General features: G+C 52.6%; 10 protein-coding genes across 23 annotated transcripts in view; 5 read left to right on the forward strand and 5 right to left on the reverse strand.

Annotated features, from left to right (window-relative positions):
- Positions 1-571: 571 nt before the first annotated feature.
- LOC118156927 (desumoylating isopeptidase 1) lies at positions 572-29,049 on the reverse strand. Its single transcript, XM_035311159.1, has 7 exons — positions 29,026-29,049; positions 11,562-11,656; positions 4,729-4,750; positions 3,747-3,816; positions 3,026-3,135; positions 2,087-2,209; positions 572-921 (listed from the first exon to the last, which is right to left on the reverse strand). The coding sequence occupies exons 2-7, from the start codon at positions 11,650-11,652 to the stop codon at positions 828-830; spliced, it is 510 nt and encodes a 169-aa protein (XP_035167050.1). The 5' UTR covers positions 11,653-11,656; positions 29,026-29,049; the 3' UTR covers positions 572-827.
- Positions 11,947-25,348, forward strand: LOC118156926 (X-ray repair cross-complementing protein 5). Its single transcript, XM_035311158.1, has 12 exons — positions 11,947-12,059; positions 12,152-12,267; positions 12,555-12,693; positions 14,587-14,841; positions 15,684-15,867; positions 17,154-17,340; positions 18,567-18,735; positions 19,865-20,026; positions 20,928-21,057; positions 22,425-22,525; positions 23,347-23,460; positions 24,135-25,348. The coding sequence occupies exons 1-12, from the start codon at positions 11,960-11,962 to the stop codon at positions 24,329-24,331; spliced, it is 1,854 nt and encodes a 617-aa protein (XP_035167049.1). The 5' UTR covers positions 11,947-11,959; the 3' UTR covers positions 24,332-25,348.
- LOC118156928 (NHP2-like protein 1) lies at positions 25,944-29,266 on the reverse strand. Its single transcript, XM_035311160.1, has 3 exons — positions 29,110-29,266; positions 28,580-28,700; positions 25,944-27,960 (listed from the first exon to the last, which is right to left on the reverse strand). Exons 1-3 carry the CDS (start codon positions 29,110-29,112, stop codon positions 27,698-27,700), a joined length of 387 nt encoding a protein of 128 aa, XP_035167051.1. The 5' UTR covers positions 29,113-29,266; the 3' UTR covers positions 25,944-27,697.
- Positions 29,267-29,540: 274 nt separating this feature from the next.
- Positions 29,541-64,903, forward strand: LOC118156925 (meiosis inhibitor protein 1-like). 3 transcript variants are annotated; one of them, XM_035311154.1, is made up of 31 exons: positions 29,541-29,648; positions 29,878-30,001; positions 32,315-32,365; positions 33,984-34,057; positions 34,736-34,841; positions 35,054-35,257; positions 36,001-36,131; positions 36,708-36,822; positions 37,600-37,716; positions 38,267-38,366; positions 40,828-40,962; positions 41,481-41,595; positions 43,150-43,250; positions 44,275-44,416; positions 45,449-45,560; positions 45,917-45,977; positions 47,217-47,314; positions 48,116-48,290; positions 48,401-48,548; positions 49,115-49,387; positions 52,543-52,708; positions 53,918-54,022; positions 55,724-55,834; positions 56,415-56,596; positions 58,526-58,607; positions 58,822-59,027; positions 59,763-59,844; positions 61,856-61,962; positions 62,797-62,928; positions 63,275-63,384; positions 64,666-64,903. In XM_035311154.1, exons 1-31 carry the CDS (start codon positions 29,541-29,543, stop codon positions 64,709-64,711), a joined length of 3,819 nt encoding a protein of 1,272 aa, XP_035167045.1. In that variant the 3' UTR covers positions 64,712-64,903. The 3 variants fall into 3 exon arrangements, with proteins under 3 accessions (XP_035167045.1, XP_035167046.1, XP_035167048.1); XM_035311155.1 differs by lacking the exons at positions 29,541-29,648; positions 29,878-30,001; positions 64,666-64,903 and adding an exon at positions 32,091-32,214 and having other exon boundaries at positions 63,275-64,186; XM_035311157.1 differs by lacking the exons at positions 29,541-29,648; positions 29,878-30,001; positions 32,315-32,365; positions 33,984-34,057; positions 64,666-64,903 and adding an exon at positions 33,738-33,952 and having other exon boundaries at positions 63,275-64,186.
- A 378-nt stretch (positions 64,904-65,281) lies between these two features.
- LOC118156936 (coiled-coil domain-containing protein 134-like) lies at positions 65,282-69,202 on the forward strand. 2 transcript variants are annotated; one of them, XM_035311182.1, is made up of 7 exons: positions 65,282-65,363; positions 66,469-66,586; positions 66,875-66,996; positions 67,200-67,284; positions 67,766-67,947; positions 68,177-68,248; positions 68,549-69,202. In XM_035311182.1, exons 2-7 carry the CDS (start codon positions 66,484-66,486, stop codon positions 68,672-68,674), a joined length of 690 nt encoding a protein of 229 aa, XP_035167073.1. In that variant the 5' UTR covers positions 65,282-65,363; positions 66,469-66,483; the 3' UTR covers positions 68,675-69,202. The 2 variants fall into 2 exon arrangements, with proteins under 2 accessions (XP_035167073.1, XP_035167072.1); XM_035311181.1 differs by lacking the exon at positions 65,282-65,363 and having other exon boundaries at positions 66,436-66,586.
- Positions 69,203-69,502: 300 nt separating this feature from the next.
- Positions 69,503-87,987, forward strand: LOC118156932 (sterol regulatory element-binding protein 2-like). 2 transcript variants are annotated; one of them, XM_035311168.1, is made up of 19 exons: positions 69,503-69,705; positions 71,613-71,993; positions 72,578-72,759; positions 73,434-73,574; positions 75,297-75,518; positions 76,848-76,962; positions 77,214-77,347; positions 78,124-78,316; positions 78,937-79,118; positions 79,684-79,957; positions 80,785-80,954; positions 81,133-81,301; positions 81,857-81,977; positions 83,636-83,745; positions 84,210-84,342; positions 85,199-85,367; positions 86,111-86,296; positions 86,379-86,490; positions 86,600-87,987. In XM_035311168.1, the coding sequence occupies exons 1-19, from the start codon at positions 69,624-69,626 to the stop codon at positions 86,818-86,820; spliced, it is 3,297 nt and encodes a 1,098-aa protein (XP_035167059.1). In that variant the 5' UTR covers positions 69,503-69,623; the 3' UTR covers positions 86,821-87,987. The 2 variants fall into 2 exon arrangements, with proteins under 2 accessions (XP_035167059.1, XP_035167058.1); XM_035311167.1 differs by having other exon boundaries at positions 69,504-69,705; positions 77,166-77,347.
- Positions 87,988-88,394: 407 nt separating this feature from the next.
- LOC118156933 (protein shisa-8-like) lies at positions 88,395-95,356 on the reverse strand. The gene is made up of 4 exons (XM_035311169.1): positions 94,278-95,356; positions 89,176-89,300; positions 88,867-89,013; positions 88,395-88,760 (listed from the first exon to the last, which is right to left on the reverse strand). The coding sequence occupies exons 1-4, from the start codon at positions 94,823-94,825 to the stop codon at positions 88,492-88,494; spliced, it is 1,089 nt and encodes a 362-aa protein (XP_035167060.1). The 5' UTR covers positions 94,826-95,356; the 3' UTR covers positions 88,395-88,491.
- Positions 95,357-103,663: 8,307 nt separating this feature from the next.
- LOC118156935 (tumor necrosis factor receptor superfamily member 13C-like) lies at positions 103,664-106,756 on the reverse strand. 3 transcript variants are annotated; one of them, XM_035311180.1, is made up of 3 exons: positions 106,343-106,756; positions 105,894-106,088; positions 103,664-105,169 (listed from the first exon to the last, which is right to left on the reverse strand). In XM_035311180.1, exons 1-3 carry the CDS (start codon positions 106,470-106,472, stop codon positions 104,847-104,849), a joined length of 648 nt encoding a protein of 215 aa, XP_035167071.1. In that variant the 5' UTR covers positions 106,473-106,756; the 3' UTR covers positions 103,664-104,846. The 3 variants fall into 3 exon arrangements, with proteins under 3 accessions (XP_035167071.1, XP_035167069.1, XP_035167070.1); XM_035311178.1 differs by having other exon boundaries at positions 105,894-106,130; XM_035311179.1 differs by having other exon boundaries at positions 105,894-106,091; positions 106,343-106,752.
- An 8,148-nt stretch (positions 106,757-114,904) lies between these two features.
- LOC118156934 (centromere protein M-like) lies at positions 114,905-121,069 on the reverse strand. 6 transcript variants are annotated; one of them, XM_035311177.1, is made up of 7 exons: positions 120,947-121,069; positions 120,530-120,609; positions 119,259-119,357; positions 118,173-118,252; positions 117,046-117,137; positions 116,082-116,213; positions 114,905-115,375 (listed from the first exon to the last, which is right to left on the reverse strand). In XM_035311177.1, the coding sequence occupies exons 1-6, from the start codon at positions 121,001-121,003 to the stop codon at positions 116,088-116,090; spliced, it is 534 nt and encodes a 177-aa protein (XP_035167068.1). In that variant the 5' UTR covers positions 121,004-121,069; the 3' UTR covers positions 114,905-115,375; positions 116,082-116,087. The 6 variants fall into 6 exon arrangements, with proteins under 6 accessions (XP_035167068.1, XP_035167064.1, XP_035167067.1 ...); XM_035311173.1 differs by having other exon boundaries at positions 114,905-115,423; XM_035311176.1 differs by having other exon boundaries at positions 114,908-115,375; positions 116,063-116,213.
- A 5,317-nt stretch (positions 121,070-126,386) lies between these two features.
- Positions 126,387-133,881, forward strand: part of LOC118156929 (neuronal-specific septin-3) — a 12,576-nt gene continuing 5,081 nt past the window's right edge. For 2 of the 3 annotated variants that reach the window (XM_035311161.1, XM_035311162.1), the window contains exons 1-5: positions 126,387-126,761; positions 131,777-131,968; positions 132,191-132,319; positions 133,035-133,116; positions 133,677-133,814. In XM_035311161.1, the coding sequence (XP_035167052.1) occupies positions 126,494-126,761; positions 131,777-131,968; positions 132,191-132,319; positions 133,035-133,116; positions 133,677-133,814 (809 nt within the window). In that variant the 5' untranslated portion in view covers positions 126,387-126,493. Of the gene's footprint in view, positions 126,762-127,578; positions 127,823-131,776; positions 131,969-132,190; positions 132,320-133,034; positions 133,117-133,676; positions 133,815-133,881 lie in introns of those variants that run through there. The other variant, XM_035311163.1, reaches the window with a different exon arrangement.

Here is a 133,881-nt window from a genome sequence, read left to right on the forward strand (position 1 = left end):
AGAAAAAACAGCTCCTGAGCAAAGGTAAGAGTTAACAGGGTTCTGTTCATCTGCTGACAAGCTTGCTTGAGAGAAAAGCAAGCTTACTTTCACCTGAAATTTGCTCATGAGGTTCTGTTCTTTCAACTGGCTCTGTCCCTTAACACCTGCATCTTGCCATATGAGGCTCCTGGTAATTTTCATTTGCAGCCTCCCACCCACACAGAGCTAATCCCATTGAAAGTTTCAGCTCCGAAAGTGATGCTGACTAGCTCAGCTAGGCCACCCTTCCCACTCAGCTGTGCCATTGCAAATAGTCTAATCAGATGAGTTGAGCTTGTCCCCTGAGCAAATAACACAGCGTTAACGAAATACGCGTTAGACTAGTACAGGGACACCTTCACTTCCTGGGCTTCAAATACTTCCTTTGTCTTCTTGCTACAGACTTCAGCAAATACCCCCAGAATACAGGCAGTGACAAGAGAAAGAGATCTGAGCCTGCAAGGGATGGCTAGGACATGCCCTTTACATCAAAACGCGTAACGGGTGCTTGAATATTCATGGAATGAATTCCCACTTACCAGCATGGGAGTTACTTAGAAAGTGTCAGCCTAACTCAGACAAGACAGCCTTTATAAATTAGTACAACACTATTAGAAATTATGGCAATCTTTTTGGTAGCATTGTCTTACATGCACCCTGATAACCCTCTCCCTAGGAAATTTTAAAACTGGTCCTGTAATTTCCATAGAGTTAATTCTGATGGGAAATTATAAAATAGAAATCTGGTAGATTCACGTTTAAAAAGGAAGAGGCTTGGTGAGGCTGGGCACAATGGGTCACTCCTGTTAGCTCTGTCCATTATGTCTGCTGAAGGCATTTCCTCCAGGTGTCTGGATCTGGATGGTGTCCAGGAGGGGCCTTAAAGCTTGTCCAAAAGGTCTGAGAAGGCAAAGAAATAAACATATCAAATATCTTGCTTGAACAATTTTTCCCATTTACTACTGAAATGGGCTTACTTCCTAGACTGGAATCAAATCACCATAAACAGAAGTAAAGTTGATGAACAGACTTTCACTTTTCACTACAAGCAAACTAGATTTAACTTATCATACAGAATTTACTGTTCAATAGCTAAGGATCTTAAATCTGATTTTATATATAAAGGTGATTCCGAGTCCTAACACACCCATGCTGCTAATGTGGTATTAGCGTGTCTGAAACTGGCTTTCAGTAATTCATTCTACTTAAGCATGCGAATGAAATCCCTGTTATGCAACTGCAGTTCTTCATTAAGCACCACATCAGTGTTAAAGACTAGAAGAATAGCCCCTAGTCCCCTTGTAAGACAGTGATTCAACACACAGAGAATAATGTCTGTTGCAATCCTGTAGCACCAAGTTTGTCTTTTGGTGTGACTCACTCTGTTACAGACTGACTGAGAGATCTGAGGAAATAAGAGCCCACAGCAGCAGATGTGTCTCTCAAATGATGTGGTATGCCACTGCCACAAGAAGTAAGACCTAAACAATGGAGTTAAATCACCCTGCTGGGATCCTCAGTAGTTCAGAGTACAACAGAAGAGGTCGAGCTGACCTACCTTAATTTCCTCTCTTTCATATTTTTTCCATTCAGTTCTAGCTTTAAAGCTGCACCAATAACTTTAAAATTACATCTCCCTTGCCTCTTCACAAGCAAAACTGACATCTCCACTGGTGCTTAGAGTATTAGACGTGACCTTTGAGATATACTGGTTTCTCAAGACAAAAAAAGACAAAACCAAAAAGCTACCAAACAAAATACACACTTGCATCACTTCCAGAAAGTCCCTTTACGTGTCTGGTCACAAAAGAGAGGCCCTCACAAAGTAGCTAACTTAAGATAAAGACAGAAGAACAACTTTCTTTCACACCTTCTCAGTAATGCCAGTGCCAGTTAGCATCTGTCGTACGGTGTTGTAAGCGTTAAAGAAAGCAAACAGCATCCTTTCCCTAATCTCATGCTGGTTCTCACAAAGCCAGCAGAAACTGGTACTGCTGCCTCTGTCAGATATTTAAGCGTTAGCATGAAGCAATACGCTACAGAGAGAAGCAGAATGCATACTCACGTGGCAAGAACTTCAGATGGAAGGTCGGTGATGTAGGAAGGGATTTTTCTTCCTGTCAGGAACTGTGCCACTTCATTACTGAAGGTGTTGCAGTTATGTTCAAAGATGTTGTAAGACTCACTTCTGTGCCACAGGAAAGGAATTGAAACACGAAAGGAGAGACTCAGCAATAAATCTAACAAGAAAAACTTAGACCACTAATGAGGAACATCTCCTTACATCAGCACTTTTCTCCCCTTCCAACAAAGGCTGCTAAGTCAAGTACATAAAACACAGACACCAATTCACCTTCAAATTCAATTGAATCAGGGTGGAAAACGACATCTCTCTGCATCACTGACTCTATACAATGTTTTTGAAGGGTAAGTGAGGTCAGGTTTCTTCGAGTAAAACCACAGAAGGAATAAGGAAAAAAAAGTCACAGGAATTATTGACATTGAAATGTAGCCAGAACACTAAATGCTACCATTTCCTATCCTCTTGAGAAGCTGACAAGACTCTTTAACAACCAAGACCTTGCTTTTACTTATCTGAAAGTTGGCAGCTTTACTACAACGCTTCACCCATGACTCATGGGGCAAAGCACTATTTACTGAAATATTTCATACAGTGCCTTCGTTTTCCCTGGTGATCTTCTTAAAAGCATTTTAGGCGTTATTCCATTTTGAAAACAACAACAAAAAAACACAAAAATACAACAACAAAACAAACGCGAAAGACTTCCTGGTAGAATGTCCTCCCAGCCTAGCTCAGGGCTGGCACACGAGGGGGTTGCCTAGCTGTACGTATCAGTTCCAGTCTCGTGTCTGGAGAGTACTAATACACTAGGCAGACAAAGTGTTGTGAATGGGATGGGTTTCATAAGACCTTTCTCCCTCTTTCCCTAAAAGCCTTTTTTTTTTTTGGCACGCAGATTTTATAGCAAAAGCTCCTACTTACCGGAACATAGATTCCCCCAAAGACGACAGATATTCCAGAAAAATTTCTTCTGTGACTTCAGTGTTCCCCAGGTCAACAACCAAGTCTGGGGGGCCAAGCAGCGTTCCTCCCTGGAACGATTAACACCCAGAAGACAATGTTAAAATTAACAGACTGAATTATCTGTTGAATTATCGCTGAATCGAGCTATGGTTTCTCTAGGCACAGAAGGAGGAACTTTTAGTTTATCAAGCAAGGAGCCCTACTGGCCTTCCCCATTCTCCACCCAGAGAATGAGAGGTTATGTACTGAAAGCTCTAAAATATAGAAAAATTCTGCTTTAGAAGAACAGCCCCTCAGTTTCACTTCTCCAATGGCAGAAAGGTCTGTCAAAGCATCATGGAGTTTTTGTTTCTTTAGTCTTAAAAAGAGTTCCTTGAGTTGCCAAGTCTGCATGCAAAGACTATCCACACAAAATCTGACAGTGTCACTCTGGGAGTGCATCTGCAGCATCTGTCTATTCAGGGCATCATTAGTGGAAGCAATCCCCCAACCTGTATTTAGCTGGGCTTGAATCTACTGTCCGTGTTCTTCTCCTCAGATGCCCAGGGCAACCATGGCAAGCAGCCACACCTGGTGAATTCAGAACTCTCTTCACTTGCTGCTTTTCTAAATGACACAAGCAAATCTGATCTGTAACCTATCACAAAATCATCTCATCAGAAAACTAAGGGTAACTTACAGGTGCGCAGCTGGAAATTCCCCCACTGTCAAAGAAGAACTCATCCTTATGGACTATTATGGAGGTGTGCCTGCCACAGAGAATAACAAACAGGTGAAACAAAGGAAACATTTAACCTAGCACGTTAATCACCAGTATGTGGTCAAGGTCATCGCAAAGTCAGTAACTGAAGGGAAAAGTCAACGCATTTCTGTGAGGAGGAACAGTATCTGCTGGGACAGGAAAACAAATGGAAATGATTATCAACCCTACTGTAACACTGTAGGAGGTTGGGGAAGAAGGGCTCAGCTAGGCGCCTAAGCATGAATGAACACAGGAAGATAGGGACTTCCACACCAGCATGAGATCTCCAGCAGCCTCCTTCCGCTCAAGGGTTGAGGGTGAAGTTGCAGAGATAGCCGCAGAGCTAGCTCTGTCTCACTCTGCTGACAGAAGTGTCTGACTGATAGCAACCCACTGAGAATAAGGCTGGGCAAGGACTAGAGAGGGCTTGAGAGATACACAGAAGGTAGCATTTATTTAAAAAACAAAAACAAAAAAAGCTTTCTGAACTTGACCTACAGCAAACTGGGAAATTATTTGCAACTGAATGTAGCCACGGTTCTTACAAACCAGGAGGCTGGATTCTAGAATACCTTCTTCCCACCTACTCTTTTACTCTCACATTTAGTCCTGCAATTAGAAGACAGCGTCTGGGACAAGGACAACATCCTGAACCCTTGAAAACGGGTACAAGTGAGCACTAAACACAACAATGACTAGAAACTGTTCTCATGAGATCCTAGCTTTGATTCTAGAGGTTTAACCAGCACCTGACTGTACGTAATTTTACTGTCAATCTGTATTCAGGAACAGAAAGTGCCTTGGTCTCTCTTCAGCACTAGTGTTTTTAAGATCTGCAGCATATATAACCTCATGTTGATAATACTTCCTACGCCACAGGAGTTAACACACATTATGCAAGTTAAATCTAGTCACTTACCAGATGCCTTCCAGCTGTTTCCCTGTATGCAGAAAAAAGAAGATAGTTATTAGCAACGTATTCTCCAGATTGCAGCCTACCTTCTGTCAATCACAAAGGAACCTTGCCTATTATTTCACCATGACAGCATCCCCAAAGACCCACCTTTCATCCCAGAGTCACTTCTAAAGAAGTGGTATGTCTTTTTTTCCCCAAAAGTGGTATGTCTTTTTCTCTGTCCACACCAGCGCCTGCATGCAGAGCTGGCAGTGCCACCCTACCCTGCCAGTGCTTTACTTTCCTTGGGCTTTTGCCTACAGACAAAGGAGGGAAACCTTATCCTACAGTTAGAGTCTTCAGTCAGGACCAGAATAGTTGGGTTTTGCACTGATTTCACAGTCGCAAGCAGTCCGCCAGCATAAAGCACTGAGTTTTCTTTTTCAGTGACTGATCTGACTTGAACCAATTATCTGTGGTGATGGTCTCTACGATCAGCTGTCCTACGGCCTCCCCACCTCTTAAAAACTAAGTGCATGCGTGGAGGGGAATTAGTGTTGTAGCTTATACAAGTTATAAAATCAAACTCTGTTTCGTAGAACACTGCAGCAGCAACGATACGCTCTGAGCACAGCTAAACTGATAGCATGGTTGTGTCTTAGAGGTAGTCTCTTCTGAAATTCTTTTCCAGTTCCCTGACACGTTTTTTTTTCAAGTGTCCTCAGCAGGCCAGTTCACACACCACTGTCCTCTACATCCAGGCAGCACCTCTCCCGAGAACTTTTGTTGTCACAGCCTCGCTTTTAAATGCCAGAATGTGACTTGATCACCTGCAGGTTTCCTAGAACTAGACTAAGAACACCGTAGACTGATGACAAATAATAAAAAAAAAGCTAGCTGAACATGAGAGGCATTGTGCCAGTAAGAATTTGTTAAGAAAGTGCTGCTGGGCTAACTTTGGGCCAACAGCCTTTGCTGTGGTTTGGACACCATCTGTTTGCATCAGATGGGCATCAGGCCTCCCAAAGCCTGCTGCAGACCTCAATTCCTGAATTCTAGGCCACCACGTCCAGATATTTTTCTCTTCCTTTCATTTTTTCCTCCTTTCAGTGAAGCTTCAGAGCTTTGGTCTTTTTAAAATAAAGACATAATAATTAAAGCCAGTTCTATTCAAACGCTTGTGACAATAAAACTTTTCTTGGCTATCTTAAGAGCCACTGCCTTGCCAATCCTCCCATGAGGATAATCCTTCAGGACTTCCAAGAACGGGATGCCTACGTGTCCAGGTAAGGAAAGAACTGTCACCACTGTAATTTTCTCACTTAAGTTTGATGCAAAATAGGCACGGAAATGGGTACCTGCTTCAGATGAGGGTCACACACAAGTGGAGGCAAGGAAAAGCCTGACTGACGCCTGTACTGTCACAACAAAGTGAGCATACACAGCCTCGTTGTAGGTGGACTGATCTGTCACTACCGTGGCCCACAGCCAGGCAGCAAGCGTATTCTGTCATCCTGTTGCACAGAAATGTGGGCACGGAGCAGGATGGAGGCCAAAAGATAGCAGCAGCGATGAGAGAAGTGGAGCAGCGTGTCGCAACATCTCAGGAGGATCTGCTGCCTCTTGAGCATGTCCCACCCCACTGAACTGGATCCTCTGGCCCTCGTCCCACACCTTGCCCATCAGAGCTTTTGCCCCGCATCCTGGAGCTGCCAGAAACCCGTGACAGCACAGCTCATCAGCAACAGCAGCTAGGTAGGGTACAGGGCACTGCCTTCAGCAGCTGGCCTACCACCTTGGCTTTGCATAGTTCGTGTTCTGTTTATCTTAATACATTAATGCACATTTGTATTCACAATAAATCACCTTTTTCCAAGAAGAAACTGTTTCAAAGGCAGCATAGGCTAGAATTGTACCTGCATCCTTGAATGCTAAAAGCAAAAAGAACATCCGAGTATTTACTTTCACATGTACAAGCACTTCTCCAGCAAGCAGTAAGGTAAGGCCTTCTACAGAGCTGTCAGTTTGCACCTAGATTCTGCACACAGGTGAAAGTCACTGCAGACACCGACAATGTCACAGGTGCTACTGGGAGCCTGCTTATCTGGCTACAACACCCACCTTAAAATATCACTGCAGCAAAGGCTGCACACGGGGCTGCTCCGGCAAGACTGCAGGCAGCAGGTTAAGGCAGGCGATTCTGCCCCTCTGTTCAACACTTGAGACCTTTTCATGCTCGGTTTTGAACCCCACGATACAAAAGATACTGGGTTGATGTACTGGGATGGACAACTCGCTCAATCAAGGAGCGGGTGAGAAAACTGGGTCTGCTCAGCCTCAAAAAGAGAGGGCCATGAATTGTTATTGCTGTCTACAGTTACCTAATGGCTAGAGAGAAAAGGGAGCCTCGGTTCTGGAGATGCTCAGAACTCAACCGCACAAGGCCCCAAGGAACCTGTTCTCACCGGATCTACCTTGAACAGGACCTCCAGAGATCCTTCTCCACCACTGTGGCTCCCTGATTGCTTGAAGGCAAAAAAGAGCAAACAATTCAGGAAATGAACTTTACATTAATCTGTACTCTAGCCAAAGGGGCTCCTCTCTGGCTTCAACACACCCCAAGCCCACAGTCAACAACAGCAGAGCAGCTCTGGGCTAGCACAGCTCCACAAGGCAGGTGTGTCTGAGGCCAGCTTCTGCCAGGCGCTGCTTTGAATGGAGCTGCTGTTTCTGCTCAGCCCCTCTAAGACACCAACCAGGCTGGCACCGTGGAAAACACGCGCCAGATCCGCAGTGCTGATGACAACAAGGCACCCATGGTAGCTCCCCGGCCTGTCGCAGACAAAACAAAATCCCTTTCTGCCACTGGTGGGCTGTGCCTGGCTAGAGATACCACTTAGGAATGCAGTGCAAGCCTCCCCAGTGCCAGCGCAGCTGGGCAGTCCCACCGCTGAGAAAGCTGCTCTTACTAACCACGGCTGCATCACCCAGAGGTATCCAAGACCAAAAGCTGCTGGCATGCTGATGCAGTTCCACTGCCACCCTCCTAAGAAGGAGAAGTAAAGCAGTTAGGACAGCCTGAAAAATGAGTTGTGTCTTGTATCACAGACAATATCCAGCAGCAGGCACAAAATCCCCTGCTCGCAGCCTCTGAAGGTACGACGCACGCCAGCCCTAACCCTATGACCAAGGAAGGGTCTGCACTGCTCTGTCCCCACAGCCAGTTGTATCCAGGCCTGGCAGTGATGCTTCCAACCAACCTGCTGCTGGCAGCATTGCCCAGCTTCACAAGTAAAAGGTCAAGCTTGGCAGGGAGCCGCCCCAAATAATCCTAGAACAGGAGTGTCCACATGGGATGCTATTGTTGGGCATCTGCTGTTGATCCAGGTAAAACAAGGTAACAGTACGATGCATAGGGAGTTTAAATATTCCAAGGGACTTCTGGCTGTTGAGAAGGAAGGGGTATTGCAAATTTAGCTGAAGGCACTTAATCAAACAGCAAGTAGTGCATATGGCCAAGTTACCAGGTATCAGCTGTCCCACTGTAGTTACCTGTGGGCAAGCTCAGCCTGCAGTAAACGTGGGGTAATTCAGTTTAATTTCAGCTGCTGCCATTACACGCTGCTGTAAGGCAGATTACTCGTTTGTCACAGATGAAGAACACGGGCATGGAAGTTACCGTGCCATAGCTGTGAGATTTTAGGATGATAGCTCCTTAAGCTTTGGAAACCCGATCAATATCGGGCCTCTTAAGTCTTTCTTTCACTTGCTGAGGTGCTCATATGGGTATTTCCTGAAGATACTCAGCAGAGCTCGGGAAGGGATGTCAATTACGCATAGATCCGTGCACTTAAGCATCTCAGAGATTTAAATTGTTGAATGAGGCCAAGTTTCATCTGGCAATTAAACATGCGTTTTTTTGTGGTTGGTGGCTGTTATTTTTGTTTATACCATTCATGCTGCAAATAGCTTTCTTGCTCAAGTACATACCATAGAAATATGAGAAAAACAACAACACTCAAACGCGTTAAAAAATGGCAGGAGCCTCAGCTTAGCTACAGGAACAGGGAGAATGGAATGGATTTGTTTGTTGTGCTGCTGCAGGAGACTGCCATCATGAGCATGAGGGTGTTTTGAAAGAAAACAAACCTGAATAATTTTAGAATAACAATCACATCAGATTACTTCCATGCTTGGGTTTATCTGGAAGGCCAAGCAAAAGGAAGATTAGATGCTCACCCGTCGATTTTATGGGCAGAGTCAATTTGTTAATCTTGTGATGTCATTTATTCCTGTGCATTTTAAATATCACGCAAAAACAGAGTTTGCATATTAATCCAAATTATTAGACTGAAGGGCAGAAGAGCTGAGACTTGAAGGAATCATATAAGGAGATGGATGTTTATCCCACTTAGAGCTTGTTGTTCATCCCTCAACTCAGGAACAGCTTTTTAAAATGGAAAGTTATCCTAATTAGTCAAACACTTTCTCCTACACGATATCCAGGGTATTCAACTGAAGGAAAAGACTAAGAGAGGGCGGAGGGTGCTTCATTTCCCTTCCCCTCGAGGTGCCTGGAGAGACCAAGCAGGGAACACTGTGGGAGGGAATTGCACTTGATTTTCATGAAATCCCTAGCAAGCGTTTTGGAGCAGAGCTGATGGGATCTCACAGCAGAGCAATTTAACGCTTTTTGGAAAGCGAGGAGGTGAGGTAGTGTGCTGCGGTTAGGAAAAAGGAACAAAGCAGAAGGTACTTTCTTTTGACAGTTATCTTTTGCTCCAACTCTTTCGGGGCTGTGAGGGCCTTACAGCTAAACGCACTGCTGCCAGTCAACCCACCCTTAATTCGACCGCAGCGAGCCAAAGCTGCTGCAGTAAACTAAGGTCCTGCCCATCCTGTGAGTCACGTGGGCAATAACCTCAGTTACAGGACAGGAGAACTTAAAGAGCTGCAAGGCATTTTTCTTTAAGCCCACGATGCAATGGGATTTTAATCGTCCTTAAAGACTTCTCTCAATATCATCTTCAAAACCTGAACAATTGAGCTTGCAGTGCTGTTATCCTCCCTGTTATCCACCTCCCACAGAATCAGGTGGATTCCATTTTCTGTTCTGCAAACAGAGATCTCATTACATGTGTAAACATGCCACACCTGATATCAAAGCCAACCGAACTTCAGTGGTTGGTCACTTACACCTTAGAATAGAAATATTCACCAAAAAGTTACAGGAATCTCATAAAAAAGTAACAAGAACAGAAGCAGTCTGGGTAAAAATGAATAGACTTGCCAAGACTGGTGAAGATGTGCCCAAGGGGCATGACTAAGTCACCCCAAAACCTGCAAGGAACAATGCTGTGTGGCTCTGCTGTTCAGGTTCATCATTCGGCCACAACGGAGAGAACTGATCTTGAACAAGGCAGGATAAACTGATCCTTGAATGCTGCACGGACATAATACCTAATACCTCTGGATCCTATTAGCACAGCTAAGGGCACCACGCGGTGATGCTCTCACAGCAGCCAGCCCCACGAGGAGGGATTCACCCCGGTTTGGCAGAGGGATCAGCTATCACAGAGCCACGGGCTGGTTTGGGCTGGGAGGGACCTCAAAGCCCACCCAGTTCCAGCCCCCTGCCATGGGCAGGGACACCCCCCACCAGCCCAGGCTGCCCAAAGCCCCATCCAGCCTGGCCTTGGGCACCTCCAGGGATGGGGCAGCCACAGCTGCTCTGGGCAGCCTGTGCCAGGGCCTCACTGCCCTTATAGTGAAGAATTTCTTCCTTACACCTAACCTAAACCTATTCTCCTTTAGTTTAAAGCCATTCCCCTTGCCCTATCCCTACACTCCCTGGCAGAGCCCCTCCCCAGCTTTCCGTAGGCCCCTTTAGGTACAGGAAGGCTGCTGTAAGGTCTCCCCAGAGCCTTTTCTTCTCCAGATCACACTTGTTTCTTGTTAAAGCACGGGTATTTCAATATAGGCAACGTCACAGAACTGACACAGAATACCGTGAGTAGACTTGACAAACATTTAGCGCCAAGTAACCCAACAAATCGTTTCCTCTTCAGCGTCGGGTTTTCCCTGATAACACACAGCTTGTGAACTGATGGAAGAAGGGGGAAAACAGCTACTGAGCGCCTGGAAGTTAACGCGCAGGGAAGGAGCAGCGGCTTTAGAAGCCGAACAGAAATAAAGCAGCAGGGTGCAGGCGGCAAGACGAGCGTTGTCTCCACCGCTTTGCTCTCCGGGCGGTTTCTGAAAGCAGCCTGGAGGTACGACAGACCCGCGTGAAGACGCACAGCAAGAAGGGGGGAAAAGCCGGAGGGAGGGACTGCAGGGGCTTTGTCCCGCGGGTACCCCGGCCGGACCCACGCAAAGCCTTGCGCCCTGCCGCTGCCTTGTCACTGTGACCAAGCAGGCCTCGCTGGCCCCGTGCCACCGCCGCCCAGCTGCGTCCCGCGGCCCCGGCAGCGACCCGCCGGGCCTGGGAAGCGTCGCCTCCCGGTACCGGGGCTCCCAGAAACGCGGCACCGAAGCACCTCGGGTGGCACGGAGAGCGGCCGGCCCGCGAGCAGTCACCGCGTGTGTGTTTATAGGCGGAAAGCTGCAGGAGCCCGGCACTCACGGCGGGTGGCGAGGGAGCCGCAGCACGGCGCGGCCAGGGCCGCCCCATTCCGGTACGGGTCCGTGCCCGGCCCCCCCGGAGCCGGTGCTGTTAAAGGCTCCCGGTGCTGCTCCCCCCGTCCCCAGGCCAGCCGCAGCCGGACAGCCGCGGATCTCCCGGAACCGGGAGCCGGTCCTCGCCCCCCGGCCCCTCCTCCGCTCCCCCTTCCCCTCCCCGCCGGCGCCGAGCTTACCGAGCATCAGCGGGCTGAGGCGGCGGGCCATGCCCTTGGACAGGTCGTACACGTAGAGCTGCACCGGGTGCAGCGCCGGCGGCTCCTCCATGGGGACGCGCGGTGCCGGCAGCCGCCCGCCGCGCCGGGGCTGGAGGGGGGCGGGCGCGAACCGGTGGCGGGGGCACGGGAGGCGGCGGCGGCGGCGGCGGCGGCGGGGCGCTGCGCGGTGCGCATGTGCGGCACGCAGGGACCGGCGGCGGCACTGCGCCGTTAGGCGGCGCGGCCGTTCCGCCCCGGGGCGGGGCCACGGGAGGGTGGGCGGGGCTTGAGGGGTATTCCCTCTTCTCATTGGGCAGAGGCGCGGCGAGTGGCAGGCGCCGGGGGCGCCGCCTCCCCGTTGTCCCCTCCCGCCGGCCATGTCGGACTGGGTGTCCTACTACCGCGCCGAGCGGCCGGGCGACGACGATGAGGAGCGGGAGGAAGGCGACGGCCATGAGGAGGGCACGGAGCCGGCCGGTGAGGCTCCCCGCCGCCCCCCCGGGGGCAGATCGAGGCCCCGGCCGGCGGGGGGCCCTTCTGCAAACGGTTTCCCCCCCATCTTCCCACAGGGGAGTACAGGTTCTCGGGCCGGGACAGCCTCATCTTCTTGGTCGATGCCTCCCAGGCCATGTTCCAGCCCTACCAGGACGAGGAGGCAGCGACGCCCTTTGACATGACCATGCAGGTGAGGCGGGCCCTGAGCGGCATACACAAGGTTTATTTCCTTGATATCCCCGGTAGAAAGAGAATGCTAATGAAAAATAAGTAAATAAGGCTGTGCACTACAAAAAACGTCTTGAAAAGCAACATCTTGAACTCTTTCTCCTGGCGAAACGTAGCTTAAAGCGTTCGTTGCGGTTCTGCCGTCTGCCAGAATCAACGCGTAGAAACTGCCAGCTGCCAAAGACAGAAAACTTTTGCACCATTGCTGCCACGAATGTTGACGTTCTGACCTGTGTGCATTCTTTTCAGTGCATCCGGAACGTGTATACCAGCAAAATTATTAGCAGCGACAGGGACCTGCTGAGTGTCGTGTTCTATGGCACACAAACGAACAAGAACTCCGCCGACTTCAAGCACATCTATGTTCTTCAGGATCTGGACAATCCAGGTAAAGGCAATAAAGAGATAGGAAGGTTTATGGAGAGGGCAGAGATAAAAAATAAAGTGTGGTAGTGTCAGTAACTGGCCTCTCTGAAAACAGAGGTATCAGGTAGACAAAAAGGTTCTTGTTAGTGAGATGCATTTTGGGAGGGTGGATTTAGAAATCTAGTGAAAGCTTAGAAACTTCATGAGAGATTAGCCTTTTCTGTTATAGTTTGTTCAGATCTTCTTCCTGTGTCTTTTTTCAATTTTACTGTGGTAATTCACTTGCATCTGTTAAAGCTAAGAGGATCTCAAAAGAACTCTTGAAAGCCCACCATGTGCTGGCCACACTTCAGAATAATATGTGGACATTGTAAGGAGCTACAGGTTACAGCTGGTGGAGAATATCACAGAATGGCTGAGGTTGGAAGGGACCTCTGGAGGTAATCTTGTCCAACCTGCCTGCTCAACCAGGGTCAGCTAGAACACGTTGTCCGATGTGTTAGCTGTTTGGGGTATTTCGTCCCTAATTTTCATAGTAAGTCTTGCAGTTCTTGATTTTAGTTCTTACGTTTTGTTAGGATTGCCTTGCATGCACTTGTTAACAAGGGTGCCAATTGTTGAATTGGAAAACCTAGTAGTAGTGCAATGAATGCATGCTTGGGGCTACAGATTATCTGACGGCTGAGAGTGTTGTAGGGGAGCTCTGTCTACTAGCTTCTAATAACTGCCTTTATCTCCGGGGAGGTTTTATTTCATTTTCTTAACTAGGAGATGCAGGTTAGTGCTTTTGCTATCATGCTTTAATAACGCATGGGTTTTCCTGTAAGAACCGTGCCTTGTCCTACCTTCAGAATTAATTACAAGTGGGACCTGACAAGACTGCCCAAGGTTCTTCTCCTTTCTTTAGAAGAAAGTGCCTTAGAATTCTAGCTCATCCTTTTTAGTCCTTCTTCCCTGCTTGCCCTTTTTGCCTTCATTAGAGGCAGTAGCTTCATCATGCTGATAAGGAGTGCGGGTGAAAGGTGGATGTTGTTAAAAAGGAAGAGAACCATACGTTTGCTGCCACTGGAGAGCCACATGGAAAAGACACGCTGTTATTGTTATGTAGTTGTTATGAAAACTTACGGTATTAATTAAATGAAAGCTGAGGATGAAAATAAAAATGGGGAAAAAAGGACATTTTTAGATGACATTTCAAGAGTGGTATGGAATTTGAGTGAAGGACAAAGGAAGAAGCTCTGCAGAGTGCAGTAGGTGAAAAATTGAAGCTTGTCTCCCTTTTTAGGAGAAGTTGTGGGAGAAGACAGAGGAACTTCTTTTAGATGGCTGGAGAAAGGAGTCATACTTGGGCTGGAGTAATCCACAGGTCTTTAAAAAGGTGGTCAGTACCTGACTGGAGCGGTACTCTGCACCATGTGGTGATCTGTGGGCTGAATCTCACCTCTAGACTGATGCTGTCAGGCATGTGGGGCAAAGGAGCAGGAGGAATCCTCAACCTTCCCAAAGTGGAGACAGGATGTATTTCAGTCTCCGCTCCGTTTGCTGGTGGCATAGAAGCCTGCCATTCCTCTGAAGTGGGTGCAATTGGTGCATTCCCTGATGAGAACTTGTCCTTTCAATGCAGAGGGTGTGTGATGCTTTGATCGCTGCATGTTTCCCCCAACAGAAGGTGCCAAAGCACTTCATCTCCTCTTGGCCCAAGCAGGTTCTTTGAGCTGATAACCAGCTTACAAAATTGAAAAAGTTAGGCCATCTCCAAGAGTTTTCTCAGATAGGTGCTGGAAGGGCACAGCTACAGAGCTGTTAGGGGGTGTTACTCAGATATCATCTGCAAGGAACCGTCAGCGCTTATTTGGAAGAGTTTGTGGTACTTGTTTCAGTATTTCTAATACGTGTAAACACTTACTTCCCTTAGGGGCAAAGCGTGTTCTAGAGCTGGACCAATACAGGGGAGAAGAAGGACAGGCGCTTTTCCGCGAGACCTTTGGCCACAATGCTGACTATTCCCTGGGTGAAGCACTCTGGGCCTGCTCTAATCTGTTCAGCGACGTCCGAGTCAGACTGAGCCACAAAAGGATCATGCTTTTCACCAATGAGGATAACCCTCACGCCAACGACAGTGCTAAAGCCAAGCTGGCGAGGACCAGAGCTGGTGATCTGAGAGACACAGGTCAGTATTCTCCCCTTTAACGTCGGCCTGGAATTTGAGACGATAAAAGTGATGTGATGTGTCCTTGCAGCAGATGTTAAATGCATTGCTGGTTCCTGATGGAAAAAGAATGTAAAATCATCAGAACTAAGGAATCTTTCTGGTGCTTTCTAAGTTAGAAAATTTGATATTCAATCTGAATTAGAAAATCCATGGTATCCGATAACGAACACTTACTTTCTAGGGTCTCTCTATCTATCCTCATACTGTAAATCAGAATTAGAGAGGGCCATGGAAAACAAACCATTGTTCTGCCTTTTTCCAGGAAGGAACACTAGGAAGGGAAAAATAGCACTAAGTCAACACAAAAGGAAGATTAATTATTGCATTCTGAATTAGCAGAAGAACAGCAAATTGGGCTCAGAGACTGGAGAGCAAATGTTTCGTTACTTCAGCTATGCAGCTCAGATAAGCCTTGTTTTTTTGAGTTCAGCATACATGCTAGGTCTAGAAGCTCTGAGGCATCCCTAATCCATCAGCTCTTATAACTGGGAAAGGGGAATTCGTGAACTGATTGCTTCCGTCTATGTCTGAAGGAAGATTAGGTTTTAAAGGAGCTTACCAGAGCTGTTCCACGCACAATGTTGATGCGATTCTTAATTAAGGAAGGAACCTTCTGCACGCGACATTGCTTTGACTGAAGATGAAGAAAGTCTTTTGCGTTTTTCTTTCACATCTGGTGCAGATGTGGCAATTTGGATCTTTCTCTGTCAATGACAGAGAAATCTGAGTGTGTTGTGGAACATGCCAGTGTAAGAAAAAAGCAGTTTCTGTCGTCCTCCTGTCTTTTACTTTCTTTCTAGGTATTATCCTGGACTTGCTGCACTTGAAGAAGCCAGGAGGGTTCGATATCTCTTTGTTCTATAGGGACATTATAAATGTAGCAGAGGATGAGGACCTTGGGATCCAGCCTGACGAATCAGGGAAATTGGAACATCTCATGAAGAAAGTACGAGCAAAGGAGGCGAGGAAAAGGACTTTAGTCAGGTGTGTGTGTGTAGTTACGGTATGCCATTCACTGGAAGCAACTGCATTTTATTTTCAGACTGCGTCTCAACTACCTCTTCTGGAATGATTGGTCTGTAAAGGCATCAGTACTTAGATTCCTCAGCCTTAATTCCTAAGTATGAGATTGGTGTTTCTTCCTTGGCTTCCAAGGATATTTATCCTTGGTGGATAACAAGAGTGAAGAGCAAAAGTGCCCAAGTAAAATATCTACCCCAAAATCATCAGCTTGTGGTCTAAAATGTTCAGGTTATAGTGCAATCAGATTGAAACAAAGCTTTGCTTACTAGTGTTAACTTAGAAAAAATTAATCTCAATGTGACTGAAAGGTATTTTGGTCTGTAATTAGATAGTTATATGTGGCCAGTGCGTCTAGGCTCTTGGTATGGCTTCACACAGCCTTGATATTCCTGATCTCCTACTGAAAGATTAGAGATACTTAGAGATACAGAGAGATTAAAGGGATCTTGACAAAGCAGATGGAAAGTATTTTTGGAACCACCTACTTCATAACAGTTGATTTTACTGAGTGAATTCATAGCAGAATGATGTGGGTGCCCAGTAAGTGAATTAACGTTATAGCCTGATGTTTTTTAAAAACATATTTAAAAAAAATCCAACTTCAGCTGCTTTTTATTGATCCCGCTTGCAAACTTTATTTTTCTGTTCTGGGAATGTACCTCAAATTTTCTAACACCCGAGGAAGAAGAATCCTGTACCAGTGATATCTTTGAGAGGAGATCAAATAACATTCACAGTAATTCACTGTCCTACGCTCAGAACTTCAAGATTACCTTCAATTTTAAACTTTTCCTTCTGAATTTTTCTCTTAACTTTATTTTAAATCATGGTATTTTTTGTCTTGATGGATTTCTTTTGGGGAATTTTGCTTTCTGCTTGAACGGTTGCATGAATTCAGAGGTCATTTTGCATTAAGCACAAGTGAAGCTGCCCACCCATGAACTTGTCCCGTGCTCTACCTGAGGGTAGCTGCCCTTCCGAGCGATAAAAGGTGGAAGAAATTTGGTAAATGAACTGTGTTTAAATAATTTTTATGACCAGAAGTGACAGCATTACAAGAATGTTTTTATGTGAGTGAAATTTTGGAGGAAGTAATAATATGCTTCCAGTTACACATGTGATTTTTTTGGGGGGGGAGGAGGTTGGAGAAAATAAATAATCTAGGAAATTACTGTTTTTTGTTTGTTTGTTTGTTTTAAAAATTGATGGTTCAGAAGTCTCAAGTCTGTATCTGCCTTTTTACACAGGTTAAATCTATATTTGAACAAAGATCTGTCTCTTTCTGTTGGTGTTTACAATCTTATTCAAAAAGCTTACAAGCCATATCCAGTGAAGCTGTATCGGGAAACTAACGAACCAGTTAAAACAAAAACGAGGGTATTTAATGGAAAAACAGGCAGCTTGCTTCTGCCTAGTGATACAAAAAGGGCTCAGGTAACGTATTACGTGTCTGCTTCTTCCTGCCACTGTGATTGTCAGACGGAGAGGTGGGGGGAAATGTTAAGCCTTTTGCTGTTTTTGTTTTGTATTTCACTTTCAAGATGAGATGCAGAAATATTTACATCTGTATGCCCCTGGGGATAGTGCGGTCACTTTGTAAGTTATGCAGAGAGAGAGCGGGTTGTTTCTCTGGCATGACTCTCAGGGAAAGCATAGCTGCTGGTAGCAGCATGCTCAGGAGCACAGGTCATTTCCTTCTGTAAGGCAGAGCTGGGTTGGCAGAATCTGACCTTGTATGGCCTTGTGCTGTCACTGCTGGTGATAGCGTTTGATTCTTTAGGAACTTATTTTGACCACTTTATTAAACATATGAGTGTGAATCACAGAGGGGTTTTGGAGCTCTTTTCCAAAGCAAAAAGGCATATTAACTTAGTTTGTTTATCTATTTATTAATTTGTTCTTTGCTTTGTCTTCCTGCTTGATAGCTTGGCTGATGTAGGTTGAATGATTGTCACATTCTGCACAGCCTTCCTTCAGAGCAGGATAGCCAGTTGCGAGGTGTATTGTCACAAGTGCACTTCGTGTTTCCTTCCATACCAACAGCTCAAGAAGTTTTTCTCTAAGATGAATTATTAGTTTTATTTATAGTGGACACGAGTGTCTTGAAATAAAATACAGAAGATAAGCAGAAAGCTGAACATCAAGCCTTTGCGTGTCTACCTTCTGCAGGAGTGCTGCAATACATTTTCACTTTTGTGACATATGAGTGATGCTTCAAAAGCATCAGTTCTGCCAGGAGTGGCTGACAGGCATCTGCTGAAGCAAGTTTAGAGCCAGGGATCCGAGAGGACCTCTGGAAGTGTCTGGGCAATCCCAGAGCAAGACTCGGGAAACTGCATCAGGTTATTCTGGGCTTGTTTGGGGCCTGTTCCGAGTAACTGCAGGGATGAGTTGTGACAGCCTTTCTGTTCCAGGTTTTAACCAGTGGCTTGGGAAAGTGCATTTTGCTAATGTCCAGTCTAAATTTCCCTTGGGACAATGGTTGCAGACTGTGACCTGCCATTTCAATGTGCACTAATGAGAAGAATTTGCTCTGTCTTGTCTAAAACCCCCTTTTCAGTAGTGGAAGACAGCAATTGCATCCTCTTCACCTCTCTCCTCCACGTTTTCTTCTGCTGTCATCATTACTACATGTTTTTCTCTGACTCCCTCTAATTTAGGTGTATGGAAACCGCCAGATTGTGCTGGAGAAAGAGGAAACAGAAGAGCTAAAACGATTCGATTCTCCAGGCTTGTTTCTGATTGGCTTCAAACCACTTTCAATGCTAAAACAGCACCATCATATCAAACCTGCCCAGTTCATCTATCCTGAGGAGTCCCTAATAAGTGGTAAGCAAGGAAGGCAAGAGAAGATTCATTACCTTGCATTAGGGTAATCAGCTGATTTGTAGCCTGTTTGGGTGGTGATCACTGAATGTAAAATCTTTGTCTAACTCAAAAACTTGCTGATGTTGAAACATATAGAAATAACTGCTACTGCCCCTCTCAGTTGCAGTTAATTTTTTCTTCAGTAGCAGAAGAGCTGACTGGGCTCTAAGTTTCGTCCAGGAAAAGCAGCTAGTCAAACTAAGCAGATGTAGCCCCAGAATATTTGGTTTTATCATTCATGAAAGTGAAGGATCCCGGTACCTGACAAGAAGGCAAATGTGATTTAAAACAAACAAACAAAAACACAAAGAAACCAAAAACAGTGAAGATCACTGCAGTTTTCAAGTCAGCTAGGTGTGTGAACACAATCCTTGGGAGGTGTGTTTGAATTAACACTTTATTGGCTTGGGAAGAGCGAAGGAGAGGATGCTTAAGATCGTGTTTTCTCCTTTTTTATCTATCTTTTTAAGTTAATTCATCTAGAAATACAGAGTTAATCCATCCCAAGATGCATTTGTAAAGGAAAAGGTCCAGCTCCTCCATCTACCAGTGGGTAAGGAGGGCTGAGTTACAACCTTGCATTGTCTGACTGAAGAAGAACCTTAACACTAGCTTCTTCAGCTTAGCAGTTGCCCGAATGAAACACGTTACTTGTCTGTCAGGTTATTTGTAACCACTCTATCTGGTGAAATACGAAGCACACATACGTGGTTAGGCCTCAAGGGGGAATATTGCAGTCTGAATTCTTAATTTGTTACTTCTGCAAAAAGTCCTGTGATGTGCTGCTATTTGTATGTCCCACCTGACCAGAGTTAGGCTTCATAGACATCTCTTTCTAGATTTCAACCTTACTTCATTTCTCAGGTGTTAATGTTTTCAGTTCTTTGCCCAGAACTCTGGCAGCTCTGGTCACGAGGGACAGTATGAATGTCATTTTAGAGGTTTCCTCCTTCCAAAAGTTGCTTTTACCCCTGGAAATACTGCAAGCATTCAAAGAAGTCACAGATATTGAATCGGTAATACCTAGGATTACACTCCTGAACAAAGGAGCAAACCTGTCAATCTGACCTATACAGTCTTTGCTTTACAGGGAGTACAACTCTATTTAATGCCTTACTGATAAAGTGCTTGGAGAGAGAGGTGATGGCGCTGTGCAGATACACCATCCGCCGGAACACTCCCCCTCGCTTTGTGGCCCTGGTTCCGCAGGAGGAAGAGGTGGATGAACAGAAAGTGCAGATAGCTCCTCCAGGTATGGGAAGAGATGCTTTCTTTCTCTACTCTATGGGATGGATAATAGCTTCCTGTGCTGTGTGGAAATATTCTTGGTGCTGTCTTACAGCTGGGCAGAGTGCTTTCCAACATGATTTTTCTTCAGTTTTGTCGTTGTAAGCATCTGATGTTGCATCTGTTCTTAAAGCCTCAGTTGCATCTTCACTTGCTTGGTTATAACATGGCTACAGTATTTTCCCTGCCTCCTACCTCTTTTTAGCAGATTCAAGTAACTGAGCTAAAAGATAAAAGCCCTTTTGTCTGTTTGTTGACTAGATGGACATGGATTTCCCTGAATTTTATTGTACCCTTGGTTATGTTGTACAGTGTTAAAAAGTTTCACTTACTGATACTTGCACTTTATCAGCTGAGTGGAGATCAGGGACCACAGGCAGACTCTTGCTCTTTTGCATTTTCTCTCTTCTTTAACTGGAAAACCCTCTACTGGGAGAATGTAAAGTAGGGGAATAACATTGCTTGTGTACAGTGTAAAGCATTTCAGAAATAACATCTAAGCATTAACCAAATTTTCCAGCAAGCCTTTTTCAAGCTCATATTTAGTGAAAGACGGGGAAGATGGACAAGTTATTGTGCTGTTCCACTTAAAAAAACAGGTCACAAGTTTCCAGCTTTTAGCTGTGCGTTTAGTAGGATTCTTTTTCAAAAAGCCAGTAGTGGTGTTAGGTTTTTCCATTGGGATTGGGATTGAATGTCATGTTTTAGGTATGAGGAGGTATTACTGATTGCTGCTACTTAAAACAAAACATCTGGCAAGTCTGGGGAGTCATCAGACCTACCTATTAAACATCTTGGTCTTTAAATCATGGTTTTGAGGATGTGGTTCTCAGTAGTTGTTCTCTCGCTGTCTGTTTTCTGTGTAGGTTTCCACGTCATTTTCCTACCGTATGCAGATGATAAACGGAATGTTGATTATACAGAAAAGGTGCCAGCCAGTCAAGAACAGGTGAACAAAATGAAGGAAATCATTCAAAAACTCCGGTTCAAATACAGGTACATGGAGATAAATAGTGTGGGTGGTGCACATTGGGAAGGATGCACAACACTACTGCTTGCTGTGTTGTACACATTTTTCAGCTGCAGTATCCGCAAGATGAGATTTTGCTGCGTGTGTTGACTAAATAGATATAATTGGGATGTTTCCTCATACCTACTAATTTAATCACAGAGTGGCCGAGGTTGGAAGGGACCTCTGAAGATCAGCTAGTCCAACCCCCCTGCCGAGCAGTATCACCTAGAGCATGTTGTGGCATCCAGGCAGGTTTTGAGTATCTCCAGAGAAGGAGACTCCACAGCCTCTCTGGGCAGCCTGTTCCAGCGCTCTCTGGCATTCTTTAACAGGTCTACAGTAAATGTTTTAGAAAGACATAGTTACAAACACATTGACTGTAAAACATTCAACAGCTTAGTAGTCCAAACTCAGTGGTTAAGCCAGGCACCTTAAAGGTTGTTGTTACAGTAGTTGGACAAGACTTTGAACTGCTCTCTAGATTTGATCTGGATTTTGTTCCACGGTATGGCCAAGCATCACTGTGCAAATGTTGCTGTTGTTTACGTATTATAGGGATTCGTCAACTATAGGTCTAGATAACTTGGCAAGCCTTGCTAGCTCCATTTCATAATGCAGTGTCTTGCATATATAAATTACATGCAAGTTTTTACTTAGAAGGTCTCAACGTACCTCGGGGTTGGGGAGCACCTTGAATTCCAAATATAAACTGTTTTCTTGTGTTCATCAAAAAAAGCGTCTCTTGCCCCACATCATTGCAGACACGTGGATAAAATGCATTTAATGAGGAAACTTTCAAGAGATGATGATTTGCATAAACAATCTACTTCCCTTTGCAATAGCCTTGTACAAACTTTGTTCTTAATTGTTCTGAAACGCCCAGGCATCACGTGCTGTATGTAGCATGTTTTGGAATTCTTTATAGTATTGTTGTGGTTCTCTAACTTGTTACAGAGGTACCACATTTTATTGTGGTTGTGCCAATCTATCACAAATTAAATTTGGATGAGAGTATGTCAGAGAATAGGCCTTTTTCATCATAGCTAGGACAAATTTAATAAAGTGCTCTTAGGGGACATTTTTTGTTATGTGGGTAGAAAATAGCACAGGTGGTATTAATGCAGGATGCCTCTGTCTGTTCATCTCACACAGCTTCAAACATTGTGGATACGTGACAGGGATGGTCATTCAGGCACATAAATTGAAAAGAGGAAAAGCAGTTCTACCAGTGAGATGGATTGAAGTGTGGGAAGGAGGGAGGTTTTACTTTGAAATAGGTTGGTTGAAGATCTTGCATGTCTTACCTGGCTTCTCAGCAGCATGAACTGAAATTTTGGGGGATTCTTGACAGGACCGACAGCTTTGAGAACCCGGTTTTGCAGCAGCACTTCAGGAATCTGGAGGCTTTGGCGTTGGATATGATGGAACCAGAAGAAGCTAAGGATCTGACAAGTGAGAATTACTGGTGCATGTGATGGGCAGTAGGATAAAGGGCTCTTGACGTTGTCTGTTTGAAGTCAGAGATCTGGTGCTACAAAACCAAATGTCTTCTAGAAGAATGTTTTAGTCATGTGCTGTTCCAAGATGTGGAATTCTGGATGTGTCTTCAAGAATTCTTCTTCAATAATTTGTCCTGTCTTCAAGAATCTAATTAATATTTTGGTCTGATAAATTGGCAGCATTTCTTACAGAATTGTTCTGCTAGGAGGCAGTGGTGCCACCTTGCGGCTGTGACGATTTATATCTAAGAATATCTCAAGGGGTAGAAACCTACTTTTGAAGGGGAAGGGGTTTTTTGTTTGTTTGTTTTGTTGTTTTAATTTTTGTTGTACTCTACGAGTAGTGTTAGAGCACCTATTTGTTTCTTCTGAAGTGATGCCTAGGTCCCTGTGCTAAGTACTGTGCAAATATGAGAAACAACCTATTCTGCAACAAACTGCTTGGAACCTTAGGTAGTAAGCTGCTGTAATTGTCCAAGGTTAGACCTAAGTAAAGGTCTGTATCACTTCTACCCTGTAAGTTTTGTTCTGTGTCTATATTTATTGTTCAGGGATGTGTGTGACACTACTGCACATGTATAATACAAATCCTTGTTATTATCTGTGAATTAACTGTGAATTTCCCATTTGTGATTATCACAACATAGCTCTTTGCATGCTTGCAAGATGCTTGCATGCTAGTTTTTACAGAATCAAGATTCTGTCTTGGGATGTGCTTGTTTAGACTCCCGTATTTGCTCTGTTTTTAAGAGGGCAAATCTTTCTCCTTTCTAGTGCCAAAGTCTGAAGAGATGAGCCGCAGGCTGGGCAACCTGGTGGAGGAGTTCAAGCAGCTGGTTTATCCTCCTGACTACAACCCTGATGGGAAGGCTGCAAAGAGAAAACAAGGCAAGTAATGACAGTGCAGACACACAACATGGTGTCTGTGTTCTTTTTTCTTTTTTTTTTTTGTTGAGGCTTCTGTGTTTTCAGTGGTTCTTAGGGAGCACAGGATATTTTGGGATCCAGCTAGACAGCTGCTGGCATGAGAAACTGCATAGTGAAAACCCAGAGTGTTATAAGAAGGAATATAGGTAAATTATTGTAATATATACAAATATCTTTTATAACTTCAGGTTTTACAACAGAGAATTAAAATTATTAATACTTTAAGTCTGTGTTTTGGGTGAGGAAACAGACTTTTATTCACGGGACATTTTTGCAAGTCCAAGATGGGCATCTTTAGGACTACATGTCTAATTAATGCCCAAGTACATATGTAGTTTGGGAACCTGTGAAACTGCGTAAAGGAGTGTCAGCTGAATTCCCTCTGTGAACACAAAGTTTTGCTCTTGAGTTTGAGATCCTATCAATGAAATCATTTCATTTACGTAGTGAGTGACGTATCATATCTGTATCATTTACGTAGTGAGTGACGCCTTTAGAAAAAAATGTAAAGTGTGTAGATAGCCATTAAAGTGTCATGCTAATGGCCGCTAACTGTGGTGTGTACAAGAAATGCTGATGTCTTTCTATTTTAAAACTGTTTTTAATCTTGGTGGTATAAAATTTGTCTTTCTTAGCCTGTGATGATCAAGCTGACAAGAGGCCCAAGATAGAAATCTCAGAAGATTCACTGAGGAGTTATGTGCAGGCTGGCACTCTGGGCAAGCTCACTGTACCTGCTCTGAAGGACGTGTGCAGGCTTTATGGGCTGAGGAGTGGGGGGAAGAAGCAGGAGCTCATAGATGCGTTAACTGAATACTTTAATAAGCACTAAGCAGGAACAGAAAGCCCTGCTTGACTTCCATCTGCTTAAAGATGTGATTGTCTTAAGTGTATGCTGAGTCTGTTCAGTCTTGCTATGGAAGAGAAGGCAAACTGTTGCTGAATCTAGCAGTGGAGAAACTGCTCGTCGTTACAAAAAATCTCTGCAAACTTGGATTCTGTTCACAGTAGCCAAAGGCAGAATTAAACTTCCTGCTGATTCAGGTCACCCACTGAAAGTGACCACAGTTGTGCCTTCCTGGTTTCTTAATAAAAGTTACTTTGGACTTCTCTGCAACACCAGCTATATATACCACCTTTTCATCAAAAAGACAGCAAAACTCACTTCAACGTAAGAAAGCAGAATGATCCATGTTAGTGGCACCACATGCATTCATCTGTCTGTGTGCTAACACAGGATGCAAACGTAGTGGGTTACTCCACTACTCTCCAAAACTGCCAGCGTTAGTCCTTATAATCAAAATTGGATTCTTTTCTACCATCAGTGTTACAAAGCTCACCAGCAGATCACAAAGGAGAAAATCATGGGTGGTGGTCAGTAGCCAGTCGCTGGGGCAAAATGCCAGCGCTTCGTAAAGCTGCTCAGCCAGGTCTTCCATTTTTAAATGGCAATTGCAAAAGTTGGTTTTAAAAAAAAGAGAAAGTCATGTTGCCTGGAGGGCTGCAATCACTGATGACAAATTACTAAGATGGCACAGAGCTTTTCCACCTCTGTAGTGAGTATGAGTCCGAGTATTGAACAGGCTTTGGTGCTAAAATCCGTGCTTGAAAAATAGCTCGTTGTGGCAGGTAGCCCTTGCTTGTTACTTCCACTATTTTTTTTAATTATACTTCTAGAGGCTGCATTTGGGGATGTGTAAATATTGGTTTTCAGACTCTCACCCCAGGATGTCCCACCTGTGTTGCAGTGCAAAGTGAGTTAAATTTTTGTTGCTGTAGGGAACAACGCTAATGGTTCCTAAACTGTAACTCAGCACTGGATGCAAACAGGGAATACGTGAGATGCTCATTTTGCTCTGCGTTGTTTTTTTTTTTGGCACGCTCAATTAGGCAACATGCTGAAGAATTAAGTCATGTATTAAAGTCATGCCCGTGCTGTAGCGAGTGTGGCACTTGTTAGGAGCCAGCTTCAAGCACTGTGTTGACACTGCGACCACCCTAGCTCTACCAGCACGCTGCCCACTTGCACAATACCTCTCAAAAGAGGAGCTAACATGTATTGAGCTCTGTTGTATTGGAACTAGAGGGCCTTACTTTCAATCACCTTGCATTACAGTGGGTATTTTTAATAAGGATTTGTCTAAGCAATAAATTCCTTTTGCCCTTAGGAGAAGTTAGTGTAAACGCTTGTCTTAGCAAGACTTGTAATAGTGAGTCTACTCTGTCCTTAATTCTGTGAATTTTCCTTTCCTGGTTGCCCTTGTTAACTTCTGTCTTGGCTTGCTAACCCCCGAGCGCAATATGTTCCAGGCTTTAGATGATTATGGCACATTTTGTCTGGGTTATTACATTTCCCTTTTTTTCTTAAAGCAGGCTATTACATTAGGCAGAAGTTTAACAAGGATGGAGGTAGAAAGCTTCTGAGCAGAAAATGAAGACAGTTCGGCTTGCTCAAGAATCCTTTATTTATGCTCCTTATGTGCTTTGTTTTACATCAGGTGTTTTGGCACAGTACAGAGAGGGCAAGTCCTTTGCAAAGTTGTGCTTTTAAGCACAACTAGCTCAACAATCAGCATCAGGGAACAGCAGCTTTTCTAAAATTCCTACAAACAATAGGACTCCAAAATCTTTGTATTGACTCAACAGTAACGTCCTTGCTGAGGTGAATTTATCAGCCATTTATAAAAATACACAAACATGATTTAAGTCTCTTTGTGAGATGGTTTCATCTGCTTGGGATGTACTTGATAGAGGTATGTAGTTGGTACCTCTGTGGAAACATTACAGAACTTATTTTCCCTTCTGTTGTTGTACCACTCAGTCTTTCTACTCTAGCTTTCCTTTCCATTTTGGAAAGGTGAGAAGCACAACTGAGCCAGGTAGCCACGTAAGGAGCCAAAAGCCTGGGGATAAACTTCCAACCGTTAGAAGTCCAGGCATGCTGCAAACGTGTTTGGTGTGATCTGCTCCAACACGGAGGTTTACTCTTCTGCTCAGACAAGGAATTGGATTTATTACACAATTTAAATACAGCTAACTGTAAAACCACCACCAATCCAAAACGCTGATGGTGCTTCACGCTTTTCCAGATCAGGAGGTCACCTATCATTCTCTTCTTGAGCCACGAGTTGTATTATCTGAAAAATTACTTGCTCTGTTGTTCCGGCCATGACTTAAAGCATCGATCTTTACTTAGATGACCATAGTGCAGTAGCATCCCTCAAAGCATGGGATCCTTTTTATGATTTGCCAGATGTATGGTACTTGTCAGCCACAGCAAGATGCTCTCTACCACATTTTGTACTTAAAAATCCTAGGAAGCCCAAGCTTTGCAGGTCATCGATACAATCCATGCAAAGGAAACCAGAGGATGAACTACCACACTGCAGCAGCCTTTAGGCAATCTCCGAGCAATTTAGCTTTACAAGTAGGAACGCTTCAGTTAGTGGCAAATGCTTCCCCAAGGGAACGACAATTATGGACATTCCTGTGTTTAGCTTTGTCAGCACTTTTATTTTCTTAAAAAGACAGTATTTAAAAATAAGTGAAATTAAGACATTTCCCCTTGTGCACTGCTGTAAGATTTCCGCTCCCCGTACAGCTTTTCCAGAAGTCTGTTGTCTGGCCTGGAGAGAGGTGGTTGTGCTATGGGTACTGATCTGGGCTCCACCTGCTGCTACACAGTAGCCACTGCCTTATACAGGGTCCATGCTGCTTCCTTCAGAACAACTCCAGCAGCCCGAATACCTGCATCGTACTGGGGAACCAACACGCCTTGTCCTCTGTAGACTAAACCCTTCTGAAGCACAAAGACACTCACACCTGTTAGAGGCTGAAGCTTAGCAGAAATACTCTAACACAAAGGAAACTAACAGGTTAAAAAAGCCCTGAGCAGGCAGACATGGAGATAGGGGGAGGGATTTTTTTTTTCTTTTGAACATCCAACAGTAAATACAATTGTACAACCACTTTTCAATAAGTATTACAATGAGAAGGACGATGTTGGAGTGGAATAAGAGAAAAGAGGGGGAAGAAGAGGCAGAGACACTTTAAGAATTAAGCCGCTATTAAACAAAAAGGTGGTGTTTTGAAATGGAACACTGGTATAAAAACTCTATCATCACCAACTAAAGCTAGACAATAATTCCCCCTGACTTCATCTTTTACCCATTCCACACACACTTGAAATCATAGGCATTTAGACCAACAGTCTTTCTATAGCTTGCTGGACAGACTGGATCTGGGGCTTTAGCTGTGATCCCTCCTTGATGGTGATTGAACAGGCGATGACGGGCCGGGAAACACCGCAAGCCCGGCCCAGGGCCTGCTTGGAGCGCACGAACACGTAAGGCACATTCTTGTCCTCGCAGAGAAGAGGGAGGTGCAGGATGATCTCCAAGGGCTCAGCGTCAGCAGCCATCACAATGAACTCCGCTATTCCTCGGTTCAGCGTTTTCGTGGCTATAAAAGAAACTGAAGAGTAAATCTAGGTCCTTCTGTAATGCACATCTAATGAAAAATAACACTAGGAGATGCTGAAATTAGCATGAGCAAGAAGAAAATCTAACAAGAGGACAGGCCAAAGAAAACCAGCAGCTATAGGACCATGGAACAGAACCAAGGCAGCTTCAAGTGCAGGCTGAACAGAGCTGTGCTCAGCAGTGCACTCATGCAAGGATGAAGGCTGGCCTTTGGAGTACAAGTAACAGATCCTAGGGAAGGGATTATTCACAGGGTCACACCTGGGGTACTGTGCCCAGCTCTGCCCTCAAGCACAGGAGAGATTCACAAACAAGTGAGGCCAGCACAGGGCTGCTCATGTATGATCACAGCACACACATGAACAATACAGTTTGAGCTTCTACCAGAACTGTGTGTGAACATTGGAAAGCTTTGTTCTGTGCCTGAATATTGCTTAAGTAGGCTCTAAGGAGGAAGGAGGAGAAAGATACAACAGCCAGATTTATATGAAGTCATTGGCCCACAGCTGGAGACAAAATAGTCTCTAGCCACAGCTTCTCAGAGAATCCTTGCAATAAACCCAGCATTTCTAGCACCCTTTTCAAGAGGGAGGTCTCACCTTCATTGGCTCCCTTGCGAAGCTGCTTATAGTTGCAGGACTGCTGCACAAGATCCAGCAGCGTTTTGGTGAGCTGTGCGTCCGCCAGCGGGTAGGCTTTGGGGTTCACTTCTGCCTCGCTCTAGAGGAAGGAGAAAGTGCAGAGCGTTACATCAGGAGCAAAGGAGCATGTTCAGAGCACTAGATAGCCTACCACATACACTGGCTGCTGAGGTCACCTCACGTTTCTGCGCTGAATTTATAATTTAAAAAAAAACACTCCCCACAAACCAGCAGCAGCCACCCAGCGGGCAGCCTCCAGGCGTTCAGCACCACAAACCCCACACAAAAGGAACCCTTTCGGCGCCGGGGGCCCGGCCGCGCTGCCTCCAGAGCCCCCCGGGGCCGCCGGGACCGGCCGGCCCCGCAGCCCGGCCTCCACGTGCTCCCCGCCCGCCGCCGCCGGGCCGGGCCCGGGGCAGGGAAGCGGGGCCGGGACCCCCAGCCCCGGCCTCACCCCCCCACATCGCGCCCACCCCGGCCCCGCTCACCATGGCGGCGGCAGCCCGGTGCGTGAGGGAGCGAGGAGGAGGAGGAGGACGAGGATGAGGCGCAGAGCCCCGGCGCAGCGGCCCGGCCCGCCTCGCCTCGCCGGAACTGAGGGGACGGCAGCGGGAAGGGGCGGGCAGCGCGGGGCCGCCCCTCCTTCCTCGCCTTCCGTGCCGGCGCAGCGCCGCCTTACGCCGCCCCCGCTGCCCCGGCGGCGGTCACCGAGCCCCGTAGCGCCCTCCCGCTGCGCTCCGAGGGGCTGCGGGGCCGGACGAAGCTCCCTTCCCCTCCCAGACCCCGCTGCGGGACGAGCGGCGGCTCCGCCGAGCCCGGCCCGGCCGCCATGTCGCCGCCGCCATGTCGCGACCGCCGCCGCCCTGCGCATGCGGCCGCGGCCCGGCGGGGCCGAGCTGATGGCGGCGGCGGCCGCGTGATGGCGGCGGGGGCGTGCGGCCGCCACACTGCGGGCTGGGCGCTGCCCCTCCGCCCGCCGCTCTGCCTCGCCTGCGCCATGGGCACCCTGGGCGATGGCGAGGCCTCGGTGGGCAGCGCAGACCCCACTGCCTCCCCCTGTTCCCCCGCATTCACCCCTCACAGCCTGGGGTTTGCGGTCATGGGCTGAGGGGGCTCGGGGCAGGCAGCCCTGGGGTGGTGCTGAGCTTTATCCCAGGCCAAAGCATTAACGGGTTGTCCTCTCCCTGACGGGTTTGTCCTTTCCCCGACGGGTTGTCCTGTCTCTCCCTGACGGGTTTGTCCTCTCCCACCCGCAGCTGGTGCGGAAGAAGCACGCGCTGTCCCGGCTGCGCGATGCCCTGGCCTGGCAGGCGCTGCCCGTCATCCAGCTGTTGGCACTGGACGAGAGGGTCTGCACCTCTTTGGTAGGAACCCTCTTCGGTAAGAGCTCCCTTGGGCCGTGCCAGGGAGAAGGCAGGTGCCTTTTGGGGGGATAGGCGTGAAAACGTGAGGTTTCTCCACATTTCAAACGGGTTAGAAAAAGAAACATTAGGAGACAAGTTACCCCATTCCATGCTTCCACCAGCACTGCTAGGCGTAGTTGCTCCCCATGGAAAACTGCTTGGAAGAGGTTAATTAATTACCCTGCTCCCCGAGGAGCAGAGCTGGCGCATTAATAAAGCTCCTGCAATTTTCCTGACATTTCTTTGTAGTCTTCCTGGAGAACAGAGTGCTCATGGCCCTTCTCAGGCTGCCCTCCGCCGTGCTCTCACGCCTCGCTGCTTTCTCGTCTTGCTGAACTCGGCGTTACGTGAAGGTTCACACAGAAATGAAAGCGTGAGCTTAGAAGGGTGCTGCAGGATCCAATATCAAATATGCAAAGCAGTAATCTATACAGTCGTTTTATTTTTTCACACCATCATCTTAGATTTGTAGAAATTCTGGTAGCTGTAGGTCTGTGGTGCCTGCTGCTTTCTGGGGGGTTAGCCTGGCAGCAGAATGCAGGGTTCAGAGGGGTGTCAGAAAGGGCCTTTCCAGTAACAGCCTCTCAGATCTTGAACATCTCCGACTGGTTTTTCTTTTCATAGCAGTGCTGTTGGTTTTTGAAATGTGTTAAATCTTGTCAGAGAAAAAATACTGGTGTTAATGAGGAAACAGGAAGGCAGGAAGAGAAAGGTGCAAGGTATGAATGCAGGTGCCTTCAAAGAGCAAATATAGCGGATTCCTTTAAGTCCACGATCCCAGCTGCACATCACAGATACTTCTTGTTTCGCCCTTCCCCTCCCATGACACACTGAATAATTCAAGCAGCATTTTCCCACTTGGATTCCCAGCACAACCTCTGCTGTGCGCGTGCTGGAAACGGTTTTGTTACTTTGTGCAGGTTTGGTTTTCTGAGTTGCACACAGCTTTACCGAGTGCTGCCTGCACACACGGTCCTGTGCAGGTGTGGAGGGGGCAGTGCTTATGCCAATTCCGTCCTACACTGTATGATCCGAATGCTAAATGCCCCAGAAGATGGGGAGCTGTACTTGCATTTCAGTGTTCGTTTCTAATTATAAGTAATCAGTCTCTCTGAGAATACAATTACATTTTGGGGGGGACAGCTGTGGGATTTTGCTGTACTTGGTGTAACTCGTGGAACAGTTGGAATCCCAGTCTAGGCTTGGGGTACAGCAAAGAACAATACGTATGTTACGGATTGAACTTAAATGAACCAAGGATACATTTGATGCAAGAGTGTAAGAAGGACCCCCAAAGGTTTAAGCAATGCTGTGGAGGAAGCAGGAGAGAGAATATTAGGTTAAGCACAGGCAGAAGAGAGAGGGCTCAGAGAACAGAGGTGTAGTGTGGAGAATTACTTACGAGTGGATGGTAATTTTCAGCTGGTGTGGTGTGGCAGAAGTAGGTTCTGAACCAGGCTGGTCAGTGCTGGAGATGCCTGAAGTTGGAAGGAGCTGAGAGGTAGGGTTAGAATCACAGAATCATTAAGGTTGGAAAAGACCTCCATGATCATCTGGTCCAACCACCCCCCTTCCACCAATGTCACCCACTAAACCATGTCCCTAAGCATCAGGTCCAACCTTTCCTTGAACACCCCCAGGGATGGGGACTCCACCTCCTCCCTGGGCAACCCGTCCCAGTGCCTGACTGCTCTTCCCGAGAAGAAACAGCAAAGTGAGTCAGCGGTTTGTTCTCATTTGTTGCCTAATTGTGCAAATAACTTGGAAAACGGTGCCTAATAACAGCTTCAATTTAGTGTTGGAATCGTTTCCATATGCCTTAAACCTAGTGTTTCAATGTAGTCTCAGCGTTTTCAGTACCGTGGAGGGAGAATGCTGTTCTCAGAGATAGGACATCTCACAGCTGGGCTCTAACTTGTGTTGTTCTGGAGTGCTGTAATTCAGATGAATACTGCTGGGTACGTGCAGGGTAACATTTGCAGTTTCATATTTACCTACATAGGTGGAGCCACTGACTTCAGCTATAAAGTACAAGAGTAAAAGCAATCTTGTAAAAAAAAATACAAGAGAACCGAGTGCCTCATGGTCCCTTTGTCCTGGTTAAAGGGGCCCTTTTACAAAATACTCCTTGAGAGTATCCAGCCTCCTCTGACAAAGTCAAGTTGGTCTCGTGTAGGGGGAAACAAAGCAGTACTGAAAGAATTTGCAGCTCTTTTTACAAAAAGCGTTTACAGCATTATTTATCACAAGCAGGAACGAGTTCCGCAGTTGATTGTGGTTTATCTTTTAGGGATGTGCCATTCCGTGGAAGACAGCGATGCCCAGGACCAATTCATAGAAGGTGAGAAGCAGATGTCATGTCTCAGCCACTGGCGGTTTGTGAAGAAGGGTCCATCTTGCCTGGTAGCGTGAGTGAGATGTTCAGCTTCTGCACGGTTGGAACTGGGGGGAGCATCTGTTTTCTTTCAACTGCAAGAGTGACAAGCAGGCTGTGCCAGTATTTGGGGGGAGGAAGGGTGAGGGTAGGGAAGAAGTGCATGCAGATTTAAACATTAGCATTTCTCTGACAAGTTCTGCATGCCCCTTGAATTTAGTATCAGATTGTTAACAGTGGTAAACAAAGCTCCATCTTTGGACCAGACTGAAGTCTCATTAAAGCAAATGGAAATCTTCCCGTTGGCTTCAGTGAGCTTTTGGATCTAGTGCTTTCTCCTCAGAATAGTATCTGGGGTTTAGCTGTACAGGCTCCAGGTTCCTCTTTGTGAGCAGTCCTTCATTTCTGTTCTGAAGGAAGTGCCTGCAGGTCTGAGAAGGGATCTCTGCAGTCCAGTTATCCTTGGGTATCTCTGCTGAGTCTAGTGGTTATCTGCAGAGCAAGGATTTCCTACTGTCCAGCTATGAGAGGTGAAAGGAGATGTGACCAGCTCCTTTCAGAGGGGTGTAAGTTTTCAGTCATGTGGTTGAAACGGTGTTCCAAAGGTGAGAGGTCATTCTGCCATGATATGGTTCTGCTGAGAGACAGATGCTCTCGAACAGAGGAATTTTAACTTAATGACACCCAATTCTTGAAAATTCTTTGTAATTCTGAGAGTTCTGGGCAAGCAAGGACCATTAAACCATCTATATATCACCTGCCTCGAGCTATGCCTCTGCTGAGAGGTGTAGCTCTTTAGCTAAAGTAGGTCTCCTAGATAAACCTGCACTGTTGCCCTGGGTATACCAAGAGACAATGAACCTAGAAGTCTCTGGTATTTTTTTACGATGATTTCGTGGAATACTAATGAAAAGAATGTGTTACTGTAGAGTGTGCTCTGCTTCAAATGAGTCATGCCACGACAAGAAGATCTATACAAACCAGCTTTATCAAGTCATACGGAACAACGTTGGGCACAGTGTCTCAGTTAAGGGGAACAAAGATGAGTAGGGCCTTGCTTTCTGGAGAGGTGCATGGGATACCTGCAGTCGGTAGAAGTGGCTGGTAGACCTCAGGGACAGTAGCAGCTGGAGGAGGAGCTCTCAGACTGCTTCCAAGGACACTCACAGCTCTGATGCCTTCTCCGGAAGGATGTTTTCAAAGGCCAGTTTTCATACAGCAGGAAGCCTGCTCTATTCAATTAACAGATTTTTTTTTAATAGTTTCAGACTAGGGCTTTGTTTCCTCCCCTTCCTGGTTCCTTATGTTTACTTGGTGTCCTGATGCTCTGTTTGTCACTTGCAGTTCATTTCCATGCATGGTTTGTGGTGCTGCTAGAGAAGGATTGCTGTAATATTGCCACAGAGAGCCCCGGCTGGGCTATCAGCAGTAATAGCGCTGGGACTGCTGGCGTTACCCTGATCTCTCAGCACCCCACACTCATTTAATGTCTAAGCTCTTTGCTCACTGGCCTGCTAAAGCCCTGTGGAAGATGGATTGTGAGTGCTCTTCGATGTGAGTTACTGATCCTGTTTCTTCTGCCTAGTTCTGGTGCAGCTGGTAGTGGAGCTGAAGTCCGAGCAGTACTTGCGCTGCATTTTGGATGAAAGCCAAAAAGAGGTCAGTGAAGATGAATTCCCTGCCCTTCCCTTCAGTTTTTCAGAGGTTGAAGACATGGGAATGAGAGCCCCTCCAACACAGCAGCTACTGCACTCAGATGGAGCTTCTGCTGTAGCATGGCGTCCTAATGCCAGCTCCCCTGCTGTGATTTTGGCGTTGTTGGTGTCTACTCTGGAGTTTTCTATTGTCCCCATGACGCGTTGCAGCTGTATGGCTTCATGATGCTCTCATGAAGCTGTGTGCCTTCCTCAGATTCTTCTTTTCCTCCCTTACCATGACAGCGGTACGAGGAGCTTTCCCAGCCCGTGCTTTTGCTGTCTTTATTCCTAAATTTGTGGTGGACCTACGGGATACAAAAAATCAGGAAATAGTAAAAGTGGGGAGAAGTTCAGCTGGCTTGTCTGCTCATAAAGGAGCTGGGGAGGAAAGGGAAGAAAAGGGACAATAAGCAAGAGATTTCTTGGATTCATTAAAAGACCACTGCTATGTTTTGAAGACTTAATAGGTGTGTTCAGAGTTTTCCTCTGATCTATCCTAAATGGTGAAGAGGACCCACTTTAGGAAAAGTCCTGTTCTGGAGCATTATACATCACAGAGAGCTTGCTGCTCTGTGTGCATTTCTACCTTGGGCTGTGTTCTTAGCCGTAAAACATTTTCTTCTTTCTGTCCCCTCTACAGCTGAGCAAAGCAACTACCATGAGAGGCAGCCTGCCCATATTCACTCTCCTGGGCAAGCTGGCAGATGCCATCCCAGTCTTTGCTGATATACTGGTGGTAAAGCACAGTGAGTAACCTGCCATGCTCCACCGAAGGGTTGTAGTCACAGCCCTAATACACGTAAGCGTGCATGCACCGCCCCACCCCCGATGTGTGAGTTTGTGAAGGTCGCACAAGAATCTTGTCCCAGAAGTTGGAGTGGTGTTCAGACCTCTTGGGTTGCTTTAACAAAGTCAGTTCATTGGTGTGAACGCTTGCAATTGCTGTTCCTCACACTAGGTATTTTAGTGGATCATCTACCGTTGGGCTTGATGTACCCAAACGAAGGTGTAAAGGCTGCTGTCTGCTACTTGTATGGCAAGCTGTACTCCTCTCCTGTTGGCACAGAAAGGCTCTCAGCACACTTTGAAGAAAAGCTGTGTGGTCTCTTCTTGAATACTCTGGGCCATGCTCAGACAAAGGAGCTTCAGGTTAATTGTTTGGGTAAGGCATTGCTGAGAGAAACTGCAAGGTGCAAGGGGAGGCTTAGAACAAAGGAGAAATCCTTGGATGGTTTAGATGCCCTGATGTGGGTTGGTCCCTAGAAGAGCTGTTTTTCTGCTCGTTTGAAGCAGTTGACCCTTGCTGTTACCACACAGTAATCAAATGACCCAGACCTGCTGCTGAGAAGTGCATATGTGCACTGTGTATAAGTGAACGCCCAGAAGTCTCTAACGCAAACGCTATGCACAGACAGGTGGGTTTTGTAGGGCAGTGGGATGGAGTCTAACAAATATCATCTTCAGGTGTGGGGCATCATGTTCTTCAGGTTAAAAAGGTAACGTGGAAGCGGTGTTTTCGTGCATTTATGCTTCCAACTGCATTTACATGCCGGAGAGTATAATTTCAGCCTTCCTGGCACTTGTTTGCAAACCATCCAGGGAATTCCTTTTTCTTGTAGGAGGTGAGTAAGAATTGGATTGCTCCTTAGATCATCTACTTAGCCACTGCAGAAAGATGATGATTCCTTTGAAAGCTGAGCTCAGGCATTACCCCTTGTGAATTTGTACTGATGTGTACTGATGATTTCCATCGATACCTGTAACAGTGCTCCATAATTTTATACTGGGGGTGCTTTTATATATATATGTGTGTGTGTGTGGCTGTCCTTTAACTAAATACAGATATTTCTGTAAGAGCCTGTCCCATGTGCAGTATGATGCTCACTCTTGCTCCCACTTTTTCAGGTTTGCTAAAGGAGCTGCTGAAGTCTGACCATTTTGTATCCATTCTTATGAATAATTCAAGGACAGAGGAGAAATCTGAAAACTCTGACTTCTTAGAAGGGGAAAATCCACTTCCACTTGTTCTCAAAAAGGTGATTGATAAAGTAGTCTTAGAGCATGCAGCCTATGACTTTCTAACAGGTTATCCCTTGTTCTGAGATGAATTGCTGGTAGAAGTAAAAATTTACTAGCCTCTATTGAATCTTTATTCAATTAACTGCTGTTGCCAACACTGACTAGCAGTAGAGACTGCAGTGGAAAATGGGGACACCCCCATTGATCTCATTGGTCATTCCTGAATCATGCAGGGGAGAAGTTTTCTGTGTGGCCTCAGCTGGCTTTACTCACCATCGCTTGAAACTCTTGTAGTGCCAGTAAGACTAAGCATCAGGGCAGAGCTATTTTTACTTCTATAAGTATATATATATGTGTGTGTGTGTGTATATACATATTCTTATATTCTCTATTGTAGTACTCATGTTGCATTTTTTAGTGCATTTAACCTAGTAACCTTGTCTTACCATACCAAGTTTAATTAGTGAAATACATGCCAAAAGAGAGAGATTTTATTTAGTTATTTTAATTTTTAAAATTTATAGGGAACTGTTCCCTACTCATATCTGCACGGTTGACTTCCTCTTTTCTTTCTGGCTTTTGCTTCCCATCAGCTTTTGTTGACCAGGGATGAGATGTTACAGGCAGCGAGTTCTCACTGTGTGGCTGCAGTGCTGGTTCACTCCCCCAGCAGATATGCTCCTGCCTTTATCCATGCAGATGTCCCAGGTAAAGAAGTGCAATAGCATCATATTTTTTGTCTCCCTGTCTGTTTGTTTTAGGAATCAGCCTGGCTCCATGAGACCCACTGTTGGCATAATCTATGCAATGACCTTTTTGTATCAGTGAAAATGTCTAATGCGATCTTAGAAACAGAAGTGAGTTTTCAGTTGAAAGTATAATAGCAGCTGTCAACAGGCAGAATGGAGTTTCCTCTGCATTTGGGCATTCCTTGAGGCCAAGGCTCATCATGCAGTATAGATGATACAAGGCCTAAATAGTCTGGGTTCCCATGTTATCCCACTAAATACTGTAAGTGTGCACAGAATTTGGTCTAGGAGGTCTAGCTTTAGGATCCATCTGTGGGAGATGGTTCATTGGTTCACTCTACTCCCAAAACACAGAAATGCTGTTTTTTTGCAAATTCTTTGTGAGATAGAAAAGTTCTGAGGAAAAAGAGATCACTTTGTCTGTTATAGCTTGCTTTTGGCTCTTCATTTGTGCCAAAAGTTAGAGCCACAATTCAGCTCCTGCTGGATAAGTTTGTGCTGGGAAGAAGCCTGCCTGTGGGTCTCTGCTCTCCAGTCACTGTTTTGAAGACTGCCATACCTCCAAGAGTCCACTCCATTCCTGCCATTTCATAATAAAACAGTTTTCCCTATGGCTGTTGCTATGCTTCCCGCTTTCCTCCTCCTCCCTCTGCTCCATTCTAGGAGCAGCTGTGCAGGCTGTGAACAGACCGCCTTTTACCAGGGTGCCCTTATTTGTGTGTGCCTGTGTTCACAGAATTCCTGTTCGAGTGTCTCTTGTGCAACAGCGAGATTCTCATCTGGTCAGTGTACTGCTGCCTGCTTCTGCTAACTGAAGAGCGCCTTTTCTTCTCAAAGTGTCACACAGTCTATGGTGAGTCATCAGCCTTTCCGACAGAGCGACCACAAGTAATGCTGCCAGCATTGGTTGTGCCTCGAGCTGAATTTCAGCACTTCACACACAATCACAGTTTCCAGTCAGGATTTATAAAGGACTGAAAATGAGTACTCACCAGATATATTTGTGAGGTCTGCCGCAGCTTGAATTTACAGTGCCACTGTCCTAATGAGTTGCTGATGAGCATGCATCCGTTATAATAACCAGTTATGATGACTGTTAGTACAACCTGACTGTTACTAGTAACCAAGTATCAGCAGTTACTACTAGCTGTTGCTGTGGAGATGCCAGGGGTGGATTTAGGAAGGCCAAATTCCTTCCATTCTTACAAACTTTCCTTCAGCAGTGGAGATTAAGGTCTGTTATCAGTGAGCTGAGTGAACACAGTGTTTTAGAGAGTCGTTTCTGCCAGTCGCTCAGAAAAATGATTGTTTAAATCTTCCTTCCTTTCAAAAGTTCATTTTGCTTCCATCCTGGAATTTGGGGTATTAAAGCCCCCCTCTGTGACTTCTCTTGAACATTGCAGGCATTGAATCTCTGGTGAGGAGTCTCCAAGATGTCCTTCTGCTGAACAACGTGGAGTTACACAAGCAAGGGCTCCTGCTCTTCACTGAAATACTGAAACGGTGAGTAAGTGCCCTCTATCTGGCTTGCACAGGCAGTGTTTGGTGCCTCAAAATGGAAACTGTTGTGCTTTTGCTTTTTAAGGTTTTTGTCTAAGGACAAATACCTACACTGCTAGAGCTTTTGTGTTTGAAGCACGTTGTCCTCTCTGTGCATACAACCACCAGTATATCGGCATCTCCCTGCTTCCTTGGCAACCTGGGAGGTGAATTCTTCTTTCAGCTGTAGACAGAACAGGAGGGGAAGACTAGGAAGGTCCAGGTGTATTTGAGCAGGCTGGCTCCTGCTCAAATAGTGACAAAACAGAGCATGTACATTCCATGGCTTCTAGTCCTCTGTCATCAGCTGAGCTAAATTCAAATTGCAAAAACAAATTCCAGGCTGAAATATTAATGTGTTCTGTCAGTTTTTTCCTTGTTTTCTGCTAAGGAATAACATACCCTGGCTTGTTTATCTTCTGTGCTTCCTGTTCCTGCCTGTGTGATCTTGTTCCTGTCCTGTCATGGTAGTGACAGAGTCTTGTTTTTACCACTTAGCTCCCCCAGGAGAGTCCTGGAGCTGAATTTTGGAAATGTCAGTCAATTTTATAGCAAGTGGTAGGTTAAAAAGGAGAAGGAATAGCAGCTGCATTAGAACAGCGTGAGGATGCTAGTGTGGGATCTGTCAGAAAGAGAAACCAGAATGTGGGAAACACTAATTACAGCATTTATGCTTGTAAAACAAAGGGAACGCTCTGTGCAATTACTCCAATTTTGTAGCGCACACATTCTGTTTCTCTCAGGCTTACATTTGAAATGTCACTTTATTTAAAACTATATCATATGGAGAGAAGGGTCTCATCCTGGAACCTCTCTTGTTTTTCCTTGCAGCTGGATTCCCTTGCTCTGTAAGTGACCACCACGCTCTGGTGTTACCCAGACAGGATGTGCTGCCTCTGTTTGCACTGTTAGAAGTGTCAGGAATGGTGGGTAGCTCTCCCTGGAGTGCTCCTTGCCTCTCCCAGCACAACCAGAGTGGCAGGCACAGTCTCTCTCTGGAGACAGGAGGCTGCAGGAAGGTGCAGGAGTGCTGTCCTTAATGCATTTTTTTCCAGGCCCTGCAGACATCCTAGTGCACCATATTGCAAGTGGGTTTGTGCCTCTCGAGTGAGTCAGCAGCACTCCTCCATCCCTTCCTCCCTGCATGAGTCAGCGAGGACTTTTTTTCCCCGATGTGTTTTACTTCAGAGGGTCAGTGATTAAAGGAAGGAAATAGAGGGGATTAATAGGAACACAGTATAAGTAGAAACAACTTCAAGTTCAGCACATTACTTATGGCTTGGGCCAGAGGCTGATCCTGGTGCCTGAGCTCTCTGGCCTTTTCCCTGCCTTGCCCACCTCTCAGCCTTTTCTCACAGCAGAACGTGAAGTGACTGTCAAACTGGATTTGGTCCTGTTGAGTAACTAAAGAGTGGTTCTGCCTCTGCTCACTTTTTGCCCTGAAGCTGAGCTGCAAATTTAATTTCTACTGAAGTTTCCTTTTCTCTTACATTTGTGCATGGGAGCTTGTGCTCCTGGCTTGCCTTAGTCTGGCATGTCTGTGAAAACTGAGTAACAGGGAATACTCTGGCTTCCCAGTCTGGATGCTGTCATGCTGTCCTTTTCTTGCTTTGCTTTGGATAGGCCCTTCTGCAGGCCATCAGTGCCTCTCTTCCACATGTAGCTGCCTGTCTTCTCTCTTCTTAAACGATTGTACCTGACTTGCCAGGAGCCACGTGAGCACAGTCCGCCATTTGCACATCTCTGCCCAGTAATGGGATTAATGACTTGTCATCCCTCCATGCTCTCATGTTGAATGCACAAAGGTGTTGGGCCACAAGGTGATCAGATGACCAAAGTGATCACTATCAAGAAAAAAAGTCAAACCCATTGTTTTTTCTTTGTTTCTTTGTTTTTGTTTTCCTGTTTACTTTTTAAGTTCTTGAAAGTTCCAGCCCTTCTGGCAGCATCTGGCATTAGAATTACTACAGGACTGTTAGAGAAATTATTCCCATGGCCTTGTCCTTGTTCTAGGATGGTAGTGTTTACTTGTTTACTCAGAAATATGGATTGCCAGATTAACCTGCAAATGCCAGAGCAGATGGTCTCGGAATTAAGTCCTAGGTAGAGAGATCTCTTTGTTTTGCAGAGCCTGTTTTTCATGTGCTTTTCATGTCACTATTTGCTGGTACACTCACAGAGTTATCCAGGCTGCATTTTTTTTTCATCATAGTAGGGCTCCAGACCTGCTGAAGTTCACTCTTTGTAGCAAACCCTCCAACTGATCAAATTTGAGGCTACATCCTTGAGAGCAGCTGGCTCTGAATACTGAAAAGCATGGTTGGAACCACGCAGCTCAGCTGTCCATTTGGTCAAATAAGGAGAGGGTGATACTGTTGCTTACTCTGACAATATTCTTCTTGCTTACTCTATTTCCTCTTTGCAGGCAACCAGTGGAAATCACGTTATTCACAAACCGAGGTGTGTGTCTAGATGCCATTGATGTTTTGATGAAGACAGTGGACTGCCCAGTGCTGGAGGTGGTAGTGGAGGCTGTGAAAGCTGTGGCAGCTTTTCTGAGGTAGGCAGGAATGCATTTACAGGCTTTTCTTCAGATAGATCTGAAGAAGTGTTGGTCTCTGTGACTCCCTTGTGTCTGTGTGGGTGAGTGTGCGCTGCAGTGGGAATTCTGGCTGAGGCAGGATGGGTATAGCAGAGCTAGCTTCCCACCCACCTGCCGGGGTACTGAAGCTGTGGTAGGCAGCAAGATGCTGCAGCAAGGACCTAGCATCCCAGGCAGGCCTGTAACTGCAGCTGCTGTGGCTGTGTCACGCTCTGGCCTATCCAAACAGATAAGACTGTGAACAATGACAGGCTTCCTGATTGTAGTGGGAGCAGACACTAAATGTAGTGAGGGTGTGTTTGGGCTCACATCTGCAAGAAGGCACTACTCAGACCTTGTGACCTTAGTATGCTGTGCTGGAGAGAAATGGCAGTGGCACACTGCTGTCCAAAGGGGTGTTATTTCTGCTGGTGTCGCCTTCCCACATGGAATGTCCCCAGGGACTGTGCATGCTGTCTTTCTTTCTTCTTGTTCAGGAAGGACCATCTGAGCTCTCCTCCAGTCCCGTATGAAAAGCTGCAGAAACTGCTGGAGGCAGTGCTGAAGAGATGTGCTGACCTTTCCCCACCACAGAGTAGCAAGAATCATGCAGTAAGTCAAGAGTTGTGCTCGTTGGTAGGACCAAGCAGGTTAGGGATGACCCTCCTAGCACGTGGATGTTGTTCATATGTTCTGTACCCTTACCTGTGACTGTTGGGGTCTCTGGTGTTTCTTTTGATCGTCATGCCTTGACAAGTTAACAATCTTTGTCTCTGAAGGAGCTGAAGATGGATGCTGGTGAGTGCTCTTTCTAAATCAGTGAAAATTGGTGGGGCACCAAGTGAGCATGCTGCTCTCGTTATATATTCAGTGCTGCTAGGTTCATTTGAACCTCCCCTTCTTTGGGCCCCCGCTTGTAGGCTGCATCACGCAATCTATTTTTTTGGCAATGAACGTCTCTTGCTGTGCCTTCAGACCAAGAGTCACGTTGTATGCACAGTGATTCCTTAGCAAGGGAGTTGCTAGCCGCTATTTGAACTGCCAATCCCTTCCTGTTCCTGGAATATGTTCCTGGAATATGTTCCTGGAATACGCAGTTAATGTGATGTGCTGCTGGGACCTGTGCACCTGTGAGGGGAGCTCCCATCACTGATGACTAGTGACAAGGCAAGGGCTGAGCCTTCTTACTCTAGGCTCAGGGTCATGTAGGTTTAGACTGCATTTTTGGAGTGACAAGAGCATCTTGAGGGGGTGCCAGAACCCCAAATGCCTGCTGAGCTATCTTTAGGCCTAAGTTGTTTGGTACCAAACGTCTGTCTTATCTGCCTGGAGAAGACAGAAGAGCTTTCTGCCCCATGGGTAGATGTTGGTGCGTCTATTTGCACACACGGTTTTGTGTCAGGATAAAAAGCTTTACCGGAAGGAAATTAGGCAGATAGCAAAGACATTCAGGCTGTCCTTAATGGGGAAAAAGGAGAAGTGATTGTAACTGTAATAACGTGCTGCAGTATCAATTGAGGAAAGGTAAAGAGTTCTGAACTGCCAGGCCCAATGCATTGCCAAGTCATCCTCCGGCAGTATTCAGAGCAGAGCACTGCAACAGGTTACGGTGTAAAGGTAAATTTTGAGCTCCAAGTGGTTCCCAGCTTGGGCAGATGATGAACTCTGACACTGCAGGTGGCTTCTGGCTAAACTCAGTAGGATGCTGTGTGGGAACAAGGGCCAATACATGCATAGTTGCTTACAAATCTAAGCCATAGTGGAGAACTTACAGGATTTCTGAAGAGGGAGAGAAACTGCTCAGCACTGAGTCAATAGTAATTGGAAGAAACGCAATAAAAAACCCAACCACCCAAGTATTCCCAGAAGGGTTTGAAGCTGAGCTGATTAAAACTCAGATTAGACCAAACTGTGGCAATACAGACTATACTGCCCAAGGGACAAGGCAGTGCAGAATCAGTAGCCCTGTAATTCTGCCTTCCCTAGGAAGAGCACAGTAAATCTCTAACTCTGCCTGCCCTGGGGACAGGAGAATAGTAAAGAAGCATCTATGTAAAAGAAGTGATTGAAATGAAGAATGTTCTTCTCCTCCTGCTGTTATCAGGGAAGAAAGCCATTTTGTCTGACAGTGAACACAAGATTTTGAAGAATTCTGTCCTTTAACAGGGTGATCTCCTCTTCTCAGTGTCTCAGAGTCTTAGCAGAGTTTCTCAGAGACAGGGCCAGCTCTTGCTCAACACCCTGGAAAGTTTCAGAAGTGCTTGCAGGTGAGGACAAGGGAGGGATGCGGGTGGGTAGTGTGTGTCTGTCTCTCCATCTGTCCTTGTGACTGAATTCCTTTACCAAACCCACCACTTAAATACCACAGGTGGGTTCAATGCATGGCACTTGTCAGTGAAACAACAAGAATATGTAGTAACAGTGAATATTTTGTGACACCTGTATGTGTCTGCTAAGAAATTGCACTCAAACCTATCAGTTTCATGTTTTGGCCAGTGAAGAACTGCTTGGAAATTAGCCCAAACTGGTGGTGATACAAGAACGGTGGGAAGGTATGTGTGCAGCTGTATTCCTGTGCCCTGGGGTACGTGGTCTCACTGCTGGAGGGGCTAACCATTTAACAGATACGTATCTGCTCCAGATGATGACCTTGTTAGTTGCTCATGTCTGTAACCTGTTACTGCACGTGGGTTTATAGTCACTGACTTTTCCCGTTTTGCTGTGTGAGAGCTCTCTCTCAACCCCAAGCTGCAGAGGAAAAGGTGACAGATGAGTTTGGGTCTGAAACCACATCTGCTGTTAGGCGAGTCTGGTCGCCATGGTTATTTTGCCTTGCATCGCTTATGTTTGGCTTGGCTGAGAGAATTCAGTCAGAAGAAGATGTGCCTGTCTGTGCTGACCCAGTGTCTTGGGATGGTGCTGAAGGTTGTCATGGTTTTTGGATGAGCTGAGTGGCCCTCAGTCTGATTTTCCTGAGGTTTGCTATATTGTGCTCTAGGCACTGTGGCCTGGCTGCATAACTTCACTCGTGTAACAGGACCTCCCACAGCAGATGTTCAGAGAAGCTAAGTCTTCCTTTCCCAAAGTGTGGTCATCTTGTGCAACACTGCTGACTTTTAATAGCTTCACTCAAGAGGTAGCTCTGTGTTATTGCCAGGTTCCTATGTTTGCAGCCCATCAAGTGTCTGTGGGGTCCTTCGTGGTGAAAGTTTTGGTGGAAATGCAGTGTCTCCTGGCTTCCTTTAGTGAGGAGGATTCCTCTCTCCTCTGGTATCCACTGTGTGTTTGTAGGTTAGCAGTGGAATTCCAGAGTGACCCCATGGCCCAGGAGAATGCTTTCACTGCCCCTGGCTCGGAGAGCAAGGAGACACTGAGCAACTTCTCTGAGTTCCTGCTGAGGATTTGTGACAGTCTCTGCATCCCCATGGTCATGGTAGGGCTTCTTTTGGACTTGATCTATTCCTTTAAACTTGGTCTATTCCTTATGAAAGGTGCCCTCAAGCACCAACAGTAGGTGGTACAGGTAAGAGAGTAAACCCAGAATAGCTCTGACATTTACCACTTCTTCAGAGCCAAATGTGGTATTATATAGTTCATGCAAAATGGGAGCATTTAGTCTCAGAGGGTGGAGAAATTCATAAAGTTTCCATGTAGGTGGCAGTGTCTTTCCTCAGACCGTGCAGTCCTCATAGCATACCTGCCATGTTATCTAATCCATGGCGGCCCTGTTGCAAACGTTGAGTAAATTTTACTGGTGCTTTGCCACAGCTTCAGGTGTATGGATCCTTGCTGTTGCTGTGGGGGCTTGGAGATGTTTTGGTTTTATAACCAGTCTGCTGGTAGGCAGCTGCAGGGCCACTGCTGTTGTCAGCCCTAAAGGGAAGGCGCAGCGCGTGTCCAGTTTGGCAAAGCTGGAAACAGAGTGCTGTTTATTGCGCATTGGATTTGGGTAAAAATTAATGGACTGTGGTAAAATTGTCCAGTGACCTTCTGCAAGAGTGAGCTGAGTTGTTCTCTTCCAAATGTTTTAGTGCTGGACTCTGTGGAGAACTTAAATGCCTGTTTGCCACTGCTCTATAAAACTCTACATTAAGTGTTGCTGAAGTCAGCTGTGCTTAAGTATATGTCCCGTGTTGTATGCCGTGCTGCAGAATTGGCCGTCGGACCTGCAAGAGCAGTTATGGCCAGGGTAATGTGGGCAGTAATGGGGCCTGGCTGGTGGCCAGCTGGAACCAGAAAATGTTTCATGTTTGCTGTAATGTCTTGCAGCGTTAGCAGCGTAGCTCGTAACATTGGCTGAGGGGAACGTTAGCTGCTTTCAAAGTGCTACCAGGCACTTTGGTAGAACTGTTACTCTATCTGCTTGGATTTAGGAAACTTCCTGAGAGGGCAGGAGGCAGGAAGAAAGCTGCTGCTTTCAGTGTGTATTGCATATCATGCCTCTGATCCTTTCTTCCTTCCACAGAACTACCTGGAAAGGGCTGTCAGCTCAACAGTGATGGAGGTTTTCATCTCAGCACTAAATACCCTCTTTACCGTGGTGCCAAACATGCGGATTAAGTTCTCCAAAAAGCTGGGTATGGTGGTAGCGTGGGATCACGTTCTCTGTGCTGATTAGAACTCCTATGTACTCTGTATTCCTTGCTCTTTGCACACCAGAGCGGTGACACATAGAATTCCCCTCTTCTTAACATACAGAGCTGTCAAATCTTCCCTTTTCCTTCTGAGAAGACAAAGAAAGCTCAGGTGCTCTCCTACAAACCGAACCTGGAATAGTTAATTGTGGGAGAGACGGCCTAACATGTATTCGTATGGGTATGGCCTGCCTTGTTCAGCAGGCTTGCATGGAGATAATTATGGGGCCAGGCTACTATTTTCTTTTACCATAAATATTCTGTGCTCCTTTGACACTTCTGTCTTGCTTTCTGTCTAGCATCCTCCTCCTTCATCCAACTGACGCTGGAGCTGAAGGCCAGATTTTGCTCTGTACAAAGGTATTGTGCGATGTGAATTGTGAGTGAGTCAAAAGTTTCCGGAGGGCAAAGCAGATCAGGCCTTATCTAATGCACCCGATTTAAGCAAGAAGGGAGGTTAAGAATCACAAGAGTGGTTGTATCTTGCGGCAAATTGTAAACGCTGCCTTTGGAAAAGCTGGATCTGTGAGAACGGAGAAGCAGTTAGCTAGGGGGAGGGTGAATTTTCACAGCTCTGTGAGAATTCTGTGCTCCATTGTGAGCTGTGCAGAGATGAAGCAGTCTGACTTTGGAAGAGTGAGGTTGGTGGGTGCTTTGTAAAGGAGTAACAGTAGCATCAGTTCCATCTGAGCTCTGGCTTCCAAGGCACATATCACCACTACCTTTGTTCCCTGGGGTGTGGTAATGCGTAAGATGTGGGAGGGGGGAGGAAGACTTCAACAGGAGGCCTTGCAAAGGGTCTTCTGTAGCAGAGATTATGATTTCTAGGTTGAGTAACACTGGGGGAGTCTCCCTTCTGCTCTGCAGAGATGTCTTACCTCCTCTTCCCTATGACTGTATCTCATTAAAAGAGTAAACAAAATACACAGCACCCTCATCCAGCTTAACACCGTGGAAATTAAAGTGGGGATGTTTGTGCCTGTGAGTGGTGTGTGGGGTGACCGAGGTCTCTAAATACAGTAGTGTGTGGCACCAAGGATGCTGTGGTACAGTGCAAAGATATTTGGTTACATCCTATTCTGCAACAAAATAATTGGAGAGAGAAGTACTTGGAAATAGAGCTGTTCTCACCCTTTTAGGTAACATTCTATTGACATTCTTCATGGTTCATCCCTGGAAACACCATTGTGCTACTATATTTCACACTGGCAAACTCCTTACCAGTGTTTGCCAGTGAAATTAGATATCAGGATCCACCCTTGTACAGCATTCTCTGTAAAGTTAGGGGTTCTGCCCTTGCAAGACTTCATGTGGATACATGATACGATGATTGTGAGAGTACCCCACTATTCATATCATCCCAAGGCATCTGGAATTGCTCACTGTTGTCACCACTGCTGCATCTGTCGCATCTGTGAGCTGGCTGTTCTTTGGGAGCTCTTGATTTTCCTGGAAGCCTGGGTTGGTTCCCGGAGTCCTGTTACGACGGCAGGTGCTTGAATATGACCAGTCAGTAAACTGAAGTTTTGGCAGGCAGTGTGTGATAGTGGAAGTGTGAAGAGGATGTTTCTAGCCTTGTTCATTTTCTGTTCTTCACAGTAATCCTGCCTTGAATCAGGCCTGTTCCAGATTCCTCTTCAACTTGTGCCTGAGCCTTTACTCTGCCACAGAGAAGGAGAGAATTTCTGCTCAGGAAGGCAAGTTCAGGGAAGGAGACACATTGCTTCATTTAGGTTGAGGCCCTGCAAGCCTCTATTTAAGCAAAGGAAAAAAAAGGGGGCAAAGAAAGGAGGAGGGAAGTGGGAGGCAACACATATAAGCTCTATTTAGAATTTTTTTTCTAGCTCTTTTAAAGCTGATCCACTGAGTAGATAACAGTCAAGAGAATGCCTTTTGAAGAGTTTGACCCTACTTGAATGAATGTTTCATGTGCATTTTGTTTATTACTTGATGACATTTATTAGCACAACTGTGCAGAGCTTAATTACAATGATATTAATTGCCAGAGTCACCCTTATCTGGAGATTAAGGTCCTTTTTTTTTTTTTTTTCCTCTGGCATACTCTATTTTTCCTGGCTGTACTGCAACTTTCCATTTTTGGTAAGTCCCAGATAAATAAGATGAAAGTTTCCACATCACAAAAGCCACTTTTTCCCCTAGCAGTGGTTGGTCACTGTAGTGGCAGCATCAGCAAAGAGCTGGGAACCTCAGACAGAAGTCTCTTTTTATCCTCAAAGCCAGCTCTGTTAGATCAGGTCTCACACCTCTATTCATTCCAAATCATGGACATGCTCTTGCTGCTTCATGTACTGTATGCACACCGGGGTAGTAAGTCACCTTTGGTATTTCTTACATCAGGAGCTTCACTAATTTAATATGAATGAGTTAAAGGCAGACAGGTGCTTCAATTCCCTCTCCTTCCCCCCCCCAATTCCTCTCTGCTTATGCATAGACATTCCCCATCATTGCCTGCCTGCTCATATTAGTTTTATATTTAGAGCAAGAGATGTCTGAGCTCCTGCAGAAGGGTTTGCCTCAATTAAACTACACAGTTGCTGAAAGCCTTCTCCTCCTGGCCGAAAACCCTGAGGCTTTCTCCTTGGATCAGTCCCTTTGCAGCCACCAGCACTGCTTCATACTCCTCTCATACTTTGCCTACACCCTTGGGGACAGGTGAGCCACGAGCATGCAAGGCAAGTAGTTATGTGGCCATTACAGCCCATGTATCAGTAGGTAAAACATGCCTAATTTAATTGTTTCCACTCCAATCTCCTTGCCTTCAGGTTTGTCCCAGAAGCAGAACTGTTTTTAGCCATAAGAAATTTCCTCCTATCAGCACAGGACCGTGGAGACTGTCCCCCTCCATACATACTCAGAGCTGTGCTTTACCTCCTTGCCGCTTGTCAGGACAAAGGCAAAGGCCTGGACTCGGTAAAAGATTTAATTCCTACCTGTTGGACCCATTTTACTGAAACTGAGGTTCCCCCGTACTCCTGTCAACCCTCCTGCAGAAAGTATTTTGGTATGTGTGGTGAGTAGTGAATGAGTGGAGAGTGTGCAATGCATATACACTCTGGAAAGTTAACTGTGAAAAGCCACTGGGGGATAGGGATTTGATTGAATAAACTCGTGTCTGTGTGGGAAGTGTAAATGTGTTGGATAGGCTGTAAATTCACATACAGAATATTATAAATTTTGTTGCTCGGCTCTCCTGAACACATCCACAGTCTCTGCAGCAGGCTTCCTAGTGTTCCCATATGGCTCTTTGCTGCTGCACAGCTTTGAGCGCTGTATAAAGCCTACAAGTTTCCTAGCCTTTGTGATGCAAATGGGCTTCACAAAATGATGTTTAACTGATATATTTGATTGTCTACTAAAAGGGCTGTGTGACTGTTTTTAACAATAAACTCTCATCGCTTCAGCTGTTGGATATTCCCTCCCTAGTGGTTATTTTGTTCTCTCTCCCCCTCTCCCTTTCCCTCCCACATGCTTAACAGAGGTCCCTGTGTACCATAAGGAGGATCCTGGATAATCTCCCAGATCTGGGCTTGGTCTACGTTCACTGTCCTATCTTGCTTGAATTCTTCCTGCGCTACCCTGAACTTATGGGGAGATTTGGACACCAGGTTCTGCACCTCTGGTTTTCCTGGGAAGACTGCAATCAAACTGAGACTGAAGGAGCTGGTTTTGGCATGTCTGATCAGCTGAACAGTCCTAACCCTTTACTTCCCATTCTGAGGAGCAATTCCAGCATTTTGCTTATTTTACTGGTACGTGACTTTGACAAGGACAGGCTGTCATCCTGGCTTTAATATAGGGGGAGCACTTAGGGCTTTTTGGTTATTAAAGCACTTAGTGCTGTTCTGAGGCCCATGTCTGCATACAGGGGCTTCCAACTCGCAGAGAAGCCTGATGTATAAACGGGATTGTGAATCTGTGATGGCTCTTTGGTTATCCATCTACTGTGATGGAAAGGGAACTTCTGGGAGTTGGCTAGGAAGGGACATGAAGGGTGCTGCTGATGTATTCCATGAAATAAAATCATGGGCTTTTTCCTTTCTCCATTCCGATACACAGATGGACATTCTAGAGCCTTCTGTGGTAGCCTTTCAAGAAGCTGCTTTGCTAATCTGGGAGCAATGGTGTACCACTAGTAGATGAGAAGGATGCGAGGAGCAAAGAATTTACAAAAAGAAGCAGGAAGAGAGCAGGTCTCAAGGGCGTGGGTTTCTGTTTGCCTTTTTTTTTAAATTTTGTTTGTTTTTAACTGGAGAGTCTTGTCAGATATCTTTGCAGTACTCTGAGCTTTTAGGACTGCAAATAGCACGTTGTATTGCTCTTAAATGATAAAATACAAAACATAGGACAGGGAGAATTAACAAGTATAGGGGGAAAAGAAGCCTTGCAGTGGTAGCACTAGTGTTTTGCCATTAGCTGGTGTAATGAGCTCCATATGTGTGTCTCGTGATCTATACAGTCACGACAGAATCCAGGTGCCGATGGCTGCTCAGAGGTCTTCTCTGACGTCCACCTGCCCTGTCACCCTCCCCATCGGCGGCCACTTGTCCCACGATTGTTTAGCCAGTCTGATAAGCAAATACTTGTTAGTATTTCCACACAAGAACATCATATTTACCTTTAAGGGGAAAGCTAACAGCTGTGATGTTTCTTCTGCAGCCTGTTACAGCAGGAACTTCGTAGTTTCTGTGTATGTTCCTGTGTATCATTGAGAACAGAAACCCATGTCAGCAAACAGTGAAGAAGCCAGGTTTGATGCTGAGTGGGCACCTGTGAGGCTTTTCAGACTGGCAGGTGTTTGTTCTGATCTAAGACGCTATGAAGCACGTTTTCATATCCTGGGTTACGGAACTGGTTGACAGGAGGGCCTTCGTGTGGGACAGTTCTTTAGCAATTCGGGCAATATTACAGAGTAGGTGACAGTATCCAAGCATTTGATGCCATTGCCAGAGCAGCAGTAAAGGTGAACAATGCATTCACAGAGTGCCAATGAATTCAGAAGTGTCCCAGGAAATGTCTCTGCCCTATTACCTTTGGCAATAGTTCTGGAACTGTCACTCCACAACCTAAAGCAAATGTGCACATCGCAGGTCTATCCCTGCACAAAAGGGAAACGGTGACTCCTCCTCTCAATGGTACAGCATTCCCACTGTCCCCTTTTCTGTCCTGCCATCTACTCTTGCAGAAATAAATTAATTTAGCTCTGTCCTACTCTTTAAAGTGAGTCGTAATAAATCACAGGCTTTGACAGTTTACCTCTCAGCTGGGGAAGGGCATAATCAATCTGAATTTAGATGGCCTAATAAACCAGTGCAATATCCTGAAATAAATATACTGTCAGATATAAACAAAACTTATGAGGTGAATAACCTCAGCCTGAGAATCCACTAGTAACATGGAAAAGCCTCTGCATGGTAGAGTGAAACAAAAATTTATGTCCTTCCAAGGATGATATATTTGCTTATCTGCTTTTAATAAATGCCTGGATTAGATGGAACAGATGGTTGGTGGCTTCATCTGAGACCTTGAGCTCCTGAGTAGGAAGGAGAATGTCAGCACAGTGATGCGTATAGCTGTGGCCCTTGGTTAGCGCTGTTTTGTGCTGTGTATGTTTACCTGGGAATGAATGTGGCAGTGATCACACATTGGCCCACTTGTCTTCTCCATGCTCCATATCTGAGCTGATCTCTCAGGGAATGGAGATAGGCTGACTGACATGAGATTATGTTCCTGAGCATCATATGAAATAGATATATGTCAGTGGGGCAGATTGTGCACACAACTCCCTGCCCCTTATTCCTGGAGGTCTCAAATGTGGGCGGGAATTAGGCTCAGAGCTAGAGAGGTGTGGTTTTTTGTTTGCCTTTTTTTTTTTTTTTTTTTTTTTTTTTCCTGGCACAGAGCCTGTTCTTACCTTAACTGCTTTTCTCAGGTAGGGGGTCCCAAAGCCCTTTCCTCTCCATCATCCTGGTCTGGATGCATGGCTATTGTGTGGCAGGGGAAGGGAGCTGGATAAGGCTCTGGGCAGGCTATGGGCTTGGTAACATTGCTCAGATCAGTTTTCTTTTCTGTTTACCTCTTTCTGCTGTGCCGTTTGCAATGCAGTAGTCAGGACTACTGGGAGAGGAGAGGAATGGTAGCGCTGATGTAATTTATGTTGAGACTATCACAGTATGTCGGCACTACGGGCTGTTTCATGCCTTGCCTTTATGGAACTGCATCTATACATGCCGTGCAGGTGAATTTCATGTTAAGCACCTTAGCAACAAAGTATGCCCAAATTTAGGCTACTGGCTGTGGGATTTAGCTCCGAGACTCCAGACAGAGCTCTGTATTCAAGAAGAAGGCTTGTGGGCTGGATGCTCTGTACGTGACTCTTCCATTTTCAGGGACTGAGTGATTGCTTGTCGGGTTTATGTACGTTTCATACAGTTTAGCTGTTATATTGCTACTGCAGATAGTAGGCTGCCAGCCTGAGACTCCTGAAAATGAGTAATTACGGACTGACTCAAAGCTTGATTTTAGGTAAGCATGTTAATACGCAGCCTGATTTTTCAAAACAACAAGGACAGCAGCAGTGCCAGGGGCTCCACATTCTTGGAAACAGGGCCCTGGCTTTATGTACTCATTTTTCTAAAGCCTTGACCCTAAACATATCTCTCCCCTGCCCTTGTGTGCTGGATGGGGATTACATAGCCATTCTTAAACAGGGTGTCATTCAGAGATGCCTATCAGAAAAGCACCCGTCTGCTTTATTCAGTGCTCCATTTAATCAGGACGTACTTAGTCTGAACAATGCTTTATTCGGATGTTTCCCATGACTCCAGATTAGCATAGTGGTATGAAATAGCAGTGACTTTTGCCTAATCAGGGCAGAATTGTACCGTGTGTGCTGCTTCCCTCCCAGGACCTGGTCTGCTCAAGCTCTGTGGAGGTGGCTCAGAAGGTGTTGATGACTCTGAGGACCTTCCTGGAAAGAAGTGAGGATGTCCTTGTCTGTGACCTCCTCCGGAGCCGGTTCCTGCAGATTCTGCAGCAGCTATTGGTAGAGAGTAGCTCAGCTTCCTTACAAGGTGACTCCCCTCTTGGATTTGGCTCTTTTTGTACAATCAACTAGCAGGGTAGATGTCTGAAGCTATACAGTCTGGGATAAAGTATCCCTTTTGCCTCTCTCTGTGCTGGACAGCTGGGTGTGCCTGCGTGCAGATGCTTCCCAGGGCACAGAGGCTGGGATCAGAGATCATTTGAATCATTCATGACATTGTTCCCCACACAGGATCTGTGATAATACCAGATTTCATAATTCTGTTAAATCTCTCAAACATAGAGCAGGGTTGTGACTGGGGGAAATCTGTTTTCCTTCCTAACCCTGGCTGTAGAGCGGGGACAGTCACCCAGTCGCAAATGGTGCTGTGCAAAGCAGCCTGTGAGGCTGAACTGGAAGAGGGAAGCAGTGCTAGGATGTCCTTGGCTCCCTTGGGACAGGGGTCCGCCACAGCTTTTGCTTGTTCTTGAGGGGGACGCTGACACTTCCAACTGCCTTGCTCTGTTTGGAAGTTTGACTGTCCAGCAGCTGGGATGGAAGCATGAGAGGGACAGTGGTTTTGTCTTACCTCCAGCAAAGTCAGGTAGGCTGGAGAAGAGGGGGCATTGAAGGCAGATGTGATAGAGCATGAGGTAGACGAGATTATGGATAAAGAAGGCCATGCTGGTTTTTGCTAGATCTGTTGTGTTTGGAATTGTGCACATCTGGAGTTGTGGTGTCCCTCTGTTGCTAATTTAGGAGTGCCGGGGTCTGGCGGGAGGCAGTTTGTCCATTTCTTGCTGCAGGAATCAGACCTCTTCCTCCAAGCCACTTGTGATAGAGACAGGACAGTGGGCTAGAGGGGATTTTTGCAAGATTAGATCCCTTCTGCTGCATCTGATATTCACGGCTCTTCATACCGCATCTTGAACTCATTAGCGAGGATACTGGCAGCGTCCTCCAGAGAGCCAAACACCAGATGCACCCTGGAGACAAGACTTTCTTCCTAGCACATGGGCAGTTCTCTGTGAGGTCTGGGGCAAATATCTCCAGGGGGTTTCTTGCATACAGACCTGCCTGCTCCAAAGAGGCTGTAGAGATGAGAATGATGTTAGGAGGGTATAGGTGTGTCCGTGTGGGAAGGGGGAATGCTTTCTCCCCTAACTCACCCTCATTCCTAAGCTGCAATTCTTGGCACACTGTAAGGTAGAACAGTTTAGAGTTCACTGACAAGCTAACCTGCCAGTACCCTCCTTAGCTAACAGGAACCTGCCCATTTTGCTGAGCCTGCTATTCCTGGTGCAGCTGCGGAGCAAGGGCATGAGGGAGCTGGACAGCACAGACTTCAAGCTGCTTCACCAAGGTGAGTCTGTGCATCCCTCTTCTTCCAGGAGGATTTGACCTTTGTTGGCTGGTTGTTTCATAAGATGATTAGGGGCTGGCTCTTCATCTTTTGAAAGGAGCTGTGCCTTGCATTACACTTACCATTGTTTTAAGATACGTTCATAGCCAGAGTGTTGCAAAGAGCCCTGGCCACCAGTTTAGGCAACAGAACATTTTTTCTGCCTCTTGCTTTTGCAGCACATTTGTTGTTTGAAAACCCCACACGGTGGCCAAAGTGTTCTCATAGCCATGACATGATGTCAAAGTCTGTGAGTGGTACTGGCTTGGCATGTGATGGCATTGCTGATGTTTTTCCTGAATCATCCTTCCCTGGCCACTCTTGCTAACACAGTACTGAGGGGTTCAGCCCACAGAGGTATCCTCTAAACCAACCGCCAGGAACCAGCAGCCCAGTGAACCCAGACTTTCCCTGCAGCATGAATCCAGATTATGTTGGTCCCAACCAGCTGCAGGACTTGCCCACCCCACCCCTGAGACAGAAGAGAGGAGTATGTTTGCTTACTGCACGTACTCTGGCTTGCTCATCTGCTGATCCTTAGTTGATGACTTCTCCCTTCTTACTTGGCAATTGGAGAGTAAGGCAGGTCATGAATGAAGAATAGATACTAGAGGGGTATTCAGCTGATCCGTCCTCTCATCTCTTTCCTCTCATCTCATCTCTTTCTGCTCTGTCAAATTGATTTCTACAGCAGACGGTGAAGGACTATCCCTTTCAGTTTGAAATGTTCCATGTTGCAGGGCTGTCTGTGCTGTCCTTGTAAAGAAGCAGTGTTTCTCATTAGTAAAGGGAACTTGGGGCATGGAAGAAGCATGTCATCTTTATACCAGCCCTTCTTAGCCTCTGAGACTTCAGAGCACAGCTTAGCTGCTCCCAGAAGTCACAAGCTCCTTTTCCTCTTGCTTTCTGCACTTTTTTTCCCCCCTAACACAACTCCGTCTCTGCCCCATCACCCCTTTCATTCCCTGCTTTCCTCCCCAGGCTGTGTTCGTGAGGGGAGGGTACTCTGATGCAGCCTGCAAACCAGCGCGTTGGTGGAAGGGTTGTACAGAGACACGTTGATGTGTGCTTTTTGAGAATTGCTTATTCAGAGTGTAAGCTCTTCAAAAGATCTCCTGTGACAGTTCTGCTGAGCCCTGCAGTCCTGGATTCTCTCCCAGACTCTTGCTAAACACTGTTCCTAAATGCCTGGTGCTTACAACAAGCGTGGCACATCTATTACTTGTGTGAGCAGTGGCTGTGAGCATGGAGGAGCGCAGCTCTCCCTGCCATCCCCTGGTCGGGTTGTCTGTCACCGTGTGAGACGGGCACATGGCTGCTTATGGTCAACCCAGTATTAGGAACAAACGGGTTTTGTGGAAACAGGTGACATAGCTAAGAGTCTGTAGCTCTTGGATTCGTTACTGCCCAATGTATATGCCTTTTAATATACTCTTTTCTGTTGTCTTTTGTTGTTATTTTCTTTCCTCCCCATTATCATCCTCCACTGCATTGTCTTGGTCTAAAGCAGACACTCGGCTTTGTCTGCACCCTGCTCTGTTTAATTTTGCTTCAGGTTGTGTTGCTCTTGCACGAATTCCCTCCCCACTGGCTGACTCCTTTCTTGTGCTGAGGTGCTGCGTTGTGTTGGTGTCTGTGTTACACGTGTTCTTTTGTTTCCAGTCAGTAACCTCTGCGGGAAATGCAGGCCCAGAGACACCGACCTCCTGCAGCCATCCCTGAATTTTCTGTACTGGAGCCTTCATCAGACAACACCTTGTAGTCAACAGAGAGGTGAGGCAAGATTGTATTGATTGCTGAGTTAATCTCCGCGAGGCTGTAGCTTGGTCATGAGAGATTGTATACTGACTGTCTCAGCAGGTGAGGTGGATTCTTCCAGTTTAGCATCGCAGTTAACAAACAGCACTTTGTGTTTGGGATTATTTATTTATTTATTTTCAGAGCGAGGGTTTTGTTTTGGTTTTGCTGCCTTCTGACAATTCAGGAATTGGCTGCTGGGAGACAGAACCACCGTATTTTTCTTATTCAGAAAACACAGCGGTGGGGCTTCGGTGCCTGGCTGAAATATCCCGGTATTGCCATGGTTCAAAAAATTAAACAATAATAGAGACAGCTATAACCAACCTCCTAGCAGCATCAGCTGAAGGCTGGTCGTTTTATTAGCTGGCCTAGCGGTTGCTCATGCTGTGGGAGATGAATACGGGTGTAGCTGGACAGCCTTAGGTTGATGAGCCATGGCAGCTGAGGCTGCCTCACCGCAGCAGGGGTGTGCTCTGCACTCCTCTTCTGCTTGTCAGGCTGCCTTAACCTGTGCCATCCCACCAACCTCTCTGATGCTGTCTCTCCTACACAGCAGTGGCTGTGCTGCTCTCCAACGTGTCCTTGCTAGAGCTCCTCCAGAAGGTGTTGGAGTGCACCTGGACGAGGTCCTTACCCTCTGAACCTGCCTACCTGTCGCCTGAGGATGCCGTGCTGTGTTCCGGATGGCTCTTGGCTGCTTCCCTCTTAATTTATCAGCATCATTACAACACTGAGGTTAGAACCATTCTCGTGTTCAGATCCAGGGACTGGCTAAACCTTAAAAAAAAAAAACAAACACAAATACTTCATTAGCAGAGGAAAGTGGTTTGCTTTGGCCTGGAATCTGTTTGTCTTTGTTGCTTTATTGTTAGTGCCTACACGTTATTCCTTACTGCACCTCTCCAGCAGGACTGGAAGCTAGAATGTTGCTGGAGGATGAGACACAAATCGTTGCAGAGTTATAAAGGGCAGAAATCTTGAGGAAAAGAATGCATACCCAACTCGCCTGGTCCAAATCGCTTTACTCTTCCGGACAGCGCAAAATAAATTTTATGGCTTTTCTTAAGGGAAACCTGGGGGTGTGATGCACAGCTCCCATGTTATAAACTGCTAATTTGGTACTAAAACAATCGGTAGTAGAACAGCCAATATCCAAGCCTATTATTGGCAAATAAATGTTTAATATTAGCAAGCTTCTATGAACGTGGGAAGCTGTCTTTGTGTTTGATGCTTTGGAGTCCAACAACAGAGCAGAGCTGGAGCTGACAGCCGCTATTAGAAGGACAGGTTAGAGGGAATGGAGCACTTCCTAATGCCAGCACAAGGGGAAAGCGTTGCCTTTTGGAGTATCTACCCAGGCCTGTCTCCCCTCTCTTGACATGGAGTTAAACAGCACGTCATGAGTTTTGAGCTGTGCTTCTGCAGTTATGTCCAGCAGAGTATGTTTTTTGGTGCACCTACTCATGGATGATAAAGCCACTTCAAGCACATGTGTGCATCTGCACAGATATGCAAAAATTGTTTTTCTAATGCTGAGGGAAGATTTCTTCCAAAAGACCAAACCAGAACAAGTCTGTACCTGTTACTTCACCGATGTGCTGCCTCTGGTTAAGTCTTACAGCATTGGACTTGCATGGGCTGTCAGCTGTGTGAATGCATGGGCAAACCTGGCTGCCCCTGCTCTGTTAACTGCTGTGCACAACTTTTCTTCTTAGCTTTCAAATCAGGGCAGTGTTTGAGTGGTCAGTGTTGTGCCAGTTCCAGAAGGGACTTGGTTGAAGTGGCTGATGTCAAGTTGCATCTTTTGGAAGTCACTCTCTCAGCTCATATGGGTCCTTAAAGTGCAATCATTCAGTGGTTTATAAACTTGTTATTTGGCTTCATCAGTACCTTACTGGCTTGATGTGCTATGGTGTGCAATCCAGAATCCTTCTTGCACCAGAGATGTGGAAAAAAACTGCAGATACAGGTGGCAAATGGCAGTGGTTGAAGGATGCTTCAGTCCTTCTAACCTTCAACATTTCTAAGCTTCAGTGTTTCTAATCTTCGGCTGAAGGGAAGGAGAGAGGGTAGGAGGAAGAGTCACTTCTGCTGTTTTCTGCTGCTCGGTATTGCTAAAGCTGCCCAAAGCATCCTGGAGGCCCTAGCAGGGAGCCTTTGGTCGTTGTGATTATGAACATGGGGTGATGCCAGGCTGTGTTCCTGAGCTTGCAGTTTTGTAGAGGGCAACAATGGCTCTGGAAAATGTGAATCACCCACATTCAGCTCAGGTGGATGTTAATAATGAGGGCTTGACTGGCCCTCCCAGCCAGTGTCATAACTGTTAGTGTTCCTGCTGGTGGCTTTAGCAGAAGCCATTGGATAAACACGGGGCATGGGTGGAAGGCTACTGAAGCCTTTGGCTTGCCAGTACTTAGACAAGTAACCAGTGCCACCCTGTTACAGGAGGTACTCCTAGCGTTCCTATTGAATGTTCCTCTCTTCAGAAAGACAGTCTGGATGTCACAATGATGTGACATTCCTTTCTGGATCAGACTCCTGAAACCCTATTGCTGTTCCCTGTTTTTCAATGGTTATCATGGGGTAATGTCTAAGGACTGAAAATATGAAAGGGAGTTTTTTACCTGGTCAAACCATTTTTTCTTGTATTTCATTCTCCTCTAGGTTCACCAGACACTCACTCTAGACCTAACAGAAGTTCTGAATGCAATCATCTTCAGGAAGAAGAAGCCAATCCTGCTGTTAGGTATTTTGTGCCTTCTGTGGGGATTTGAGTGGAAGCGGTTGCTAATACCATGTTACAGGCAGCAAGGGAGAACTGATGACTGTGGGATGGGACGGTGCAGGTGCTGGTGGTAATCCGAAAGCTTTGGGAGTGCATTGTGTTTGCACAGGCACCAACACGCAGGGCAGGGGAGAGAAAAACACTGATGCATCCTAATGAGCGGCTCCCTGTCTAGTGAGCATCATGCAGTTCCTGAGAGCTGTCCTGCGACAGAACTTCTCCTCTTCCCTGCTGGTGATTGTCATCCAGAACACAGCCCATGGTGCTACACAACCGCAGCCATCGTCGCTGGAGGATGCTGCCTTGCACCCCCTTGCCACGCAGCAGGTCTTCTCGCTTCTCGTCAGCCTGCAGAACCTTTTGGTGCACGTCTACTTGCAGGTATATAGAACACCAGCTTTGGGACAACACCCATAAACTAACCTGAAGAGAACCCCGTTGCAGAAGGAAACGGGTCTGCCTTTCCTTCGCTTCTGCCTGCATTTTCCACCCCTTACAGACCTGTAAGGAGGAGGAGGGAAAATGCTCTTGCTGCATTTTGTGCAGCATGGTGCAGTGCGAAAGAAGGTAAATCAAGCTATGTGGTGCTTCCTGCTGCTGAACTAGACAGCTTAAATTCTATGTGCTGATGACAGTCTCTGTAACCTATCTCCTGCTCTGCAGGGCCCCCACAGTCATTGGGACTGTGAGGTGGGAAAAATGTATCAAATCCCAGCCCCTTTCGTATGGAGCTGGCAAGGTGCTTTGGGGGTAAAGTACCTTAGTTTGCATTTACTCACACAAGTGATGTTGGGCTCCAGGAGACAGTACATCGGTTTACATTTAACACCCTCGAGCAATGTTGCGCTCCTGCCTGTATTCTTTGGAGACTGTTACTTAATTTTTTTCATCTCTGAGTAAGTACCTGTGCCTTTGTCTGGCTCCTTGACGTGACAGCTAATTTTCAGCGCACTGCATCCTGTGAAGGAGATGAAAGCTGTTATTTTCCTATGCTGCCTGTTCTTCAGAGCCTGCCACTTCATGAATTTTCCTCTTGCAATAGCTGTTGACTGTATTTTCTTCTTTGTTGTTCCTTCCCTTCCTCCTCCCCCCCCCACTCCATCCTTGGGATTCCAGAAAGACTTGCTGCTTTCTCAAGCTGTGGTTGCCTGCCTGGAAACTTTGCTGGAATACCTGTATGTGAAGAACCAGGATGTTGGTAAAGTCTTCCTGCCCTTCCTTCTCCTCGGTTCCCCTCCTGCAGTGATTTTGGGCTCTTTGATCTCCACCCAGTAACACCCTGGAGCAGATGTTTAATGAGCTTATGCCCAATAAGAAAAATTATTTATATGCTCAAGGGTAATCTTATGTGCTTTGTGGGGTGAAATCACAGTGCCTTGCTCCCCTTTAGGAGTGAGCCTTCACTTGGGCTCTGAGCACCAAAACATTTTCCAGAAGGAAAAAAGGTCACAACCACCCCACACCCTAATGTGGGAAAAATGAAGGATTTAGGGACCGAAGTAATATAGGAATAGTCTTTCACTTCCAGCCCAATTTAGCAAACCTTTGGACCATAAAGACTGGGGGGGGGAGGGTAGGAAGGGAGGGAGGAAAGATATGAATATGATTTGTCTTCCACACAGAGACGTTGGCCATGGTTTGGCCCTTAGGGATAGGAAGGGAGAAGAGGGTAGTAAACAGATTTAGGAAACGGAAGCTGGAAATTCTAGATTTCCAGGGGCAAATGCAGACCTTGCTTTCAGGAGTCTGTGTCAGACTGAATGTATACCATGCTAGCTGTATAACAAAATATGACAGCATCGTACAGTCAGGGGAAGTGTAGACCCTTCTGCTCATTGTCAGCCTACAAAGTACAGATGTTGTCTCTGATCTTAAAACAGAAAATTAGTTTTCTGTACCCTGACCTGTTCAAATCAGTCACGTAAACACTGAGGGAGAAGGGAACGGAGTGAAAGAACACCAGACAAAAGGGACATTGTTGGGAGAGAGGAAGCTGTTGAATAAAAATGTAATCCTGACGATGAATGACAGCCAGTAGCTGAAGGGAGTCTGTTAAAAGGCATGTTATGGGGACCTTACACTGATCTGGGATTATGGTAACAAAATGTTTCAGTAACAGCTGAACCCTTCACTTCGGCTGTCTGAATTCTTGCAGTGGTGCAGAAGTTCACAACTGTGCTAACGAGAGTCTCCCACGTGGAATGAGGGTTTTTAGTTTGTTTGGCTGAAAGAAGCGAGAACATTGCAAAGGCTGTGGCCTGGACTCTGCCTGTAGAAGTTTCCTCGTTTGAGGCTTTCTAAAACCCTCTCTTGGTCCAGAGATTCTTGCAGATGTGCAGAGCACAGCACTGGTATTTTCTCATTTCTGTCAGGGAAAAGATACCCCCCCCTTCCCAAACACTTTACGTGATTTTTTTTGGTGTTGCTTTACTGCAGAAAGATTGTTGTAGTGGCAATAGGGAGGTTATGCAGCTGCCAGTGGAAAAGGGACCTTTCTGAAAGGGTTCAGACCTGGTGGCCAAGCTGTAACAAGTTGTATCCGCTGACCTGTTGTAGTTGTCCATCCCCTGTTCTCAAACAGCAGTGAGTCCAAGGCAATACAACTTAACTTTAGTGAGAGATTTCACACTGTCACAGCCAGTGACCTTGAGCCTTACCTCTGCTTATCTTACAAGCTTTTAATTAAGAACATTTTCTCTGCTGATTGTTTGCACTGCTGCCATCAGCCTGGCTGGTCCCTGTAGTACGCTCTCTGATGCAGATCCTGGCTCAGTTTGTGCAGCTTATGTTATAGGGCTTTCTTCGTTCCCCGAAGAGTATTCTGCAGCTAAATAAAACCCTTGGTCAGGAAACGTGTCCTCATATTGAAACCAGAGGGTATATTTTTAAAACCTTGGGCTAAAGATATCCCCTTAGTATTTTATGACATGCACCCCAGGAGAAGGTTTCTCTTCCTGCACAAGCACAGCGTTGGACAAAATGTATTTTCTGTTTTAAAAAACTATTAAGCTTTTGTCCTCATGACTAAACTCTTGCCCAAAGAGTGACAGCTTTAAAAGCAAGTAAGAACAGAGCAAAATGCCCCCTTGGTGTTTCACAGCTCGGGGTCTAGAAGAGAAAACATGGGTTCAGAATTGGAAGACTCCTTTTCCAGGCCCAGCCTGTCACTTGGCAGATTTTAAAGCACTCTTTGGCTTCTTCTCTCTCAGCACTACACGTTGCTTCACAGCCCTGGCACCGATTCCTGCTCTTGACACTGCTCAATGGGGGCCAGAAATCTGTTCTGCAGCCAGAAATTCTCAGACTCGTGACTTTGGTGAGCAGGGGAGGGGTAGGCTGTTCTCTGTTTTGTTCTCGTATGTTGGTACAGCGCATCTGGGTTGTTTACTGGAACTCACCTCCTGCACATACACAGTCTCAGATACTACTGTGGTTTTGTCCGTCACTGTATTTGTGTCCTATAATAATTGTACTTTCAAGTGAACTTCCCTTCCACGCTGTGCAGAAACCGACCGCTCTAACTGAGCGCATCCTGTTCTTCTGGTGTTTTTGTAGCATTGCTTTAGATCACCTAGAGCCCCTGGGGAGGAGAGGGGAAGCCTACAGCAAACATGCAACTGCTGTTGCCAGTCTGGGAGCATGTTGTGGCTGGCTGGGGAGCAGAGTTCTGCTTGGCATCACAGCTCCTCTTCCAGTCTTTGGCCTTACAGACCTGAATTTTCAGGTCAGGGAATTACCACAGTCTGTGACCCTGCTGTATGTGGGGCCTATGAGCATGAGAGAAAGTGTGATCCTACCCAGCAGAAATACCGAGGATACTGAAGTCCTCATGGCAGTAGATGAGAGGAAGGGGTTATTAATGTGAACCTTCCACCTCCAAATACATGATGGGTCTGTGAATCTTCATTATTATTTCACTTTTAAAAGGTTACCTGGATTATTTCAATTTCTTCTTGACCTAAACTACATCTAGCTAGAGCACCACCAACAAGGATATTTGCACTGGTTCTGTTAGAATTGGTATAAAAATCAGGCCTGTGGTTAGGGTGCTGCAACATCCCTTTGCCTGGAAGAGGTCTTTCCAGGTGATGCGTCACTGTTGGAGTCTATGGGTTGCTCACTAATGCCTCTCTCGTTTCCCTTGTTCAAGTTTGTGAGGTACCAGAGCAGCAATGTTATTTCTCAAAAAGAAATTAGCCTGATTCTTCGGGAGGCAGCAGAAGCCAACTTACCAGAGCTGCCGGAGGCCACATCTCGGGCACTTCACCTCTTCCTTCGTCAGGTAAGAAAGCAATGACTGCTTAGGAAAATGAGAAGGGAGTTCCCTAAGGGATTGCTTCAGCCTTTGATGGGGAGCCATAAGCTTCCTTTGAGGAGGTGATAGTAAGATGATGAGGAATCCTGCAGCTGCTAGCTTGGCCTGCTGCCTTGAGGGATGAGTAGTGAAATGGGGAAGTGAGCGATGCCAGCAGCTGCCTAAACTGTGTCATCAGTGTTGTCGTGGGCCACTTGATCAAAGATTGAAGTTTGAAGGTCTCATTGCTCGGGAGGGAGGGGGGGAGGGATGAAAGAACAAGGACAGTAGTTTGCTGTTGGTCTGGAAATCATTCCTCCTTCTGACTGCACAGGTTCAGAGCAGTCACTGTCAGATGGAGGCAGTGGAGGCAGGGACCATTCAGACCTTGCTGGAGCACCTTTCGGGACAGAGGAGCACCTGTGCAAAACATCAGGACATTGTGTATCCTTTTGCTGGGCAGAAGCCTTTGATAGGAGATGTGAGGGTGGTTGGTGTAATAGAGGTAGAAGGGGCACTTAATCTGCTGTTCCTGACTGTTTTTCAAAGGTGAACAAGAGTGCAAAAACTGGTGGTGGCTGCTACAGCTGGCTAATCTGGGGATGAAATACTTTATCATCCCCAAATTTGAGAAGACATTTGGGAAACAAGGAGTCATTTGGGATGAAAGACTGGTCTCTGTACAGGGATTGCATTCATCTGTAAGGTAGAGATGATGCAATGAAAGGGGAACAGGCTGGGGCAGCCATGACTTCAAAGCAGCAGCAGTTCCTGTGTTGATTTCCCTGGAGGATAAGCAGCCACTTAACCTCCATGTGCTAACTAGCACCAATATGCCTATAGAGTCATGGCAACCCAAAGATAACTCGTGCACTTTCAAAGTACAGCAAGTGTTCAGAAGCTGCCCAGTGGAGTTGCCCATTGCTTTCTGCTTGGCCCTAGCAGCAGAGCTCCTCCTTTTCTCCATGGACAGGAGGGAGGGGTCACTCCCAGGTTACTTTGGAGAAAGGGAGAGCCTGATGTACGTGCCAGATTCGGTATTTATTTCTGAAAATGTCAGCTTTTGCCTTCTTGTTTTCATCATGCTGCGTTGCCTCAGACAGGTAGTAGACATGGAGCTGGCCCCAGCAATGGTTTCCTACAGGGTGGGGGACTTCCTCCATCGTGTCGGTGGGATGACACTGTCATCAGCCATGGGCAGGGCGTACGGAGGGTGAGGTGACTGTTTCTGCTGAGGAACAGCTTGTCTTCATGCGTAACCCCCACGTCATGCCCCTGCTCTGTGGTGGGAAGCACAGGGTTGTCCCAGAGCTCAGGTTCTCCTGGTGAAGACTGCACCAGCCCCATGAAGTTCCTCTCTGCTGTCCTGCTGGTCTGTATGGCAGTGAGGGAAGGTGGATGTTGTTACATTGCCCGCCTGGTCTGGTTATGCTCGCAGTGCTGCAGAGGTGGCTACCTCAGTGGGATAGTCGTGGACACAGAAGACAAAATCCTCTGCTCAACAGCAAGCTTTGATGACAGTTTTATCAGCAAAGAACTTTCTTTGGGCTCACCCACATGAATGTTTCTCATGTGTTGGTGGGATTTCCGTGGTTTGGGAGGGAGGTGGGTGGTTGAGTAATGAATGCCTACTGTCAGCAGTGTGTCAAATGTGGGAACTGTGGTGTCGTACTGGAGTTTCAGCCAGGCTTTCCCTTTGGTTTCCACTCATGCCGTCCATGACAGATGTCTGGGAGGTGTGGCAGTGTCCCTTGCACACATTGGAGACTGAAACAAGAAGAGTACGCGCAATGGGACGATGAGGGAAGGATGGAACAGGAAACCACGTGTATCTCCAGCGAGTTGTAGAGAAGAAGATGGATGAAGGAAGTCATTTGCAGCTCACTTTCAAAACAAAAAGTGTTGAAAATTGTTCATAAAGCCTGGTTTCCAAAATGGGGCCTCTTTCTGATTTCTGTGCGGGATGATGCTGAGCTGGTGCCCTTCACTTGGCAAACACAGACCTGCCTGGTGACAACAACTTTGGATGTGGGTGGCACATGCCGCGGGAGCGGTGCTGGGCGGCCGGGGGGCTCCGGGGGGGACCCGAGGGCGGCAGCAGCGCCGCTCGCCCCGCAGCGAAGCGGGTCCCGGTGCCTCCTCTCCCGTCCTCCGGGGCCGGGGCCGAGCCCCCGCGGGCCAGCGCCCTCGGCGGGCCCCGCCGCGTCCGGGCCCCGGGGGGGGGGGGGATCGGGGGGGCCCCGCCCCCGGCCCCCGCCGCCGGTCCCGGAGGGGCGATGCCGGGGCCCGGGATGCCCGGGGCGGGGCGGGAGCTCAGGAAGTGACACGGCGGGGCGGGGAAGCGGCGGCAGCGGGCATGGCAGCGCGGCGGGCGTGAGCGAGCGGGCGGCGACACCGGCACCGGGCCCGGCACCGGCCCGCAGGTGGGGGGCGAGGGGCGTGGGGCCGGGGGGAGGACGCGGGGCCGGGGCCGCGTGGCGGCGGCTGCGGCTGCGGCTCCGGGAGGGCCGGGCGGGGGCTCGCCGGAGGGCCCCGCTCACCGGCGGGGCTTCGGCACGGCATGGCCTGCTCCGGGCTCCCGGCAGCGGGCGCCACCCCCGTGGGGCTGCCCCCGTCCTGGAGGAGCGGCTGTGGCCGTGCCGCTGCTATACGCCTCGCGTGGCAGCAGCCTACGGGCGGCAGCAGCCCGAGCACCTCGGTGCCCCCCGGGTGCAGCGGGGCGAGCTGTCCCGGCTGCTCCCCGCCGCCTCGAGCCCTGCCGGAGCCTCCCCGGGATGCTCGGATCAGCTGCGGCTCCCGCAGGAGAATTTATAAAGTCGTTACACACGCCTTAATGGGAGCTGCTAAGCGGCGTCTGCTGTCACGGCTTTGGAGAAACACGTCTACATTACGGGGACGGGAGGCAGCGAGGCAGGCTGGTGGGCTTCCAGCCCAGGCAGCCGCTGGCCGGCAGAGCTTGCCTTGGCACGGGTGGGCTCAGGGAGGAGCGGAGCAGCAGCCCTGCGGTGTTTGTGCCTCGTCTCGTCCCTCACGGGGTGAAGACACGAGGAGAGCTCTCAGAGCGGGGAGGAACATCCCCACGGGGCTATTGCATCCCCGCGCCTGGGCAGGCCGGCCCAGAGCTGAGATCCTGCTGTTAAAATGGGGTAAAACAGGCAGGAGAGCTGTGAGAGGGGGTTGGGTGGAGTTTAAGCTGGTGTGTGGGCCAGGAGGTGAAACTTGGCGAGGGCAGAGGGCAAGTAAAAGTTGTTTGGGTCACCTCACAACCTCGTGGTGGGGCCCCAGCAGGTGTTAAGGTTACCTAAATTGGGGAGGATTCAGCTGATTTCAGAGCAGGTTGACCGGGCTCAGCTGTCGCAGAAAGGCACCGAGCTGCTTCTGGCAGCCCACCAGGCTGCCGGTGGAGCCCCCGGCCCTGGGGTGGTTAAGGGACAGGGGCTGGTGTCCCTGGGGCTCGCAGGGAGCCTCGCGGGACTCCTGCTCCGCACGTCTCCTGGCTCACCGATGGGTTTACCTGTTCGGTTCCAGGCGGCGGTGTCCGACATGGATTTCCTCGTGTTCTGCCCCTTTCTGCTGGTGCTGGTGCTGCCCGGGGGCAGCCTGGCAGACCTGGAGAAGCAGAGGGTGGACTCCGGCTTGGAAATCTGTATCCTTCTCCTCAGGCCCTCGCCTCCATCGTGCTCGTATCTGGCGGGGCCAGAGAGCGCTCGCACGCGTGAGGAGGGTCAGAGATGGCACCAAGGGGAACGTGGGGATGGAGGGGAGAGGAGGGAAGGGTCTGCAGGCTGTGATTATTGCTGACGAGATGAAAACAAGCTCTGAGGGCCCGGTCTCTGGGTGGGGAGATGTGGCGGGGCTGGGCTGGCACTGTGTGCCCTGAGGAGCAGGAGCGAGCTGTGGCGCTGGCCGCGTGGGGCCCTTGACTGCGCTGCAGATAAGAAACTGTTTGAGGTGAAGCGCAAGGACCAGATGAATGCCCTGAAGAACCTGATCGAGCTCAACGACGTGAACCAGCAGTACAAAATCATCGACATCATGCTCAAGGGACTCTTCAAAGTGAGCGTGGGGCAGGGGATGCGTTTGGGCCATGGTGGCAGTGGGGAGGGCGGGCAGGGAATGAGGTGACAGCAGGGGTCAAAGAGTCGAGCTGGGAGGAGAAGGGAGGACGCAGCGGGGCACCCCCTGGGGGTGCAGGGGCTGGGGGAGGACAGCGGGACAGGGAGGACATGGGATGGGGCAGTGACCGAGGGCTCTTGCAGGTGCTGGAGGACTCGCGGGCAGTGCTCATAGCTGCGGACGTGCCCCCGGACGGGCCTTTCCCTCAGGATGAGAAGCTGAAGGACGGTAGGTCCTCCCTGGTCCTCAGCCCCCGCTGCTCTGGTGCACCTCCCTTTTCTTGTGGGATCGGTGCCAGGTAGGGATGAAATTCCCCTGTGCAGACACCAGGCATCCCCTGGTCCCCTCGTTTCTGGGACCCTACTGCTGTCTCCCTGGCTGGTTTGCACTGGGCGTGCCACCCCTTTGCCTCCAACCTCCCCATCTCACCACAGACATGCTCAGGACCCTGTCCTTCATGGGTGGACCACGGGGGTGGGTCATCCCACAAAGCCCCCCATACAGCTCTTGCTCGTGATCCCCTTTCCTGGGTGACACCACGCGGATCTAGGATCTCACAGCCCGCATCACCTCTCCCTCACCCCACCTCCATCCTCAGCGTCCCATAGCCAGCGTCTGCTGGCAATGCCCGGGGCTGGGCCCAGCGTTCTGGGGTTTGGGGGTGCGGCGGTGTGCAGGACGGGCTGCCGACAGGGCCTCTCGTCCCCAGCCTACTCCCACGTGGTGGAGAATACGGCCTTCTTCGGGGACGTTGTCCTGCGCTTCCCCAAGATCGTGCACCACTACTTCGACCGCAACTCCAACTGGAACAACCTCATCCGCTGGGGCATCGGCTTCTGCAACCTGACGGGCGTCTTCGAGCGGGGGCCCCACTCCCAGCTCCTGGGGCTGGTACGGCCCCAAGCCCCCCACTGCCGCTGCGGCCCCTCCCTGCTGCCTGGGGGGCTGTGGGGAGAAAGGGAGGGAGGGAGGGGGCAGAAAGGAGGGAAAGAGGAGCTGCTGGGGGGCTGCTGAGCACACCCCGCGTCTGAGGGGGTCTCACATCTTGGGCTGGGGGACGGGGGAGAGCGGAGGGGAGGGGGCAGGAGCTGGTGGCAGCGGTCTCTGCTTTGCTCTGCAGATGGCTCAGGAGCTGGGCATCAGCGAGAAGTCCCCCGATTACCGCAATCCCTTCAAAGCCGACCACTCCGAGGTAAGGCAGCCGAGCCGCGTGGGACCCCTCAACCCCCGCGGGTGGCAGCGACTCCAGTGGGATTTTGATGGGTTGTGCTCTGTGGGGGGATGGCGGGCTCCAACTCTCCTCTCCTACAAAATGAGGAGGTTTTAGTACCTTTCATAATGCCTGTCCACATCCCTTCCTTTACCGGGCAGGCAAAATGCTCTCTGCATCCATGTTTTGTTGTCCTGGCACCTCCCTGGAGCCAAATTATCCCGGTGTAGGAGTGGTGGGTTCGTTAGCAGCCCCCCAGCTGACCATGCTGTCCCCCCCCAGTTCTTCCCCAGCGCTGACACCTTCCAGAAGGCGCTGCGCGAGGAGGAGAAGCGGAGGAAGAAGGAGGAGAAGCGCAAGGAGATCCGCAAGGGCCCGCGCATCTCGCGCTCGCAGTCGGAGCTGTAAGCACCAGGCTGCACCTCCACAGGGCCGGCTTCGGGGCGGGAGCCTGGATCCTGTGCCCACAGGGCTGCTCCCACCCGTGGGGCCGTGCCGCCTCTGCCCGCGGGTGGGCCGGGGAGCCCGCAGTGCTGCTGCTTGTGAGTCTTGGGGTGGTTATTTTGTGTTTTGTTTGCCCCGGTTATACCTGGCCTCTGCCCGGTCGCTACCTCTGCCCGACCCCGTGTCCGGGGGGCTGTTTTCCCACACGGCCGGCGTTCCAGCTGCGGCCCCACGCTTGGAAGGCCGGCTCCCAGCCCGGTTGGTGGTGCCTGGCGGGGACATCGGCGCGCGCGGCTCCCCACCGAGACTCCCTCCGGGACCCAAAGCGGCAGCGGGACCACCGCCGGGATGGTGCCGGGGCGGGGGCCGTGCCGCGCTGCCTTCAGGGAAGGGGAAACGTCCCGCAGCTCTCCGTGCGGGGGGCGGCGGGGACGCGCGCTGGAGCGGGGCGTGCCTCGTGTCTCCCGAATAAACCCCAATTATTGTTATTGATTTTTTTTAACGAAGCCGAGCCCGTCTCCTGCCGCTGTTTCCGTGCGAACCGGGTCCGGCTCCCCCCTGCCTCCCACCCGGCGGGGCCGGCAGGGGGCGGGGGCCAGCCCCGCGGGCGCCCCACGCGTGTCCTGCCCGGCGCGGGGTGGCGCGCCCTGCCGCGCGGGGCCACGCCCCCTCCGTTTTGAATATTCACGAGGGGGGCGTGGCCCCGCATGCTAATCGCAGCTGCTGATCGGTGACGCGCCCTCACGCCACGCGCCGCCGCGCGCGCCCATTGGCCGGCGGCGCCCTGGTCTCACTGACAACGCGTGGGGGGCGGCCGGGGGCGCGCCAAGATGGCGGCGGGACGGCGGCGCGAGCCGGCAGCCTCCGCCTGACGGGCACGGGCCGGCACCGGCGGCGGGGGGCGGCCGCGGCCATGGAGGGCCCCGAGCTGGGCGCCGACGGCATGGACACGCTGACGGAGCTGGGCGACGAGCTCACGCTGGGCGACATCGACGGTAACGGCCGGGGGCTGCCGCAGCCCCGTGCCGCGGGGGGAGGGCGGCTCGGTGCCGTGCCCGGCCGCAGGAGGGCTGAGGGCGGGGGGCTGAGGGGAGCCGCCGCGTCCCCGCCCCGTCCCCACCCCGGGGACGGGCAGCGGGGTCGCCTCCCCCGGGGGTCCCCTCCCGGGCGGCACCGCCGGGCCCGGAGCCCCGCGGAAGCGGCCTCCGGGTGCGGCAGCCCCCGGGAGGGGCGGCGGGGGCTGGCGCAGGGCCCTCACCTCGGGCCGGGCCGGGCCAAGGAAACCGGCGGCGGGCAGAGAGGCGCGGCCCCTCCGGGCGCCGTGCGGCCTCGGGCCCGGCTGGGGCTGCGCTCCGCGGCCCTGCCTCGGCTCCGGTCGGGGGCGGGACCCCCGTGCACCGTCAGCCCGGTGTGTCCCCAGCCAGCCCCCAGCAGCCGCCCTGCGAAGCTGCGCAGCTCCCGTGCGCCAAACGCAGGCTTTAAACGGAGAGTCCGGGAGCTGGGGGTTTGCCTTCCTTGTGTTGCTGCCGAGAGAGCTCTCGTACCCCGCAGAGCGTGGGCTCAGCCCCACCGTGCAGCTAGCAGCCCCTGAAGATGCGATCCCGCGCGTGGGGGCAGAGCTGGTGGATTCCCTGGGCTCTGTAACACTGCAGCTGCCAGGCTCCGGAGCACGGGCCGAGTCTCTTCCAGGGCAGATCTCGCCTGATTTCTGTTTGTTTCCTGCTGGCGGTAGCGCCACCTGATCGCGAAATAGCAGTGCCATCAAGTGAGGGGCCGGCAAAGCACGGCGCTGGGGGAATTGGCAAGTTTATCACGGCGAGGGTTGTTTCGGGTGGTCCCAGCTGCTCCCGGTCTGGGGTGAAGACCCGCTGTGCGATACCCACCCCGCATCCATCCAAAGGCAGCCCCATCGCTGTGGCAGCGCCGTGTCCGAGTTTACCAAGGCGTCGTGTGAAGGCCGTTCAGAGTAACCACAATCTGCTTTCCCCTCCCTACCCGCGGCCGAGCGCTCGGCTGTGAGCCCCCCATCGCGTCCTTGTGTCCAGAGAAGCCACGGAGGGGCCGTGGTTCGTGGCCGGATCCTGGGGTGGGGAAGGATAAAGGAAGCGCTCAGGTGGCTTACGGGGCATAATCCCCTTACACCGGATTAAACGGGGAAGAGGAGGCTTCGGTCTCAAACGATGATCTCCTTCCCCCGTGGGGCAGTTACAGCGAGGTGGTGGAAGCCTCTCGGAGTCGGCCTGGTAACGTGCTGGGGAAGGTGGGATGGGGAGAAACTGCTGTGCAGTTGTTACAGCCCAGGGGTGAACAGGCGATATATTTAAAAATAAAAAAATAAGTGTTTTTTTTTCTGATGGCTTAGACATATGCACACATTTCTCTGCTAAAGTTCTGTGAAGCATTGTTTTCTTCAGCGTGTTTCCCCCCTCCTTTCCCATAAACTTGAAAGTGAAACAAAGTGAAGATGAACCTTTATCCACACCTCTCTGTTTCCCAGCTGGGGCTCAGTAGGGAAGGAGAGATGGGTGACGTGAAAGCACCCTGAAGGAGGCTGGGTGGGAGAACGGCTCCTACATGGAGCTGCTCGTTTTCTTCCTTCCATAGCGCTGGACTGGAACAGGGGTTGGACTAGGTGGTGACCCTCTCAATATACGAGAGGTGGCTTTACGTTCTAGTCCCTGCCAGGATCCTGAAGTCCTGGAAAATGTTGTCGGAGCGTTCTGCCTTTTGTTCTGAGTCGCTGGCCGCCTCTTGGCTCCTGCCTGGTGGTGTTAGGCTGGCGTTGTGCTGTCTCTGGAGCTTCGGAAGCACCCGCGGCTCCCTTCTGTGCGGGCACTTCTGTGTGAGTCCTGCCCCAGTGATTCATGCAATAAAAATGCACCGAGCGTTTCCCTCCTTGCAGAGATGCTGCAGTTTGTCAGCAACCAGGCGGGGGACTTCCCGGACCTGTTTTCGGATCCCTTGTGCGGCACCTTCCAGGGCGGCGGCGGCAGCACCACCACCACCAGCAGCAGTAGCGGCAGCGGGACCCTGGACCCTCCGCGCCCGTACAGCCAGGCGCCCCTGCAGCCCTTCCCACCGCCCGCCGCCTCCCCGCAGCTGCAGAGCGTCCAGGTGAAGGTGCCCCCGCAGCGCCCGGCGCCGCTGCTCCAGCCCCGGCCCCAGCTCCAGCCGCAGCTCCAGCAGCAGACGGTGATGATCGCCCCCACGTTCAGCTCCGCGCCCCAGACCAGGATCATCCAGCAGCCCGTCATTTACCAGAACACAGCCACCAGCTTCCAAGGTAGGGTTTGGGGCAGGGCAGTGCTCGCAGCACGTGCACGGCTCTTGTGTCTGCAGCAAAAGGCTTAGAGAGCCCCACAGGTATCCTTGGCCGGGGTGAGCCTGAAGATCTGTCTCCTGCAGGGTCTGGGGGGTGTTTCTTCCCCTGCATATGTGGCTTTGACTGAGTGAGCATGAGCAGCTTTCGTAAAGGAGATTGTAAATCGTCTTGTGCCACCTCTTGGTGTCCTGTGTTGTGGCCATCTCCTGTGGCTGGGTTGGACCCACCAAGACCCAAGCAGGGAGGTGCTGGTTAGGCGTGCTGTGCAACATAACAGAGGTGATGGGCCCTGAGCTGCCAGACCCGCAGGGCTTTGGCTTCGTTTTCTCTCAGCTGATGCTCTGTGCGTCCTGGGAAGCTGCTGTTCCAGGTGCAGCATCCTCTCGCAGGAGCTGGGTTCTGACCAGCCTGTGGGAAGCGTTAGACGGGCACTGCCTGTGGAGAAGCTCTGGGAAGAGGAGGAGTGAATCAGGGAGCATTTACACCCTCCAAAATCGGGACCTGGGCGTTCGCGGGCCGTTCCTGACCTCTCCCCTGCTTTGCAGTCCTCCAGCCTCAGGTGCAGAGCCTGGTGACGTCCTCACAGGTGCAGCCGGTCGCCATCCAGCAGCAGGTGCAGGCGGTGCAGGCGCAGCGTGTGCTGACGCAGGCTGCCGGCGGCACCATCCAGACGCTGGCGCCGGCCACGGTTCAGACGGTGGCTGCGCCGCAGGTCCAGCAGGTCCCGGTAAGTGCAGGGGTGAGCGGGGTGCTTCTGTGGGCACGGCCGGGACGGCCCTGCGGGGAGAAACCTCATTTAAATGAGCTTCCTTTGAGTTTTCCCTGCTTCCTTTTGTCCTGCTGCTTCTTTTTCAAGTCCAGTGCCGCTTTTTAAGAGACTGACAGTAAAGGAATGCTTTGTTTCGGTTCTTCCACCGCGGTTTATTTCACCTTTTTGGTGTTACGCCCTCATATGATTTTGTTTTAAAACACGTGTGAGGGCCAAAGCCTCGTGTTTCTGTGTCAGATAAAAGTGGTTTTGGCCAGGGGATGCTCCACATGGAAAAATTACTCTGGTTGAACCATATTAGGCTGTCTGTAACGTTCTTTATATGTGAGCACCGACAAGGTACTCGAAAAAGGAAGTGCAAGTTGGGTTTTGGCAAAATAACTGTCGTTTTCGATCTGCTTGACATCCTGCTCAGACCCTCTCGTTCTGAGGGTTTGCACCAGGTTCTGGCACGTCCTAAACCCATCCCGGCGATGCAGGGAGCGAGGTGAAAGAAATGCAGAGCGCTCCTGCTCCTTGCTCCCCCTCTGAGATGCGGTATTACAACTCTGCCATCACCTGCCTCTGAGTACCAAGCTCAGCAGAGGGACGTGTGCCTACTCGTCCCTTCATCCGCGGCTGTTTCCGCCTAGGTTCTGGTCCAGCCCCAGATCATAAAGACGGACTCCCTCGTCTTGACCACCCTGAAGGCGGATGGCAATCCCGTTATGGCTGCGGTGCAGAATCCAGCGCTCACAGCGCTCACCACTCCTATTCAGACCACAGCTCTGCAGGTACCACCCTGAACGTGTTTTCTCCTCTTCCCCTTCCTGGCGTTACTCCCTCTGGTTGGAGGAGGAGGGCTGGGTTTTAGCGTTCATCAGTGATGCGGATGGGAGGGTTTCCAAGCGCTGCTCTGGTCGTGTCCAAAGTGAGTAATACCCTGCTTCTGCCAAGGCTAAATACACAGATTGTACATTTTTTGGCAGCCTCCCATGGCCAGTAAGCACAGACCAAGGGCACATTTCTGTTTACCTTTTTGTGGAATTACAAGGAGAAGAGTATGACCCAAGAATTCCATGCGGTTTTTAACCTCTGTGGGAGACGCTGAAAGGTAACTGGCTTGGAATAGCTGTGGACCTTCTTTTCTCCCTCAGTAGCAACTAATAGCAGTGTGTTGAACATAAAAACTAATTAAACTACTCCTCAAAGGGCATTTGCACCGAGGATTCGGTGTCATTCAAGATGGCTCCTGTGCTTCAGGGCCATAACTTGTTATTCACTCGGAGAAACTTGTGCCCCCTAAGATGCTTTTATCACGGTCCTGTGCGTTCTGCAGAGATCCTTCTGTTCAAATATTTACTGCTGGAGACAGATAATCTTGCAAGTCCGGACTGAAGACTTCCACGTAACACAGTAGGCTTGTTGTGTACTTGTTGGCAGCCAGGCTAAAATGGTCAATTTGCTCGCTCTTAGGCGGCACTTCCACGGGGAGGTGAGGTTTATGTGACTGTGCCTGACAGACACGCAATCCACAAAGCGCTCTGAACACACTGAAATTTCCTGGAGATTATCCAAGGAGAGGTGGAAGACTTTAAGCTGAAACTTGACAAATAAGTGAAATGAAACTGAATTAATTTCTACTATCCCAGGTGGAAGACTATTTCAGAGTCAAAATTGTTCCTAAATTTCCCTGTGGCTACTTTATTCTCGTTTCTGTCCGTCTGACTTTTAGTGTAAATAACTCTTCCTCTCCCTAACAGCTTCTCTGATCCTGGGTGTACTTTAGAGGCCAGTTGTACCCTTCCCGATCTTGTTTTGCTAGTTTTAGTCTAAATTATTTTCTTTACTCTGACAGTCCTAGAAGCACCGCTGTGCAAGCGTTCTGGTGGGATTCATTTATTGTGGAGCACATGCTGCTTCGGTTTGGTGGAGATGCTCTGTCTACACTTAGGTGACCACGTCCAAACTCTTCACACCAGTGTGTAACGCTCGTTGCCTTGATTTCTCATCTTAAGGCATTTTTGTAGCTTAAGGTCGTTAGGGATCTACTTTTTCCTCATTTAATCTAACTCGAATTGTCTTTCTGCAGTCAGAACCTTTCTAACAGTATTGGTTCAGAGGTGGCGTTGCTTGTTGAAGGTCTAACAACTTCCTTTGTCCACGGAAGAGGTGGATTTGGAGAGGTGGGGCAGAAGGATTCGAGCAGCAGGAAAACCTTGGTCCATTTCTCTGTTTAGTTAGTGGATGAAAAGAGCATGGTATTGATGAAAGGGTGTTGGGGTGATGATATCCTTGGAGAAGAAGAGATCCTTTTACCATGGGAGGCAATGTGGGTGGTTTTTCTGGTGCTGCCATATGAGTGCTCATGTCAGCTAAAGAACATAGGGAGACACTGGTCTGCCTCTTTGTTTTTGAGCTCTGTGAACTCTTCCTGATTCTTTTTACTCATTTTGCTCTGACCATCGTAAATCTCATGTATATCAGCTAACTGCTATTGACACTTGTCCCTGTAGACCCTCGTCGGGAGCAATGGGACCATTCTGACCACGATGCCGGTGATGATGGGACAAGAAAAGGTGCCTATCAAACAAGTTCCTGGGGGTGTCAAGCAACCAGATCCACCTAAAGAAGGAGAGAGGAGAACAACTCACAACATCATTGAGAAGCGTTATCGGTCATCTATAAACGATAAGATCATTGAGCTGAAGGACCTCATTATGGGGACGGATGCCAAGGTAAAGATGTGGAACCTGGTGTCATGAATACTTGTGTCCTCAGGTGCTTGTTGCTCTTCCCAATGGAGCAGTTGGGTGCGTACTGCTGATAGTGGTGTGCGTGTGGATATTGGGATAAGACTCTTGTGGAATACTTGTGCAACGGAAAGCCTGATAATTGTATTCAGGAAAGGTCACCTGTAAAATGTTGTGCTAGCAGTACTGTTTCTTGGAAACCAGAACGAACAAACACATAAAGTACAGCTTACGTTAGGCCTAGCTTAAATAGGTCCTCTATGCAGAATATCAAAGTGAATGTCTTGATAATTCTGCTAAACCAGAACTTGCATGGTTTACATTTCATTTTCCTTGTAACTGCAGTAGGGAAGCAGGGATGAGGATTTTTTGCTTCTGTTGCTGTTTGGCTTCTGTTGCTGTTTGCTACGGTTTAAAAAAAAAAAAGAAAGGTTGAATGCTGCTATAAAATCTATACCAGTGTCTTGCACAGAGCTTTCCAACTGGATTCCAGTAGATATGGAGTTGTAAAAGCTCCTTTTCACTCAAACAATAGAAACTTTCTTGCACCACCTGTGACCTGTGTTCAGGGCTGTGCTCTTCACGTTTCCCATCTTGGCAGAACCGTGGTGTTCCTGACACCCACGTGCTCGCATGGCCTCCACAAGCATGTGCATTGGTGAAGTCACCTTCTGCTGCTGGGTGGAAGCTTTAGGTTTGACATTGGTTATGTAAAGTGGCTTCAAAGTACTTTAGGGCTGTGTTTCCAAGCTAGACTTGTCAGCCTTTTCTGGAAGTGTGTATTTTCATGGGGATGGACAAAGGACAGAGGCGGAGAGAGAACTGGTTATCTCAGTTAAACCATGCTATCTCAATTAACCATGGTTAACTGGCAGCAGCTTGCTCCGCCCCAGAAGAGAGACACTCATTCATTTCAAAGCTGTGATATTTCTGTTGGAAGTCAAGACATGAACTCTCATAATTTGAATGATTATCTGTTTCCACTCTGTCTTAAAAACAAACAAACAAAAAAAAAACCTGACAACTTGGGTCCTAAATAAAGCTCTCTCTTCTCAGAGAGAATTTAAATAAAAACTTAGAGAGATCCCAGGTATGACGACGTGAGTCCTGTTGTCCAGTCCTTGGTGTGCCTTTCAAAGTAAGATACCTTGCCATTATTTTGTTTTATTTATTTATTTTGCTGCTGCCAAGAGGTTCTCAACACCTTTTTGTTTGTACTCATGGTGTGAAGGGCTGTGGTACCCTTTTGAGCACGAGTGAGCCTTTGGAAGCTCAGAGGATGAACTGCGTTCTGCTTGTCTGAATTCCTTGCAGATGCACAAGTCTGGTGTCCTGCGAAAAGCCATTGATTACATTAAATATCTGCAACAGGCCAACCATAAACTGAGGCAGGAGAACATGGTTCTGAAGCTGGCTAACCAGAAAAACAGTAAGTTGTGGGGGCTGTGCAGGGGGGAGGCGGTCAGCAGGGATGTAGGCTGCCTCTTGCAGTTTCTTGTCATTGGCAAAAGTAGACGGGTGCAAACCGTGGTGATGGTGGCCAGTATTCCTGCAAGGGCAGAGCCAGTCTGAGCGAGGCTGGCAGGACGCAGGATCGAGAAACATGTGCATAATGCGCTCTGATTCTTGCAGAGCTGTTGAAGGGCATTGACCTAAGCAGTCTGGTTGATAATGATGCAGACCTGAAGATAGATGACTTCAACCAGAACGTTCTCCTGATGTCTCCTCCGGCCTCTGACTCGGGATCCCAGGCTGGCTTCTCTCCCTATTCCATCGATTCAGAGCCGGGAAGCCCACTGCTTGATGATGCGAAGGTACTTGTGACTAGATTCATCAAATTCAAGGTGTCTGCTTCAGGGATACATAAGGGCCAGGGTTTGAATTCTCCTAATTCTCAAGAATGGAGCCAGCAGACATCTGCCAAGCAGAGCTGTAGGTGTCAGAGATGCATTGGAAGGATGAGGAAGGTGTATGGATGTGTTTTATTTTTTTAATGATTGAGACTATTTCCTGAGCTTTATTGTCTGAACCATACTGTAGCTGCCACAAGAGCTTAGATTGGACTTTAGCTCCTGAAGATTCTCTGTGGACTCATGGTGAATGAGTCCCAGACTCATGACCCAAAACGGCCCACGGCTCTCAAGAGATGTCCTGTGATTACAGCAGGAGAACTTGAAAAAGAATGATGGCCTCAGCTGTGGGTAATGGGACTGTGAATAACCACAGTTACAGGAATCTGTTAGCTACCTTCAGCTGATGGGCTCATTTTGTGGATATCACAGAAGAACTGGGTCCTGAGGGAGACCCTCAGAAGAGAAAATGAGTCCTGGCCTAAAGCAGGGATCCAGTTAATGTAACTGGAATGACTGGGAGCAGAAGGAATGTGAAGGCACTCTGGTACTTCAGCCTTATCTTACTAAGCTAGGGCAAGCTCTGCCAGAGTTCTTACTGATCTTGGTCTTAAACAAATGTTAAAACTTGTTCTCTTTCCTTCTTCCCTACCCCTCCCTTTGCATAAGCATTTTTTTTGTTTTAAATAATACTAAGCAGTTTTTCTTCCTTTTTTCTCTCTACTACAAACTCTTTGAAGGTTAAAGATGAGCCGGACTCTCCTCCTGTGGCCCTTGGTATGGTGGACCGCTCTCGAATCCTCCTCTGTGCCCTCACGTTCCTGTGCCTCTCCTTCAATCCTCTAACCTCCCTCCTGGATGCCCGAGGAAGCCCAGAGTCTGACAGCCTCGTGCGCCATGGCTCTGGCAGGAGCATGCTGACCATTGATTCAGGTAACGAGTTAGGGTGCTATGAGCTGGGATCTCTCTGAGGCATCTTCACCTTTAGTTTGTTTTTAAGGCAACTAACTGATTCTTATAACTTAATAAGGATTGCCTGAAGAATTACTTCAGAAACGTGCTGCTGTAAGGTGTTGAAATTGGCTTGTTTCATGTGCTTACTCCAGACCATTTGCAATTTAGAGGAGCTTAGGTGCGCGTGGGAGATCCTGTAGGCATCTTGTCACTTCCCCAGCTGGTCAACGTGCTTCAGTGGTGCTTTGTAAACTTAATTAAGCCTGGAAAATGACGCTGAGGTATTGAATACCCATGGGTGGATCTGATAGCTTTCCTAGAATGTCTCACGTTAAGGTAATTTTAGAAGTGCTGACTCAGTTTTTGTAAAACAGTCTTGTAAAAGTAACAGTTGTGATTTGGTTAGGAATGTCGGGGCTTGGAGTTGATGAGGAGGTGTCGATGCAGGTGTTTTCTGATTAACATTCCACCTGTAGCATCAGGTTTTGCAAACAGAGCAATACATCCTTGTTGGTCTGGGTGAGCCTGCGCTCCTCCTGTTGCAAGGCTTTTGGTGTGCAGATCAACTTCTCACTCTCCTTTTGGGATGCCCGTTGCAGATGCCGGCGGGTGGTTTGGCTGGATGATGCCCACGCTGATCCTGTGGCTCGTGAACGGTGTGATTGTCCTGAGCGTGTTCGTGAAGCTCCTCGTGCACGGAGAGCCGGTGACCCGGCTGCACTCGAGATCGTCGGTCACGTTCTGGAGGCACCGCAAGCAGGCAGACCTGGATTTGGCACGGGTAGGGCTGACTCCTCGTTCCGCATCAAACGAGTCCTGCAGGAGGGGGCATGGGCAAATGTGACCTAAGGGGGCAGTGCCTGATACTCGCAAGAATGTGGCATTTCTGGATGGTAGCCGGCCCGATTTTCTGGGAAGTCAGTGGAACTTGTTGGTCTTGAGCAGGTTGCTGCTCTCCCTCGGCCTGAAATAGTGAGGCACGGGCATCGGGGTGGTTAGAGCCGCCTGGGTTCTGTCCTTGCGCCTTGCTGCTGCGTCTTGTGGCAGTCTTTGGAAGCAGGGTTTTGGTTCCTGTCCCGATTCTGGCAAACAGTCGGTGCTGGAGAGTGTCTTTTTTGTAACGCGGGCGTGTTTTGACGGTAGCTCAGCGGAAGCTACCAGCTGGGCTAGATCTGAAGCTGGTGTAAGCTGCCCTCGTGCTTACTGGGATTATGGTGACTTTCCTCATCTGAAGACGTTTCCCTAGCTTGCACATCAGTTTGCCTTGCTCCCAGTGCTGAGGAGGTCCCAGAGTGTGCCTGTGGTGGTGCTTTTTGTTGCCTCACCTTTGGCTGTGATGTTTGCAGGGGGATTTCGCTGCGGCAGCATCAAACCTGCAGACCTGCCTGTCGGTCCTGGGCCGGGCGCTGCCGGCTTCCCGCCTGGACCTGGCGTGCAGCCTGTCGTGGAACGTGATCCGCTACAGCCTGCAGAAGCTGGCGCTGGTGCGGTGGCTGCTGAAGAGGACCTCTCATCAGTGGCGGGCCAGGGAGGCCACGGCGGGCTCTGAGGACGAGGCCAAGACCAGCGCTCGGGATGCAGCTCTAGCCTATCACAAGCTCCACCAGCTCCACATAACAGGTAGGGACTGAGAGGACAGAGACACCAGCCTCGTTGAACTAAATGAGGAAGCTCAGGGCTGCTCCCGCAAAGAAAAGGCTCTGCAGGAGTGGCTGAAGCAACAGCAGTGTCCAGTGACATCTTCACCAGTCTGCAGAGGTGGCTTAGGGTCCGTCCCAAGCAGCAGTCGATTGAATCCACTCATTTTCTGCCGCTTGTTTCAGTCCTGTCACTTGGGAATGTGATGTGGAAGCAGGAACTGGGGTTAATTGTTTGGAAAAAAGTCAAATTTCTGAAGCTGTGCAAGGCGCAGATGGCCAGTTGGTGTTGATGCGCTCCGAAAACCTGGGCATGTGCACATGTACTGAGGAAGTGCTTGAATGTTCCTTGAGAACAGTTGTTTTTGCTGCTTCCTTGGCAAACTGATTTGTAATTATAATAGGCTACAAGCCCGTCAGAAATCCAGGTTAAACTTCCGAACTTCCTAATCTTGCTGTGTAAGTTGTAGTTATGCCACCATGGACCACAATGAAACACTCTTGTATTTAAGAGTGTCTGTGTAGATCTCTGCAGGGGTGTGGACTGCAAAGGAGTGCAGTTCTGCGATGGTGGTGAATGTAGTGAGACAAAACTTACTGTGTTGTTCTGGGGGGAAGTTTTTAGCTCTGCAGGGCGTTCTTGCAGAAGCAAAGCTGTGAATGTCACCCTTGGTATCTGTGGAGGGAAGATTATAGCCACTCTGTGGGAATGCAGACAGGTGTGGGACTTCTGGTATCAGCTGCGTTGTTATCAAGTAGCTGGTGCTCGCGTGCCTCAGTTTAACCATTCTCCTCTCTCTTCTGGTGCAGGTAAACTTCCCTCCAGCTCCGCTTACTCTGGCTTGCACATGGCCCTGTGCGCCGTGAATCTGGCCGAGTGTGCGGAAGAAAAGATCCCCCCCAGCACCATGGCCGAAATCCACCTGACGGCCGCGGTTGGCTTGAAGACCCGCTGCGGGGGCAAGCTGGGCTTCCTGGCGGTGAGTGGCCGTGTGTGCTCTTTGCCTCCAGGCAGAGCTCCAGGAAGGGCTGCGAGCTGGCTCTGCTGCAGGCACAGCGCCTCCATTAGCGCCGCCGTTCCGCAGCCTGCAGCCCTGGTCCCTGGTGGCACGTCTTTCCCTGGGTGCTGTTCTCAGCCCTCGTCTCTCCCTTCCCTAGAGCTACTTCCTGAGCCAGGCTCAGAGCCTGTGCAGCTCGGAGCGCAGCGCCATCCCCGACTCGCTGCGTTGGCTGTGCCACCCCCTGGGACAGAAGTTTTTTGTGGAGCGAAGCTGGACGGTGAAGTCTGCTGCCAAGGAGAGCCTGTACTGCACCCAGAGGAACCCTGGTGAGAGCCGCTCGTGCTCTGGCTGTGTGACCTGCGCTTTGTTTGCCCTGGGAGCCTCTGCTTCTGTGCTCTCTGGCACCCAAGCAGGTGTCTCGCTTGAGGGCGTTCTCCTGCGTGTGGGCAGGAGGGGCTGTGGAGCTGGAAGGTGTCTGGGACCGCAGGAGCTGGCTCGTCCCTGTGCGTGTTACTGGACGTGTCATTCCTGGGTGCTTGTGTCTGCTGGAGCAGAACCCAGGCGGGTTAACTGGGGGTGGTGGAGGTGCAGCTCACCTAGGGCAGCATCATCGCTCTTATACCGGGTGGCTGAAGTGGCGCAGGGGTGTTCGGCCAAGGGCTGTGCCTGTAACTAGCTGATAATTAGTAAAACCTGTCATTAAAAAGGCCTTCAGAACTCAGTCTTCAGAAGTCTTTGCAGTAATTCCCTCAGGAATTTCCCTCTACCGCTCTTCCTCTCGCTCCTAAAATGCGGTTCTTCTTTATAGCTGCCCTTGTGTGTATCAGGAGGTGTGGCTGTCACTGCAGATAAGAAAAACGGTTTGTTTTCTTTCTCTGTAGCGGATCCCATTGCACAAGTTCATCAGGCGTTCTGTGAGAACCTGCTGGAGAGAGCTGTGGATTCACTTGTGAAACCTCAGACTAGGAAAGAGGTGGTGGGCCAAGAGGAGGAGGAGCAGTGGTAAGCGCCTGTGCTGGGGACTGCTATGGGAGCTGTAGACTCTGAAAACCGAGCAGATGATTGTGAACTGAGTGCTCTGAGGCAAGCGGAGTGGTTAGTCTTTAACCAGGGCTTGACATGGCAAGCTGAACCTGACCACCACAGCTTATCAGCAGGGTGAGCTCTGCCTCTTGGTATGAAAACCTCTGAACTCACAGGTGCAGTTCTGACTCGTTACCAGCTGTAGTGGGGATTTCTGCTGCTGGCTGGTGTAGTCCTGATCGATTCTTGTACCGGGCGGCACTTTCTCTGCCGAGAGCACAATGTTCAGAGACACTAAAATTAGCATGCCCCTATCACTTGGGTTGACCAGAGCATGTGTCCAAGGCTGTAGAGAAATAAAAGCTTGGCATGTTAGAGAGTGACCCAGCTGGCTCCCCGCGTTACGCATGAGAGTGTTTTCGTAACTGAACGAAGTGCCGCGTTTACCAGCAGTGAAAAATCAGACTAACCGCTGGCAGGAGTGGGAGAGCAGATGCTGGCTGAAATTGTCGTTGGCTTCTGCCAAGCGATCTCGCCCGATGGGAAAAATGAAAATTTGCAGGGATCGGAGCAGCCCTTTGTGCTGCGCCACGTCTCCCAGAAGAGCGGGGGCAAACGCCTTAGGTGGGAAGGTTACTTATCTTCTCTGTACGTGTAAGAAAACTGTGTGCATTTAGCTTTATTTTCAATCTTGCATCTGTTTTCTAGCGTAGTTGCAGACAGTGAGCAGCAGTTCAGTCTAATTGCTTGCACAGTACAATTGCTTGTGATCACATGCTGCGGGTGGTGAGAAAAGGTAGGAGGACTCGGATGATTGACGTGGGTTGTCAGTATACTTGTGGAAGTCCTGTCTTGTCCCTGCAAGGACTGTCTTTACCTAACACAGCGAGCCGTTCTTCTCCCTCTAGGGGCAGGAGCTCAAGCTCCTCCTCTGTAGCATGTCCAAGGAAATCAGATCGTTGCCACATACGCCACTTTCTCTGACCAGCACTGTGAATGCATTGTCACTTGCATTCACATACATTTGCATATATGCAAATAGTCACTAGCAGGAGCGTCGTTCAGCCTCGTGGAGGCAGTGATTGAAAGGGAGCCTGTAATCAACTCATAACATATGTCATGTCCGTCAGCAGATGCGAGGCACTGGAGGGGATGCTGGCAGCTTCTCTTCAGTGTTTGTAGAACGTGGGGTGCAAAGTGCTAACGTGGATCATCTTTCACTTGAAAAGTGTATTACATGCTTTAATCTTCTCGGTGGGCTCAGACTAGTCCCCCCCATGACAGTGGTGCCACCGTTTTCAAGGACTTAGGGACGGGGGAGCAGGCTGTGCCCTAACTGGGGAGCAAAAGTCCAGAGCGTGCCCAGAGCGGCAGCAGCTCTGTAGCTGCGGTGAGATCCCTGCAGGCGCCTCGCCAGGATGATCTGCTGGTGGTGCTCCTTGAACTGGTCTGTGCACTTCCCCTCCCTGGGAGCTCTCTTCAGGTCCAACAGCGTTGTGTTACCTGCAGAGCTTGAAATTTCGGCCTCCGCCTGCCGGGCTTGTTTAAAAAGCTCACCGACTGCTCACAAACACCTTCAGGCTTTGGTGTCTCCTCCTTGATGTCACAGCGAAGCTCTGCCTTGCTTCTTGTTTCAGCGAGTTCTCCAGCGCGATGGAGTACCTGAAATTGCTCAACTCTTTCCTGGACTCGATGGGAAGTGGAGCACCACCCTTTGCCAGCAACTCTGTGCTCAAGTCAGCCCTGGGTAGGTCTGCCCAAACCGAAGCCCTGCCTGCTGCAGGAACTGCTGCTGATACCCGTCCCCTCCGTCCCCACCACCTCCCAAGCTCCAGGCGCGGCAGAAACGCAGTCTGGGGCGGAGTGGGGGTTTTGAGGGGATGCTCCATAAATGCAGGAAATGATGGTTGGGGGTGGCGAGTGCATATCCTTGTCGGGAGGGAAGTTGGGGGGTTTCTAGATAAGCAGGCAGGGGGAGTTCTGGCCAAGTCCTTGCTGACCAGGTGCAGTCTCAGCATCCCAACCTCCTCCCATGGTCAGATGTGGGGTGTTTGCTTGCTGCCCAGGGGCTCCATGCTCCCCCAGCACAGCAGCTGCATCCCTGTGAGGTGGGCTTGGTCTGCAGGCTCCCTCTGGCTCCGTGGTGCTGCCCTGGTGGTGGGGTCACGGGGTGCCACCCCGTTCCTCCAACCTGTGACTCTGCTTTTGTAGGCCCGGACGTGGTGTGCAGGTGGTGGTCGGCAGCAGTTGCCATGTCAATCGGCTGGCTCAGAGGGGACGACGCAGCTGTGAGGTCACATTTCACAGAAGTGGAGCGCGTGCCGAAATCCCTGGAGATGTCTGAGTGCGTGGGCTTCGTACCACTTCAAAATCCCGCTCCTTCTTCCCTAACCACCCGCTGGCACCGCAGCTGTGTGCTGGGAATGACTGGAAGGGGGCAGAATTGCTTCGTTAGAGGCGTTTTGGTTTTGCTCTAATTACACCTCACTGTCACCACCAAGATGATCAGAGGGCTGGAACACCTCTGCTATGAAGAGAGGCTGAGAGAGCTGGGGTTGCTGACCGCGGAGAACAGAAGGCTCTGGGAGGCTGTACTGCAGCCTTGCGATACTTAAGGGGGTGACAGGAAAGCTGGGGAGGGACCCTGTCAGGGTGTGTAGTGTCAGGATGGGGTAATGATTTAATAAAAGAGGGTAGATTTAGATGAGATACAAGGAAGAATTCATCCAAAGGATGGTGAGGCCCTGGCACAGGTTGCCCAGAGAAGCTGTGGGTTCCCCATCTGGAGGTGTTCAAGGCTGGGCTGGATGGGGCTTTGGGCAGCCTGGGCTGGTGGGAGGTGTCCCTGCCCATGCCAGGGGGTTGGAACTGGGTGGGCTTTAAGGTCCCTTCCAACCCAAAGCATTCTGTGAGTCTGTGAAAATCAAAGCTTGCATACTGATGGAAAAGACAGTTCCACCTTCTTGATTCAGATCGCATGAAAGCTGCTTAGACAGTTCCCTTCCATTTCTCTGCATAGCTTGAGTAGGTGAGGAACAACTTCCATCTTTTTTCTTCCTCCCTAAGAAGCTGTGATCTCTCAGCTCCTGGAGGTGGGAGGCTGGCAGCTGATGCTGGCTGTTGCTTGAGCTCAGCCCCTGGGGCTGCCCCATGGCACCACGGCACGGCACCGCTCGGAAGCAGCGCTCTTTCTCTTCCAGGAACGCCCTGGTGAAAGCCACCTTCCACCTGTGCAAAGCCATGCAGGCCTCGCTGTCGGGGAAGGCGGACGGGCAGCAGAGCTCGCTGGGTCACTGCGAGAGGGCCAGCAGCCACCTGTGGAACAGCCTGAACATGAGCAGCGGCGCCTCCAGCACCACCCTCAGCAACGTAAGGGCCAGGAGCTGCGGCACCATGTGTGCTCTGTCGCGGCTGTGAGGCTTCCCTGTGTGTCTGCATTCTCTGCTCATCCTGTGTCTGATAGGAATAAGGGGAATGCTTTCTCCCTTTCCATCCCAAGGGCATTGAATGCTTTCCCTCCCCGCTGCACGGAGGGGCAGTGCTGCAAGTACTGCATCGTTATGCTGCCAATACCTGTCACCCCTTCTGTTTGTTTGTTTTTTTGGCCACTTTGAAATTGGCCCATGGAAAACCTCCGTCTCTGTCCTCCGAGGGGAAGATGCTGACACCTGTGAGACAAGGACCTCATTATGTCAAACCCGCTCTGTTTCAAGAGCGCTTGAACCCTCTCCCGCAGAAGTGGGACTGTGCTGTGCTATTCCTGAGCGTGTGTGTTGCTTGTTTCATTTTCTCCCCAGGGTTACCGAAAGCTGGAGCCTTCCTGTGCGGCATACGGGGGACGGTTCTGGTCCCTTCTGTCGCTCCTGGGTGGCAGCTGTAGTGCATTGTAGTTGCATTGCATGTGACGGCAGTAACTGTGCAATGTTTCTGCAGTGCAGTACAGAGGCACTCTCCACTTCCACGGCACAGGTAGAGTCTCCCAAGGGCAACCAGAATAGCGAGCGGTGCTAGGGGGCAGCAACAGCTGGGGAAAAGGGATTTGGGTGGGTGGGAGGCACTGCTGTCCTCCGTGGGCTGCGCTAAGCCGTGTGTCTGCCCCCTGGCTCTCGCAGGTGATCCAGCTGCTGGCCTGCGACCTGCTGCTGTCCCTCCGCACCAGCCTGTGGCAGAAGCAGGCGAGCAGCAGCCAGGCTCTGGGCGAGACCTACCACGCCTCGGCCTCCGAGCTCACTGGCTTCCAGCGGGACCTCGGCAGCCTGCGCAAGCTGGCCCACGGCTTCAGGCCCGCGTACCGCAAGGTGAGGCTTCGTCCCTCGCCCCTGCTTTCAGCCAGGGGGTTCCGCAGCATCCTGCCCCTCACCACCTTCCCCTTTCCTCCAGGTCTTCCTCCACGAGGCCACCGTGCGCCTGATGGCGGGGGCCAGCCCCACGCGCACCCACCAGCTGCTGGAGCACAGCCTCAGGCGCCGCACGCCCCAGAGCAGCAAGCAAGGTCAGCCCCGGGGCTGGGAGCTGCAGGGCTGCTCATGTCAGCCATGGCCGGCAGGGCCAGGTGTCGCGGCAGCGCCTCTGCTAGCTTTTTGTCTCCTCTTTGTGCTTAGGTGAGCTGGACGCGCTGCCGGGGCAGAGGGAGCGCGCCACGGCCATCCTGCTGGCCTGCCGCCACCTCCCGCTCTCCTTCCTCTCGTCGCCTGGCCAGCGCGCCGTGCTGCTGGCCGAGGCCGCGCGCACCCTGGAGAAGGTGGGGGACAAGCGCTCGTGCAACGACTGCCAGCAGATGATCGTCAAGCTCAGCGGGGGCACGGCCATCGCCGCCTCCTAACACCTTGCCAGCCCCCAGCCCGGACTTCTCTGAGTTGAAGAATGAATTGGGGGATAAAGAGCGGGGAAAAAAAGGGAGGGGGGGCAGAAAAAAAAAAAGCAGTGCTAGGTTAGGGCAGTGCCAGTGGGATCAAGCTGGGGTGGGAGCAGGAGGGCATTTTTTTTTTTTTTAATCTTGCCCCAGGTGCAGCTTTATTCGCATTTGCGCTTGCCTGGGGTGCCACAGCAGGGCTGGGGCTGGCAGCAGCTTGGTGGCGGTGCTGGGGGCTGTGCCGGGGTCGTGTCCCCCTCCTCGTGCTGTGTGCGTGGGGACCTGGCACCCAGCTGAGCCCCCTGGCCCCAACCCCGCTGGTGTGCTCCAGGAGCATCGCCTGGGGCCAGCGCTGCCTGGCGGATTTCTGTACTGTTTTTATATCGCTTTTTTCTTTTTTTTATAGGAGTGTTTGTGATTTTACCAAATGTAGGGAACGATGCAGCAGCAGTCCCCATTTTTGGCAGGGGCTGGGTCTGCGGCCAGCTGTGACAAGCAGTGCGCTGCTTAGGGCCCCCTGGGGCCTGGAGCTGGATGGGGGCCGATGAAATGAGCTCTGCTCACCCCCCGAGGTGTCTGCGTGCCTTTTTGTTGATGCGGATTGAACTTTTAGAAATGGTTTATTTTATTCAATTCCCCATCCCCTGTGGCTCCTTCCCCCCGCCCCCTACCCAGCAGCCTGGGACCCACGGCTGGGGCTGGGTGGCTGAAGCCATTTTCCCACCTGCGAATAGGAAATCTGCCTTCGGCAGGCGTGCAGCACCCTTTCCCCCTGCGCGTCCCTGCTCGAGGAATATTTCCCCCCAGGGCATGCTGCAGTGTGCCCCCCAAGTGGGGGGAGCGTGCAGCGCTGCCCTCCCTCCCCATTCACCTAGGGCACCCCGCTTTGTCCCTGTGAAACCCAGCCTGTGGTTTCCCTCTCCGTGCTCCTGCTGAGGGGAGGATTGTGTCCTCCTGCTCCTCTTCATCTTCCTGGTCTTTTTTTATTATTATTATTATTTTAACTAAAACACAGCAGCTCTTCACCTGTAGCGACCTCCCCCCCTTATTTCCTCGTGCCCCGGGTCTCCCTTCACCTGGGGTGGTTTTGTACTTCGGTAACCGGCACAGAGAAGCTGAGGAAAAGAGATGTCCTCGGCCTTCCTCTTGTCCCTTACGCATGAGTGGGGCCAGGGGGCTGCCCAGCACTTTCCCCCCGCTCCGGGGGCCTTTTTGCCCTGTTTTTCTACTCTTTCCAAACTCGCTGCCCGTCTGTCCCTACGGTTTTTTATATGTGTGTGTATATACTGTAGCTCGGTGTTTGCAGGCGGGAGGGATGCAAAGGAAGCCTGTTCCTCCACCTGGAGCCCAGAGCGGCGAGAGGTGCGGCGGGCGGGCTCCCAGCTCTGGGCCCCCTGAATAAAGTCAAGTGTCACCACCTGGTCCCCTGTGCCCCGCTCCTGTCCGCCGCCGCTGAGCCACGCAGAAGCCGTACACCTCAACGTGTTTATTACCAAGGGGGAGGCTGGGGCCGTGGGGAAGGGGAGGACGCGAGGCTGCTCGGTGTCCGTGGGCAGCACCGTGCCGCTGCGTGAAGTCCATTGCCCGTCCTCGTGGTGGGCTGAGACCGGCTGCAACTCATCACCTCCTCGCGGGCTGCTGTCAGACGGTGACCTCGGTCTTGCTGTTGGTGGCGAGGTGCCGTGAGGTCTGCCCATACAGCGGGGTGGCGGGGCCCGGCCGGCGGGGGCCACGCTGAGGGCCCCCCTCCCAGCCCCCCGATGGCTTAGGGGGGCCCTTGGTCTTCGTGGCCCCCAGCGGGGGGCAGCCCTCGGGCAGCACCGGCCCCTCGGCGTGTGGGAAGGGCAGGGTGCTGGGGGGAGGCACCTCCGGCCCCCCGAAATGCCTGTAGAAATCCTCGGGGATGCTCTCTGTGGGGACAGGGACGTAGGTGACACCCCCTCCTGTGGCATGGGGGGGGTTTTCCTGGGTGCTGTCCCCTTCTGTCCATGCCCCCACACCCCCGTCCCCACTCACCTCCAGCCGTGAGCGTGGCGTAGGCGCTGTAGCCGGGAGCCGTGGGGGGCAGGCTGCCCGCCAGCGGCAGGTGCTTGCCGTGGCTGTGGGGCCGCCCCAGCGGGGGGACGCTGGCACTGGCCACCGCGTTGTTCAGGGGCAGCTTGTCTGGGGGCAGAGCCAAGGTGGGGGGCTCAGGGGCACTCAGAGCCCCTCATGCTGCCCCCCCAGTGCCCGTTTCCCCAGTGGGGAGCAGGCACCCACCCGCCCAGCGGCACCTCAGCACCGGGGGGATGTTCGGGGAAGGGGCCGGGGGTGGCGGGGCCTTACCTGCGCTGCTCCTGGGGGACCCCCGGGTGAGCCCCTCGCCCAGCTGCACCTGCACGCTGCCCATGAGGCCGTCGATGTACTCGGAGGGGCCGTGGCCCGGCTGCTTCAGCAGGTCGGTGAGCGTCCTGGGAAGGGGCAGAGGGACGTCAGGCGATGCCCTGCTGTCTGTGTCCTCCCTCCCGTCCCGGTGTCCCCTCTGCCTGTCCCACACCGCGTGCAGCAGGGACAGGTGGCGGGCCCTGCACCGGGGTCATTTCAAAGCGGGGAAGACCCCGAGGAAGGGGTGGGAGGGATGCTCGTGCTGCTGTGGGGAGGAGGCTGGACAGGTGGCTTCGGCGCACGTGCTGCCATTCGCAACGCCCTCCTGGTACGCGATAGCATTAAACATTGAACGCCATTGCATAAGGTGCAGCGCTCTCCTGTTCAGCATTCGCGCCCAGGGACGCTGCAGTGACGCCGTGGCACGCCGGCCGTCCCAGAACAGGGCACACGCAGCGTAGGGTAGGAAACCACGCTCCTGTGTGTGCGGGAGAACCCCCCCGCCTGGTGCTGCATCGGTGGGGGGGGTCCCCGGGCCCAACCTTGAGCAAAACCCCGTCCACGCCTGTCCCAGGCTGCCGCCCCGTGCCTCCTCCTGCCCCCGGTGGCCCAAGCCCCAGGGGAGCACTGGGCCCAGCTCTGGGCTCCCAGTACAGAGATGCATACGTGCTGGGAAGAGCCCAACAGAGGGCCACCAGGCTGAGGAAGGGACTGGGGCACCTCTCCTGTGAGGAGTGGCTGAGAGCTGGGACTGTTCAGCCTGAGGAAGAGGAGGCTCAGGGGGGATTTATCCATGTCTACAGGTACCTGAAGGGAGGGTGCAAAGAGGACAGAGCTGGGCTCTTGTCAGCGGCAGGACAAGAGGCACTGGGCACAAGCTGGAACACAGGAGGTTCCCTCTGAACATCTGGAAGCACTTCTTCACTGTGTGGGTGGCCAACCCAGAGAGGCTGGGGACTCTCCCTGCTTGGGGATCTCCAAAAGCCACCGGGACATGGTCCTGGGCAGCCTGCTCCGGGTGGCCCTGCTGGAGCAGGGGGCCTCCAGCAATGCCTGCCCACCTCAGCTGGGACCTGAGCCTATGTCAGTGCTGGTCTTTGCACAGAGACGTCTCTACCCCATAACTCACCTCTTCCTAAAGCCCCAACTGCAATCCACCCCGCTCTCCACATGCCCCCACATCACAAGCAGTGCTTTAACTGAGCCAAACCACCATGGCCCCACACATCTTCCAGAGACCTGCTGGAGCTCCTGGCCCCCAGCCCTGCCCCAGCCCTGCTCCCCTGCCCACGGGGCCATCCCGGAGCAGCTCTGGGAGCCCGGGGCTCGTGCTGGGCAGGGCACGGGGCCAGCAGCTCCCGTGGGGCCGGGGGCAAAGGCTGTCACGGGCGGGAGCTGCCGCGCTGTCAGCCGCTGCCTCCCTGGTGCCCGCTCACCGCCCCCTTCCCCCACGTGTCCCCGGAGGCCGCCGCTCGCCGGGCTTGTTTCACCAGGAGGTCCGATGCGATTTGACCTATTTCTTTTTTTCTTTTTTTTTTTTTTTTTTTCCTCGGGTCTATTTACCAAGCTCGAGCAGTGCTTTAGCTGCGACTTTTCCTCTCCAGATAAATCCATCAGTGCTCTTTTCCACACGCCTGCCCCCGGCCGCAGTCACCCGGACAATAACGGCGAGAGCGGCTCTGTCCCTGTCCCCAAGCCATGCACGCGAGGTGCCCCTGGGGGAGGATGGGTGCCAAGGTGCCTCTGGCTCACCAGATGTGTTTTTTGGGGGGTGCAAGCTCTTGGGGAGGGCTGGGGAAGGTCAGGTTGCATTAACTTAGCTTATCCAAAGGTCTGTGGCTGTGAGATGGCTCCGGGGTGCGGAGCAAGGTGGGGAACGTGGGGGACATCAGCGGATCAGCTTTAAACCTGCGCTGTATATCTGCAATAAAACGTCAAGGAGCCGTGCCCCTCGCCCAGACCGGTGAGGTCTCCATCCCCCACCGTGGCCATGGATGCTGGGCACACGAGGCCACACGGGTGGGTTGGTTTTGGACAGCCCCAGGCAGCCCGGCTTGCAGGAACCCAGCCTCTCCGAGAGGACCTGGCCAACGGGCACCACCAACATCCCAAAACCAGCCCGGTGTGAGCCCCAGGAGCAAGCAATGAGGAAAGTCCTGGAGCCGTGGGGAAGATGAGGAGGCAGCAACAGCTCCCCGGCAGGAGCCAGCAGACTGCGCTCAGTGCCCCCGAGCACCGCGGGAAGCCACCAGAGCAGGAAACAGAGGTGGTCCCCAACCCTCAGCACGGGGGATGAGCAGCTCTTGGACCCCCGCAAACAGGAGCCAGGGGTCCAAGCCCCACACCTGGAAAGCGCAATGGGGCTGTGGCTGCAAGCCCTGGGCAGGGGGACCATGAGATGCCAGAGGAAGCAGCAGCACAGCCAGCGGTGGAGTGGTGACAGAGTGACAGTGCAGTGGCATTGCCCCCATCTGGACGTGGCCCTGGCCGCACGTGTGCCGTGCATGGGCAGGTCACACGTGGGTGGGGGTGGGGACGGGGTCGCTTTGCTCTCGTCCCCCGCAGCGCTGGGGCGGCAGGTGGCAGCTCACCGGCTGCCTGCAAACACCTTTTCTGGGTCTTCGCTGTGCCTGCTGCCGTGGGCATCACCCAGAGAGGAACACCCATCGGGGTCAGGTGCAGAACAAGGACTGGAATTTGGGACCCTGAAAGGAAGGGGACACCCAGCTGCTTCCTCTCCTTCCCCTGCAGGGTCCCCAGACCTCTCGCCCGTAGATGTAGGGGGGATGTCCTCCTGTGGTGGATACAAACAGATCCCCCTGCCCTGAAAGGACCCCACATCCTTGGAGATCGGGGGCCTGAAGAAAAACACGGGCAGGTGTTCCTGACTCAGACAGGGCCTGGGCACGCTGCGCGAGCATGGGGACGGCTGCCAAGCGAGAGCCGAGCAGGAAGGAGCACGCCTGGTGGGAGCCGCCATACGGACCTGCGGGAGGCGCGGGGACGGGGGGATGAGGTGGCCGCAGCGTTTTGGGTGCCTGAACCTCTTGCTGGACCGGCCATGAAAGCAGGAGGAGACGCCGTGCTCAAGGCAGACCGTGTTGAGCCAGAGCCATCCTGGGGCACCGGGGAGTGCCCTCTGGGAGCGGTAAACCATGGGCGGGATGGCAGGACGGATGGGAACGGAAACCAGAGCGGCTGTGCAACAGGGAGCTGGCCCGAGGCCACGCTGCAGCTCCCGAGGAGCAAATGAGAAGCTCCAACCTGCGGCACCGGGCAGGACGCGAGGTCGCACTGCCCATGCGCCGGGGTGAGGCGGATGGAAATAGCTGGGGCTGGGACACGGCGTGGTGCACGGCCCGGCTGCGCACACCGCGACAGAGGGGTCGGTGCCCCCACGGCACTGCCCTGCCCTGGGCCACCCAGCTGGGGGCTTCTGGCAGTGGCAGGCTCCTGGTTTTGTCCCAAAAAGGCACCTGAGGGAAGCTTGCCTTCTCCTGCTCCATATGGTAGTGTCCCAAAAAGCAGCTTCAGGGAAAAAGGGATGTGCTGGGCAATGAGCTGCGCATTTGGAAGCGCGGGCCCACGTGAAGGCGAAGTGTGCTCATGGGGAGCGGGGTGAATCGCTGCCCTGCTCCTTGGGAAGGCTCAGCCGTGCAGGAGAGAAAGAGGAGGGGAACACGGAGATGTGCGGCCTTGGTAGCATGGTGCCGAGGCCACCAGCAGAAAACAAATCCCCTCGGCGGCCGGTGGGGTGAGAGGGGCAGGAGACAGAGCTGGGGTCAGGTCTGGGCACCCTGGGGCTGCCCGTCCCCAAGCACAGCACCCCCTTCCCAGGGAGGGGAGGAGCAGGGAGGCTGGCGGAGGCCGTATCGATCCTGTCAGGGTGCCAGCGCTTCCTCAGATGACGCGGGAGGGGGACATGGGCACACAGAGACGCTGGGCTGGGCTCCCTGCCAAGTGCGTGGGGGGGCACTGCATGCATCCCCCCAAAAAACTGCAGGAAGGCCCAGGGAGCCCCATTCCCATTCTGTCCCATGGCCAGCCTCCTCCAAGCACGGGGTGCAGACACTGCTCAGCACAGCCTGGGGACGGGGCGCAGCAGGGGATGCGGCACCCAGCCCCACATGGGCACCCCATGGGAAGGTCCCGGAGAGGGGGGATGCAGCCAGAGCAGCTCCCACATCGTCCTGGTAAAATTATTTCCCCGGGCCCTGCCTGCTCCTATTATTATTAATTTTAAGCTGAGATCCCTGAAGAAAATGGCACAGAAACGGGTTTATTGCCAGGCTCGATGTCCTCGCTGGGAAGACCTTGCCGATCAGCAAGGCGCGGGGCTGCGGCTCGACGCCCCGGCCCCTTGCCCTGCCCCTGCCAGCACAGAGCCCAGCCCCTCTGTGTGTCCGTGTGTCCGTGTCCGTGTGTCCGTGTCCGTGTGTCCGTGTCCCCAAACGCGTGTGCATCGCGTGTGCTGGGGGGAGGACGAGGAGGGACAGCTCTGAGTCAGAGCCGCAGGGGCAGGGCTGCGCCCGGGAGGCTGGAGCTGCCGTCAGCCGCTGAGAAGTGTTAAACTCATTTAGTGTGATCGTTAGGGGGAAAAGAAGTGAAAGGGAAAAAAATAAAAGAAAAGGAGGGAGAGAAACAGCTTCCTAAGAGGAGCTGCGGGAACGTAACACCGAGGGGGAAGCAGGGCAGAGGAGCCGCAGCCACTGTCCCTGTCCCTCCCCACCAAGCCAGCCACGCTGCCCCACACACCAGGATTTGGGGCAGAAACGGGACCAGCAGCATTTGCCTGGAGCCACAGCTCTCAGGGGAGCCCGAAAGGAGATGAAAAGCGAGGGGCTGGAGCCAGGGGGCGAGGGGCTGCTGCCCAACGTCCCATTGGTGTCCCCTGGGTGAGCAGCCCGTGTCCCCATGGTGGGGGTGACGTCCCACCGCGGTGCCACGCACACACACACCCATGCACACACGCACCCCGAGGGGGTGCAGGGACATGCCAGGAGCCACGGTGATTAGGGGAGATTTTGGGGGTGACACCGAGCGGGGGGGCCGTGCCCCGTTACCTGGAGACGGTCATCTCCGTCTGGGGGCCCTGCGCCTTCTCCAGGCCCAGCTTGGTGAAGATGCCCACCAGCACCATGACGGCCACCACGCCGCAGATGATGTAGACGATCATGTTGGTCCTGTCCCGCGCGGGGTCCTCGGGGGGCTCGTCCACCCGTGCGGGGGGCTGGCCCGTGTTCACCCAGTTGGGGGTGTCGTAGTTGGAGCAGCCGCTCTGGTCCAGCCGCCCGGGCTTGAACTGGCAGCAGAAGCGGTACCCGCAGGTCCCGCAGCAGTACTGGTAGATGCCGGCGTTGCAGTTGAACGGCGGGTCCCACTGCCCCATCACGTCGTAGTAGCCCCGGCAGCGGTCCCCTCCCGGGCTGGGCTCGGTGGGCGCGGGGGCCACGTCCTCCACCGCCGGTGCCTGGCTCCCGTTGCTGCCTCTTTCCCCGGGCCCCCCCGGGCTGGGCTCAGCGCCCCACGCCCGGCCGGGCTCCAGCAGCACCAGGCAGCAGATGCCCACCACGTAGCTCCGCTCCAGCCGCCCGCGGCTCCGGGGGGCCATCTCCCACCCCCTGCCCGAGCCCTTCTCCGTGTGTCCCCCCCCCCGGGGGTTACAGCCGCTCGCCCGCCCCGCGAGGGCCCCCCCGGAGCAGCCCCATGGCTGCGGAGATGCCCCCGAGGAGAAGACGAGAGGGCTGGGGAGGGGGAAGGAAAAAAAGGGGGGAAAAAAAAAAAAAAAGGAAAAAGGGGAGGGGAAGCAAAGTGCGAGGGGACGGACCCCGCTTCTCGTCCCCCGAAAAAACGGGCCAAGGGGGTTCAGGGCAGGAGCCGAGGCTGGCGGCGGGGCAGAGCCCCCGGGTGCCCCCGGCCGGGGCGGGGATGCGGAGCGAGGCGGCCGGGCGGGCTGGGGGCTCCGGGCGACCCCATCCCCGCCTCTGCCCCTTGCTGCCGGCACCGAGCTCCGGCGAGGAGAGAGGGGAGGGCGAAGACAGGCAAAAAAAATAAAAATAAAAAAAAAATCGGAAAAGCAGCAAAAAGCCGCGGCACCGGGAAAGGAGGGGAGGAGGAGGAGAAGGAAAGGAGGGGGGGAGGAGGAGGGAAGGGGGGCGGCGGAGCGGGCAGGGCTCGGGGCTGGGTGGCGGCTCGCCGAGGAAACCGGAGAAGCTCCTTCACCAGTCCTCTGCCGCCCGCCCCGGGCCCTGGCCCGCCGCCACCGGGCGGCAGGCACCGAGCGGCCCGCCCCGTCGGGCGGGGACCACGCGTGGCAGCCGCCCCACGCCGCCCGCCGGCCCCCGCGCTCCTCCCGCCCCGGGCATTGCCGGGGGGCGTCCCCCCAAAATAAAACACAGCCCCCCGGGAGGGAGCTGCGGGGCCGCGGCTGTCGGGCTGGGTGCGGGAAAGGGGGCGTCGGGGGGAAGGGGCGAGCCCCGCAGACGGGGGTCCCGGGGGAGAGGTGTGGGGAAAGGGGAGAGGGGGTCCCCAGTCCTGGTGAGCGTCGCCCTTAGGGAGCTGAGACCCCCACGGGAGGGAGGGTGGCCAGGGTGAGGGGCATGCACAGGCCCCTCATCCCCTCCAGCATCCTGCCCTGGGGCTCCCCGTGCCCCCCAGCATTGCCGCTGTCTCCTCGGGCAAACCGCCCGCATGGCCCAGAGCTGGGAGGAGGTTTGGAAACATCGCTGGAAAGATGCAGCCAGAGCTTGGGCTGCCTCTGATGGGTCCCGAGTGCCGCGAGCGAACGAGAGGGACCCATTGTGCAAGGTAGCTCTGAGCCTCCAGAGCTTCCCGAAGAGATACAAAGCCAGCGAGGCGGCAGAAAGCCGCGCATCGCCGAGCCCACCAACCCTCGGGGGGTCTCCGGTTGGAGGCACCAGCGGTGGGAAGTTGCAGGCCTGGGGGCTGTTAGCGCGAACGGCCGTGCCTGCCTGGCCAGAAGCTGTGCAAGCAACGTCTGCTGGCTGCCCAGGTAATGGCAGAAATCGCTTCTGGGCGATTGCTCGCGACGTGCATGCGAGCAGAGCCCCCCCAGGGGCCGGCAGGCTTATCAGGCTGGTAGCAGGCTGAGCGAGAAACTGGCCAAAATTGGGGATTTTGTAGGGAAATGGTTGCCTGGAATGACCTGGGAGAAAGGGAGTATTTCTTGGGAGGGGAGGAGGAATGCTCAGAGAGTGTGGAACTGGTGCTTGAAGGGTAGCTTGGTGCCTGTGCAGCCAGGCTTGGAGCGGGAGGGCAGCGTGCGGGCAGGAGCCGCAGGAAATTCAGGTCGGCGGGACCTCGAGGGAAAACCCAAAGGATGTGCTCGCGGTGTCCGCCGGCACTTGTGGGGATGCGGGTCTGGGAGAGGAGCTCCTGCAGGCTCTGGCCACGAGCCTCGGAGGCTGTGGTGGAAACGGTGCCCCCGGTGACAACGCCACCCGGACCACAGAGCAGCGTCTGCTCGCCTGCAGAGATGCGATACGGCGGATAAACACCGAGTGGGGAGGGGTGCGCCGAGCGCCGGCACGATAAGCAGATTGTTTCTGGCAGGGCACGGCGATCCGGGGGAGACATTGCCTCTCCATCATGGCCCCAAATCCCGGCCGGCCACAGGGGTGCCGCCGAGGCAGAACCTAGGCCGAGGAGGAAGAAGAGGAAGAGGAGGAGGAGAAGGAGGGAGTGTGCTGTTTTCACCAGCCCTGTCAAAGCCAAGGAAGCACCCTTGTCCACAGCCTGGGGACTGCCCTCAGTGGGACGCGGTGCCACGCACCACCGGTGGCTTTTGGCACCTGGAGCTCGGTGGCTGAAGCCCGCTGCCCTCTGGGGCTGGGAAGCTGTCGGAAAGATCCCACGGCACGTGCTGTCAAGCGGCCCCCATCTGGGGACAGAGCTGGGGACACATCAGGGGATGTCAGATGCGCCGGGGGACACAGGGGCGTGGTGGCAGAGCCCCCGGCCGACCCATTCCCAGCCCGGCACGCACAGAGGTTTTATTCCCCTGCCTGTGCTCAGTGCTGTGGCTGGAAAATGGCCTGCCAGAGGAGCCGTGCACCGTAACGGCCTATATAAAACACAGAAGCATATGTGCGCTTACCATTAAGATTATAATTGCAAACATTCAAAAGTTGAGATTTGCAAGCTCCCAGCTTCCCAAAGGCGGCTGCAGTCGAACCCAAACGACATCCAGAGAAAATGTGTTCAAATGAGAGCCCTGTTGTTGTTGTTAAACTGATGTGGTGCTCGCTGCAGAGGGACTCTGCCTGCAGGACTAACCCCGGATGCCTTGCTGGTGGTGCCTACCTCGGTGAATGGGCTGGAAGCAGCCCCGGCCCTCCCTGCCAGCACCAGTCCCCACATCTGTCCCAGCGGGAACCCCTCCGCTTTCCCCCGTAACGCAACTTCCCCGCATTTTGGGGCCGGCAGCAGCAGAGCTCACATTTTCTGGGGGACTGGTTTCGAGGCTCGGCCAGCAGGAGGAGGCCATATGGCCGGGAACAGCGGCGTGCCGTCCCCGCGGCAGCCCGGCAGAGCATCCAGCTCCTCGGCAAGGGCGGCCGTGCCAAGCGGCCCCGGCCGGCAGCCAGCGCGGCGGGATGCCCCCGCGCACAGCCGTGCCCCTCCTCGTCCCCGGGCACGAGGGGACGGGGGTGGGCTCGTCCCCCCCTCATGCAGGGTGCCCTCCAAAGCAGGGTGGGCTGCAGGCTTGGGTGCCTCAGTTTTGGGGTGGCTGTCGTGCTGTGTTACGCCTGCTCCGTGGCCGTGCTGGCAGCAGATGCAAACCTCGTCCCTTCCGCAAAACGCCCCGCTGAGGGCACTCGGATAGACGTGGTCGTCCTCCTGCCCCTCTCCCCTGTCCCTCCCCGCCGTGCAGTCCTGATGTGCGGCACCTCCGTAGCACCGCCGGGCTTTTAATGTGAAGTTAATTGGAGCTGAGGCTGCCTGACCGGCACGGCTCTCCTGGGTCTGCGGGACCATGAGGTGTGAGGGGAGGGACAGTGAGAGCTGCGGGTAAATGTGCTCCGAGACAGGGGCTGCAGCGCCTTTATTCCCTCTTGACCCATTTTAAGCAAGCATTGGTGACTAAGGGAGCTGGCGGGAGGATAAAAATACCTCCCACATGCTCCCTGTGAGGCCGGAGATGGAAATAGGGGTGCCGTCACCTCTCCGGGGACTGCCTGGGGTCATTGTTTTGCAGTCCCAAAGATCGAGCCCGTGCTGGCGGGCTCAGGTCACCGACACTTTGCAAGCACTGTGCTGGCATCCTGCAACTGCTCCTGGCTCCCCGCAGCAACAAACCCATGGGGCTGGGGTCTCCGGCCCCATCCCGCCCAGCCAAGCCCCATTTCCAGGGCTGGAGGAGGTTTACAAAGCAGTGAGGAAGGGAGCCTCTCCTGCCCACAGACCCAAATCTCTCAGTTTTCACTCGCTTTGGAGAAGAAAGGGGTGAAAGCTGGGCAGGTGCCGGTAGGAGGCTGCATTTAGAGGCGGAGGTTTTTGGGAGCACGTCGGGTGCCTGCTGCTTGCAGGGTGTGTGGGGAGCTCACCCCCGGGCACCCCAACACTGCTGTCCCCGGGGGACCCAAATATCCACCTGGACTCCGCGGGGTAATGCCTGGATGCCTGCCGGGCTGTAACTCAGCTGCCGGGGGCAGCGTTGTGGGGAGAGCAGCGTGCGCCGAAACTGGCAGTCCTGCCTACTAAATCTGCAATTCCAGCGCCGGCTGTATTTTCGTCTTTCTAATAATAAGTGCGAATACAGTGGGGATGAATCACAGGCTGCGGGCTGCAGGTTTTGCCCCCCCTTTGCTGCGAATCCGTCCTGGGGGGGGAGCGGGGCTGGTGGGGGCAGGGGCTGGGACACAGAGGGGACACGGAGGGGACACGGAGGGGACACTGTCCCAGGCCAGCTCCAACCTCCCCCAGGCGTGTCCATCGCGTCCAGGAGCCGAGTCCCCTCACGCTCCCATTTCCACCAGTATTTTGGCGTGCCACAGCAACATTTCAATCCCAAGGGACTCCGGGAGCATCCCCGCAGTGCCGCTGCCGTGCCCCTGCCCCGTGGCTGTTTGCACCCTGGGGTTCTGGTACCTCTGCACCCCGACTGCTCCCAGCCCACAACACGCGAGCAGCCCTCCTGGTCACCGCCGGCTTTGCCTGCTGGGAGCCGCTCGCTGTGTTGCAAGGACCTTTTGCAAATGTTAATGCTTTCCTTTCGCTGGAGAGCTCCGTGGATGATCTGCCAGAACGGATTTCACACGCTTCTCCTAAAATTATGCCCTTTGCTTTCCCGGTGCTGGAGACGAAGCGGGGCCCGGCGTGCCGGCGGCATGCGAGGAGCGCGGCTCGCCGCTGCGCGGGCAGCAGAGCGGGGCTGAGCCCTGGCCGGGTGGGCTCTCCTGGAGCCCACCGCTGCTTGCACACAGACCCTGCAGCACCTGCAGTCCCCTCCCGCATTGCCAACGCCGCCTGGAGCAGGACAGGGAGGTGCCCGGTGGGTACTGGCTGCCCCCATGCCCTGCACCTCCGTGGGGACCCTTGGTACGTGTCCCACATCCGGGGGGCTGCCCTCACTCTGTCTGGGCTGGGGGTGATTCCCGACCCCCAAGGTGTGCGTGTGGTGTTACGGGGAGCTTGCTGTTACCCTTGCAGCCACCCTAAGCTGTAAAGGAGGACATTCAGGGTCTGCCCTCCCCCGGCAGGAGCCCCCCCACTTATTCATATTGGGAAATGCAGTGGGGGGATCCGGACCCAGCCCTGTCCTCCCCGGCAGCGCGCAGCTACTCGTGAATATCGTGGCTGTGGTTAGAGCTGATTTAATACATCTTAAATGACTCATTGGGGAATTTTTAATTATTATTTTTTTTTTAATAACTGGCGGTGTCACTACAGGGCACGAAGTTTGCTTCACTGAGTTTGTTTCCCTGCTTCTTGGCAGAGATAAATAAGCTGGAGAGCGAACAACAAGCCCACGGAGGACGTCCCCAGGCGAGCAGCGTGCCTCACCTTCCCCCATCCCAGCACACTTGGGAGGGAAGCACCCGCAGCGTCTCCTCCATTGCCACCACCACTGATGGTCCCGGGCGACCGGTGGTGGTGACAGGGGACTGGTGACAACGACCCCCCTGCGGACACCCCCGGGGATGCTCCTCGCAGCTCACCGGCCGCAGAAGCCGAGCCTCCCAGCTAGGGAAAACAGCGCTAAAAAAATGGAAAGTTACCCGAGTTTATCAGCAGAGCCGCATTTAAAGCACCTGCTATAAAATTTCCCTGACTTCACGGAGCAGTGCACAGCCTGCTAATGCCCTCCGCCGGTACCGTTATTGTCAAAGAATAAGAATTACAAATTTCTGGCGGAGGAGGGAGGCGTCCCTCTACGTGTCGCCGCCGCCGCTGTGAGCTCCTATTTGAATTGCTAAACCCGGCTCGGTCTCGGCCGCAGCTTTTGCTTGCAGGTGCCTTCATCCTGGAGCTTCACCCGCCGGGGGAGCGGGGAGGGGGTCAGGAAAGGATGGGGGAACCTCACAAAAAATCCCACGCGCTCTTCTTCCCCATCCCCTGCTTGCACAGTGCATGGGGTACGGGCTGAGAGCATCATGCCTTGGCTCCCGGTGGCCCGTGGGGTTTTTCCCCGGGGTTCCCGGCCCCGCAGCCCAGCTGTGCTCTGTCCCCGCTCCCTCCTGCGCCGGTGCCGCCGCCTGCCATCGATCCGGGCCCAGAATAGCTCCCGCCAGCAGCCGGCCGACGCCGCAGCCACCACGGGAAGGGCACGGCCGATGTCCCCCTCCTCGCCCCGCAGCCCCCCGTGGCTGGCGGCGGCGCTGGGCGTGCTGGAGGTGAGGGAGAAGGGAAATAGGGTAACGCGGGTGGAAGGGGGAGGATGTAAGGGAGGGGCTGTGCGAGGTGCTGCTGGCACCGGCCGCCCCACCGGCAGGGCTGAAGCACTTTGGGCAGCTGCTGGAGGCACATCCTCGTCTGCTCCGCGCCACTTCTGCCCTGCTTCCATTTCGATTTCTGTTCCCACTGCCACTCCACTTCTACTCCTACTCCATTTCCAGTCTCATTTCCATTTCCACTCCACTTGTATTTCCATTTCCACTTCTATTTTCACTTCCATTCCCATTCCCATTCCATTTCCATCCACTCCCACTATCCCCTGAGACCCCCCCAGACGTGCTGGGCCTGCAGCATCACTTTGTCTCCCCCTGTCCCACCCAGCCCCGCCGCTGTGCACCAAGGAGCCAGGATCTGCCCCCCCGTGCACACCCCTCTCTCCCAGCCTGAGGTGGCTTTTCTCTGGGCTGCTTTTCCTGCAGGGAAGAACTCCCCACGCTGCTGGGGGCACTTCTGCACAGTTTTCTCCTGCTGGGAACAGCGTGCTGGGGGGTGGACTGAAAAGAGGTAGCTGGGGGCTTTTTCCTTTCATTTTTTTTCTTTCCCTGGGCGCAGCCTTGGGGGTGCATGCGGAGAACCAGAGCTTCTCTGGAGCAGCATCTGAGGACCTGACCCATGCCCTGTGCCCACTGGCACAGCCCTGGAAGACACAAGCCTTCGGAGATGAGATGCGATTCTTGCACACCCCCCCGTGTGTTTCCCATGGCTGCACCCTGTGGCACTGGGGGTGGGCGGCTTTGCCCAGGGGAGCCCCAGAACCAGTGAGGGAGGAGCTGGGGTGAAGGGTTTGGAGGGGCTGGATGCAGGGGGTGACCCACCCTGCGCAGTGGGTACCCCGTTTCAGCATCTCCCCGGGTGCCCTTCTGGAAGCCACGTGGGACCAAAGCGATCCCGACACCGCGTAAGGGAAATGGAGGCTGATTTAAGTTGAGTGGTTTTTTGTGTGTTGGCTGTTTTTTTTTTTTTTTTTTTTTTTTTCTTTCCTTAAGTGCGAACACCATCTGGCTCCCCGAACTCCGTCAGCGCTTCCAGTCCCGAGGCGGCTTCGCTCTCCCTAATTACTGTCATTACGCAGTGGGGTAGTGATTAGGGACGGATGCTGACGAGCGGCGTCAGGAAGGCCGCGTCCCCCGACAGACTCGGCCCACGGAGCCGGGCAGCCTCTCCTCCTCAGCCACTTCGGGGAAGAGCGGAAAGCAGACGGGGGCCTTTTCCAGCTGGGGACCTTCGCGTTTGGTTGGAAGGGGCCTTTTGTTGTCCAGCGGGGGCAGGGGGAGGCCAGGGGGCAGGAGGGCAGCCAGCAACCACCTCTGAGGCGGGTGGGAGACCGCAGAACTCCCCCGTGGGGTGACAGTGCCACCAGGTGGCTGTCACCCCGAGGTGACACCGCTGGCCTTTCGGGCACCCATGTGTGTCCTCTGGGGCTCCCCATGCCGCCCCGCTGCTGGTGGGAGCGCAACCACCGAGCACCCAGCCCACGGGAATTTCGGGGAGCTGAGGGCAGGGGTACGTCGGGCTGCCGCAGCTGCACCCACGGGTGAACGAGCGGGAGACGAAACCTGCTGGGGCTTTCCCCAGACTTTCCCCCCACACCTCTCGCCCTGAAATCCTGGGTCCCCCCCCCGGCAGGTGAGACCCGGTCTTGGCAGCCTTTCAAGGAACCAAGGCTGGAGGCCGGGAGGCCAGGGAGGAAACCCAGCCCCTGCCCCATGGGGGAAGCAAGAAACTGCCATGGGAAGGCACCGGGGGCTGCGGGAGGGCTCCCAGGAGGGGAGCTCCGCTTTACACTGTTGTTTCTCGTTGTTTCTCTCCTTTCCCTGGGCTGTCCCGTGAAGAAGACGTGTGGTGAGACACCTGAAGAAGAAAGAGCAGGAGCCCCCACCTGAGCAGGAAGAGGGTCTTTTTCTGCAGGATTTTTACATGATTTCCTTTTCCCACCTACCACACCGGTGTGCGGTGAGTGCTGCATGTGCAGGGCTCAGCTGTGGAAATTAGAACGGGCAGCGCGATGGTCCCACTCCTGCCGCCTCCCATCCCGTCCTCCATGACGCAGGTAGCTCTGCCTCCCACGAGCACGCCCTCTGCCAGTGCCAAAATGTCCCCAGCCAGGCACGGGCTGGTTCCCAAAGCGCTTGGGTGTGTTTATTCCCCAGACCAGGCGTGCAAAGGTTGCATCCCCCAGTGACGGGGACGCATCGTGCCTTGAAATGCGTTGGGCATTAGCTGGATCAAGGCTCAGCCCAGCCAGTGCTTTTAGGTTTGGAAGAGGACTGATGGTGAAAAATTTGCTCCCTCGTGCCCTGTGGCAGCTCATGTCATTCCCCTGGTGGGGTGAAGGCAGTGAAACCAGCTGAAGCATCCACGGCCGGGAGAGAAGGGGGCATCGCCCTCTAACAGTACGTGGTCCTGCAGCCCCAGAAGAGACAACATCACCCGGCAGCCACTGGTCAATCCCACCACGATCTGCAGACCTGCGTGGTCCATTGGGTGAGCATGGCAATGTCCTCCAACATCTGAAGACCACGGAAGTGAGGAGAGCACTCTATGTGGGGCGTGATGCTGACTCCAGCCCTGATGACCGGCCATCCATCGATGGTGACATCGGGTACCAGAACTGGTGGTGGATTGGGAACAAAGCTGGAAACGTTCAATGAGGCTCCTCCCGCACTAACGACTTCATTTCCAAATCTTCTTGTACAGGCGAGCCACCTGCATGTGTGTGAACAAGGCCATCGACAGGGAGCTGCCTTGGACCGGCGCTGCTGGTCAATTCTCACACGCAGCAACCCCCTGGAGACACGCACATAAATTAAGTCATCCCTCCTACGCTCACATCACTCCCTGCCTGCTTCTGTGCAGCACGGAAACATCCATCACTGTGAGTCCTGTCACCACGAGTGACACACGGTATTTTTGCAGCCACTGTGAGCTGAAGCGATGGTTGTCTGGGGCCATCATGACAAGCTCCTGCGGCCAGCGCTCCTCTCGACCAGCAGTCTCCACTGCCTGCCCCTGGTCCTCGCTGACTTCAGTCACCGTAGCTTGGAGCAAAGACAAATTTCCCCATCCTCCTTCCCTCGCTGCCTGCTTGGAAAGGCGAACTCGCTTCCCATCCCCAGGGCACCCGTGTGCAGAGGGGGGGTCCCACCACTGCCCGCGGGTGCCTGCCGCCGCACGAGAGCACCCCGAGGGAATGGGGACCTGGGTGTCACAGCGAGAAGGAGATGGGGAGGCAGGACTGTGCATGGAGAAGATGCTGGATGAGCTTTGCTCCCTTTGGCCCCAAGACTCATTTTATTGAAGTCAGGAGCAAAAATTTGAGATAATGGCGATGGGTTTCATCTTAACGTACCCCCTGCTTCCCCCCTTTCTGGCCGTCCAGCCCCATGTCCCTACAAGTCCCCCCTCCAGGAGCAGACCCATCCGGGCTCCCGAGTTCACCCACGCCTGCACTATGGCAGCCTGGCAGAAGGCAGAGCAGTCCCCGTGATGCTCCCTTCTCACCGGCCCCATTCCTGCCTCTTCCAGATGTGAATCCTTAGGCTTCCTCTGGCGATTACAGGAACACAATCCACAAAAATGGCCAAGTGGCAAAAGTGACAAGTGGCAAAGCCCAGTTCTGTTGCAGCTCAGGTCCACACGAGGCCTTGCATGCCTGGGGAAGGGCTCTGGCTGGCTGCAGGGGACAGCCGGAGAGCCCCAGCCCCGTTCCCCATCCGTCACGGTCTCTCCTCGCCCACGCAGTCCTGGGTGGTTTTGGTGGTGACCAAGGCGGTGGCGCCCAGCTCGGTGGCCGGCAGCGGGAAGCCGTGGCCGTGCTCCTCGTGGTGGGGCCAGGTGGCGGCCAGCAGCACCACGTCGCGCTCGACATCGCCCTGGCAGCACGGCCGCCGCTTCACGCTGTCCCTCCCGGGCGGTCCTGGCGCCTTCAGGCCTCCATTGAGGTGCGGGCAGGGGCCCCGCGCCGGGTCGGCCTCCCCCTCCGGAGCAGCGGGGTCTGGGTAACCGGGGCTGGGCAGGGGGCCGGTTTCACCCAGGCTTTCTGAGAGAAGGACAAGAGAAGGGGTTAGGGGCTGCGAAGCAGGTCCCAGGACAGAGATCTCCTCCCCATTTCTCCTTGAACGCCGCTTCGTAGTGCTTTTTCCCCCCAGAGCGTAACTGGGGAAGCGCAGCTGCGCACTTGCACCTTGAGTCTCCCGTGAGCCTGTGCTGGCGGTGAGCAGCCAGCCCGGCCGCTTCCCTCTTAAAAATAGACTTGTTTACAGCAGCACGCGGCCCTGCGCTGCCCCACGCTGGATTTCTCCCTCCCCTTTCATTTTTGACATCGTTCCCAGGCGTCCCCCGTGGGGCACCATGGCCTCGCCCCCTGGAAATGCCCTGTGGGGAGAGGCACGACCCGGTCCTTCGCCCCATCTCCGGTGCCTCTGGGGACGCCCCTGCGAGATACTCAGCACCCTGGGGTCCCACTGATGGGGGCTGGCTCCAACTCCGTGACCCCTTTGGGACGGCGGCGCCACGCACGTGTAGGAGGGTGCTGGGAACTCCGAGCGGGGTGCTCAGCGTGGGACCCCATCCGTGTGGCTCCTGCCATGTGCGGAGTCCTTTGCCCATTGCCCTCTGGCCGAGGGCAGGGGACCAGATGGTGGTGCACCCCACTGACGAGGTGGGACATGAGTGGGACAGTGTCATCTGAGGTGACACAGAGCCAGCAGCGACCTGCCTTGGGGAGCTGGGAACTGGGACAGGGTGAGCACGAGGTTTCCTACCTTTGGCCTCCTGCTCTGTCTTCCTCCTCTTCCTCCTCTGCTTCCTTGCCTTGAAGGCCAAGAGGCCGCAGAGGGCGGCCAGAACCAGGAGGAGCACCACCAGCGCGGGGACCCCGAAGATCAGGAGGATGCTGGGCAGGTCCCTGGAGGGCAGGGTGGGCGGCGGGGCCGAGGTGGACGCCACGTGGATGGGCTCTGCTGTGGTGCGAAACGCCGGCGGGGTCAGGAGGGGAAGAGCTGGGGCAAGGGGCAGAGGGCGGTGGTGTTACCCAACAGGCCTCCCGGCCTCCGGATTTGGCGGTGGAGAGAGAAGGAGAGGGACCTTCATCGCTGTCCACCTCCTAGCCCCATCACCACCACCACCCACAGGAGAAGGTTCCCTCCAGCCCAACCCCGGGGGTGCCCTCTAGCCCCTTCGCCCGCCACCGCCTGGCCCCCGCCGCCCTTACTTGCGTTGTCCTTGAAGAGGTCGGAGCACCTCACGCAGAACCTGGTCAGGGGGTCAAAGCAATGCGAGGGGAGGCAGGAGGCGACGGCGTCTGCTTTTCCCGAGGAGGACATGGCCAAGTGCTCCCGCATGGCGCAGCGCAGAGCGGCCGCCCGAGTGTGAAATCGCCGAGCCCCGGGGCGGGTGGCAGAGGGAGATGCAGTCTGTCGAGCCGCCTCGGCTCCCTTGGGGCTCCGGTCGCTGCGCTTCCCCCGGGGCGGATCTTCGCTGGGGAGGAGGAGGGTGCACACCGAAGCCCTACCCCTGGCTGCCCGTGCAACGCGCTGTCCAAGAAGCCCTCTCCTCCAAAACACGCTGCCAAAATCCCCACGGCCTCCGGTGCACCTCCCCGTGCAGCCCTGCAGCCCCCAGCCCGCACCTCCCTCGCCTGCCAGAGAAGAGCCCCTCACGGGGTGGGCTGCGCCTCTCCGAAATCTACCCCGGCCTCCGGCTTCGGGGTATTTGCTGGTCTGCCCCAGTGAAGCCTGCAGTGGTTATATCCGTGGTGGGCCCTGTGTCCACGTGGCTGTGGGCAGAAGTCATGGGCTCAGGTGGTGCGGCTCTGACTGACACAAAAAGGCTGAACTTGCTCTGTGCGTCCCATGCCAGGCCCTTGGCATGGAGCCTCCAAGCCCCTTGGCACCACGTTCCTCAGGGGTTCAGAGCTGGTCCTGCTCTGAGTGACTGCCCAGGGCATGGACAAAGCCAGTCCCACCAGGCAGGCCATGTCCCATACCCGCGGAGGGCACTAAACGTGCTGTGAAGGGCCTTGGGTGTTCCTAATCCTGGGCAGGAGAGGTTTCCTGCCACCACTTGTATGTCAAATCCTGGCGGCTGAGATCTGAAGCAGATAAGCGATGGATTTCAGCACTGCAGGTGGCTCTGTTCCACCCTTACTAAACAAGCACCACGTCCCCTTTTCCTTCACCCCACGGGAAGGAAAGGGACCCCTGTGGCCCCTCTGCAGGCCCGCTCCCACTGAAGGAAGCGCCGCAGCCGCCTGCCCTGGCAAGCCCCTCGCCTCGCTGCAGCCTGCGGGCTCCTCCCAGCGTGGCCATGGCACTCAGGGCATCTCATCGGGGCGAGTGAAAGTCGTGACCAAAACCGGTCGCTGCCCACCAGCACAGCGATTTCACTTCCCCTTACGGCACTGCCGGGCCCGGCCACTGCCTCGCTCGCCCTTCCACGCGCGCACGTGTGCGTGCACGGCCGTGCTGCTCCGCTCCTTGCTGCTCCGTTCTCCTCCGAGGAGCATGGCCCCAGCCGCGGTGACTCAGTTCTTCCACCCCAGCCTTACTCAAATGAAAACTCCCCGAGCATGCCGAGCACTTCCTTCTCTCTTGCTTCGAGGCCGCAAGTGGCAGGCACAGCGGTGAACTCGGCACCCTCTGCCTCGCCGCTGCTGCAGGCACCCACAGGTGCTGCTTCGCTGCCTCGCCGCATGAACCGCCAGGGCCTGTGCCTCCTGTGGGGTATTTTTCCCGTGAAGTGGTAAAATTGGCTGTGCCCTTCTGGTTTCCAGGGGGCTGAGGGTGTTCAGAGCACACGGCTGATTCCCCACTGGTGTCTGGCAGACCTGTGGGCATTTAGGGCCGGCACCCGAGAGGCGGCTTGGTGGCGTGGGGAGCTCTTCGCAGCTCCTTCCTGCTCCCTTCCCGCCCCGTCTGCTCCCACCCGGGCCAGGGAAATGATGTTTGAGCTCACACATAGCAGGGCTTACTCATGGAGAAAATCACCGCTGACTTTCCCGGCAGCGCTCACGTGTGACCAGCGCGCCCAGGGCTCCCCGCACCGGCCCCCGCTGCCTCCCGCGCCTCCGCCTCTCTGCCCCCCGTAGCAGCATCGCTTTTGGAGCAGGAAGAGTTGAGGCTCAGCGGCTGGTTAGTGTTATGGAGTGCTCACATCTAAAGGCTGAATACGCTTGATAATAGCACAAATGCATAATTAAAGAGCAGGAAAAATGACTCACTGGATAAGGAAATGCGCTTTTCTTATCTTCTCTGCAAACGAAAGCCCCAGGAGCTTGGGAGCCTAGCTAACCAAGTGGTTTTATTAAACAAATAAAACAGCAAAAAACATCAAAAGAGCGATTTAAGAGTTATGCCTCAATACCGGAGCCAGAGAATGCTCAGTCCTTGCCACCACCTGCCCCAGACACGCAGGAGGGGGGCTGCCCATGGCTGGGATCGTCCCGCCAGCCCCACGGAGAGCCCACGGGCAGCACGGGCAGCACGGGCAGCACGCACAGCCCGGGAAGCAAAGGCAGGCCCTTGTCCCACACGGGGGGAACAGGTCCCACGTGAGCGGTTCCTCCAGCCTCACGGTGGGTGAAGTGACTCACACGTGCGAGCAGCGCTGGCTGCATCAGAAAATATCCACCGAAAGTTCACCTTGTGCTTCTGTGTGCCGGAAACCCAGAGACGTGTTGATCGCAGAGGTTGCAAGGTGTTTATCTGGCAGACCTGCCCACTTCGGGATGAGCCTCTAGCACGATGCACCAGGCAACCCTTGGCAATGAAAACTGTGCTGCGGGGAGGTTTGGGCTGGAGCTGACCCCGCAGCAGCTCTGAACAGCAGGGGAGGGGGCCCAAGAGCCAGACCCACTGAGGGTCACGTCTGCCCTGCATCCTTGGCCCAGCAGCAAGGGGCACGGAGCTGGTCTGGAAGCCAAAGCTGAGCTGAGCAGCCCAGATTGAATTTTGCATAGCACTTACTTGTGGCCAGCTACTTGCGGGAGCTGCAAGCTCACGCACGGGAAGAGTTCGGTGAATGCATTTGACTAGCAGATCACCCTGGGAAAAGAAGCGTGCTCTCACAAATGATTCCAAACCAGAAGAAATGATGTTTGCCCAGGGAACTGATTTGCTGGCAGGGCGCATCAGGGTCCTGCCACACACGGACACTTACCTTTGGGTACCTGCCAGGATGGCCTCCCAGACCCCTGCCAGCATCTTTGCTTTTGGCTGCTGCCCCATAACCCGTGAGCTGCCGAGCCGGTGCAGCACGGCGGCGTTGGCTGCGGGCTGCGGGACGGTCGCATGCCAAACTCAAGCTGGTTTCAGCCCCACAGCACTGCCACGGGCTGCTGCGCTGTGAGAGGAGCGAGCCGCACGTGTTGGGGCATGAGCCCGGGATGAGAGGCAGGGAAGCGAGTGGCTGCCACACCAAAACGGGCCCCGCAGCAGCGAGCTCGTCGCCGCTGCACGACCGGCCGTGAGGCTGTGGCTGACAGCATCCCCTGTCCTCCCTCTCCAGATAGCAGCACAAGCACCCGGCTGCCTTTCATGGTTCTGCGCTCGTATCTTGTGCTCCCCAGCCGAGCCAGTACCCCCAGCAAGAGAGGGATCTATTGCCACAGGGTGCAGGCTTATAGGAACCATGCAGCCATACAGCATCCCTCCCTAAAATGCAGAGGATGAGGACAGATACAGCTTTTTAGCCCTCTAATCATCTTGTCTCTGAGCTAGATAACCAGGACTGTAAATCCCCGGTGATAATCGCAGACACCATGCCTGCAAGCTCTCCCCCGGACCATTCATTTCGCTTGATGATGCTTTAAAGAGACATCTAATGAGGATAATCTGATTCAAATCCCCTCTGCTTTTGGGTAAGCAGAGCAATTTAGTCCCCCTCAAACTCCTTCTTCCCCCATGGCTCTCTTCATTTCCCCTTCTCATATGAATCACGCTGGGGTTTCCTTTGCTCTTTGCATTACTGTTTTGATTCTTTGATATGACCACCGCAATCAGCATTCACTCTGTTTGGAACCTAATTAGCATGAAATCAGATTCACTTTTTACTCACATCCTCCTGGCGCTACGATGCTGGCCAGTGCCTCGGCTCCCACTTTGGGCGCAGGAACATCGCAGCCCGCTTACGAACCTCCCTCCGTACCTGATTAGATCAGGAGCACTCAGAGGAGAGCCGCGCGCTCAGCCCGGCAATCGAGCCGAGCTTTGGGAAGGGGGGAAGGTCTCAATCACGCTCAGCTTTCAGCGCAGAGCAGATGGCGAACGCACCGACTCCATAATTTATAGGACACCATCACTATGCATTAGCCCCATGCAGAGGCTGAGCTAAGCCAACCCGCACGGGGAGCAGCCTGGCGCAGGTGAGAGCCCACGTGCAGCGGGGCCGGGGGAAGCGCGAGCCTCACGCGCAGCCCAGAGCAGGGGCCGTGACGCCCCGGAGGGGTCACCCCGACCAGGAGTAACGCTGCGCAGCCCACCAACCCGTCTCCAAAGTAGGTCAGCATTACGCAACAGCTGCACACAAGCAGCTCCGCTCCGTTTCCCCGGGAGCAGGAAACAGGAGGGAGAACTGCTCAGGGTGGGCACGTCAGGTTACAACACGGGAGCCAGGGGATGGAAAAGATTAAGACAGAGCACCAGGTAGTAAAAATGCTCCCTGCAAAGCGAGGCGAAGGCTGCCAGTACGCTCATCCAGGGGAACACCACGCTGTTCCCAGAGCTTCCCCAGCTCTGAAGCCTTTGATCCGCTGTTCAGTGCAGCAGCAAGAGGCCCCGAGTCGTGGGACGGGCGAGGATCAGTTAGGCAACGCTGGCACACGGCTGCAAAGAGAGGTCCTCGGCTGCGGCAAGAGCCACAGGTAGTTACAGTCGGAGCCCAGCTGAACGCAGCGCAGGCTCCACATCTGTCAGCTCTGCGCGAGTTAGAAATGGGAACAAGGCAGGGGAAAACAACCGTGTGTGTTCGTGCTGGGGCGATGCCAACACTGCTGTGACATCGGGGCAAGCGGCCAGCACAAAGGGTGGAGAGAGCTGTGAGCCGGCCGCTGCCAGTAATGATGGCATCTCACAGGTCCCCCAGCCTCGGTCAGCACCTGAGGGCATGGAAGGGAAAGGAAAATACACCAAACTGCCAGAAATCGGGGGGAACCTCTGCGGTGCGTTCAGCAATCTGGGCTTTTTAGGCACTGCCAGTGCTCACCACAACGCTTCTGCCTGGCTCCTGCGCACAACGCGGTGCTTCAGCTCCCCAGGCACAGCTCGCTGCGGCACAGAGGTGACAGTGGGAGGATGCGGAGGACAGAGGACACAGCAGCCCCCGCACCAGAGCAGGGGCCCCGTTTCCCAAGGGGAGGTGGCTTCTCGCTTTGTTTTCGTCCTCACCCCACCTCAGTGCTCCTTCCTGTGACGTGCAGAGCCCCCGGGGCTCTTGTGCCCAGCTCGCAGCTGCACCTGGGCCGGCGGTGGGGAGGCGCACGTATGTAAAGCATGGGCTCTTTCACACACCGCTGACTTCCCCCTGCCAAGGACACGGCGAGGCAGGGGGACATCCACAGCTCCTTCCAGGGCTGCTTGCAGGGCTAGACGTGTCACACAAGCCCCTCGTGATGCAGTGAGCCTGAGGGGGACCACAGCACCGTGGCATGTGGCAGCTCCTCCTGCAGCCCGCGTGCCACGAGCCCCCTAAATCCCTGCATCCCATCGCTCCGGCTCATCACATCCAAGCTGGCCCGAGGGGATCCGTCCTGCTTAGCATCTCCGCGCCGTATTAATATTTAACGGTGAGAGAGAGCCAGAGACTTTGATTTCTCCCCCAGCCAGCTCAAGGACAACTCGGCTGCGCGGGGAATTTCAGTGCTTCAGAAGGTGGGTTTGCCCCAGTTCGCAACAAAACTCAACCCTGTTGCAAGGCCCTGCGAGAAGAAAGGGAGCCCGGTGTCAGCCTCTCTGCTGCAGAGGCAGGTGGCAAGCGGCACAGACACAGCCGAGCTCAGCAGGGTCCCACCAAGCCCCCCTCTGCCTTCCCCCAGAGCTGCGGCAAACACCAACCTCAGCTTATCAGGAGAGCCCTGATCTGGATTTGTAACCCCAAGGACACCAAAACACGGTGCCAATGTCAACTCTCTGCCATCGTGGAGGGCACAGCTCCTGCTTTACGGGCAGCGCCAGCAAGGCACAGTGATTTTTAACACACGTGCCCAGAGCCATGCAAGAAATCACAACCACGGAGACAAAGCGAGCCCGGCGTTTCTGCTCCGGCTCTGGGCTGTGCCAGCCCTTGCTTTCTGTTGCGTACAAATCACTCCCCAGCAGTGAAGGACAGCTGGTCACCAAACAGGGAGGAAACGGAGACCACCCGCCCTGCAGGGGACATGGCCGGGGGCATGGGCCTGCCCAGGGAGACAGAAGAGCGGGGACACTCAGGTTCAGCCAGAGCAAATATTAGGGGTGGCCTTGAGTCTAGATCTCTACCACCAGTTCCAAGGTTTGGAGGGCGGGCAAATCACCAGGGCTGGGTTTATCTCTGATCGCTGTTGCAGGACAGAGATAATTTACTCCAGGCCCCGTATCAGCACATGGGCTCTCCCCAGTAGTACAGACCGGGCACAGCACGTGTCCTGCTGCACCTACAAGTTGGTCTGATTTAACTGCTGATTTAACTGCAAAGCTGGCAAGAAAAGCTTCTCTTGGAAAACCTGGGCTAACAGAGAGCTATAATCCAGACAGATAATGCTAACCATGCTGAGTTGTGCTGAAATCTCTTAGCACCTCCATAAGCAGCTTGGCTAGCATGGTAGGGACACAAAATCTTCCTCCTGTGGGTCGTGCTGCTGTATCAGGAGAGCCCCCGTTAGTTTCACTCAGCTCCACCAGCTCAGAAGCACTGCCTCACCAAAGCTTCCTTCAGTGCTACTGGTATAAGTCCTACTGTACTAATTAAACCGCTTTCACACTAATTTTGCTGATGCACAGCTGACAAACAAAAACATCCACAAATTGAAGTAGTCAAACCAGCAAAGCTGAGTACTTTTGCCACAGAGAGAGGGGGATTTCTTTTAGTACATCTCCAAACAGATTGGGAACTGAGGCACAGAGAGATGAAGAGAAAAAAACTCCAAAATATTTCTGTTAGTTTAGATTTTAGCCAGCTGGACAAGGTCTTTCGTGCTGTTCAAACACAACAGAACCCAAGTGACTAGCCTTAATTCAACTTCAGGCCCTCTATGTGCCTGATCACGGTCCAAACACACTTTCACAAGACCTTTATCAAACATTAATGCTGGCTACCCCATCTAGATCAAAGGTATCCTCAGCTGCCTCATCTGCTCTGCTTTGTTATGTCCTGTCTAAACTAATAGCTGACAGTTCCTAGAGGTATTTACACAGTTGTAGCTGTAGCTTTAGATGTGTCCCAACTACTTTCGGTTGTAAAACATGATGGACCTGAGACACAGTGTCATATTCTTAGATACGCTCCGCTTCCCCTGCCAGTTCTATTAAAGACTTTCTCCTAAGAGTAGGAAAAATATTTGCCCCAAGGTGAAGCGAGATGTTGCTCTTAAGGAACTAGCTTTTATTTTGTACCAGCTAGGATTCAGCCACCTGTGGGCAGCACAAACAGCATCTTTCTCCTTTAGAAGAGGTAGAAGGAGAAAAATTCTGTATCTAACACAGCGATGGAAAACAACCCACTACGTTTGAAGGTGCTGGACAGTAGCGCACGGGGGTTGTGTTCTGGGCGAACCAAAGAAAGTTTCATTTTCACCAGTTCAGAAAGCACAGCCAGAGAAATTACTCCTGAGGCTGAGCCCAGCAGTTATCAGAGGCAACCGGAGCGCGGCCTAGGTGGCGGAAGTCTCCCTGCCCTACAGCGGTTGCAGAGGACACCAAGGACTCGTTCACTTTTCGTTCTGTGCCGCAGGCCTCCCTCCCCTCCCCCAGGCTGCACCTGCACGTCGAGAGCGAATCGAAACCAGTCTATTCTGAACCACGGTCTCATTTTATTTTCAGGGACCCAAAGTGAGAGCGAGGCCGAGCCGGCACAGCCAACGGAGAAACCGGTCTGCCGGCGCCATTGCCCCTCCGGGGGCGAGGTCCTGGCGAGCAGCAGCGCAGTGCTAGGCCCCGTCCTTCCTACGTGGCCATGAGTGTTTGCACATCTTTCTCCGCTGGGTTTCAGCCAGAGTCCGTCCCTTTTGGACTCTGTAACACAGCTGACTGGTTCGGCTCCTTTGTTCCAGCCGACAACCAACGTTGCGTGTCCTCTGAGCAAGGAGACAGGCTCTGTGCCTTGCTGGGCTGTCTTCGCAAGGACTGCCAACACTCACAGCTGACAAAGCCCGCAGTGCTGCTTTCTGCTCACGGGCAGATGTCAGAAACAGGCTCAGCAGAACAGCACACGCAGTCAGAGCTCTGCACCTAGGGACATTAAAGCAGACTAGCAGGGATTCAATAAATGATACCAAAGGGGAGCTTAGCAGATTCTCTCAAGACTTCATTTCTACCTGGCATGCAATTTTGGGTAAACAACATCCCAGTATTTCAAGAAACACGGTATTCTGGCAGGTAGTTCAATTCAGTTCACGGGAAGGATCAAATTTGGAAAGCTTTTGCCACCACCACGTGGCCAGAACGGTGACTGCAGCCCAGCAAGTAACAACTAAACAACATGCAAAATGCCAGCAGGGGCCAGTTTCACTGCCAGGGCAGGCTGGGAGAACACGTTCGTAGGTTTTAGAGCACATACCACACACCTAAACAAAAAACATACTAAGAGCTTTTAAATATTACACATTTTATTAACTTAGAACTTAAACAATCACTATGGACTGACAGTAAGAATAAGGCATGAGTCACTGCTGATGGGAACCTATTCGTTAAGGGACTATACACGGTATAAGCCCAGTTTCCAAGCCAACACCGTATGTTTTCAGGATGTTGCTATAGTCCAGTTTGCTGTGTTTCATCTCTGGCCAGCCCCAGAGTGCAGAGCCTCAGCCCTAGGGATGCTGGAGGGACAAGTGCAGTCCTGCAGCTCTCTGGAGCTCTTTACCTCGGGAGAAAGATCTGATTTCCACTGGAAGCTGTACGTTTCTCCTTCAGTGGCACGCCTGTCAGGGCTGTAACACAAAGTACTGCTATACTCTGAGTTACAACCCTCCTCATTTGTTGACTCGGAGGTTAGACCTCTCTGGAGAACTGCTCCTCGGTTTGCAGGGACTGACTTGCAGCAGAACAGTCCACAGCTGTCCAAATCACGTTATCCTGGGCTTAAGAGACAGAGCCTTTTTTCTCTAAAGATATAAAAGAAAGCTAAAGTGCTAGATTATCTTCTTTAGTCCCTTCCTCCCCAATTATGTACCAGGCACGGAAATGCTGAGCCCTTCACTGGGCAGATGCTCACACAGCTGGATCATTAACTGCCAACTGCAGTATCTAGAAGCTGCAGGACAGCCTTCCTCACCCTTTTATTCTCTTGGTGGGGAAACAAAATCTGGCACTGAGGTTTTGCATCACTCCCAAGTACTGTATTCCAATTGCAAGGAAGCAGAAGCCTGCTGCCTCACCTCTAGTACTTCTGGTCTACTGGAACTAAGATATTCAGCCATGACACAGAGCATTTGGGATAGTGGGCTGTTATTTTTGATATTCTCTCACTAAAACGTGTAGCTCCTGGCCACTGGCTAATGGGTGAAATTTAAACTTCAACGTGAAATGGGACTCAGATGTAGTAACAGTTAGAGATCCCCAATTCAAACTATCTTCCCTCCCCACCTATACCTTATCCACTCAACAGGAATCAAACTTTTTTGACAGGCTAGCAACTACAAACAGCTCTGCAAGGGTGTAATAAGTCAGGCAAGAAAGCTTCCTAATGTGATTCCAACAACAGCAGCAGCTTGAATGCCTGGAAGTAAAGAAAAGTGATGAACCTGTACAAATTCTCACAACAAGACACTAGTCATCAGCAGAGCTCCTCATCAGCGAGCCAAAAGTCAGGGCAGAAACTCCTGGTACGTGACCAGCACAGATCTGTAACATCCGGAGAAGCCGTTGAGCAGTGGTAGCTCGTATCGTTTCCAACTGGAAACAAAATGGAGAAATTATTTAATCAATGTCAGAAAAAGAAAAGCACTGCTTAGCTGTGATAAAGAACTGTAACCAGAGCTAAGTCTGGTTCAGAGCTCTGTATAAAGAGGACACCCATGAGATCAATTTACTCCCCAAACGTTAGAAGAGGTGCAGTGTTCTGCCAGCTGAAAACCCTAAGAAAGTTTCAAGTGCCCAAACTCACTAGTTCTGATTGGCTGAGAAAGGGGGGGGGGGGCAAGCAGAGAAACTGCCAAAGGCACAAATATTATCTGCTGATAGGGAAGCGGTCCCTGAGGATGGAATGATGCTTAAATGGAAAAGTAAGATGTGCCTCTGCTCAATGCCAAACTCTCCTGCCAGCTTTTTCTGGTTACCTGCTTGGTCTGAAGAGTAGCATATCAGACTGCAAAACAGCCTGGAAGCAACAAAGCCCCGCTAACAGAAGCATTGTGCAGGAAAGTAAAAAAATAAAATAAAAATCACAGAGCAAACAGCTCAGGGGCTCCCAGGAAGAGAAAACGCTTCAAGGAACAAGTGTACCAAGGCTTTGCGTATCAGATAAGTTTCTCATAAACTTAGACCTGGTTTTCTGAGGCTTTGAAGTGGCATGGGAAGGTGCAGAAAATCTAGAAGACCCACATCAAGGACAGTCGGCCTCCTGTACCTTTTGAACCTGTTCTTGTAAAAAGAGTCTGGTCTCTGATGCTACCTCCGTGTGACAACAGCATACCTAGATGTATTTATTGCCGATGTAACGGTGTTACTAAAGAGCAGAGAGCAGTGGAATTCCCAAATCCCTTCCGACACCAAACAGGCATCTCACCTCCAGCTCGCATAACAGCACAGGACTGCAGTAGATGTCTCTCAGTTTCCAGATGGCATTCATCTCTATGCTGCAGTTATTCACCCTGCCAACTACGGAAAAAGTTTTTCTGCATTACTAGCCACATAATCATCATTCAGTGAAGAGAAGTACCAAGATATTCTGCATCTGCAAAATGATCCCCAGCTCATTTTGAGAGCATCGTAGAAGGTAAGGCACCAGTGAGCAGTACAAACAGAATGGTACAAGATGTGCGGTGGAATTAGCACAGAAGTCTTTCATAACACCGACAGCAGGAATAGTATCGCCACATTACTGGGTGCTGTACTGTTAGCATTTGGGATAAGGGACCCATCAGCACACGATCAGCAGGAGCAGAACCTTCCACTCGTTAATCAGAAGCCCTCCTGGGGTATCGCAGGGTGTTCATTTCTCCAAGGACTTCCCTCTGTCAGGAGAGCCATAGCACAAGACAACACCGAGGTTCTTCCCCACCCCCAATTTAGGCCTCCTGACCCCCAAATTCCAGGGACACAGCACCTCTGTTCCGACACCGAGCAGGATGGGATGGCCCCTCCAGCTCCCCCACGCTGAAGCAGGGAAGTGATGCAGGAAAGCATCCTCTTCCCTCAGGAGACAGAGAGAAATATTAGAGACACAATGGGGCCAGACAGCACACAGCAGGGATACCAGTCTTGTATTAAAACTATACTTAATAGTTTAGTAGCTCATCCATTTAGAATCATTTTATTGCCACAGGATCATATGCTCCTCACTGCTACTTTGAGACTACCATTAAGACTGATCTGCAAGAGCAGGCAGAACAGACTTCTGCAGTGGCACAGAAAAAAATAATAACAGGATTCATATTCGGGAGTGAGGGACAGACAAGAGAGTTCTGATTGGAAAATCAAAATGTGGAGGTCAAGTGAGCACGAGAGGATAGAGCCATATTTTAGCTAAGAAAACAAGAACAGGTAGATGAGCTCAGATTTGATTTAAACAAAGCTTTGATAAAGCCACTGGCCACCGTTGTTTTGTTTCATATTTAGCCACTGCCTTATTTTAAGGAAAGCAATAGTGAGCTGTGCTGCTCAGAGAAGGGAGAGGGCAGATGCCATACGTACCCCCGGTGACAAGGAAGCATACTTTGCCCAGGAAGAAGCTGGCATCTACATAAGCTAGCGAAGCTTCAACGTTCTTCAAGCTGTCAGAAAAGCACAGACAATCCAGTTGGACAGGGAGGTAAAACCAGCACAGCACAAGGACAAAGGGAATAACGTTCAGAAGCGCAGCTGGAAAACCAACGATGTTAACACCTGCCCATCTGAGAGCCGGCAGAACCACGCTTTATGTTAAAAGCATGGCATCAGAGACCTCTGAAATACCCGCAGCTGTTAAATAATCCATAAAATATCTTTTCTACCCGAGACTCAACAGTAAGACTTTGGTTCGAACAGTGCCCTCCAAGGTTTGTGGGCACTAAGCATCCAAACTCATTAGCATCCAACGAGACTTCAGTACTACTTAGGCTCTTTCAGCAAAGGCAACCCACACATTTCTGCAGCACCATCTGTGCTGTAAGGATGCAGCTGGGCCTGTCATTTTGGTAAATGAGAGTCCAGGATCATCAGTCAAAAGTTAAGTAAGTAAGAAAATGCTGACTTCTGTGCCCAAGCAAGTCTTTACTTACGGCCTGGGAACACAAAATCATTTCTACAAAGATGAGCATGAGATGAGAGAGAGATCAATCCATGCAGACCTTTCTCTTCTGCCTGGGGACTTGTGCAGTGCTGCTGCCACTTGGCCAGTGCAGTGGGAACACAGGCACAGCATGGGCTGGTTATTAGGTGGCACTGCCCAGTATGTTTTAGCTGCCAGCATACTACAGAACTTTAAAATTAGAAATGATGGCAGGGATGTAGAGACAGCATCTTTCCAAAGCTCAGTTCAGATCGCCCCCTGTCCTGGAAGGAATTCTGGCTGCTCTGCTACAGCACAAGATGCACATCACTGGGCAGAGCAGTTCAATCCTAGTCCACTGCTAGAGGAAAAAAAACAAAACACTACATGCATCACCAAGCTCTTCTACCACAACAAGTCTTGGGTTTAAAATCCCATGATTCTGACACACACACAAAAAAAAGTAGGTTTAGGCATCAATCCAAGAAGGACTATCAGCTTCCCCTCTCAATTCTTTGCCCTCCTTTTACCTGTATTTACTCTGGATGTCGATAATAAATACAATCAGATCTATCCTGGGCCGAAGGTGATCCCTCTCTGCAGGTAAGGGGAGGGATGTTGCAAGGTGGCTGAAAGATAACAAAATTTGCCAGGTCAACCAAATAGCTTGGCAAGGGAGCATCCACATAACCACAACCACGTTGCCGCTGCTGTTCACCATATAGCATAACTAGCTGGCTTCCTGCTGACGTGAAGTTCCTAGGCACCAAGGAGACACAGAGATTCTTCAAGTTAGATTCTCACCTCTTAACCCTATTCATAGCTTCTGGCAGCCGTGGACTTGCTAATCTCAGATATTTATAATGGGAGGCTTAATAGAGCGTAACAAAACTCAAAAAAAGTCTCCCCACAGAGGCACGTGACAGTCAGCACATTTTGTTGTTAACAGACCTTTCAAACAAAGTGAGCCCCAGTGCTTTACCTGTGTATTTTGCTAGACAGTTTCAGTTAAAGTGTGTCAACGCTTGCACGTGCACAGCCAGCTTAGGTGCCCTCCTACACAGCAATGCCACCACCATGCAGCTGTGGCAAGAACTATGGGGTTTGGTGTCTCTTCCACTGGGAGGGCGAAAGGCATCTGTAGCACGTGTCTGGGCTTTCCATGGGGAAGAATGCTGTCAATATCATGTTTTTGGAAGACCACCCAAAATATGAATCAGAAGTGAACGCTTCTTTCTGTGTGGCTTGTAGTTTGGTCTGCCAGTTTACGAATAAAGGTGCTTTGTTTCGGGGGAGTGAGGAAGGTACCAGCGGACAGAAACCTTCTGAAACTAATGGAAGCCACGAGCAAGATATGCTCTAACACCAACATGCTTAGAAATTTAAGGAGAAGCTGTGGCAAGGCGAAAGTACCAGGTTTCATTGTCTGAAAAACAAAAAAAGCTGCACGGTTTGGATTTCTGTATTTAAACCAACATCACTAGGTGACGTCTCCAGACATGTGAAGGCTTTTTTTTTTTGCTTCCCCAGCAGGAAGAGACATATAAACCTGCGATTCTTCTCCCAGGCAGGCCTGCCAGACGAGACACGTTCCTTTGTGATGTGCATAACCCCAAAGCACCCCAAAAACCGGGCAGGGCCGCATCTCCTGCTGCGTTACACCAGCTTGTATGTACCGGCTCCTGTGCCCCTGAAGCTCCCAGGGGCAGCCAGCCAGTTAGGGCACTCCGTGGCTCAGCAGAGGCTGGGGGACAAGCGGACAGAAGCGTGTGGTTAGTTAATTAAGGCTACGAGCACTCACATGCTGATCTTGAACTCCTTCTGCTCCCGCAGGATGGCCTCCGCCAGCCGCTGCTGCGCGCTCCCGTCCGCGCCCACCAGCTGCGGGCGGCAGGCGGCGCGCTCAGGGGCGGCCCCGCCCACCGTCCCGCCAAGGGGGGCGTGGCCTCATTTGCATACTGCCGCGGCGCGGCCTATCGCGGCTCGGGGGGTGTGGCCAGAGGGTGGTGGGCGTGGCCATCGGGGATAGGGGCGGGGCCAGCGCGACCGTTGGCGCTGTGGTGGGGGGGGGCAGGGACGAGAGGGGAGGCGGGGATGGGACCGGGATTAGGGTTCGGACTGGGGCTGGGATTGGGGCTGGGATTGGGGCTGGGATTGGGGCTGGGATTAGGGGTTGGGGGACTGGGGGATTGGGGATGAGGGGCCGGGGCAGCCCTACCAGCAAGGTGGCGGAGTTGAGCGCCGGCAGCTTGTCGAAGGGCCGCACCGCCGCCATCCCGCGCCGCCGTTCGAAAGAGGCCGCGCGGCCCGCCCCCCGGTGACGTCACGTGTGGGGGCGTGGTCTCTCCGGGGGCGTGGCTTCGTTCGGGGGCGTGGCGTGGGCGGTCACGCACGTGCGGCGGGCGCGGGGCCGTGCGGGCTGTGCCCCCCTCCCCGCACGGCCCTGGGGTGGCGCAGGGGGGGGCTCCGCCGGCCCCGCAGCCCCTCGTAACCCCCCGCAGGGGGCCGGGCAGGGGGGCAGGCCGGGCCACGGCTGGGCGTCCGGTCAATTCTGGGGTGAGGTTTCTGGATCGCGGTGAAGATTTCCTTGTGTACGCAATAAATAAATAGATAAATGAATGGATAAAAGAATAAATAAATAATAAATGAATAAATAAAGCAGCTGGGTTGCTCCCATTCCCATGCTACCAAGCAGCTGGGGCCCACTGGGGCAGCTGGAGCATCCCTCCCGGTACCCGGTACCCGCTGCCATGGGAGCATCCCCCCGGTACCCGGTACCCGGTTCCCGTTGCCCTAACGACGGCTGCTGCCTCCCCAGCCCGGCCGCCGCGGGGATGCCATTGGCGGCGGAGCAGTCCCTCCCCCTGCGACGGGAGGATTTTTTTGGGGGGGGGTCCCGGGCCTGCGCTGGGGGCAGCCCCCGAGCCCTGGGGGGGAAGCGGCCGCCCGTTATCCCCGCCTCCCGCCGCCGCTCGCCGCCGCCGCCCCGCTCTCCCGGAGCGGCGACGATCGGCACCGGCAGCGGCGGCGGATGCCGGGGGGAGCGGCCGCATCCCGCGGCCCGGGCCCGAGGAAGGAGGTAGGGGGGTGGCCGGGGCGGGGGGCTGCGGGCCGGGGGCTGTTTGTCCCCAAATTGCCCTCGTCAGGGCAGGTGCGTGGTGCTGGGGCCTCTTCTGAACCTTGGGGGGGTGTAAAGATGGGCTGAGATTGACCAGCACAGCAAGGGTTAACACGCCTTTGGTATCTGCAGAGATATCTGCTCCGGGAAGGTGACATCTTCCCGAACGGAGCTCCCTCTTTTCGGCATTTGAGGTCAAAATCTGCTCATCCCCACCCCCCCGTACCCCCACACCTCGTCCTGCTTGGCCCTTACGGGGGCGCGAGGCAGTGGAGCTGGGGAGGATGGAGGCAGGATGGAGCGGGGGCTCCGTGGGGCTGCTTTTCACTGCGGCGCTTTTGGGATGACAGCTGTTTGAAAAGCGGGCGACTGGGGAAGGAAATGAGCTTGCTGGCTTTTGTCCTGTCACCCCTTGCATCTCGGGGGGTCCAAGCCGGGGTTTCCTCCCCAGGCTGCTGCCTTACAGAGCCAAAACCCACTGAGGTCTCCCCTGTCAGGCGGGACAGATATACATCCAGCATCTGTGCCAGTAAGTGGGAGGAAACCTATTTTTTTTTTTTTTCCCTCTGATGCTGGCAGTTTCTTGCTTATGTTAGCAAGAAGTGCAGCTCATTTCACATCTAACCCCCCAAAATATAAACGTTATTCAGAGGACAGAAATAAAAGTCATGTTCGTCCTCGCGCTTCCTGCTGGCGGTCTTTTGTGCAGGCAGGGATGGAGGCTGTGCTGCAGGAGGCATTCAGCAGGCAAACGCTTCTGGGCACGTTTGAATCGATTGATTGCTGTGGTGTAAACAAAAAAAGAAAAAAAAAAAAGAAAAAAAAAAAAGCCCAGCAAGCTCTGAATGAAATTAGTTACTGTGGCACCGAATTAACCAGTACCCACGCCGACGCAGAAATCACAGTGAGGAGTAAGTTGGCAAGCAGTGCCCTGCTTCTTCCTCCCCTGTGCCAGCAGGGATGCGGCAGGGAATTTGCCTTCCCGAGCGGGGGCCGTGGGGCAAAGCAGCCCCCTGTGTTTGAGGCGTTTGCTGGCAGAGGGCTCCGGCTGTGGGAAAGAGCAGCGGGGAACGTGCTGGCGATGGTCAAATGGCCTGTGCAAGGTGGGGTTGGGACATGGGGGGCACAGTGAAGGTCCCAGGGGAGCCGAAGCAGGGTCCAGGTGTGTCAGATTGGCATGGGACACGAATCAGGAGGTGAGGAGGGGTGCGGGGAGGCTGGGTGCTGTTGGTGGCAGAGCCTGGCGGAGCTGCTTTTTGGGTGCTACGAGAGCTTTCTCCTCTTTTCTGCAGCAGCCATGCCCCACTTCCTGGACTGGTTTGTGCCCGTGTACCTGATGATCTCCATCCTCATCCTGGTGGGCTTTGGGGCCTGCATTTACTACTTCGAGCCCGGACTCCAGGAAGCCCACAAGTGGCGGACGCAGAGGCCAATCATGGAGCGAGACCTTCGGAAGACGCTGATGATTCGGGACAACCTGGCCTTTGGGGTGCCCGAGGTCTGATGCCCCCATGAGGGGCATGCTCTTGGCACCACCAGGAGAGCCCCTCCAGGCGGGCAGAAGGCTGGAGGTGGTGGGATGACAGCCTGTCCCCTGTCCCCCAGCCTTGTGTAGGCTGCAGGCTCAGGGCTTTCCACATGCTTGTAGCCCGTCCTCCAGCCAAGGACTTCTACTCCCCGCCATGGATGGTGTCTCCTCCAGGAGACTGATGACCCCTCACATGAAGGGTCCCACGTTCGTCACCTGAGCTGGGGCTGCCGGCTTCTTGACACGACCGCAAGTGGTCTCTGCAGGGCTATGGGAGCCTTTCTCTCCTGGTTGCTGGTTAAACCTACCCCGACCTGCTGAAGTCCAAGGGGCATTCTGGGGGGAAATTAATTTGGCAGCTTTCAGGCCAGTCCGTTGCTTCTGCTGAGCTCATCACAGCGATCTCCGTGCTGGTGAGCTGGCTGAAGCTCTGCTGACCATGGGCCCAGCAAGCCCCCGAGACCGAAAGCTTTTATCCCTGCGGCAGGCACGCCGCTTCTCTGCGTGGGTGTTGGAGACGAAGACTTCAGAGCTTAGCGCTCGCAGGCTGACATTTCCAGGTGCTCTGCGTTCGCACTGAACCTTTGCTCAAGAGGTTCATCCAAGCCCTGCATCACACGGGGCCGTTCTGCGGTTCTCCACGAAGGGGCAAGGCCAGATTTGTCATGAGAACTTCTGATCTGCCCGGCAGGACACCTTTCTGCAAGCTGCCTTCTTCAGTCCCCTGCACCCAGAGCCCTGAGGTGCGGATGGGCACCAGGCCTGCTGCCACTGTCCCCTAGCTGTCACCCCCCGCCAGCTGTGAACCATTCTCCACCTGCTCGTGGCTGGCAAGGGACACTGCACCGTTCAGTGACGTGGGCCAGCGGTGCTGCCCCTCGTCCTGGACCCAACCCCTACGATGTGGGTCTTGCACAAAGCCCCACGTTTGTGTTGTTTGCACTTTCCGTGCTTCCCCGGGACTGAACTTCCACCAAACCCTGCACAGAGGTGTGATGCTGGGTCTTCGTGGGGCATTCGCATCCCTCCCGCATGTCATGCTCCTGCCTTTCCCTCATGCCTGCCTTCTCCTGTGGCCCCAAGGGATGAGGAGAAGGCACTGGGCTGATCAGGGATGTGCTGTTTGGTAATACTCCGGGGATGAGAGGTAATGTTTAGCTCTAAGGGCTTTGGCTCGGAAGAGCATGAGTCAGGACATCCTGTAAATACCCAGGGTCTTTCTGGGACACCTCATCCCCGCAGAATGCAGTAGCACCACCGTTATTTTCCGCACCAAACCCAGGCACGCTGATGGGAATTTTCTGTCTCTGTTTCAAGCCAGAGAAGTCGAGAGTCCTTCTGTTCAGATGAAACCCAGGGATCGTGATGTGAGTACCCTAACTTGGGAGTCTCACTCAGCAGCAAAGTGGAGCGAGTGGGATTTCTCCTGCACCAAAAGTTGCACTTGCCCTGTCGAGCAAAGGCTTGAAGTGCAGGTGCAGCCTCAGACAGGTGAATCCCACGTATTTTTGTGCCTTGGTGACTCGGGGCTGTGAAAAGGACTGCACTGCTTGGTTCCAGGTGCCACCCTCGGCTGCATTGCTCACACCCCTGCCCTCCCACATGCCACAGCCACAGCCTCCAGCACCTTGCCCTGACCGTGCCAGAGCTCGCAGCCAGGGCTGCAATGTAACCGGACCCCAGACGAAGTAACGGGGCAGCAATAAAAACCTCTGCACTAGGGAAAGGGGCTTGGAGAGGTCGGGGATGGACTAACCCTTCCCTTGGCAACCCCCAAACCCACTTTCACTGCTGATTCAGAAGAGAAGAGCGAAAGCTACCATTCTGGTAAATACGAGAGGAGCTGTGGCTCTGGGTGGCAGGCAGGAGCCAGCAGCCCACGCGGTGACGGGGCTCGGCCCCTCAGCACCTCTTCCCTCCTCCGTGGCATCCCCTGTGTGTGCTGCCCGATTTCATCTCTGCTCTGCCCAGGACTCACCGTAGAAACCAAGCAAAAAGCAGCAGCCAAACAGGAAGAGGCTGCACTACCAAGTATTTATTTACCACTCCTGGCTTACGTTTCACGCTGTTTGGCCCCGATGCAATCAGTGTTGAGTCAGGTATTTGCCACAGTTACCAGGTTTTTCACTGTCAGTAGTGTCCCAGCCCTCCACAGTGGATAAAGGTGTGTGCAACCGCGTGTCCGCTGCTTGGTTTCCATTCTGTTCGCCTGCGAGCTGCCTGCCTCCAGCCCGGGGCAGCCAGCAAGGAGCACGCTGTGGTTTTGTTTCTCAGGGCAGCTCTCCGTCGGCAAGCCTCCTGTGCTGGGCATGCTGACGGGGTGTCTGGGAACAATTACGCCGAAGGCAAACTCTGGCTGAAAACTGAGACCGTGTCTCCTCTGTGAGACCTGTGCAGCTGTAGGGACCTCGAGGGAAACAGTCTCAGATACTGAATTAAACTGCGTGAAGCACTAGAGAAGATACTTAGTGCTGGAAACATCAGGATGGTCTTTTCCTCCTTTTTCTCTTTTTCTGCATGGTGCATAGAAATTGTACCACCTGGGCCCCTTGCCCATGCAATTTGTGACACAGCGGTGGCCCCAGAAATTGTTGAACTGGAATCTGCCACTAAAAAAAAAAAAAAAAAAAAAAAGAAAGAAAGAAAAAGAGAAAGAGAAAGGGAAAATGTTTCAAAAATTCATTTTTTTTTTTTAATTGCACTCATTTTTTGAGAGCCAGGCTCCCACCAGCAAGCCCGCAAGCACTGACGCACCGCAAGCAGGACACGGGGCCGCGGCGTGGGGCTGCCCCACAGCACAGCCTCCCCTCTCCCGGCCATGGGGCAGGCCTGGCGGGGGGCATGGGGCCAAGAATGCGCCGGGGCGGGGGTGAGAGCGGCCAGGGAGCCAGCGTGGGGGCACCTCGGGCCGGCCACAAGCGGCCCATTGTGGCGGCCGGAGGCGGGCACGGCTCGGGCCGCCCGGGAGGACGGCAGCCACTCGGCACAGAGGGCAGCGGCTCCTGGGGCACCCCGGCAGCCCCCAGCCCGGTGGCGGGCAAGGCCTGGCCCCTGCAGCCATGTTGGCCCTGCTCAGCCCAGCCTGATCCCTGCCCTCGCGCCTCTGCTTGCAGCCCGCCATGGAGGAGGACGTCGCCCCGGGCCCTCGCCCAGCCGGCCCCAGCCGCATCCCGGGCCCCCCGCCGCGGCGGTACGGCCCCTCCGGGACCCCCACCCAGCGGAGCTGCCTCTGGGTCACCCTGCGGCACGGGGGGGACCCCTGGCAGCGGCTGCGGGACCCGGCCCCCATCACCCCCGTCCCCCCGCGCCCCCGGCATGCTCCGGGGCCTGGCGGGGCCGAGGCCGCCCCAGCGGAGAAGATGCCGGGCACCGGGGACCCACGCACCGGTGGGTCTGCGCTGCGGGTCGGGACAGGGGCACCCGGGGGCTCAGTGTGGGGCAGGATGGGGGGCACTGGGGAGTCCCCTCTTCCCCAATGGTGCTGAGGGACAGTGGAGGAGCTGGGGGAGAGTGGCATCTGGAGGGGAAATGTGTCTGTCTGTCCAGCAAGGTCTCAGAGCTGGCAATGTACCAGGAGCAGCGGAAGTTTGGTGCCCCAGCACGGTGTGGCCATGGCACCTGGTGGGGATTGTCGGAGAAGGGAAGGGACATCTCCCTCCGAAGCAGCCAACCCAGGCAGGAGGGCAGCCAGGTGACCTGCATGGCTCCCCAGACACCACTGGCAGCACCTCGCCCCGCTCCCCGCACACGCCTGTGCACACACAGGGGGTGGCCGGGCCTCTGCACCCGGGGCCGGCCGCCAGCAATTGCGGTGCCAGGGGAGGAGAGGTTTCTCACGCCTCCGCAAGCAGAGCTGAAGGGCAAACCGGTCTCAACAAACCGTTCCCAAATTCCCTCCCTCCGGGAGACCTTGCCATCCCCCAACCCCCAAAATACCCGTGGGGCTGAGTGGTTTCTCAGCCATGAAGGGTTAAATATCTCCCCGTAAACAACAGCAGCATCCAGGGATGCTCTGCGGCCGCTGGGGAGCAGGGAGGCAGAGGGCAAGAAGAGCCAGTGCGGTGTGGGGAGGGGGGAGGCTGCGCCTTGTGCACCCGAGGGGGCCCCTCCGGGGCGCGTGGAGCCCACCCGTGGTGGCCCCTGGCTCCCAAAGCTGGGGCTGGATCCGGGGAGGGTGCGCGGGGGGAGATTTTGCAGCGATGTTTAATATTCAGGTCACATGACGATGGCAGCAGGAGCAGCACCAGCATCCCCGCTCAGCTGAAATAGCCGCTGGAGAAGGAGGGGAAAAGGAGAGGGGGGAGAAGAGGACAGGGAAGAAAGAAAGAGAGAGGTAAAAGCGGAGCTTCGTAGCCCACCGCGCTGCGCCAGCGTCAGGCTAGGAAAGTGGGGGGAGAGCCACCCCTTTGGGAGAGCGCTGGGAGACAAAGGGAGCTTCATGTTCAAAGGTAGGATGCTCCGGGCTCGGCAGGGCTGGGCGATGCCGGAGGGACGCTCGGGCTTTTTGTGCACGCAGCCTCCGCACGCCGCCGAGCCCCGGCTGCTCGGGGCTGAATGCCTCTGAAGGGCAGCGGGGGAAATGGGTGCTGGCTTTGTGGGCTTTCTTCTCATCTCTCCGTGGTAGCGGGCTGGCATTGAAGGAGAAGGAGCAGGGGTGGCGGTTGTGGTGCTGATGCAGAGTAGCTGTCGCCAGGGGCTGCTCTGAAAGAAAGATATAATCCCAGCTGGTCCAGGGCTGGGGAAAGCCCACGAGCTGCTCTGCCACTGGCTTGTCCCTTGCCACTGACAGGCAGCCGCTGCCGGGGCAGTGGGGACGCCCTGCGCTGCTCCCTGGGCATCTGCGCAGGAGCCAGCAGGCAGGCAGGGGACAGGCAGCTCCGGAGGGATGGACGCCCTGGTCCTGGGGTGCTCAGCATCCTCTCGCCTCGGGGTGCAGCCCAGGCTGGGCCAGGTGCCGAGGGTACGGCCCCTTCACCTCCAGCTCCTGCATCTCCAGAGGCTTCGGCACACGCTGCCCTGGGTGGAATTGCTGCAGCCCCGGCAGAGCCCGAGCCCTCTGCAGAGCGCTGAGGGCACGTGGAGGAAGGGTGCTGCCAGCACGGCTGCGGCAGCCCAGAAGGCTGGGATAAGTTTCCCTGCCCTACTCAAAATGCCCGGTGATGCTCAGGCTGTGGAGTGGGACATGGGGCTGGGGCCACACGGGTGGCGGGGGCTTGATTAAGATGCACGGGTGGGCCGGTGTCCCCAGAGGGCCTTGTGCCGCACGGGAGGAGAGCTGCAGCGAGGCCGTGGATGTGTTACGGGGGGCTGAGCAGCCTCTCCGTGCTCTGGGAGATGGATTCGTGGTGCTGACCGGCCGCTTCCAGCCCTCCCTCCCTCTTGCCACTCAGACAAAGGACGGAAGGCAGGGGGAGGGGATAAGACCGTATCTAGGTTATCGGGTCTGGCCTGCCCCAGGACACAGGGGGTGGAAGTCTGAGCCCGCGGCCGACCCGCAGGGCTGCCTCCATCGCCAGCAAGCTGCTGCGGACGCCAGGGGCGGATGGATGCGGTGCAGTAGCATCGGCCTTTCTGGAGAGGTTTTGGGGTGGATTGCTGGGTGCTGGAGGCCAGAGCCGGACCCCGCCGGGCACCCGCTGCTGCTCCCAGCCCCAGGCACTGCGGCTCTCCCTGCAGCGCCCGGGAGCAGAGGGATCACCAGCAGCCGCCCTCTTAAATCAGCTCCTCTCAGCAGGCAGAACAAAGCAGCAGGGAAACGGGTGGGAACGCCAAGAGCGGATGCGAGTGGTTAACCTTGGTTAACCCCCTTTTCATTATCAGCAGCACTGACCGTAGCGGTCTGTCATGGATTCATTACGGGGAGCAGCCAGGGGGGCTACGGGGTGTGCCTAGGATGTGTAATGCTGCCTCTTGACCATTCGGTCAGAGCTTTAATGAGGCTTCAGAGCAGTGCTAGCATTACGTCCCCTACAGCAGAGCCGTTCCCAGGAGAGCAGGCAGGCACGTTTCACGTCTTGGAGTGCCTCTCACAGCTCTGGCTCTGGCCCTGCACGCCCTGACCCACCGGCTGGCCGGCCCTCAGCTGGCTCCTTGGATTCCTCCGTGGCAGCCAAGGGGTGGAAAATCGCCTGCACGAAGCTGAGCCCTCAGGTGCCTCCTCGCAAAATGGGCGCTCCTTTTCATCAGCTGAATGGGAAGGCACCCCACGTGGAGAGGACTCTTTGTGGTTTGGAGGGTGTCATCTACCCTGAGACCTTGAATGTCCAAAATCAAAACTCCCAGAGCTGCATCACTGATAAACAATTCAGGGAGTATTTAAGGAGACCTCTGGAGGTCTTTTTTCCTGATCTTGGGGCTTTTAGGAACCTGACTCCAAAATATTTTCTTCAGCCACAACAAGCTCCTGGCTCCAACAGTGAAGCCTGCCAAGAAATGGCCAAGTGTTGCCATGTCCACAGCAGGGTTAGCAACACCTGGCAGCTCTGGGCAGATTGTTCCTCAGCACAGAGAGATCGGGAGATGAGTTATCAACCTTTTGGTGAGCCTAGAGGCTGACTGCCTGCTCCTTCCTTCCGTCCCTGGTACAGGTGGCGCGGGGCGGCCCAGGAGAGGACGAGCGAAGGGCAGGGCCCTCCGTGCTGCGCCAGAGCGATGGGCTTTCCTGGCTGGCAGCAGCTTTGAGAAAGCTGGAAAAGGACACGGGGAGCCTCGGGGGAGGCTGTGTCAGCAGGAGGGGAGCAGACCGGCTGTGACGGCTGTAGGAATGGATTGCAGCTGAGAAGCACTCGGCTAGGCAGGCTGCCTCCGCCGGCAGCATCAGGAGCTCCCAGCTGCCAGCCCGGCTTGGCCAACGCTTCGTCTTCTGCCCCGGTCCCTGGGGGTGCTGCTCGCTGCTGCAGAAGAGGGTGGTGATGGCTCGGAGAGCCCCTGCTCCGTGGGGAAGGGCAGGAAGGCATCCTCCTGCAGGCCTCTCCCTGCAGGCAGGGTGAGGCGGAGGTGGCACGAAGCCCCGACCCTAAGGACATTACCTCAGGGCTGTTCACAGGCTGTTCACCTTCCAAGCAGCGTAAAGCTTATATAAAAAGTGTTTTTTTTTTTCCCTGTGTAGAGCAGCCCTTTGTGTCTGCACAGACGCTTTGATACAGCAGCAGGGTCGCCAGCCACCCCCGCAGCAGGTTGCAGCCTAACCCTGTCCAGGAACACAAGCTCCCTGCCCTCTCCCCAGCCCCTGGCCTGACCTGGCCGAGCTATCCGGGACCCCAGGCTGGTGCTGTCAGCGTCCCCAGCCCCCTGACCCCTGAGTTGTCTTCCTCCCCAGGAGGCGTCTGTCCCTCGTCAAAGGGCAGTCGCCTGAGGGATCTGCTGAGAGGAGCAAAAAACCACCACCAAAATAATGGAAATGGGTAATTTAGTGTGAGGTACTTGAATGGGAGCGGCATACAGAGCAAGAGGAGTGCTTAGCAAGCAAAAACGCGTGCTGTCTCTGTCCTGGAAAAATAACCATCTAATGAGACAAAGAATGGGGGAGCTGAGTAATTAGAGTGGGAGAGGCTCCAGCTTGCAGCTGGGTTGTATGTGAAGGGTATTTGGTTCCCGGCCCCTTCATCTTCCTTCCCAGAGCCAGCCCTCACACTTCCCGTCCCCACCAATTACAGCTTCTCCTCCATGCCCCGTCCTCTCCCACCCTTGGGTTCCTCCTGCGGTGGGTGGGAGCTGCTCACTAACGAGGCAAGAGATGGAGATGAATGGCTGAAGCCCGCCCCAAGCTGCGTGTGCTGTCATCCAAAAAAGAGTTGGAACGGCTGGAAAGCCTGAAGGGCCTTTCTCTCTGTCAGTTTGTTTTGCATGGAAGGAGCAAGGACAGGAGGGAGGAGAGAAAGGTGCCGCTGATTAGCTTCTTGGTGGGCATGACACAACGCACCGGTCTGTGGGAAGGAGGCAAGCATGGAGGTTGCTGCCATGCTTTCCATCTCCACCATTGCCTTATTCTGTGGAGCTCAGCACAGAGGGTCGTGCAGCCTCTCCTGGCAGCGGCCAAGCTTGCAAGTCCTCACATTAAATCCCCAACTCCGTTTTGATGCCAGAACTTGACATATGATAATTTTTGAAAGTCTGTTCCATTACAAATTTCATGCTGAAGTTGGAGGACCAAGCCTCTAGTGATCCTGATGAGAACTGGGAGGAAAATCAAATCAAACCGAGGATGATAGGTACAAGAGTATGCTGGAAACTCAGGTGGATGTTCCTCCAAGAAGAGCCTTACTGCTAAAATCTTGCCGTTCAATCATGCACAGCAGCCCTAAAAAAGGACACGCAAAGTTGACCATCACCCCTGAGACAGGGCAGCAGGGAGGTCCCTATTACACCTGAGTAATATTTTTTCAATCTCTCTCCCTGTGCAGGACCAGTGGAGAGCAAAAACGAAGCAGCCATGTCTGAGCTAGTCCCAGAGCCGCGACAAAAACCAGTAGTGCCGATGAAACCCATGGGCATTAATGCCAACTTGCTGGGCTACATCGGTATCGACACCATCATTGAGCAGATGCGCAAGAAGACCATGAAGACAGGTTTCGACTTCAACATCATGGTTGTAGGTAGGCAGATACCAGTGGAGGTGCCGGGAGCCATGGCTGGGTGCTCTCCCGTGAGGCCAGGAAGGGAGGGCAGGAGGGAGCGGACGGTGCTTGCTCTAGGGGAAAGGACAAGCTCTCACAAGACAAGGAGATACCTACAGCCTTTCCTCCTGCCTGCCTGGCTGCATCCCCTGGGCCTGCTGTCAATGCATAAGCCACGAGCTTTTTCTTTGCAATCCTCAGGTCAGAGCGGACTGGGAAAGTCGACGCTGGTGAACACCCTCTTCAAATCCCAGGTGAGCCGTAAATCTTCGGGCTGGAACCGGGAGGAGAAGATCCCCAAGACAGTGGAGATCAAAGCCATCGGGCACGGTAAGAGCCAGTCTGCTGGGGTGCAGTCCAGCAGAAGACCCCAGTGTCCTATGCGAGCAGCACGTTGCTGTAAGGCAGCCCTTTCTCCATGGGAAGCTGAAGGAGAAATGCCAGTTTTAGGTGACCTCAGACCCAGCCAAGGCTTTTCTTAACCAGGGATGCATGCCACTGATGCCATAGCCAAAAGCAAGAGATAGAAAAAGTGCTACAGGTATTTCCCCTGCCAAGACATGACTCTGCATGTGTGGATTAACCTTGCAATAAGCCATTCCCACCTGCAGACACTTACTGCCCTATGCCAACTGCACTGATGGGCCCCATCCCAAACCTAGTAGAGCACGTATCGTCGTGGAAAGACATCAGCACAGCTGCTAAAACAATGCAAAATAATGTCAGCTCAGACTCAGGATGATATGTGGAGGGGAGGACAAGTTGTATAAGGTAGGCACTACCTGTGGGACACAGATTGAGCACAAATCCGTTTTCCTGCAGCAGAGCTGTATAAGGTAGCTTTTGTGCAGGGGTTGCCAAAATTTGGAGTCAGGAGCTCAGGTGGGGTCACAGCTGCTGAGGCATGACCCAAGCTGGCCTGGTCTTACGTGGTGGGCAAAGATGAGGGCAGAGAGCTCTTGTTCCACTGTAGGGCACAGAGACATGTTTCATGCTGGAACAGGTCCCCAGGGAGGCATATAATTGTTTGCAATTTCTTCCCCAGTTATTGAAGAAGGTGGTGTCAAAATGAAGCTGACAGTGATCGACACCCCAGGATTCGGAGACCAGATCAACAACGAGAACTGGTGAGTTTTACCCAGTTGCAAGACCTCGCAACCCCAAAAAAGGGCTGCAGTCAATTGATACCTGGAGTGATGCTCATCTGCTTGGACTGGAATGTATCTGGGATTCTGTTGTGCTCAGGGGGTCAGTAGTGGGGATGTGAAATTGTGAGCACCATGGGTTTGTGTGCATGATCCAAATCACTGACAAGAAACCAGGCAAAAAAAATGTAATCCCCCCAAATTCTACATATAGCTGAAAATTGAAATGTTCTGCCCCGACTCAGCCAATCCATTTTTTTTTCCCCAGATTTCTCCCAAAGAGCAACCTTCAGCAGCCCCCTGCCATAGCACCAACATGTTTTTCCGTCCTCCTTCCACTGATTTAACTGCTGATTTCCATTGTGGTTTGCAAAAGCCTCCCCCCCCCCGAGAAAGTCTTAAACATGCTGATGGTGAGGTGCTCGTGGTGGATATTTTTTATGCCAGAGCTTGCTTTGCTGCTGTCAGAGCTGGGAACACTGTAGGCAGGAACATGAGGAGATTTGTACCTGTCTTTTCATCTCTCTCTCCCACCTTAACAGCTGGGAGCCTATCGAGAAATACATCAACGAGCAATACGAAAAATTTCTGAAAGAGGAAGTGAATATCGCAAGGAAGAAGCGAATTCCAGACACACGAGTGCACTGCTGCCTCTACTTCATCTCCCCCACAGGCCACTCGTACGTACAAAGTCCTCTGTCCTTCCTCACCCCCTCTGTGCCTCTGTGGCAGGCATGCGCCCTGCAC

This window comes from Oxyura jamaicensis (assembly GCF_011077185.1).
Source record: "Oxyura jamaicensis isolate SHBP4307 breed ruddy duck chromosome 1 unlocalized genomic scaffold, BPBGC_Ojam_1.0 oxy1_random_OJ106551, whole genome shotgun sequence".
Taxonomy (NCBI): domain Eukaryota; kingdom Metazoa; phylum Chordata; class Aves; order Anseriformes; family Anatidae; genus Oxyura; species Oxyura jamaicensis.

Coding starts and splice junctions, on each gene's coding strand:
- LOC118156927 (XM_035311159.1), bottom strand. CDS start 11,652: ATGGAGGAGCCGCCGGCGCTGCACCCGGTGCAGCTCTACGTGTACGAC. Junction 2,210..3,025: donor TTGGGGGAATCTATGTTCCG/GTAAGTAGGAGC, acceptor CCTGTGGCACAG/AAGTGAGTCTTACAACATCT. Junction 922..2,086: donor CCATCTGAAGTTCTTGCCAC/GTGAGTATGCAT, acceptor TTGCCTTCTCAG/ACCTTTTGGACAAGCTTTAA.
- LOC118156926 (XM_035311158.1), top strand. CDS start 11,960: ATGTCGGACTGGGTGTCCTACTACCGCGCCGAGCGGCCGGGCGACGAC. Junction 18,736..19,864: donor TGAGGAGTCCCTAATAAGTG/GTAAGCAAGGAA, acceptor TTTGCTTTACAG/GGAGTACAACTCTATTTAAT. Junction 21,058..22,424: donor AAACTCCGGTTCAAATACAG/GTACATGGAGAT, acceptor GATTCTTGACAG/GACCGACAGCTTTGAGAACC.
- LOC118156928 (XM_035311160.1), bottom strand. Junction 27,961..28,579: donor TCGCAAGGGAGCCAATGAAG/GTGAGACCTCCC, acceptor TTTCTTTTATAG/CCACGAAAACGCTGAACCGA.
- LOC118156925 (XM_035311154.1), top strand. CDS start 29,541: ATGGCGGCGGGGGCGTGCGGCCGCCACACTGCGGGCTGGGCGCTGCCC. Junction 40,963..41,480: donor GCTGTGGCAGCTTTTCTGAG/GTAGGCAGGAAT, acceptor CTTCTTGTTCAG/GAAGGACCATCTGAGCTCTC. Junction 59,028..59,762: donor TGGTGCACGTCTACTTGCAG/GTATATAGAACA, acceptor TTGGGATTCCAG/AAAGACTTGCTGCTTTCTCA.
- LOC118156936 (XM_035311181.1), top strand. CDS start 66,445: ATGGGTTTACCTGTTCGGTTCCAGGCGGCGGTGTCCGACATGGATTTC. Junction 66,997..67,199: donor TGCTCAAGGGACTCTTCAAA/GTGAGCGTGGGG, acceptor GGGCTCTTGCAG/GTGCTGGAGGACTCGCGGGC. Junction 67,285..67,765: donor GGATGAGAAGCTGAAGGACG/GTAGGTCCTCCC, acceptor TCTCGTCCCCAG/CCTACTCCCACGTGGTGGAG.
- LOC118156932 (XM_035311167.1), top strand. CDS start 69,624: ATGGAGGGCCCCGAGCTGGGCGCCGACGGCATGGACACGCTGACGGAG. Junction 79,958..80,784: donor CCACCAGCTCCACATAACAG/GTAGGGACTGAG, acceptor CTTCTGGTGCAG/GTAAACTTCCCTCCAGCTCC. Junction 81,978..83,635: donor CAAGAGGAGGAGGAGCAGTG/GTAAGCGCCTGT, acceptor TTCTTGTTTCAG/CGAGTTCTCCAGCGCGATGG.
- LOC118156933 (XM_035311169.1), bottom strand. CDS start 94,825: ATGGCCCCCCGGAGCCGCGGGCGGCTGGAGCGGAGCTACGTGGTGGGC. Junction 89,301..94,277: donor ACGGAGATGACCGTCTCCAG/GTAACGGGGCAC, acceptor GCCCCTTCCCAG/GACGCTCACCGACCTGCTGA. Junction 89,014..89,175: donor GTCCCCCAGGAGCAGCGCAG/GTAAGGCCCCGC, acceptor CTCTGCCCCCAG/ACAAGCTGCCCCTGAACAAC.
- LOC118156935 (XM_035311178.1), bottom strand. CDS start 106,472: ATGCGGGAGCACTTGGCCATGTCCTCCTCGGGAAAAGCAGACGCCGTC. Junction 106,131..106,342: donor CCTCTTCAAGGACAACGCAA/GTAAGGGCGGCG, acceptor CCCTTGCCCCAG/CTCTTCCCCTCCTGACCCCG. Junction 105,170..105,893: donor GACAGAGCAGGAGGCCAAAG/GTAGGAAACCTC, acceptor TCCTTCTCTCAG/AAAGCCTGGGTGAAACCGGC.
- LOC118156934 (XM_035311177.1), bottom strand. CDS start 121,003: ATGGCGGCGGTGCGGCCCTTCGACAAGCTGCCGGCGCTCAACTCCGCC. Junction 120,610..120,946: donor TCAACTCCGCCACCTTGCTG/GTAGGGCTGCCC, acceptor TGCCGCCCGCAG/CTGGTGGGCGCGGACGGGAG. Junction 117,138..118,172: donor ATGCTTCCTTGTCACCGGGG/GTACGTATGGCA, acceptor CTTTTTCCGTAG/TTGGCAGGGTGAATAACTGC.